At 41.9% G+C, this 127150-nt stretch overlaps 12 protein-coding genes and 1 long non-coding RNA gene across 22 annotated transcripts; 9 read left to right on the top strand and 4 right to left on the bottom strand.

The window, feature by feature from the left end:
• Nucleotides 1–3741: 3741 nt before the first annotated feature.
• upf2 (UPF2 regulator of nonsense mediated mRNA decay) lies at nucleotides 3742–30894 on the bottom strand. Of its 7 annotated transcripts, XM_026146138.1 has the most exons (23): nucleotides 30865–30894; nucleotides 28607–28700; nucleotides 27642–27669; nucleotides 26148–26516; nucleotides 24299–25078; nucleotides 24068–24228; nucleotides 23785–23976; nucleotides 23555–23704; nucleotides 21762–21865; nucleotides 21585–21670; nucleotides 21367–21475; nucleotides 21136–21249; nucleotides 20717–20833; nucleotides 20177–20566; nucleotides 18562–18837; nucleotides 18204–18387; nucleotides 16465–16619; nucleotides 15982–16086; nucleotides 15780–15878; nucleotides 15110–15274; nucleotides 12858–12999; nucleotides 8163–8283; nucleotides 7499–8053 (listed from the first exon to the last, which is right to left on the bottom strand). In XM_026146138.1, the coding sequence occupies exons 4-23, from the start codon at nucleotides 26513–26515 to the stop codon at nucleotides 7969–7971; spliced, it is 3903 nt and encodes a 1300-aa protein (XP_026001923.1). In that variant the 5' UTR covers nucleotide 26516; nucleotides 27642–27669; nucleotides 28607–28700; nucleotides 30865–30894; the 3' UTR covers nucleotides 7499–7968. The 7 variants fall into 7 exon arrangements, with proteins under 7 accessions (XP_026001926.1, XP_026001927.1, XP_026001923.1 ...); XM_026146141.1 differs by lacking the exons at nucleotides 7499–8053; nucleotides 27642–27669 and adding an exon at nucleotides 3742–3971; XM_026146142.1 differs by lacking the exons at nucleotides 7499–8053; nucleotides 27642–27669 and adding an exon at nucleotides 3742–3968.
• LOC113008619 (uncharacterized) lies at nucleotides 27869–34109 on the top strand. The gene is made up of 3 exons (XR_003270050.1): nucleotides 27869–28063; nucleotides 33642–33770; nucleotides 33919–34109. It is a non-coding gene; the product is annotated as an uncharacterized LOC113008619 (long non-coding RNA).
• A 321-nt stretch (nucleotides 34110–34430) lies between these two features.
• On the bottom strand, nucleotides 34431–41477 carry slc35e3 (solute carrier family 35 member E3). The gene is made up of 8 exons (XM_026146146.1): nucleotides 41248–41477; nucleotides 39495–39955; nucleotides 39249–39359; nucleotides 39108–39167; nucleotides 37550–37648; nucleotides 37133–37215; nucleotides 36114–36198; nucleotides 34431–36027 (listed from the first exon to the last, which is right to left on the bottom strand). The coding sequence occupies exons 2-8, from the start codon at nucleotides 39885–39887 to the stop codon at nucleotides 35926–35928; spliced, it is 933 nt and encodes a 310-aa protein (XP_026001931.1). The 5' UTR covers nucleotides 39888–39955; nucleotides 41248–41477; the 3' UTR covers nucleotides 34431–35925.
• An 876-nt stretch (nucleotides 41478–42353) lies between these two features.
• On the top strand, nucleotides 42354–59327 carry nup107 (nucleoporin 107). The gene is made up of 27 exons (XM_026146144.1): nucleotides 42354–42568; nucleotides 43841–43923; nucleotides 44650–44745; nucleotides 44839–44933; nucleotides 45326–45461; nucleotides 45545–45648; nucleotides 45732–45847; nucleotides 45926–45974; nucleotides 46106–46177; nucleotides 48979–49067; nucleotides 49152–49227; nucleotides 49312–49425; nucleotides 50007–50097; nucleotides 52415–52494; nucleotides 52599–52658; nucleotides 52779–52924; nucleotides 53002–53050; nucleotides 53154–53223; nucleotides 53308–53423; nucleotides 55106–55295; nucleotides 55373–55479; nucleotides 57095–57197; nucleotides 57299–57459; nucleotides 57550–57675; nucleotides 57782–57895; nucleotides 58007–58174; nucleotides 59168–59327. Exons 1-27 carry the CDS (start codon nucleotides 42561–42563, stop codon nucleotides 59273–59275), a joined length of 2727 nt encoding a protein of 908 aa, XP_026001929.1. The 5' UTR covers nucleotides 42354–42560; the 3' UTR covers nucleotides 59276–59327.
• A 587-nt stretch (nucleotides 59328–59914) lies between these two features.
• On the top strand, nucleotides 59915–74139 carry mdm2 (MDM2 proto-oncogene). 4 transcript variants are annotated; one of them, XM_026147422.1, is made up of 12 exons: nucleotides 59915–60273; nucleotides 66257–66327; nucleotides 66417–66491; nucleotides 68503–68636; nucleotides 68735–68784; nucleotides 69106–69164; nucleotides 70121–70208; nucleotides 70307–70500; nucleotides 70580–70711; nucleotides 70802–70873; nucleotides 70959–71136; nucleotides 71929–74139. In XM_026147422.1, exons 2-12 carry the CDS (start codon nucleotides 66274–66276, stop codon nucleotides 72462–72464), a joined length of 1572 nt encoding a protein of 523 aa, XP_026003207.1. In that variant the 5' UTR covers nucleotides 59915–60273; nucleotides 66257–66273; the 3' UTR covers nucleotides 72465–74139. The 4 variants fall into 4 exon arrangements, with proteins under 4 accessions (XP_026003207.1, XP_026003208.1, XP_026003209.1 ...); XM_026147423.1 differs by lacking the exon at nucleotides 59915–60273 and adding an exon at nucleotides 62999–63513; XM_026147424.1 differs by lacking the exon at nucleotides 59915–60273 and adding an exon at nucleotides 62999–63518.
• A 3281-nt stretch (nucleotides 74140–77420) lies between these two features.
• LOC113009415 (tetraspanin-8-like) lies at nucleotides 77421–82578 on the top strand. Its single transcript, XM_026147692.1, has 9 exons — nucleotides 77421–77521; nucleotides 77743–77814; nucleotides 77900–78016; nucleotides 78186–78260; nucleotides 78462–78557; nucleotides 78995–79105; nucleotides 79187–79222; nucleotides 79314–79397; nucleotides 82380–82578. Exons 1-9 carry the CDS (start codon nucleotides 77462–77464, stop codon nucleotides 82500–82502), a joined length of 774 nt encoding a protein of 257 aa, XP_026003477.1. The 5' UTR covers nucleotides 77421–77461; the 3' UTR covers nucleotides 82503–82578.
• A 7126-nt stretch (nucleotides 82579–89704) lies between these two features.
• LOC113008652 (histone H2B 1/2) lies at nucleotides 89705–90181 on the top strand. Its single transcript, XM_026146218.1, has one exon. It carries the CDS (start codon nucleotides 89752–89754, stop codon nucleotides 90124–90126), a length of 375 nt encoding a protein of 124 aa, XP_026002003.1. The 5' UTR covers nucleotides 89705–89751; the 3' UTR covers nucleotides 90127–90181.
• An 822-nt stretch (nucleotides 90182–91003) lies between these two features.
• Nucleotides 91004–91408, top strand: LOC113008654 (histone H4). The gene has a single exon (XM_026146221.1). The coding sequence runs from the start codon at nucleotides 91053–91055 to the stop codon at nucleotides 91362–91364; it is 312 nt and encodes a 103-aa protein (XP_026002006.1). The 5' UTR covers nucleotides 91004–91052; the 3' UTR covers nucleotides 91365–91408.
• Nucleotides 91409–99404: 7996 nt separating this feature from the next.
• On the top strand, nucleotides 99405–99899 carry LOC113008651 (histone H2A-like). The gene has a single exon (XM_026146217.1). The coding sequence runs from the start codon at nucleotides 99464–99466 to the stop codon at nucleotides 99848–99850; it is 387 nt and encodes a 128-aa protein (XP_026002002.1). The 5' UTR covers nucleotides 99405–99463; the 3' UTR covers nucleotides 99851–99899.
• Nucleotides 99900–103667: 3768 nt separating this feature from the next.
• On the bottom strand, nucleotides 103668–104163 carry LOC113008650 (histone H2A-like). Its single transcript, XM_026146216.1, has one exon. The coding sequence runs from the start codon at nucleotides 104101–104103 to the stop codon at nucleotides 103717–103719; it is 387 nt and encodes a 128-aa protein (XP_026002001.1). The 5' UTR covers nucleotides 104104–104163; the 3' UTR covers nucleotides 103668–103716.
• Nucleotides 104164–104379: 216 nt separating this feature from the next.
• On the top strand, nucleotides 104380–104907 carry LOC113008649 (histone H3). Its single transcript, XM_026146215.1, has one exon. It carries the CDS (start codon nucleotides 104447–104449, stop codon nucleotides 104855–104857), a length of 411 nt encoding a protein of 136 aa, XP_026002000.1. The 5' UTR covers nucleotides 104380–104446; the 3' UTR covers nucleotides 104858–104907.
• Nucleotides 104908–113362: 8455 nt separating this feature from the next.
• Nucleotides 113363–113849, bottom strand: LOC113008653 (histone H2B 1/2). Its single transcript, XM_026146220.1, has one exon. It carries the CDS (start codon nucleotides 113796–113798, stop codon nucleotides 113424–113426), a length of 375 nt encoding a protein of 124 aa, XP_026002005.1. The 5' UTR covers nucleotides 113799–113849; the 3' UTR covers nucleotides 113363–113423.
• Nucleotides 113850–118824: 4975 nt separating this feature from the next.
• On the top strand, nucleotides 118825–124230 carry LOC113008648 (tetraspanin-8-like). The gene is made up of 10 exons (XM_026146214.1): nucleotides 118825–119357; nucleotides 119663–119731; nucleotides 119816–119932; nucleotides 121450–121524; nucleotides 121744–121839; nucleotides 122231–122341; nucleotides 122423–122458; nucleotides 122549–122632; nucleotides 122995–123122; nucleotides 123856–124230. The coding sequence occupies exons 1-9, from the start codon at nucleotides 119298–119300 to the stop codon at nucleotides 123115–123117; spliced, it is 771 nt and encodes a 256-aa protein (XP_026001999.1). The 5' UTR covers nucleotides 118825–119297; the 3' UTR covers nucleotides 123118–123122; nucleotides 123856–124230.
• Nucleotides 124231–127150: the final 2920 nt, after the last annotated feature.

The following is a 127150-nucleotide window of genomic DNA, read 5'->3' as shown; positions in this document are numbered from 1 at the left end:
TGACAGTTTTCCAGCTTTTAAGTTGTTAACATGAGCTTAACTCCTCGTTTTCTTTCCTTAGATGTTAATTTGCAGGACTGTGCAGCGTCCATGATTCAGAGCCTTCTTTAGCAGCAATAACTTGAAGTAAATATGTGACTGTATGTATGACTTTATCAGCCTCTCACATAGCTGTGGAGGAATATTTGCCCTTTCTTCTTTATAGCATTGCTTCAGGTCATTGAGGTTTGCAAGATTTGTTTATGCACATCTCTGAAGGTCACACCACAGCATTTAATCAGGTTCAGCTCTGGACTGACCATTGTAGCACTGTGAATCTTTTTTTCTCTCTTCTGTAGATTTCCTGCTGTTTTGGAGCTTTAAGACGTCACAGAGATGGATATCCCTAATATGGTAATCTCAGACACACAGGCCCCACCTATCTGTAGTTTTAAAACTTTCTATTGTGAGGGTCAGCCAATCAGAGAGCTGGTGATGTATTACATCTAAAAACTTTGGATTGCTCCTTTTTATAGTGCATTGCAGCACCTCGAGCCCCTCCCTGTTCATGTTTTATTGTGGAAGGACTTTCTGACCCATTTTCCACATTTCACACTGGGCTGCTTGTGTTTTAAACAGCAGCAACACTAAAGAAGCTGTCTGGACTGCAGACTCTTACATAAGCCTTTGACACAGAGGCTTTCATTCCTGAGGGGTGTGTGTGTGTGCGTGTGTGTGTGAGAGAGAGAGAGAGAGGGGGGGGGTATATGCAGCGTCAGTGGCAGTGCCCAAGATGACTGATATTCTGCCTTTATTGCCATTGTTTCTCTTAATGAGCATGCTTGCCCATCTCTGTGGGCACTGTGTTCATATTTAACTTTAACACATTTATTACATTGGTGCTCACATTGTGCACGTTCTCCAGTCAGGTTGAGCTGAATGAACATTAACAAACGCGACATTTATGCCCGCCCCAGATGTGACCTCGGCACCGTGTCACATAGGAAAACAACCCTAAACAACCGGTGTTTGTTCCCTCTGCAAACACCGGACCACTGGAAGCACCGAAGAAACAGATGATCAGACTTTTTTTTTTTTTTAAATGGACACTTGTGTAACTGAAAAAAGTAACTAAGCCTTTAAGATGAATACTTCCCCTCTTGATTCTCCCTGCTTGCTGTCCGCCTGCAGCACAGGTCAGAAGAAATCTGACAAATTTAAAGATCCAGTTGTTTAATTTAATGTGAAAACTGTGAGAAAGAAAACAGTCTGCTCACTGGAAAACGCCATCACCAGGTTGTCTGTTGGCCCTGGGTCAGCCAAATAGTCATACTGATTCCTGTCTGCCTCCAAACATCACATTTCCATCTCCACTCTGGAAACAGAATCAGACTGAATCCCAGTTGTGATAATCAAAATGAGGCTTTCTATGATCCATCTGTTTTCTAGTTTTATTGCAAACACACACAAGAAAATAAACCTGAGAAATACAAATCACTGACAGCTAAGTGGAAAAATGTGGACCACCGTATGTCACCACATGTGTTTGACTCGTATCAGAGTTACAGAGTGGTGACCCGTTCAGAGCGTATCCTGGAATAGCTGGCTGTGGGCTCCTATTATACTCAAAGAAAGCACCAAAGGTGTTGACCTGGCCTCCAAACTCCAACTCACCTGACCCCCAGAGGTATAGGTTGGTGGATTACCCCATGGCCCTTTAACCGGTTAATCCGGCCATGGTTTCCAGCGCTCCACATATGTAATGTTTAGAGGAGGGCGTGGGCGGGAAAAGAGGAAATACCCACTCTCGCTGCCTTGTAATTAGACCTCAACAAACAGGCGCACCCTCGCATGCCTCAAACACACGACTGACCTCATTCAGAGAGACGACTTTGTGCTTTTATTGTGGTAAATTTTATTTGTCATGAGCTGAGACAAAGCTTTAGCAGGCAGCTGTTTCTTGCTTTTTCCTTGCTGTAAAAGAATATCAGCTTGGACAGGGACAAACTTGAGTTATGGGTAATCTTTACTATAGCAAAGACACAGAGCTGCTGCAGAAAAGGTTCATGTAGCAGCATACAGGGGATATATTTATATATCTAGAGGCTTAACAAGTTATATTTATCTATTATAGTCACGTCATCACTAAGGAAGACTCTCAGGCACCCGGTTATCCTGGAAAAACTTTTGTCACATTACACAAGTCACAAATCAAAGCAAGCTGGATGTTAGCAAACTTTAAAAAACATCATCATCAAACTGGGTAGAAGTGGAAGAACTGCTGAATATGTACACTCAGGTGTCCACCACTGAGCAGGTCACTCAATCCTGACAAGTCTGAACGCAGCAGAGATCAAAAAGTGTTCGACGGTGCGAGAGCTGGAGATTTCTCAGCAGAGCAGCAAAAGCACTGACCTGACACTGCTGTCACGTCTGCAGGGGGGGCATGAGTAAGCTGAGCATTAAGACCAAAAACGAAGAGGACACGGGTGTCTGCCTCTACATAAATATAACTTTAAACTGTCTGTACCCATTTCTGAGCATTAATCTTCACTTTTTGTTAGTTTCACCAAACTAGGCTGAGACAGATTTTTTAAAGATTCCCGCATCCCTAAAAACCCACTTTCTTCTGATTGGTTAACATCTGGAAGAAAATACTTTAACATCATGAATTCAAAATGTGGTCATTCGTCAGATGGACACTTTCTGTGATATACTCACTGAATAACTGCTCACTGAAGCAAGCAGTGGATACAATGGTATCCTCTGTTAACTGTCCACACTGTCAATAAATAGCACATTTTTGAAGAAAAACAAAAAAAGACAGTTGTGTTAAGGTATTTCGTTTAGGAATAGAGACCTTTGTAACGTCTTCTTATTCTCCATCTTAAATCTCCGGTCCCAATGTCTGGTGTTCACATTAAACAAGACAAAAAAAATTCTAATAATGAGGTCAGTGTTTCTACAAGTTTTGAGCCAAAAGCACAGGCCCCACCCACCGGCTTAGGGGGGGGGCAGCCAATCAGAAGACAGCTGACTTAACTGTGAATCATGCAAAGCTACTCTGAGAGGATCCAAGAATAATTACATGAAGCAGGAAATGGGACTAATAGGTCGCCTTTAAAGGTCTTGCTATAATCTGTAGAGTGTATAGGAGAGTAAGTACCTAATCAATAACAATTATGTGATGATTAGAAATGAACTGTAATGAACTCTAGAAAATAACTGTGACATACGTCTTTTAAAAATGTAACTGTTGATCAAAAAAATACCTGTGAGACATGTCCACGGTTTCATTTTTATTTAAGTAAAACTAAGAAGCGACACAAAGCTATAAATCAGCTCGTTGCACACCATCGGTCGCTGTTCGATTAGCACGTCTTTCTCTGAATCACTGGTCAGTTTACGAACACCCAACTCATTCGTCTTTTGCTGCTTCGCACAGAATTGGACCGAGCTGTTCATGGAGTCAAAAATCAATCAATCAAACAAACAAACAAAAAAATCCCTTGCTAGTCTCGTGTAAAAGTTGTGCACTCGCAGATTTGAACTCCTAAAGACGAGTCACTTTTTCCTCTGCCTGGTGCAGTGGTGGCAGCAGGTGAGTCGATCTCGCCTCTCCCCGCCTATCTCGCCATCAGTCTGCAGGTCAGCTGTTTCTAATTCATTCTCTGGTTCAGACAGTTGTGTTTTTTTGTCATCTCAGGTAACAGACAAAAAAGAAAGAGAGCCACCTGTCTGACCCCCTGACCTCTGACCCAATTCCCTCCCCCTGTCAGTTCTTCTTCTCCTTCTCCTGTGTGTGTTCATGTCAGGGGTTTGGTCTGTCCCCAGCTTCAGGGGGTGTCTGGAGAACTCGTTCCCTTGTTTTCGACCGGTTTCCCTTCCGATCTTCTCGTTTTCCTCTTGCGCGCGCTCTCTCTCTCTTTTGCTGGTTCATTCTCTCTCTGCCTCGCTTGCTCAGCCTGGGCCCAGACTCCCATCAGCGTCTCCTGGAGGACAGAGTAGGACATTTACTGCAGAGGTGCTGAAAGTAAAGCTAAAGCCTGACCCCTTCAAAATAAAACTACTGTGAAAAAAAAACATTTCTGTTAAATAAAATTAAAATAAAAACTAGACCTTTGAAAAAAAGAAGAAAAAAAAAAAAACTTCAAACCAATTCAGACAATTTTTTGAACTTGGAAAACCTAAGACAAAATAACAGAAGAGGTTTTTGTATTTGCTTGTTATTACAAATCTGAACGTTGAGGTTTCGATTATCGAGGTTTTAAATATCTACAACAGGGGTCGGCAACCCTGGGCATGCATGCCACAGCTGGCACGCGAAGGGTTAACCGATGGCACGACCATAGCTGGACTGGCCATTGCGCATTTGCCCGGTGGCCCGATGGACATTTTTCGTTTTTATGGGCCGATGATTTTTTTTTTTTGTAACGGTATAAACAATGAAAGGTGGTGGATTGGCCAGATGCTGGCCGATGTGTAAAAATAACTTGTTGTTTGGTGGTGGCTATGGCGGAGCTTCCACAGAGGCCAGCAGGTGGATGAGGGAAGGGGAGGCAGGAGGAGAGACGCGAGGCGGCCGCCGGTCCGACTGTCAGGTGAACTGAACTTCAGGTAAGAAGTTATGACCTGCAGTCTGTCTGGGTCAGATATAAACCAGGTTTAGGTGTATTGTTGTGAGGAGACCATAAACAGCATTTGCATTTTCTATTGTACAGTTCATTTGCTGTTATGGAGTTCTTGTTATGGATAAAAAGTGTCTTTTTTTTGTTTCAAAATAGCTGATAACTATTTGCTGATAGCTGCCAACATCTGCGAACAAATATAATTGTATAAAGTTGTTCTATATAGTGTGTAACTGTTCATATAGAGTGTTATTAAATTTATTGCTAATGCAATCATATGGCACATTGACTTCTGAGGAAATTTTAGATGGCACTCATCATCAGAAAGGTTGCCGACCCCTGATCTACAAGACTGAGCGTCAGCTACTTTCAAAAAGTTTATTTTCTATACTGATTTTACTAAAACCATCTTCTAAATCTATCACTGAAAACAAACAAACAAACAAAAAAAACCCCCCCCCAAAAAACATAAACATTCACAACTAAACTGAAATGACCAAACCTGCTCCTTAAATATATGAAAAACGCTTTTCCTGCTCAAGTTTCTTTTTTAGTGTCTGGATTCCACTCTTGACTTTGGGGTTTTTCATACATCAGTTAAATGATTGAGGTAGTGGACAGACTATTTGCGTGTTATACAATAATGTCAGGCAAGTCAGAGTCGAGTCTCAAGTCACTGGTGTAAAAGTCCGAGTCAAGTCACAAGTCTGAAACTTTGAATTTCAAGTCCTTTCGAGTCTTTAAAAAAAAACAAAACGAAAAAAGCATGTTGCAGTTATGCTAAATGTAAATATTAGACCATGTAATTTTTAAATCTGTGTTTTTCTCAACACATGACAAAATAGTGAACTTAGAAAATATACACAAATTGTGAAATTGCACCTCTTTAAAATGCAGCTCAATTAAACCTAGCTCCAAGAATAATTTTCACCGACAGTTCTGAGATAAGCTGCATGTTATTCTTGGATGCGGTTGTAGGACTGGCTTTAAAATCGCATGACAAAAATATCATACACATTAAAAAAAACTGTATCACCAACGTAGCCTGGACAACATTTGCTAGTTAGATGAAGTCAGCTATCTCATCTTAGCATATTTATATGCATATTTATAATTATACGCTTCTTGGAGTGAGTGCACACACTCATGAAGTTTAGTAACTTCCGGTCACTGCAACAAGCCCAGGTACAGTTTACCGACGGATGGGTGCAGGACCTTGAAATGCACCGTGTAGAAAGTAAAGACCATCGTACGTATCATAAGTTTACCAGTCTCACAAATCGTCGTCATAAATACACATTCCTTAACCGTTTATTAATAGGACCTTTGAGCTCAACGGTAATTAATTAGTAGTGGAAATAATTTCTGGTAGCATCACAGAAATGTAGCAGTGACAATAATACTGTATGCTGTAATCGTACTGGGCAATTGGTGATACAAAAAACCTGTTTTATCCTGTGAATAAAAGTATATGTTTTTGTCAATGTACCATAATAACAGAAGCGAAACGCAATATTGTGTCAGGACAATTCACTATTTATGCACAATAAACAAAGGAGCATAGCGCGACCATTTCTGTTCAGCGCCAGACTTGCTTGTAACCTATATCACCAATTATGTTATGAAAATGACGTATTAACTACTAAAAAACACTGACCTTCGTGTAAATGCTTGGAGCAGACTAACCTGTGAGCTGGAGTGTTCTGGGACGTTATATTTGATCTTTGAATGGCTGCAATCCAGGCCATCCGTCGCATCTTTGTTACTTCGGAAACATGGCTTGAACAATTTCTCTTCAACGACGTAATCCGATAACAACCGATCTCTTTACCCGTCAGCTTCCCGTGGCTGTCATGCGACCGGCTATTGCAGTTAATAATACAACGGCTTCTTGTGTTTCTTTTTATCGCTGTATAACTGATTTTAATTGAAAGCCTGCGTGCGCTAGTACCGCTTGCCACGAGTTCCCAGAATCCTTTGCGGTTCTACCCGTGAATGACGTCACATTTTCAATCTCTATATAATATGCATGTTAAATTTTATATTTGGGGTAAAATATCAAGTCTTTTCAAGTAAACCGGTTCAAGTCCAATTCAAGTCCCAAGTCATTGGTGTAAAAGTCCAAGTCAAGTCACAAGTCAAAAGTGCTGTTTTTGTACATAGAGTTTGGTGTGTCTCTAGAACACAACTACTGTTTGCTGTTAGCATTGGGACAAAAATATTAGAACAGGATGTATTTGTTTTTCAGACACCGAAAAAATTTTTTTTTTTCATTATGCTCTAAGTCCAAGATTTCTTTGTTTTTTGTTCTCCACCACCTAAAAGCTCCACCAACCGGCAGCAGCTAGCCTCTAACTGTGGACTACAGAGGCTGTTTAGAGCTTTTAATGTGAAAACAGCTTCCTGCTGCAGATGGAAATCCAGTCTTGAAGTCTGACGTCATTAGCAGTTTCCAGTTCCAAACTCTGCTTCAGGTCCCAAAGTCAAACGAACACTGCCACATCACTGAGTTAGAAGTTAGCAAGGAGTTAGCTCGCTAGTTTCCACCTTAACATGATATACCATTTTCTGACTGAGGAATTTCTGAAAAAAAAAATAAAACATACAGCTCTGGTATCACTTCTGACATAAATGAAGACAGGAAACTAAACAGCAGTGACGTTTGTAGGGATACTCAAGTTGGGCTAGCTGGTATATAATGATATGGTATGTGGTGGCTAGCTACAGAGCTATGGTTAGCATAACATAAACACAGTAAAGCTGGAGGATGAACGCTAACTTTTTTCCACTCATAAAAAGTTAACGCGAGGGTTCCTGATGGTTAGGGACAAATGCAATCGCATGGCAGGATGCTGTAAACAGACCAAACTTCAGTCAGGAGAACAACTGTTAAAATTCATCCACAATACGAGGTTAGTCATTAACATACTGCTGCACTGACTGGTTTTAAAAGCTAAGCTTTAAAATGAACAGTGGTAATAAAAACAGAGAGGCCAACAATGATCAATGACTATTTGCAAAATAGAGCAAAGATAAAGAGGAGTAGAATATAATAGGTTTTTTTTTTTAAAGCCACTCAGATATACCGTCATAATAATAACGTCTCGTGTTGTGCTTTGGTTTTAGAGATACAACAAAGATGCACGAAGCGGTGTTGATGTCAACATGTAACCAGGAAGTGATCTTTATTTGCAGACTTCAATTTTTAAAGGGAAAAAAAAATAACTAAATAAACTTACTTGAACTGTCTGCACTTAAAAAATGAGATTCAGTGAAAATAGGAACAAGATGTCCTCAATACTGAGATTTTTTGCTTGCTAAAGCCTCGCCTTTGGACTGCTGCAGCTCTGGCTCTTTTAGCCTACTCCAACTCATATCTTTGGTTTCTCTCCTGCTTCTCCTGCCTGTCTCGCTTCTCCTGACTTTCATTTCTTGCTCTTTTCTCTCTGTTCAAAGAGACACCAACGAGGCGCTTTCAGTGCACGGTGAACTTAACAAACACTAAACTGACACAACCTGTAGCCAGACTGTCGCCGATTGGGGACCGAGCCTCACCTTCCTCCGGTCTTGAAGATGAGGTCAGCGTTGGGAGCGCCTTTCGGGTGCTGGTAGCGGGGACGGCGCTCCCGGTTGGTGTTGGCTGGAGCCGGACGCTGGGCCAAAGACTGCATCATCTCTGTGACATGGAGAGGAAAAAGGAAGTTCAGTCAGAAAACTGATATCAGAATCAGAATCAGAATGGGGTTTATTGCCAAATGTTGAGCAGGTTTACAACATTAGGAAATTGCTGCGGTGCTTCAGTGCAAACATAGTGTCATAAATAGCACTTAAATAGACATGGAAAAAAATAAAAGTAGGGATAAGAATTAAAAGTGCTACGTGGAAAGATATGTGCATGAGATATACATGAGATATATACATGAGAATAAGAATTAAGAGTGCTACGTTGAAAGATATATACATAAGTGCAGGTGGTGATCAGTGCCAAACATAGAATGATGCAGTGACACAGCGTAGGGTCATGTGTTAGTGGTGGGAACAGTCATATGGTTATTGTTCATGTGTCCAACAGCAGAGGGGAAGAAACTGTTCTTATGGCGAGAGGTTCTGGTGCGAATGGACCGGAGCCTCCTGCCTGAGGGGAGCAGGTCAAACAGACTGTGTCCAGGGTGAGAAGGGTCAGCTGAGATCCGAGCTGCACGCCGCAATGTCCTGGAGGTGTACAGGTCCTGCAAAGATGGGAGTCTGCAGCCAATCACCTTCTCAGCAGAGCGCACAACACGCTGCAGTCTCTGTTTGTCCCTGATAGTGGCTCCAGCGTACCACACGGTGATGGAGGAGGTGAGGATGGACTCGATGATTGCAGTGTAGAACTGCATCATCGTCCGTGTTGGCAGGTTGAATTTCTTCAGCTGCCTCAGGAAGTACATCCTCTGCTGGGCTTTCTTGATGACGGAGGTGATGGTGGGCTCCCACTTCAGGTCCTGGGTGATGGTGGTACCCAGGAAGCGGAATGAGTCCACAGAGGTGATGGGGGTGTCAGTCAGGATGATGGGGGGGAGTGGGGCTGTGTGCTTCCTGAAGTCCACAATAATCTCCACTGTCTTCTGGGCATTCAGCACCAGGTTGTTGTGGCTGCACCAGGACACCAGACGTTCAACCTCCCTCCTGTAGGCAGACTCGTCCCCGTCCGAGATGAGTCCAATAACGGTGGTGTCATCTGCAAACTTGATTAGCTTGACAGACTGGTGGGTGGAGGTGCAGCAGTTGGTGTACAGGGAGAAGAGCAGAGGAGAAAGAACACAGCCCTGAGGGGAGCCGGTGCTGATGGTCCGGGAGTCCGAGACATTCTTTCCCAGCCTCACGTGCTGCTTCCTGTCCGTCAGGAAGTCAGTGATCCACCGGCAGATGGGATCAGGCACATTCATCTGGGAAAGCTTGCCTCGGAGATGGTCTGGAAGGATGGTGTTGAAGGCAGAGCTGAAGTCCACAAACAGGATCCTGGCGTAGGTTCCTGGGGAGTCCAGATGCTGCAGGATGAAGTGTAGGGCCATGTTGATGGCGTCGTCTACAGACCTGTTGGCTCTATATGCAAACTGCAGGGGGTCCAGGAGGGGGGCCGTGAGGGTCCTGAGATGGGAGAGAACTAGGCGCTCAAAAGACTTCATGACCACAGATGTCAGAGCCACGGGTCTGTAGTCATTTAGTCCAGTGATCCTAGGTTTCTTGGGGACAGGGATTATGGTGGAGGACTTGAAGCAGGCAGGCACATGACATGCCTGCAGTGAGGAGTTGAAAATGCCAGAAAACACTGGGGCCAGCTCGTTTGCACAGTGTCTGAGGGTGGCAGGAGACACGCCGTCTGGGCCGGGAGCTTTCTGAGCATTCAGGTTCTTAAACTGCTTCCTCACATCTGCTTCATGAATATGAAGAGTTGTGGTGGGAGGAGGTGGTGTGAAATCCTCTTTTGTGTGGGGTGAGGAGGGGGGTGTTGTAGGTGAACGGTTTGAAGGTGGTGATGGCTCTATGTAGGGGGGAGAGGTGGGGGAATTAGTGTCCAAAGTGTCTCTATTGTTGGGGCCGTTGGAGGTGTGAAGGCTGCCTGATGGCTCATCAAAACGGCAGTAGAAGTCGTTAAGGGTGTTGGCTAAGAGCAAGTCATCAGTGGAGTGGGGGGTTTTAGGCTTGTAGTTTGTGATATTCCTAAAACCTTTCCACACAGAGGCCGAGTCATTCTCTGAGATCTGCTGCTGCATCTTCTCAGAGTGCTGATGTTTGGCAATGTCCACTTCTTTAGTGAACCTGTACTTGGCCTCTCTGTAGCAGTCCCTGTCTCCGCTTCTGAACGCCTTACTCTTTTCCAGCCACAGCTTTTTGAGTTTAGGAGTAAACCAGGGTTTGTCATTGTTATAACTCACCCTGGTGCGTGATGGCACAATGCTGTCCTCACAGAAGTGGATATAGGAGGTGACAGTGTCCGTAAACTCGTCCAAGCTGTTAGAAGCAGCCTTCAATGTGTCCCAGTCTGTGGTCTCCAAACACGTGCGAAGCTCCTCCACAGCCTCGTTGCTCCACAGTTTTTTAGTCCTCACGACAGGTTTGGAGAGCTTCAGCCTCTGTCTGTACGCGGGAATTAGGTGGATCATGACGTGGTCAGAAAGTCCGAGTGAAGCGCGGGGCACCGCGCGATAGGCCCCGCTGATCGTGCTGTAACAGTGGTCTAATGTCCTCTCCTCTCTGGTCGGGCATTTAATATACTGCTTATATTTTGGAAGCTCATGGCTCAGATTGGCTTTGTTAAAGTCCCCAAGAGCAATGATGAGAGAGTCCGGGAATGTCCGCTCCGTGTGGAGAATCTGCTCCGCGAGTGCGCACTGAGCTGCCTGCGCATCTGCGTCTGGCGGGATGTAAACAGCGGCCAGGATGAATGAAGCGAACTCCCGCGGAGAATAAAACGGTTTGCAGTGGATAAAAAGATATTCCAGAGAGGAAGAGCAGTGCTGAGCAATCACTGTCACATCTGTGCACCAGCCACTATTGATGTAGAAGCAGAGACCTCCACCTTTGGACTTACCGGAGAGAGCGGCCTGCCGGTCCGCGCGCAGCAGATGGAAGCCCTCCAGCTTGAGCGCGCAGTCTGGGATGTTCTCACTGAGCCACGACTCATAAACATAAGACACAGGAGGAGGCAAAGTCTCTGTTCATGCTTCTCATCAGGGCCAGTTCGTCAATCTTATTGCCGAGTGAGCGTACATTAGAAAGGAAGATCCCAGGAAGAGCAGTTCGCAGTCCGCGTCTCCTCAAACGCACGAGTGCGCCGGCTCGCTTCCCTCTCTTTCGGCGTCTCGCTTTCCTGGTCAGAGTCAGCAGTAAATCTGCCGCAGATGCGACAAATATTGGAAATAAATCCACAGGCGTTGTAGTCCTGTAGTTAAGGAGCTCTTCTCTGGTGTACGAGTATCCAGAGGAGTGCCCAGACACAGAGAAAATGCACAAAAACAAAACAAAAGTAACGCACTGAAGCACCAGGGCGACCATCCGCGGCGCCATCTTGGTCTACATATGGTCTACATATGAAAAATATTTCACATTTCAACAGTTTATGACAACAAGGAGACAAAAACCAAAAACAAGCAGACACAAACTGATGACTAATAAAAAAAACTACGAGCATGGATGACTGATCTTGTCCTGTGTTAGCAGTTATTATGGCTTTTATCAGGCCGCTGCTGAATACATGTGTGTGAATGGGTGGATGACTGGATGTGTAAAGCGCTTTGGGGTCCTTAGGGACTAGTAAAGCGCTATGCAAATACAGGCCATTTACCATTTACATGAACAGGAAGCACGTCCAGTGTCCTTACGCTTAATTTAAGCTTCTGTGTTGAGCCTACCTGCAACCTGCGAGGGGCATTTGTTTTTTGTTGTTTTTTGTTGCCCTGCAGTTTCACCAACAGAACATTGTCATTCAAGTTGATTTAAAACGATGTGACTACGGTGAAGATTTAACATGTATACACTGCACCTTAGTGGAATAAAATCAGCAACGTCCAGGACTGAACTATGTGGAACCAACAAGTAGCAAAACCTGCAGTTCCGCTGATGGCCACTAGCCAAACCCACAGACTTTCACATTTAAATGACAAATTTACTGCATAAATAAAAAGCCTAGTTTGGTCTCCATAGCTTCTTTAGTCCTTGTTGACTTTAAATCACTACAAATGGATTTGTTGTCATTTCCCTTAGAGGTTTCACTCAGAGCCAAATTATATTTAACCACAGACTTGTTGCCTCTACTGAAAACATCCCCCCTGCAAAGGCCCAGTCTGAACCCATAAACCTCCTACTACTAAAGCTCCTCTGAGGTAAGCGGCAGCAGCAGAAAGTGAAGGTTTATCAGGACTCTTACATTTCTAGAGTAATTATGAGAAGCCAATAAAAACCTAATACCTTGAAAAAAAATGAATCAAACTCATGCACTCACCTTTTAACCACGCCCCCCGACAATACACAACTATAATAATCTGTGCAGATTTAAGGTGGAAATGAACCAGCTTTTTCTTGTCAGTGTGACCTTGCACAGAGAAAGAACTTCAAAGGACTCACTGGGTAAGCAAAACAACACACCCTGATTTCAGGTCAAAGGTCACCGTTTGCTTTCACAGATCAGATATGAAACAGAAGCCGATCCACTCGTGTAACCTGGGCAGATGCGGTAACAAACAATAAACAAACAGTTTCCATGGTTACCCTGGTAGTCCTCCTGCTCCTGCCGCTCGTTGATGTCCAGAGTGAGCTTTTTCATTCTCATGCGCTCCTCCTGCTCGGCCTGCTGCTGGTTGAAGTGATTCGCCGCCAGGTGGGAGGAGAGCGGCACGTTCAGGATCTTATACTGTTCAGGAGAATGAAAGACAGTTTAGCTGGACAAAGGCATTTTTTTATAAGTTCACATTCCGATAATTCAACAGCATTGTTTAAAGTTATCATTTTGTCTCAAATCGTAGATTAATTATTTATGCTTGGATCAGCTTGTAAGTTGCAGAGTGCCCTCTGGTGCATAAACTACGCAACATCAACACTAATAACCTGGCTGAAGGGTGTTTCTCTGGTCTCACCTGTGCTTTTTAAATAGTATTCATCCATCAGATACCGATAGATGTCTCTCCATGTCTATCCGGTATCTGATAGAAGTTGATAGTGACATATCAGCTCAGTCTTTTTGTGTAGGCATCGCTGCTCAGCCCCCCTCAGCTCTGTCAATGTACTGTTGGCAACTTGCAATTTATTGTCCCCAAAGAGAAAGTTTGTTTCAGGACTCAAAGTATAAAGTATAGTAGTATTTCAGTCAGGTTCTAGTAATTACAGCATAGCATTTTTAAAAACTTTTTTTTTTAAAACTAACTAACTAATTAATTAATTAATTACAGTGTAGCATGACTACATGCAAAGTGTATGTAAACTAGAATTCACACCAGACGTCGCGAATACAGGCAGATCTCAACTTAAATTATTTTAACTTCACACTGTATCATGAAAATCCATTCACTGGGATTCTCCTGACGCATGAGAGAATCGAGGAAAGACCGGTCGACTGAAGCAGAGCTTCACCTTCAGACAGATGGAAAACGGTAGAGGGCTCGAAGAAGCGTGCAGAAAGAAAGCTTCTGACAGTCTTTCTGTAGGGTGTACTCTGCGGTTTTCTTTAGGCCAGAAAGTGATTCATCTTGTGAAGTTACAATAGTGTTTGACTGACAGCAGAATTTCTTACTCTCTGAAAACTGATATCAGTCCCTCAACTGGCTGAGCATGAGATTTCTAGAGCTACAGATCTCTCAGACACACCGACAAAGACGCCCTGTGTGCGTTGGCGTTTCTGGCAGCTGTTTTTCAAGCAGGCTGAACGCTGCATGAAACCTCTGTGCACAGGCAAAGTGCTGGACACACCCAGCAGCACAACAACCAGCCTCTGCCCTCAAACCACACATTCCACCACGCAGCGGCTGGCCTTAACGGACGCACGCACGCACACACACACACACGTGTGTGTTTCTGTATGTGTGTTAGGACGCCTGCTGACATACACGCAGTTTTTTCCATCTATAGTGCTGAAACTGTTTCTCTCAGGAAGCCTTACATACATAATGGGCACAGTTAGAGAACACAGAGGGGCATTTAGCAGGAAATTTTCCTCAGAAGGACATGAAGACCAGAAACGGAGCAAAAAGAGACTCATTAGTGTACCAACATCCACCTCAGGGGTGCAAACATGACTCTGAATGATAAAGCTGCTGAATCAACTTCAGACAGAAGCAACATCAACAGTCCTGCAGAAATGCCCTCCCTAGAATAGATAGACACTGAAACTGGCTCAGATAAAGTACACACACACACACACACACAGTCACACACACACACACACACACACACACACACACACACACACACACACACACACACACACACACACACACACACACAGTCAACATTATTAAGCATTCATTTATGCACACCATCTCCTTAAAGAACAACCAGGATGAACTTTAAAATTGTTCATCCTGCAGAGAACAAATTAGCAGAGCTAACAAACACATAGGCTGCTTTTGTGAACTACAGGAGCTACAGTCCTGCACTCTGTGAGTGGCAGCTAAAGGAGATTGTTACTGTAACCTGCAGTTGCAGGAGCGAGAGTGCAGACAGTTTTCACACCTGATCGCTCCACTATTCATCGCCATTACGTGTAAATTCTACTGTTAATGTGGAATATTTTAGAAACCTTAAGTGCAGGACTCAGTGTACCCTGCAGGATCATTCCACAGAAGATCGGCCATTAGCATACTAATCGAGTTACAAACCCTTAGAAGATTATTTTGGCCGAGAAGGGTAGAAGATGAACCCGGTATCAAAATGTGGTTAAAAAAAAGACTTTTCACCTGCAACAAACTGCTGTGACCAGCCTGATTTTTAAAGAAGTGCAATAGCTTGGCACATAGATGCCACCTTACCTGCTGCTTATTGCCTTTGCGAGTCAGCATGACAAACTGCATGGTATCGGAGATGTCCGAGTCTCCCTCACTAATGCATGGCTGTCCCTTCTTCAGCTGACTCTTCAGCTGCAGAGGAATGGCAACATCCAGCTGGTGCACCTTCACCGCCTCGCCACTACGCTGCTGCAGTGACACAACACACAGTGAAGAGTCAGTCTGCGAGGTCTGGATCAAAGCTGAGGAGACCTGTACTACTCTATGTTTTCTTATGTTTGTAAAGTGCTTCTTTTCACTGAGCAAATTCATCATGTCCAGAATATCCCATCATTATCTGGCTTACATCAGCAAGATGGCTACCAATGCCATAAGGCTACCTGGGTTTCAAACTAGCTGTGAGCATGTTCACATAAAAGAGACTAAGAAAAACAGTGTAATAAAGGCCAAAAGCTACAAATCTGCTGTTAAAAGAAAAACGCTGCATGTAGTTATGAAACTGTGCATGCGTTTTTAGTCGTTATTATGATTACACTCATCTCTTTGATGTTTTTAGAATTCAATCAAATATTCAGAGTGCATGTGTGTGTGTGTGTGTGTGTGTGTGTGTGTACGCGCGTGTGCGTTTAAGTCAGTAAAGCCTTTTGCAGCATAAAAAGTACTTCATGGCCAGTGTGGCGGCAGGACGCTATACCTGCAGGTTTTCCAGCATCATCTTGTCCAGAGCCTGAATGAAGTCCTCGTCCTCAGCGCATGCCACGTGCTTCAGCCCGCCGCCACGGATGGTCACCTCCTGCACACACAGGCAGCAAATCAACATCAGCAAAAGCACAAATCTTTAAACCAACAAAATGTATTAAATCTAGATTTATACACAGACATTTCCCATTGCTTACATTGTTCTCCTCGTCAGTCTCGTTCTCCTTGTTGGAGTCGGTCAGGTAATCCGTGTTCTCTTCTTCCTCTTCCTCCCTCTCCTCCTCTTCATTCTCTGACCCTTCCTGTTGGAGAAAAAAACCCCAAAACAAAACAAAAAAAACCAGTCATAGCTATATTTCTGTTTTTGCCATGCAGCTCTCAGGTTTTTTGATCTGCAGCCGGGTGTGCATGAGTGTGCGGCCGTGTTGGATGTGGGGGTATTATCCTAGTTCACCTAATGACCAGGAGAATACTGCGGTGGGTACCTGACCACCATCTTGGAGTTTTGAAACCAGATGTTTCACTTCTGGGCACTGGGCTCCACCACCCTATGCTAGATGCCACTGTTAACTTTAGACTTTAGACTAGGGTTGAATATTTAGCATTTCCTGTAAGTTTGTTCTGTTGCAAGATGGATTTTGTTTGAGGAAGAACGCCAGAATGGGGGAGTCAACACTCACATCCTCTTCCTGTTCGTTCATTTCGCTTTCATTGCCTGACTGCTCTTCGGTCTCTGCGCCTCCCTCTTCATCATCGTCCCCGTCATCATCTTCCTCGTCAAGACCCTCCCCTTCGCTCATGGCACTGGAGCGGCCGTCCTTCTCCATGGCCAGACCTGCACAAGAAAACGTGGAAAGATTCCTCTTTAGGACACGTAAGACTAAAACAATCAGGAGAAATTATATCATAAATGTCTCCGAGCCCAGCCCAGCCTGGGAGAGCAGCTTTACTCAAACAAAGCCCTCAGTTATATATAGAACAAATATTCCAGAGAAAAATTGTTGTGTCTATGAAGCTCGTCACAGAGCATAATTATGCAAGAAAAGGTAACGGCGAAGAAATGAAGTCTGGCAGTGGCGTGGAGTGGAAGATCAGGTCTTGTGTGACTCAAGGACTGAGGAATGTCCGATCCTGGTTGAAGTATGAAAGGTAACAATAGCTCCACTGTTTAGCTTCAGGGGCCTTCATCAATCACTCTCCTCTCCTACATTCCCACACACAAACACATGCTTACTGCTTATCTACCTGCATAAAGGTTTACACACATAAACACAACAGTGATGGAAAGTTGCTGATTACATGTACTTTTATACAGTTTTGAGGTACTTCTGGCTTGTGCTGCTAATCACACCGATGGGGACGTATTAGCAAAGCAGCTGTTAACCTTATCTCTCTCCCATTAATGCCTCTTTGGAGGAATCCGACTCCAAGGAACTACTTTCCCCCCCACTTTTACTCTAAATAACTGAGTACTTTACAGCTCATGTATCTGTACTTTTACTTGAGTACAGGATCTGCGAGGGTGTCCTGCTCTCAGAGGGCGCAGCTGTGGTTTACATTTTTCTCAGCACATTCCAGGTCAACACCTTGAAACTGTTAAACAAAGCTCACGTTGCTGCGCTGTTATCAGGCCGCAGAGTCAGATACACCTGCTGCGCAAACACTTCCTTCTTCCTCCTCTCCAGATATCATCGTCCTGATTGTGTTTTGGTTTTTACATTCCTGAATATTTGTATTGTCTCTGAGCTCAGATTCTGTGTCGTAAAGATTGTAGTTTCGGGGTTCGAGAAAGAGGTGTTAGGGGTTGCAGCTTATTTACACCTCAGTGGTGAATCTTAACCTCCTAAGACCCGAACTCTTTCATGGCATACATTTTTAATTTCTCTTTGCTATTTGGGCTGATTGGGACCTGATGAATATAAAAACAAAGAATTACATGAGAGTGCTAGAAGAGGTGCACAGACAGCACTTGAAAGAAAATCTCTTAATCGTCACATTTCAGACACTCAACAGACAAAATGAACAAAACAAATGAGTGCATGTCACATGTTTTATCAACAGCACACAAATGCATCTTTGGTGAGATCAGATCTCTCAAGGTTATCAGGCTAGATTAAACTGAGGTCCAGAGGAAGTCTGAAACAGTCGTCATTGATTTTAAAAGATCCTTCCTGAAGTCTCTGTAATGAGTGGGAATGCATGTATTCGGCATTTTAAACAATGAATTCAAACCTGCTCGACAGACAAAGCAGAGGCAGAGAGAGGAGTGACACAGCATGCTCGCTTGCCCTCCCACACACTGGGGAATGCTGCTCTGCCAGGACAACGGAGAGCAACCAAACCGGCAACACCAGCTGCTACACCAACGGCGTCATGCTCCACGCACATTAAAGATGATTACTTAGCGTCACCCTCCTACCTAGTTTGACGAGCACCTCTCTCTCCAGGTCGCTGACTTGCTTGATGGCCTCCTCCAGGGAACTGCTGAGCCTCATCTTAGGCCTGAGCAGCTCCAGCGTGTCGCTGATCATGTAGTCGATATCGATGGGGAACGGGTGGTCCTTGGTCCACACGTCCAGGCTCTTTTTCCACCATATGTACCGCTGCAGACACACAACAACATCTCACTTACTTCACCCCTGACCAGAACACCTCCTGAGCAGACCTCACAGGTCTGTCAAACTCAAAACAGTGGCACAGTGATTATACCCAGTAGATTTACAGAAAATATCAGGGTTCCCGAACATAAAGTATAGGCACTTTAGGAGGTTACGTGCCTGGAAGTAGATGAGGAAACAGTCTAGCTTCCTCTTGCTGGAGCCTCGATCGAAGTATTGGCCGCAGGTATCAAGCAGGGTGCAGACCAGGCGGATGCGGAACAAATGCTCTGGGGGGTCCAGAGGGCTGGGACTGCCGTCCTGATTCACGCCGAAGGAGATGAAGGAGAAGAGGGTGCGGAAAATGACGGCCGACTCCACCATGCGGTAGTTGTAGAGCTCGCCCAGGAACTTGGCGCTGCTGATCCGCCGCTGGTTGAACTTGGGCTGGTTGACCTAGGAAGCGAGGGAAGAAGAGGAGATCCTAAATTGAGATGTCCAACAATATAATATAGGATGCTGCAGGGGAGAAGAAAAAGATAATGGAGGGAAATTCTTAAAGCTTTTTGCTGCAGGGCTCAAGACCGCCAACGTCCTGGTTGCTAGGAAAAATGCTTGAATTTCGACTGTTTTGAGGTCAGATGGAGGCCAGATCAGGGTCAAATTGTAAGCATGGCTTCTAAAATATGCAAGTAAGCATTTGCAGCTGTGACACAGGCACGACTGTTTGTGTTCAATTATTTTTTTGTAAAATCACAACCTCAGCCAAGCAAATGGAGTCCGACAACATTCCAACATGTCCTGCAACACGTAGCAGACACAAATGACACAGCAACACAGGTGTCCGCTTCAATCAGCTGCCAGTCAAGCAGATAGCATCGGGGTTTTTTTGATCGTCCTGTCCATTCAATGCTCCTGATCTCACCTCTCCTGCACTAAACGTCCCAAATATATGACAGACGAAGCATGTGCAGCTTCAAGTTACAGCGAGGTTAAAGACGTCCAGAACAGTTATTACAACTCAAAAAAACAAAACAAAACAAAAAAAAACCTCCTCAGATTTTCATTTTGAATTTCCACTTTTTAGTTTTGCAAGTAAAAACATCTTTAGTTTAGTTTTTAGTATTTTTTTTAGATAACTGCAGTTAGTTTGTAGCCTTACATGAACATGAATAATTTCTATCACTCGACTGGAGATCCTTTTTATTTTGTGTGTGTAAGCAAACATCAGGGCCAACTGAAACAGTTTTCCCAACATGTAAAAAAAAAAAGAAAAAAAAGAAAAGAAAATGTAGGAAATAAATACATTCAAGAATATAAAGAACACCCGCTCTTTGGCACTTATTAGTGAAGCATAAATGAAAAAAAGGACTAGATTTCTCAAGAGAAAGCTGAAGAGAAATAATATCGACAGCAAGAAGGAGCAACGTCCTTCTAGCTTCTTCGATATGATATCTGACTGAATGTGACCGGAGTGAAAGTAAACAAGCGAGCTCGAGAGAGAAAAAGAACGCAAGCTTCGCCATGGTCTGATCTTTCCACAGTCTGCAGTTAAATAAAACCTTTTGCACACATTCAGTCTGCTCATTGTCATGGATACCAGAACAAACATTTTGGGTCAGCGTCAGACTGATAATACATTCCAAATGTTGGGCCAGTGCATCCCTAATGGCAATAAATATAGAAATTACTGATCAGAGAATCAAATTACAGTCCTATAAACTACTAAGGGCTCAGTTAAGGATGAAACACAAAAGCATATCTTGTTTTCAGACTTGATTTTGCTTCTTCTTACCTCCATGCCGAGCCGGATGTCCTCCAGGACACCGTCCACCACGTGGATCCCCACGTCCTCCTGGTAGGCCACCAGGCCAGCCAGCAGGTTGGCCACACAGTGGATGCTGTTGTACTTCACGTTCCAGATGTTGACCATGCAGCAGATCAGGTAGCTCTTCACCTCGGGGTCCTGCCATGGCAGCTTGCGCATCTGCCTCAACACCTTCTCTGTGGTGACCTTGGACAGGTCCTTATAGAGCAGTTTGCAGATGTACTCCTGCAGCGGCGGCCTCTTCTTCTTCACCGTCTTCTCCATGGGCGGCGGGTTGCAGTAGTAGTAGGCGTTCTCCACCATGGTTACGTAGCGGGCATCAAGGTGCTGGGCCTGCTTTTTGCGCATCATTTGTTCCTGGAGCACACATGGGACAAAAGTCAGGCTAAAAACCACTCATTTATCTTTATATTCAAATATTTTCTCTGTTTTTGTCCTTTTCTATATCACATTCTAGTTATCTGCTTCAAAGTGGACAGAAGCCCAGCGAAGAGGACCAGTACTGACCAGCAGGACACTGGTGCGCAGGTGAGAGTCGGGGGATCTGAAGAGGAAGCGGCCGCAGGTCTCCAGCAGTGTGCAGGCCATCTCTATGTGATGGTGCGTAAAATCAGACAGCAGCATCTGGAGGAGGAGGAGACATGGACAGAAATCTATAATAGCTAAGCTGGATGTCGTCTCACCGGCTGTGTTGTTATTCTGATGCATGCACACAGCAGAGTGAGCTCTGGAAGCATTTCGTGCTTGTTATCACAGTGAGGATGAAGGTAAGTAAGTTTAGTTTTTCACATCTTCATCTTAATGTGGCATTTTGTTTGGGATCTGATTGGATGAGCAGAGATGTTGCTAAAAGTGTTTGTTTTCTTGTACAGGGATTTAAAGACAAACAGCCTGATGTGACTCAGACAGTGGCTTCTTTCACCCACCTTGAGACACTGAAGTGTGTCTGTCTTCGAGAACATCTTGAACTTGGCCAACTCGCCGATAAATCTGACGGTTTTATTCTTGGTCTCGATGTTGATCTGATCCTTCTTCCGAATCTAGAAACACAGATTCGATTCATAATGTTGGCAAGTGTTTTTAATGCAAACATGATGGAAAAAAGCAAAGTATGACAAATCTATTTAAAACCTGATGTAAGTGAGCAGAGAACCTACATGAAACCTGAAGTCTCCCTTCAGCATGGAGCACAGGTCCTCCGCCACGTCTGACATGCATGGATGCAGCGTCGCCACCAGACGAGAGTAGAAGGGCAGGAGATCCAACCTGCAAGAGGAGAATGACTCAGTGCACCGCTCACAATCACACAATCAGTCATGATGATAGCACCCCCTTGTGGTGATTAAAGGTAAATGCCAAACCAGATGAAACCTACCTCTGTCTGGGGACAGTGAAGAGAGCACGGACAAGCTTCCTCCTGTTAGACTTGGTGTTCATGTTCATGCAGAAGTCCATGGCAGCCTGTAGGAATCACCAGAGATCATAAACCTTTACAAACTATCCAACATCTGGAAGCTCATTGTTTTCCTTGGATCAGTGTGTCTGTCCTCACCTTGTCTATGAGGTCTCTGTTGACACAGTTGGGAAGCTGCTGGATGAAAGCATCCACGATTAGCTTCAGGTGAGACCCCGTGTTAGCTTCCTCGTCCTCTTGTTCTGCACAGACAGAAACAAATGTTCACTTTGTATGCAGTTCAAATGAAACCAATGCAATGTGTATGTTCCACTTATTGTTCATAGTTTTGTCTATACAAGGATTTCTGCACCATTTTAAAAACTCAAAGTATTAGGCCACATCTCTTAATCTCTGAATTAAGATATTTTTAGTCCTATATCCATGCAGTCTTCCTTTTTGTGAAACAAAAAAAAGAGGATGCCACTACTGCAACTAGTCAGTTCATAAGATTTCTTACCTCCTAGATATTACAAAATCAACTGTAAGTCAGCGCTGCTTCTGTGAATCAACTGCCCCCATCTCATCCTGTTGCCATCATCCTCCTGTCACACCAACCCTTGTACGTCCTCCTTCACTACATCCATCCTTCCTCTCTAATCTTCTTTTCCTTCTGCAGCTTCTTTTCCTTCTTGTCCTCTGCAGCTCCATCTTCATCATCCTTTATCTGATATATCCACCAACCCTCCTCTGCACATGTCCAAACCACCTCTCTGTCCACTGTTACACTTCTGACCCAAGCATTAGGTAAATTCATACATTCCAAGCTGTAGAACCTACTCGCAGAAGACCCAGTAAATCTCACAGACTGCATAAAAGATGGAGTAGGTGCCATCTAGTGGTCTACAAAAAAACAAAGCCAATACTTGAGTGACTTAAGCCTGCATTTCTTCTAAAGGCCAGCAGAGAGCGCTTCTGCGAGCTGTTGAAGAAGCTGGCTGTATCCCAATTCAGGGTCTGCAGCCTTAAAGGCCGCATTTTAAGGCCGATTACGTCACCGCGACGCGACGAAGGCTGTCCCAATTCGAAGGCTGCTCGAAATGCGGCCCTCAAATGCGTCCTTCATTTCCCTGAATTTTAAGGACGTGGCGGTGTAGACTTAGTGGGCCAACATATCCCAGAATGCATAGCGCGGCGATGGGTGTGGATAATTTTGCCGAAAAAAACGGCGGACGAGGGGCGCTCGAAGAGTAAACTTTAAGTAAGTACTGAATATTATGTCACTTATTTATGTGCAAATGTTTAATAACGAAGAACATTAAAACATTACTGTTGGCCACATGTCGGCAAAGTTATGTGACATTAGTGACGTTTGTACAAACTTGTTTTTAAAGCCTTTACTTTAAAATATACACCATTCAATAGCTGAACTTAATCTTACAGAGAATGATCAAAGGTCATGTAGAAACAAACAAACTAATGAACAAAAGATTTTCTCCTTCATTTCTGTCAAACAATGCTGTATGTAACGTTTCCAGCTGTTAGTATCATGGTTGCTAGGCAACCTGGGCAGCGCAACGGAGGCTAGACCGTCCCATTTCACAAGCCTCGCACTTCCGGCCTTAGCGGTCTTTAAGTACGCGGCCCTTGTGGACCGTTAAGGCTGCGTACTTTAAGGCTGAATTGGGATACAGCCATTGTATAGACGTTTATGATGAAGCAGCCTTTGGCTCCTCTGATCTTTGACCTCAGTAACCATTTTCCTGATGAGTTTATGGGCTAGTTTTAAGTCCTATTGTTCATTTAGTAAATTATAGTCCAATCAGATTAAAGGACAAACCGGTGTATTTTCATTGGCTAACTTGTGATTAAACACTGTCAGCCAATGAGCATGCAGTAACACATCATCATAGAAGTAGTACAGTAGCTGTTTTCTGGAAAATCCTGTTTACCTTGTTCATCGAGCAGTTTTTTGGCCAGCTCTTCATTTTCCACCTCGTCTGAGCCCTCTAGTTCAAGAGGTTCATCTGTGATGTCCAGAGCCTCGAGCTCCAGCTCCAGCTCCTCTGTTGTGCTGCCCGCATCCTTCCCCTCTCTGCCATCTGAACCCAACAGCAGCACGGTCAAGACAAAGTACACAAATCTCTTCCTTTTTTGTAAGCATGGGTGTTTTATAACATACCTTTGGCATCCTCCTTCTCTTTGCCCTGACTGCTCTTCTCGTTGTCCTTAAAGAGGATGGCGGGCACAAATGCCTTCAAGTCCACCAAGTTCTCATAGAAGTTACGAGCGTCTTCGTCTTCCCAGATCCCTCCTTCCAGGTCATACTCTCCAGGCTTCCCGGGGGTGAAGATGTCGATCCCGGGGCCATGCTCTGTGACAGCAGAGCCATGATAATATCAGATATTAACAAAAAATTGACAGGGTATAATATGAGGAAGAAAAAAAAATGTGAGGCCACACACCCTCCTGCACAGTCTTGTCCTGAGGCAGCTCGGGCATGTTTTCATCCAGCAGATCAGCCAGAGACTGAGTGTTGGCCAGCAGCTTCTGGTAGGAAGTGGCAAATTCCTCGTACTGCTTGTGTCGGTCCTCGCTCAACTCTCCTTTGGAATGCAAGATCCGCCTGAAGAGGACAAAAAGTTAGGTATGCTCAAACAATCACGCAGTGGTTTCCCGTAACAGCTGAACCTCACCTGTTCTGTCTCTCAATGTTCTGCAGCTCCCGGTGGTCCTTCTTCAGGTGTTTGGTGAGTGATGTGAAGTATTCCCGCAGAAGATTCTGGAAGGGCTGCTGCTTCTCACTGCTGATGATCTCGCTGGGAGGGAAAGCCAAGCCAAACTTCTCGGCCGCCAGTTTCACCTTGCGGGGCACCAGCCCAGCAATGTCGTCCCCGCAGTGCTTACAGAAGCTGATCACCACGGAAACATGGGTGTGCGTCTCGCGGTCAGCCCCAATTATGTTTTTCAGCTGCTCGTAAATGAGCGAGAGACCCTCTTTGTCTGTGAAGAGACCGACGATGGTGAGCTCGGCGATGAAGCGGAGGTCTGTGCGCAGCTTGCTTACGTTGGGTGCCTTCTCCTCCTTCCTGGCTTCAAAGTGCTTCTTCCAGGCCTGCAAGAGCAACGGGGCAAACTCGGCGTACCTCTGGTGGAAGAGCGAGCACAGATGGACCGCGCAGCCGACATCTGAGATCTTCAGCTTCGCTTCCACAACGGAGCTCACAGCCTCACCGATGTACTTGCTGAGGTTGAGTGAGGCAAAGTCGTTGGAGAGTGAGTCTCGCTGCTGCTCGGTCAGCGTGCGCAGCTTCTTCACGAAGGCGGTGTTCTTTTTAAGGCTCGAGTCCAGGCGGCTAAAGAAGGCCTCTTCAGGACGACCCTCCTGGGCATTCTGGTTCTTGCTGCGCAGTTCCTTCCTACACTGATGGCGCTCCCATGCCTCCTGGTACAGCTGATGCCCCTCCTCCTTCTCCCTGTAGAGATGGGGTGACCCGCAGAAAGAGGCGTGATTAAAGAAAGATAGTAAAACCAGTGCAGTTGTTTCGGGTGCTACAGTGGCCCTAAGACTAACATCAGGGGTTCAGATGGATGGTGGTGATCAACTCTGGCTCTGCGAAAAGTCAAGTCAAACATATACACGCTGGACCAGCAGACACATCACTTCCTCTTATGTTTATTTCTTAAATGAAGGTCATGCTGACATCAACATGCTTTTAAAACATAAAAACACATGTTCTTGTATCAGGTTTTTAAAAGTAGGAGACACAAAAGAAAACTTTCATCTGCACACAGTGTATGACAAACTTTTAACTTAAGGTTTAAGTGGCTGAGCTTTATCACATTTTTTACATGTTACTGTATTAAGTATTTTACACAAAGGCCACATGGAGATATTCAAATAAACTCACCTGATCAGCTTGCATTTGAACTCAACTACAGCCATTTTAGGGAATCTAGAAATTTTGTGTAGTTCATTTATTACATGCAAATTTACAGCTTTTAAACCCAACAGATTAAACTGTGCACAAGCAGATGAAGCACTGATGTGGAGAGGTTTTGTATTTCTAGTACATTAGGATCCCATTAAAGATCATCTTTGAATTCAAATTTATTAATGCTAAATTAGAAAAACTACAGAGATTCATCTTGGGATAAAGATGTAGGTCAAACCGCCATTTTATCAGCTCTTATGTAGCCAAATCTCCATTTTATTGTGAATTTTAGTGCAGTGTATTATTCTACAGACTTTAAAAACAAGTCTTTGTATGCCTTCCCCACTCTTATTATGCTTATATACTAATGAGCCTCAGCATAACCACTGACCAAAATTTGTGCTGGATTTTGACGATAATGTTGTTCTTCTATATGATGTGGACCAAGACCACAGCCCTGCGCTTGGCAGATTTGTTAACATTGGTGTGTCCACACCTTCCTCCAATAAGTGTGGCTAAGATTAAGTAAGCGGTAGAATTGATCTAAATGGCATTTTAAACATTGCTAAAATCGCTATTAACTCAGAATTTAACAATCAAGATGACTTACTTGAGGAGGGCAGCCTCCTCCTCACGTTGTCTTTTGGCTTCCTCCTCTTTAAGCTTCCTCTCCTGCTCCTCTTGCTGCCTTTTCTCTTCCTCTTCCTTCTTCTTCTGCTCCTCCTCTGCCTTCAGTTTTTCCTCCTCTTTCTTCTTCCGCTCCTTCTCCTCCTTCTTTTTCTTTTCTTCCTCCAGCCGCTTCCTCTTCTCCTCCTTGCCGCAGTCTTTTTTGCCGCTCATTTTGGCCTCGTCTTTGGCCTTGTCCCGAGCAGATGCCGGCCTCCTCTCAGCCTCCCTGTCCTTCTCCTTTTCCTTGTTGCTGAAGGTGCAAACATCTTTCTCATCCATGTTTACTGAGCGCTTGCGTTCAGCAGGCATACTGAGGAAGGACAACGAGAAAAGCTTAATGGCAATAGATGCTGCTGTATAAGTTAAAGAATCATACAACAATCTGTGCTTTTTTGAAAATATTACCATCAGCCTCTTATTAAAATTAAAATATTAATTATCAGCTTTGTTATTAAATATTCTGATTTCCTTTGATTCTATTCGACCATCCAATTTAAGAAAAAACCCTCAGGAGGGTATGGAACTTGTTGTCCAAAATCCTCAAATCAACAAACCAACCATTTACGATCAAACAAACTCAGCTTATATGGGTCCAAGTTACATTTACACCGAATAATACAGTCAAGTATAAAAACATTTATACTTTTAATTTTTTTTTTTTTTACATGCACATTCCACTGACACTGTGACATACAGTGCTGTACTTTGCAGCTGAGTTTCATTCCTGATGTTACTGAGGTAATAAGCTGCACATATAACATCTATCTGCAGATAATAGTGCACTTATAACATACTGTAAATAAGAGAATACATGAAAATATGGCACCTGCATTTTAAATTGAAACTCTGATAATAACCTGCTCCCAACACAGTGATGTGTTCAGCATCAGTTACCATGGTGATTTAGCCAACTAAAAAGAGAGACACTGAAACCTATGATTTGAATCTCAAGACAGCTCACTAAACCATTCATCTCACTTCAGAGTACACCCCTCTGGACTCTCACTGTGGGTGGGGCTGCAGGTACACTCAATAGCAGTGAACTAAGTGAGGAAACGACGTACAGTATCTCACAAGTACACCCCTCACATTTTTGTAAAGATTTTATTATATTTTTCCATGGGACAACATGAAAAATCATGTCTGTTCTGTTTGTAAAAACTTAAAAGTTAAAAATAACAATTTAAATCAAATAAATAAATAATAATCAAGTGGACCACTTGGAAAAATAAATCCTTTGGGCATTTCTTTTGGCCTTCAGACAATAATTCTGATTGTTACAGTGCTCAACGGAACATTCAAAAAAATAAATGAATCAATTGGGCCAGTTTCATTTACTCACTTTTGTTGGCAGCGGTTTAGGCAATAATGGGTGTGGGTTGAGTTATTTAGAGATGACAGCAAATTTACACTGTTGTACAAGCTGTACACTCACTTCTTTATATTGTATCAAAGTGTCATTTCTTCAACGTTGGCCCATGAAAAGACATAAGAACATATTTACAAAAATTTAAGGGGCAGACAGATACATCTATATCAATTCATTTTGAAGATGTTTTGAAACAAATCAAAAATAAGTAACTAAAATTAAACATGCACACAGACTATCGTTGTACTGCTGTGTGTGAACCGCACAGATAAGCCCAACGATTTCCTGTTTACCTGACACATTAAAACAAATTCAGGATTGATATAATCTAAAAGTCACGTCTAAAGTCTCCAGACACAAAATGGAGGAAGGGTCATCGTGATGAGATGTCATAAGGGCCTAAAATAAAAAAAAATAATTCAGTTTAATCAAACATTCAGACAGAAACTCCACGTAAACACGGCTGAACGGGCCCTGCAGGTGAGCAGGTAAATCAAGCGAGAAGCTCCTTAAAGCTGACACCTGTCCGCGCGTGTAAACGCCGTTTGGTTCGTGCACGTTTTTAAAAAAGAAGAGATTGACATTAAACGTGTAATGCTGTTCCACTGTAAACGCTACGTTCAACAGAATCAACCTTTTGGGGTTGAACTTGTAATGTTAAAGTCAGCGTGACAGCCGCCCACGCAGACTCCGCCTGTTATCCGCCAAACCTGCGTCAGCCTCCTCCGCGTGAACAGCTTAGCAGAAGCTTCACTTTAAAAGACAAGGAGAAAGCCGCGTTCACAGCGCCCAGCAGACGCTGCGACGTTTTTAAACGAACAAACAAATTTATAACAAAAAAGAGCTAGTGTTAGCACGGCTAGCGAGTTTAGCTCAAATGGACTTAGCGAAAACAGGCACAAACAAACGCTTAGACAGCGCAAAACTGACAGACAGTAATTACAACGCAAATTTACAAACATACAGCAAGCACTCCCTGTTTAGAGAAGCCTAGTTTCTTCTAAATAATATGTAAAGATGAGCGGGGTTACCTGTTAGCCGTAGCAAAACAAACATCGGTTCATCCGTGCTGGTTTCCGGGTGAACAGCATCAGGACCCTCTCGTTTTGGAGTTCCAAATTATGCCTGATTAAAAATGTATAAGTTACCTTACATTTTCTCCGATACATGAGAGCATTTTTATTCTGGGCTTTCTAAACGATTACCTTAACAATTTAATCTTCAAAGACGTGAATAATATTGTATTATATATTAAAATTATTGTCTCCCCAACAGCCAGCATTCCAGACTACTAACAGGTCAGACAATGGCTGTATCCCAATTCAGGGTCTGCAGCCTTAAAGTACGCAGCCTTAACGGTCCATAGGACAATCTTAAATAAGTGGTTACAAAGAGACATCACAATTTTTGGAAGAATATTATTAACCAAAATGGATAGTTTATCTAGATTTATATATCCAGCTTACTCTTTATCAATATCAAATAAAGTTATTAAAATAATTAATAGCATGAATTTAAATTTTATTTGGAGAAATAAGTGCCAATATATATCTAAAGATGATTTGGTTAAACCATACATTGAAGGCGGTGGAAACGCAATTGATTTTGATATAATGAATGGTGTTTTGAAACTTAAATGGTTAAAATCCTTCCTAAATAATCCACACTCCATTTGGATTTTATACCAAGTAAGGTCTTTAACACACTGGGGGGTATCGATTTTCTCCTAAAATGTGACTTTGAAATTACTAAGCTACCTGTTAAACTCTCTGAATTCCATAAACAGGTCCTTCTTTATTGGAAAATGTTATTTAAACATAATTTCACTCCACATAATAGCCCAATTTGGAACAATAGATATATACTGATGAACAGAAAATCTATTTTTATTCAAGATTGGTTATCAAAAGGTGTTTGGGCAATTGCCCATTTTGTAGATGAGGAAGGACATGTTCTAGGACATCAAGATTTTTGCCAAAAGTTTAATATCCAATGTTCTAAAAGTAAATTTAATCGGGTTATAAAATCCATTCCATTGTCACTTAAAAACATAGTTGTAAATGATATAATATATTCTGACATCTCCCCCAAGTTAAGGCAATTATATATAGATCGCATTCGATTTTGTGATGCTAAATGCAATAATAAGTTTCTAAGATCTTCATTAAGGAGTCTTTATTCTCCAAATTTACTTAGACGTAATTACATATTAAAAGATTTCCAAAGGGAAGAAATTGAAAAAATAAGAACTGATTATATCACCTTCCCTATCCCTCCTAAAGGGAAAGAAGTCCAATTTAAAATCTTGAACAAAATTTACCCGACAAATAGACTCCTTGGTGATAGATTCAAAATAGAAACGGGTAATTGTGTATTTTGTGAAACAGAAGAGGAGGATTTGGACCATCTATTCTTTTTGTGCAATTTTATACAAATATTTTGGTTGGATTTTCATACCTGGCTTTATTCCAGTGGGATTCAAATTACCCTATTTACCTTAAATATGATAATGTTTGGAGTGTTTTTGAAAGAAAAGAAAACTAATTATGGTGTTAATATGTTATTAATCATGTGCAAGCAATTTATACATAAATGTCGTTTTCTTAAGACTAAACCAACACTAGCTTACTGGAAAAACGACTTAAACCTGTTGGTTAAATCTTTGACCTTAGTTAAAAAATAAAAAGGCTGCTTTTTTTGTTTCCTTTGTGGAAGATTTTGATTTAGTAAGTTAATAATCTGTTAAGTTATGTGACCCCATCTTTATATTTTCTTTTTCCTATGTATGAAAGTTGTTAATATGTAAGGAATGTTTATTCTCTGAATCTGTAATATATGGTGCATTTTGTTTGTATGTTAATATTACTAAAAAAAAAAAAAAAAAAAGCCTTAACGGTCCACAAGGGCCGCGTTCTTAAAGACCGCTAAGGCCGGAAATGCGAGGCTTGTGAAATGGGACGGTCTAGCCTCCGTTGCGCTGCCCAGGTTGCCTAGCAACCATGATACTAACAGCTGGAAACGTTACATACAGCATTGTTTGACAGAAATGCAGGAGAAAATCTTTTGTTCATTTGTTTGTTTGTTTCTACATAAGCTTTGATCATTCTCTGTAAGATTAAGCTCAGCTATTGAATGGTGTATATTTTAAAGTAAAGGCTTTAAAAACAAGTTTGTACAAACGTCACTAATGTCACATAACTTTGCCGACATGTGGCCAACAGTAATGTTTTCATGTTCTTCGTTATTAAACATTTGCACATAAATAAGTGACATAATATTCAGTACTTACTTAAAGTTTACTCTTCGAGCGCCCCTCGTCCGCCGTTTTTTTCGGCAAAATTATCCACACCCATCGCCGCGCTATGCATTCTGGGATATGTTGGGCCCCTAAGTCTACACCGCCACGTCCTTAAAATTCAGGGAAATGAAGGACGCATTTGAGGGCCGCATTTCGAGCAGCCTTCGAATTGGGACAGCCTTCGTCGCGTCGCAGTGACGTAATCGGCCTTAAAATGCGGCCTTTAAGGCTGCAGACCCTGAATTGGGATACAGCCTATATATACATATGTATGTATGTATGTATGTGTATATATATATATATATATATATATATATAGCTATATATATAGGATCGCAAGTTCGATTCCTGCCTGGGGCGTCTGTATCCAGTAAGGGTCCTAAGGCTAGACCCCCTATGCTAAGCGAGCCTACCGCAGACATGAGCGAGACAGATAAATATGAAGGCGTGCCGGCTCGGACGTCGCCCGGATCAACAAGGTCCGCGTCAGGTGTTGAGGAACCAGGGCACCCTGACGAAAAGTGGGCTACTGGAACAATCGGTGGGCAAGAGACGAAAACAGGGCGTTGTTGGAATGCTACTACGCAAGTAACCCCGGCGGAAGGGGCTACATGAATAGGATGAGGGACCTATGGATTCTTCGATACCCAACATCCACAATGACGGCGAAACAACTAGTAGCTCAGTGTTCCAACATTCGAAAGAAGGGACTGCTCTCACAGCTAGAGATTGACGAGGTACAACACAAATGCTACGGCAAGGAGGAGTCAGGACGCCAGGTCAGGGGGGGAGATATCATCACCCCCACCCCCACTGCTGTTCTGCATAGGCCTGAACCCCCTCAGTGAGATCATTAACAAGACTGGCTACGGATACCGACTACGGAACGGAGCAGTTGTCAGCCACCTCCTGTACATGGATGACATCAAACTGTATGCCAAGAGTGAACGAGACATCGATTCACTGATCCACACTACCAGGCTATACAGCAATGACATTGGAATGTCGTTCGGACTGGAGAAGTGTAGTCGGATGGTAACAAAGAGAGGGAAGGTAGTCAGAACTGAGGGGATTGAACTACCAGAAGGCAACATTGCAGACATAGAGGACAGTTACAAGTACCTGGGGATCCCGCAGGCAAATGGGAACCATGAAGAGGCCGCTAGAAAGGCTGCAACCACCAAGTACCTGCAGAGGGTCAGGCAAGTCCTGAGGAGTCAGCTGAATGGTAAGAACAAGATCCGGGCCATCAACACGTACGCCCTGCCCAAGAAAGAGGAGGGAGACGAGGAACCATCATGGAAGGACAGGCCCCTGCACGGTATGTACCACCGGCAGATAGAGGAGGTGGCTGATATCCAGAAATCCTGAGGCACTAATCATGGCAGCACAAGAACAAGCTCTGAGTACAAGATCCATAGAGGCTGGGGTCTATCACACCAGGCAATACCTCAGGTGCAGGCTGTGTAAAGATGCCCCAGAGACAATCCAGCACATAACAGCAGGGTGCAAGATGCTAGCAGGCAAGGCATACATGGAACGCCATAACCAAGTGGCCGGCATAGTGTACAGGAACATCTGTGCCGAGTATAACCTGGAAGTCCCGAGGTCAAAATGGGAGATGCCCCCAAGGGTGGTGCAGAATGACCGAGCTAAGATCCTGTGGGACTTCCAGATACAGACGGACAAAATGGTGGTGGCTAACCAACCGGACATAGTGGTGGTAGACAAACAGAAGAAGACGGCCGTAGTGATCGATGTAGCGGTTCCGAATGACAGCAATATCAGGAAGAAGGAACACGAGAAGCTGGAGAAATACCAAGGGCTCAGAGAAGAGCTCGAGAGGATGTGGAGGGTGAAGGTAACGGTGGTCCCCGTGGTAATCGGAGCACTAGGTGCAGTGACTCCCAAGCTAGGCGAGTGGCTCCAGCAGATCCCGGGAATAACATCGGAGATCTCTGTCCAGAAGAGCGCAGTCCTGGGAACAGCTAAGATACTGCGCAGGCCTCAAGCTCCCAGGCCTCTGGTAGAGGACCCGAGCTTGAAGGATAGACCGCCCGCAGGGGCGTGCTGAGTGTTTTTTTTAATTTTTATATATATATATATATATATATATATATATATATATATATATGCAACCATCCAAAGCAACCGACAGTGCACGAAAGAGGGAAGAAGACAGGGTGGAGTGGTTAGCACTGAGACAGACTGACTCCCGTCCTATGGTAGCAACCCTCAACCGGATAAGCAGAAGAGAATGGATGTATGGTTTAGAAGACGGTGGCAGATACAACAAGACAGACAACAAGGCTGAAGTACTTTTCCCAAGTATTCACAGAATTCAGACAGCTCTTATTGTGGCTGCGCTTCAGGGACACTTCACTCAGTTAGAAACTTTCCCAAGAGAAATGAACTATTCAGCTGTGGCTCTAGTTCTGCCTTTCCCTCTTTTCCACTTTCTCTCATTGTGCTTTTCACAAGTCTCTGATTCCTCTTGTGATTTTAGCAGTATGTATTTCATCAGCTTTTAAAGCTAACTTTTCCTTTTATTTTTATTCGGCCTCCCAGAGCCTGCATTTTAGTCCTCTCTTCCCAAAAATAACACTTCTGAATACCATCTATACATACCCACAGTGGTAGCAGCAGGATGCCCGCAGTATGCAGTTTAATAACAGTTCTCGGGTTTTGCTCATTCCTCAGAGAGTAGAGATTTATTTAAACACACTCTTTCCACTTGTTCATTCATCTGAAATTCCCTCCTGGCACAGCCTTGCTGTGTGTGTGTGTATGTTACAATTGCAGCTTTATTGGCACGGTATGAACGAGGCACACATGCATGTGAGGGGAAACCCAGGGACGCTCCACAGCGAAGCCATTCACTGGAGAACTCCACTTAGGTGTGGTTATATTATAACATGCTTATTACAGATGACAACCGTGTGCTTTTTTACGATGTCATGTCTGGACGATTAATGATGAAAATGCTGCCCTTCCTAAAGAGGGTGTTTAAACCATTCTGCTAACTTCCAACTCCATATTTTACAGACATGCAAAGCTACTGCTGTAAAGCTCAAACTCAGTTCATCCTCACCCTTTAAACCAACTCTCTTCTCATTGGCTGCCTCCAATACACAGGTTTGAACAGCAGGTGCGTAGAGGTTCTGTGCACAAGATGTCTGTTTATGCAACATTCCTTCTTGCTTAATACAAAGTGAAGAGTAGATAAGACTGCATGTCAGAAATTTTAGCTCAGACTTTGGCCACGTTTAATAAAAGAAGTCATTTTAAAAGCATATTTATGATAGCAAGTAAACAAGATCATAAAGACTAACGGATGGTGTTTTTTTTTCAGGAGCACCACATCTAGATACTTGTGTACCCTCAAACAATGCAAACTGCCACTAAATTTGTTTTTATTCAGCAGGCTGAATTTGCTTAATACAGTGAAATATAAACAAGAAAGCTCTACTGAGCATGCTCAGCACGAGGATGTCAGATTGAGGACTACATGTTCAGAAGCTGCTGTACATCACAAAGTGTCATGAAGAAGAAATCACTGTAGATGCAGAAGATTAAAGTTTTATTTCAACAGTTCTTTGAGCAACTGAATATTTCTCCAGATATGTAATCCACAATAGCAGATCGTCATGCTTCGCTGAGCCACGTCCCCAAAATCCCACCTGTACCATCAACAGGGTCAAGACAAAGGATCAGGAAAAAAACCCCCAAACAATGCAATATGTCTCTAAATAACAGCTACACAAGCTAAGAAAATTTTATCAAAAAAATACTAATTTTAAAAAGTTACATCAGCAATGAATGTGGCTAAATCTGAAATAAAACTAGACCTATCGCAGACTCTAAACAACAACAAAACCCCCCAACAGATTAATGAATCATTCAGGGCAGTGTCTGATTTGAAGGGCCAAACAAATAACGTTTGCAAAATCCACAAAAATTTTACACAGCAAACTCAGTCCTGCAGAACTGCAACGAGTCACTTTTCAGCTCAGTAACAGGAGCCAGAGACTCAGAAATGGAAGAAACCATCATTTTATAAACCAGTTCACTTTGACCCATTTCTGCCTGATTATAAAGTCTTCCACAAATTTTAGAAGTTTATGGAGAAGTTATTTAGTAACTGATTATTGAATATTGAACCTCATTTATCACTTCATACCACCTGTAAGTTACTGGTATTTGACTTGCAATCAAATTAATTTTCATCAGTCTATGGAAATTACTTATACAGAAAGGCTGATAACAGAAAAGCTTCTGCCACTGACTTCTTCTTTGGAAAACTGCTGTAGCCCCAACAGTGTCTGAGTTTCTGTGTTCATGATCTGTAAGTCACTGAGATGATTTAATAAGTAAAATCCTTCAAATTTCACTTCAAATCAAATTGGTTTCTTCCAGTGGTTGATGGATAACAGGTGGGACCTGACAGAAGTATTCACTATGTAAACTTGTTTAAACATGTCCATGCAGATTGCTGATGGATTCCCATCAATGTCTTCTGCCTTCATGTCTGGACTATCATAAATGTCGAAGTCCTTCAACTCTACAGCTAATGTGAGTACCAAAAATCAGAAAAACAGCAGATGATGATGCAATTTTTCTAATATTACTGTAATTGCAATTTTTTTTCAGCCTCCAGCAGTAGATGAAGGTTTGGTGTCCTGAAGGATCTTTCACAGAGCTCAACTGCAGCCTTCTTTTGATTGGTTGGTTTAAACCACACCTCCATCCATCTGTGTTAAAGCTGCGTGATGAGAGTGATTTAACACTTGAGGAGCTGCCTTTGTTATGAGTTTCAGGTTTCTTTAAGACTTTGGATCAGTGCTGCTGAAGCTCAGTGGAAGTAGTACGAACAGCAGTGTTAACATGCCATATACGTTTAAATCTGACACGATCCACGATGAAATCCCTTCTCTTCTAAAAAAATACCTGTAATAAAAATGGTAAAAATATCTAAAGAGGTATCTCCAGCCGGTCTCACTGTGGATGGCCAATAGCAGGAGTCTGTGCAGCAGACCAACATGTAAAGATGGCCTAGGGTCTTTGAGCCAGCCGGCTCTTCCCTTCTTCCTGCTCCATCAGCTTGAAGTGAGTGTAGGACAGGATACCTGCCAGAGTACAGAGGATCCCCAACGCCTGAGTGAGAGACGGGAGGAGAGTAGAAGGTTTGGAAACTGAAAACTGCCTGGTTTGACTCATCAGAGCAGCACAGGAAGACTCACCTGGTTGAGTGAGAGTGGGTCATGGAAGAGCAGGTATCCACCAACCAGTGTGATGCAGAATTTAAAATGACCAAACATGTTATAGCTGTGAACTAGAATCAGGATAACAACATTTATGAATGTCATCTGAAATATTTGTACCAGAAGGACCTTGAGGCAAACCCCTCAGCACTATTCTGAAAAGACCACAACTCTTCCAGAAGTCTCTGAAGACCTCTTCAAGATGTTTAATTGCAATTTGCTTTTTTTTTTTTTTACCACTTATCTGGGTCAGAGGTGTAAGGAACGCAATCAATGGAGAAATGTACAGGCCTTTCTCTCTTTTGTGACTTTCTGGAAGGATAACATGTTCAACATGCCTTAAAAACACTAGTTAGATGCCTGAACTACATCAACTGCCTACTTTTGATTTAGATGAGCATTAGGTTAGACAGCTCCTCACAAAATACCAATAAAACCAGAAACCTAAAACCGCCTTAAAAAATTCTTAAAAAAAAAAAAAAAGTTCCAAAAACCTGGGTGAGTCCTCAAAACCTAAGAAAAACAGCGAAATGATCAAGAAGACACAAAACCTTTAATATAAAAGTTCTCAACCCTTAAAGAGGTGTTTGGTTTGGAGTTCTTGAATCCCTAAAAAGCTCCTCACAAAGACTTCAAGACGCTGAAACACGAAAACTGACTCAAGGAGGTTTTAAATCTTTCCAAGACATAAACAGGTTCACTGTAAAGAACTTCTTAAACACCATTTTAAGAAGTTCTGCAACCCTTTCAATAAGACTAGAAAGTTTGATACATATGTAGCTCCCAAAGCTGCCAGAGAAAACCAATGTCTCCCCTGAAGGAGATCAGGAACACAAGAAGTCCAAAGAAAGCCTCATATTTGCACAAATTACTTCAGTTTACTTATTTATTAAAGTAAACTCCAACGAGATCCACGACAAACTGAAGCAACCACTGACAAACTGAAGCAACCACTGACATTACAAGACCTCTTCTGGCCCACAAGTGTTTGAGGATACGTAACAGGTGAGGTGTTTCCAATGATCCAGTAGATGGATAGGTTGACCAGGAAAGCCACCACGCCCGAGAACAGCACAGTCATCTAGAAGGAAGAAGAAAGCAGCCAGAAGAAAAGGAAAACACTGTTACCAGCTGCTCCAAATCTCAAACTAAGACTTGGAACATGAGTCAATGTATTAAATTAAACACTTCTATCTATTAATACATATAGCAGTATTTAATAACCAACTGACCAATGTGACTATCAGCAGAACAGACAGGCAGAATAAATGCCCCGCTTTTAATGTCTTTGATAAAATGTGGCAGACTATTACTTGGAAAGTCCCAGACATTAGATCCAATTGCAGATCATGTAGCTGCAGTTGTGTGCGTCTTTTTAAATGGTGTGTTAGTGTGTGTGTCATGTTGAGTCTGACCAGAGCAGGCAAAGACCAGGGTCCAAATATTCCTCCGGATCCAGTCAGCGGCTCAAACAGTGGAACGATGCAGAGCAGGAAGGCTGACGATAGAGGAGCCTAAAAGGACAGTCTGTGCAGTAAAAATCTACAGCCATTGCATTATAACAAGTATAAAATATAAATAACATCCTACTATTACTCCAAAGCTCTCAGCTAATCTGTCTCTGACCTGTAATGTGTCTTTAAGACACATTGCTTAATAGACACTGAAGCTGATTAACGTTTGATTTTACTGCTCTAGTCTACACTGTGTTGGTGAGGTGACAATCGTCAAACAATCTTTTAATTAATACATTTTAAATAATTAATTTTAAAGTTGTCTTTTTTTTTTAAACAAAAACCTTGAAAACTATGTTAAATACGTGGTACTAAAGATCTAGTGGACAAAGTACTTTTTAATTCCAAGTCCAATTCCAATACCATCATTTGGAACTGAATGGTACAAACAAGCTCTAAACCAAACATCAGCAGATCTAGAGGCAATTTGCAAGTCATTATGAAGAAGCCCTATATGACGGTAACAGGTCCTGAATAATTTATATCAGCAAGTTACAGGACGAGCCATAGGCCAACGTCAAAGCCCCAAATCATCTGAAAGTATCAAAAAGTACCAACATAACTCTAGATGACAACTCGTAACAAGTCCCACATAATTCTGTACCAGCGGGTCCAAGAAAATATCATGAATCCAAATCAAGACACAATTGAGCAACCTGCAAATCAAAAATGAAAATTTTAAGTCTCTAAGAATCCCAAGAAAAGAATAACAAGTCCCAATTCCAGTTTTAATGTAAGGCCAAACATTCCTAGAAATATACTTATTAAAACCTAGGAAATAATCCAAATGAAATGAATAATAGTACAAAAATTAAGCCCAGGGTCTAAAGTCCCTATCCAGTTTGCTGTCCAAAATCAAAAGCCCAGTTGTTCATCAACAAGTCCTGTAATAAATCATTAGCATTACAAGTTTCAAGAAAAGGGAAACAAGTCCAAAATAAAATATTAGCAAGTAAACAAATATTAAAGATCTAATTTCCAACTCCAGTTCCAAAAAAATGCAAAGAAGTCCTGGGACTAAATCTGAAAGTCTTAGGCCAAATCCCAAATGAAAGGGAACAAAGTCCAAAGCCTTGCATCTTCAGTCTGGTTCCAAGTCGAGACAAGCCAGCGAGTCTCCAATTATGACCCTAAACTAAAGCTACAAACCTCAGGCCCCAATAAAAGGAAATAAATCTAAAATCAAGTCTCTGGTCAAAATAAATAAATAAAATCAACAAGTACAAAAGTCTTGTTGCAAATTCCAAAATAGAGTTCCAAATCAATTCTAACATCTTATAAAATCCACAGACAAAACAATAATAAATAATGACCAACAACTCAAGGCAAGCAAAGTAAGCAGTCCAGTTCTACCCCCATCGCATAATAAGCAGTATTACATAGGAAAACTGATTAGATTATCTAACTCTAGATACTGAGTATTCAGTGATCTCTTACTTGGTTTGAGGCTGGGTCTCACCTGATAGTATAAAAGCTGCATGGAGTTCACCTGGAGCTCATGTTGCTTTGCCCCCACCCACTGAGAGAGAAATGTGGAGAACAGTTAATTACTTTACTTCAGTCTCTGTGGAGTGTTTTGTCAGCATATACATTTACTCACCACTTGGTAAAGTGACGTCACCAGAACTCCAAGAGACGCGAACACAATCCCCAGCAAGTTGAACCGCACATCATAGTACGAGTTCAGTATCACTCCTAATGTTATGGGTACCTGAGGAGAGGGGAACAGATTGTGCTGACATTGTTTTTCACTTACCCCAAAGTGACCCAAACCCCAGTATCCTGTAAGAATCATTCAGATTGGCATGTTTCTACAGCTCTAACAAGCAGATGGGACTTTGCTAACCAGTGTAAGTTTAATCTTGGTGGAGAAGGTCTTCTTGTAGTAGGTGGTCTGGATGAGGATGATGACGGGAGTGGTCATTGCTTTAGCCAACTGGTACGTTCCTATCGAATTGTTCTGTAGGGAAAGGTTGGTAAATACCACGAACCCGCAGAAGCTCAGAGCCAGCCACACGATCCTGCGAATCGGAAGGCTTTTTGGAGCAAAAACATCCATTTTCTGGCAGAAGTAGAGTCCCAGCCAGGTGACCACAAAGTGAACGAGGGTCAGGGTCATGTTGGGGAAGCCATAGTGTACGTAGATCCATTTGTTGATGAAGACGATACAGATGGAGGAGAATAGATTGACCAGCAGGCCAGCAACAATGCTCCTGTTGGCTAAAAAGCTGGCAGCCATGATCTGGGAGGCCTCAGAGTTAAAGTTACTCAGACGGAGCTTTGTTGAACTTAGCTGAGCTGCTCACACTGGCCAAAGAGAGATACGAGTGTTAGAAAGTCTAAAACTAAAAAAAAAACAGTCAAGACGCTCATGGTACAATACAAGCTACAAACAAGATAAGTGTTTTTCTATTTTGAGAATCCAACAACTACAATAAAAAAAATCATTAAAAGGTTTAACAAAAGCACTGAATTAACTATATGAAGGTAAATATATTATCATATTTATACATAGACCTCAATTTTTGAGTCTCAGACGTAATTGAGCAAACTAACTTAAATATAGGGATTATTTTTGGTACTTGGATGAAAGTCAGTGATCACCAAATGCTGCATTTACTACTTTGAGATGCTCCGCCATGCCTTTACTTCAGCTCCTGTCAGCTGCTGCTTGTTTTATTGAGTCTTCAGTCACAGAAAGGCTGTTTTATTGGTTTGAGATCAGGTGACTGACTTGTCCAATGAAGAATATCACATTATTATTATTATTATTTTAGTTTACTTTTGCAGCCTTCTTTAGGTCATTATGAATTTCCACTTTGAAGCTATCTGATCAGTTTTGTGTCATTTGTCTGATTGTGAGGAGCGAGTACAACCCTTTACACTTTGCAATCCATCCTCATGTTTCTGTAAGCAATCACTTCAATAATAAGCATTAATAGTAACCAGTATTTGCACCTTGTTGTAAATCATCTCCATTTCCATTCATGAAGTCATCCCTTAGTTATAGACTTTGACTGTGATACACTTGCCCAAGTCTTTTACTTGGTTAGATGTCATAAAGTTGTTTTTATTATCTGTAGTGGCCTTTTGGGCCTTTGGGTGCTGCTGAGCAGTGCGTTTACTTGGTGACTTATGAAGTTTCTGCTCTCTATCATAGATTTATTTGTGTTTTTAGGGTAATAATGGCTAAGCCACGTTAGGCGTCCCAGTGAACAAATAGTTATGGACCTAACTGAATATTAGAGATTAATATAGGTGTTTTTACTCCAATACACTGAAAGCACACAAAAGAAAGTTCCTTAAATTGTAATCCAGTGTCGTAAATAGCATAATAATCGTTAAGCCCTCTCCAAGCCTTCAGACTACCGGAGGGAACATTTTGCCGTTTGTAATGGTTAACGGTTAAAATAACGGAGTTCTGCCTGATGCTCGGTCTTACTTTATGTTTTACTTAAAACCATTAGGTGGAAACCGGTAGAGCTACTCAAGTTCACAGCTCCACTCACATCTAAAACGATACGTAGTATATATATTAAAAAAAAAAAAAAGACTTATCCGCTTCTCTGTCTGTCTGCCAGGCACTGAATAAAGTTTACCTCGGGTCATCTTTCCATTTGCCTCCCTGCTTCTCCTCCGTCTCGCCTTGCTGCCGCCAAACAAACCCCGGAGAGGTACCGGTCTTCCCCGGCGTTCGAAGCTCCTCTCCCGGCCTCTGCAGTGCCCAAATCCCCGCTGCTGTGCCGGAGGAATGTCTTCCCTGCTCTTCCGCAGATCGTAACACAGCCGTGACTTCTAGCAGCAGGAGAAGAAAAAAAACACCCAGTGAGTGAATATGTTCCTGCTTCCTCCCAGTTTAACACCGTTTACCGTTTGTGTCTATCAAGCAACAGCGGCTGCTAACGGACCGGAGGGAAGAGGAGCGCAGAGGTGGTCTATGTGGCAGATGTCTCCCTCCATAGAGAAACTAAGCCGGGTGCAGAATTTGCAGAATGCCACAATGAAGGGTTTTCCAGCATGTTTAAGTCCGTGCCAAAGCATCTCAGTCTGATTTAAGTCCAAACTGACTGGGCCACACAAAGAACCTAAAGGGCAGCAGCCCCAGACATTCACACTACCACTATGTTTGACTGTTAGTATGATGGTCTTTTTATGAAATGTGGTGTTAGTTTTATGTGAGGTGTAACAGGACTTAAACCTTCTAAAAGTATATTTTTCCCAAAACATTCTGTGGACTTTGGGATCATCAAGATGTGTTTTGGCTAACATGAGACTAGCCTTTGGCCTGTCTTTGGTCAGTGGTTTTCTCCTTGGAACTCGCCATTTTTGCCCAGCTGTTTTCTTATTGTTGAATCATAAACTCTCAACTTAACTGGGGAAGGTGAGGTCTGCAGTTCTTTAGATGTTGTTCAGGGGCTTTTGTGACCTCCTGGATGAGTCATTGATGGGCTCTTGGAAGATTTTTTGGTTGACAACTCCTGGGAATTTTCACTACTGTTGCAAGTTTTGTGGATAATAGATGTCACTGTGGTTCACTGGAGTCCCAAAGACTTGGAAATATCTTTGTAACCTTTTCTACACTGATCGATGTCAGTGACTTTGGTTCTTATTCATTTCTTTATATCGTGGCATTATGTGTTGCTTTGAGATCTTTTAGCTTACATCAGACAGGTTCTCTTTTAGTGATTCAATAGATTTGGACGTAATCAGATTTAGATTTTTTTTCTATGATTAATAAAATACTTAAGTTTACAAAAAAACAGTGGAAACATATACAAGGCTGGATGCAATCTAATTACAACTCGTGGGGGCAGCAGTGTGAATTAAGAGACGCAGTCTGCTGAGAATTGAAAAGATGTAGAAGAAGCAGCCCCGTTAAACCTCGTGAAGCGGGAACTGACAACTCGCCGCTATGGACTGGTAAAAACATTATTTTTAAGCGTTATTCAGCAGTTATACACATTTTACTCTTATGTATGGTTAGTTGGGCATGTGTCTGGTGATTACAGACCATTGGCCTTTTATTTAGTCCACGAGTGTGCTAAATTCAGGGACTTCAACTTTGCTAGCTAACGTTAACAATGCTAACAGCGCTAATGCTGCCGTTCACAGTGAGTGGCGATGCTAACCGGCTAAATGCTCTGGTTTTGGTACAGTTGACAGTCGGTAACAAGAGCTGCTTTCTAGGGTGAATAAAATAAGAACTAGTGGTTTAGTAGAGCTGTTAGCAGCCAGTATTTTGGAAGAACTACTGCAATTAGGGAAGTATTACGTAAAGATAGATTTACGAGGTTATAACTGAACTACGTTAAGTGTTATAAAGATTGCAGTATGTTGTTGTTTTATGAGTACTAACTTTTGATATGCTCTCGGCTATATATATCGTGGCAAAATTGTTTGCTGTAGTTGTTTTATTTACATTGCATGGGTTCACACAGAACTGTGACGCTTCTTGTTAGTTTAGGCACAGTTAAAGCCAGTGACTAAAATTGTTTTTTAAAGAGAACCGTCGGGAAGTGCCACGGCTTTTTGTGTTGAACCTAACAGTAACCTTTGACAAGTGATTAGAAAATTAAATTGTCTTTTGTCTTCTTTTGACTGCTTCTAGTAATTTAAAGATTTACATATAATGTCAAGAACAAGGTTGATGTCCAGAGCTGTGGCAGCTACAGAGAGATAAAGATGATGAGCCATACCATGAAGCTCTGGGGAAAGAGATGCTGAAGCTAAGAAGTGAGGTGATTAAAAAGCAAGAAGCAATATGGCTTCACGAAAGGGCAGGTTTACAGGATCTTAGTGAGACCTGCCAAAATGTATGGTTTGGAGACGGTGGCACTGAAAAAATAGGTTGTCAAGCTGAAGTGACCAGGATGGACAGGATTAGATACAAGGACAGCTCGGGCTGAGATGGTTTGAACATGTGCAGAGGAGGGATGGTGCATATATTCGACAAAGGATGTTGAAGATGGTCTCTGGAGATTCACGGATGGTGTAAAGGTGGACTTGGAGAGGAGAATTTTTGGGAAAGGATGACGGGTAGGGAGATGATCTAATATCGCAACCCCTAAAGAGAGCAGAGAAAGAAAAAAAGATGTAAATTCAGTGATGTAAAAGCCTCTGAACTGCACATACATTAATATGTTTATAATTCTCTAGGTAAGGTGCTTTCATGTGCTTCATCTTGTCCTTCAGGGCTCAGAGTGAGCTGCCGTCTCCGGTGGTTCGAGACGACGAGGTAACGGTTGCTGCCCGCAGGAGGAGGAAGAAAGTGGCCTGTATCCTGCTGCAGAAAGACTTTAACCTGATTCCTGTCCAGCCCCTACACCAACCCACTCAACCCAGCAGCTGCTGATGGGTCTTTTAATAAAGGGGAAAGGTGGAAATGTAGCTGCAAGCTTTATGGTACATTCACCTTTCTAAAATGGGAACAGGAACCTGTAACCCTACGATTTAAACTGTGATTTGTCCCGTCTTGTCCATTTTAGATGGTGGAGTCTCAGAATTGGAGGGCTTTATAACCTAGTTCAATCAATGTTGGTTGGTTTGGAGTGCTTCATTTGGTGGAGCTTCCACACAAATGCATAAACACAGTCCAGGTGGGACATGGTGTATGGGTTGGATTATAAATGAGCTCCCGTTGGTGTGTTATTGTATGGTGCAGAAATTGTTGTGATTATTGAGTCATGGTTAAGATCTGTAGTATGAAGCAAGTGCAACAAATCCTAAAATCCCAGCAAGAGATTCTGGGTATCATGATGACGATTATCAGCAATCTTTCTTGATCGTTTTTTTTTTTTAAATTAAAAAAAAAGTGGATTTTTTAAAATTTCACCTTTCTAATGCAATAAACCGACTGATTGCCGCCTGCATCTGTGTTTAATATGGTGGCATAAGTAGACTGGAAGTGCTTAATTTATCTGGGGTTTTGTTGTGTGGAGCTGTTTGCTACAGTGTTCATTGATAAAGTAGAAGCTGCTTGTTTTCCTGACTGTTGCTGTCAGTCCCATCACCCGGTAGCGGCAGCCCTGTCATTTCCACAGTGACACCAGCCCGGCCCCTGCTCAGGAACACACCTGCTTCACTCTTCAGACAGGCGGGTAAGACACACACTCACTCTCACTCTACAGGTATCAGAGGCATTTATATTTGACTAAATCTCCACTCTCTTCTCATTCATCTGTTTGTCTCAGTTACTCCCAGAGTTCCAGATGTTTCATCCATTTTGGCCCCAGGAGGCCGAACGCCTCGATACACACACACGCCCAGAAACGCACTCAGCAGTCTGGTAAGACACACACACTTCTCTATTGATGTATATATATTTTGTTAAATAAATGAAAACGTGAGTTCTTTGCACTTCCACTGTTTTCCATGACACAAAGAATGGTGTCTTTGTGTCAGTGATGTCGCAAACTTTCTTTAATGTGAAAATACAGACAGCAGAAAAAACATATTGATTAGTGTGGGTTTTGTTTAGGTAGTTAAGTTGTGATTGGTGGAAATGCTGTCGTCACTAACCCAAACAGGCCAGCTGCTGACCAGTTAGCTTGCTCAGATACTCCAGACCTTCAGTGTATCAGTTTTGTCAAACTCTGCTTGAACTTAATGATGTATTACTTACAATCATATTTATGTTGAACTCATTGCCAACTCCATAATGATGCTCTGTGTGTGTAGAATCTGGACGACAGTGATTGGACTAACAGCATGTACACGTCGCCTGTTTCGGGTCTGGAGAACACGAGTTTCTTCAGAGAAGATATGGGGAACCTCAGCTCAGCTCTCCTAAAGGAGGATGACCCAGGAGAGGCTGGTGAGCAAATCACCTGAGCATGCCCAGTTACTCTGCAGGTGTCTTGTTGTTCCTGCTAACGCTCCGGTTTTTGCTCCTTTAAGCCGCTGCCAGTCTTTTCCCAGAGTTCCTCGGGGCTTTTCTGAAACACTCTTCCTCTGCCGTGTTTGAGCTGCTGGATGATTATCAGGCGCTCTGCCAGGATAAGGTAGGCGAGTTTGCTTGATGTGGTGTGAAAGCTGTGCTGTGCTAATTTTAAATGCTCTCTTGTCCTCCGTCACATGCCTTAAGGTGGATGTGCTGCAGTCTGTGGTGCTCAGAGCGGGTCAGAATAGTAAAACAGCTGGCGTCCGTTGGCTGCTGCAGCAGGAGAACTGCACCTGGAGGCTCATCACCTCGCTCTACAGGTACCTAATTCACTGATTCACTTTCTGTAACTAATTGGCTGTCTGCTCAACTTTCAACAATCAAATGTGTTCATGTAGAGATCGGGTCCAGTTGGCGCTGGAGGATGACCTCATGACAGACATGGTTGTGAGTAACGTATTCTGGATTGTTTTTGGCCTCTTTTAAAACTACAGAGCTCTAGCTTCAGTAAACAACACAATCACAGCAGGAATCTGAGTCTTCTGGAAGCTGCAATGATTACCTGTTTGTGTTTGTAGGTGCCCAGCGAGAGCGAGAAGGTTGTAGTGGAGCAGCTTTTCCAGAGAGATGCCGTCATACGACAGAGCCAGGTAGCTAACACACGCACAAAAGAAAGAGTTACAGTGATGAGGGTTTGCAGGTTGTCTAGAATAGAATAGAATAATCCTTTAATTGTCCCACAAGGGGAAATTTGGGTGTAACAGCAGCAAGAAAGACACATATACAAACAAGACACAGAACAGAAACCTACACAATTTATATCAAGGACAATGGTTACCAAAAACAGAGTACTGTACCGTTATTAAATTAAATAAATTTAAATGAAATTAAGAGGCAAACTCTGGTTAAAGTGTGAATCGATTGATAAAATAGTGCAAGTTACAGCGCTGATGTAAACCTCTGTTTGCTGGGAGCAGTTTTGATTGTACAGTTTGAGAGCTGCAGGGAGGAAGGACCTGCGGAAACGCTCCTTCGTGCATTGAGCATGCAGCAGTCTGTCACTGAAGGAGATCTGCAGTTCAGCAACATTTACATGCACGGGGTGGGAGACTCTGTCCATCACAGAAGTTATTTTGGCCAGAGTCCTTTTGTCTCCCACTACCTGCACTGGGTCCAGGTGCATCCCAGAACAGAGCTGGCCTTCTTAATGCGTTTATCCAACCTCTTCCTCTCAGCTGCTGATAAACTGATGCTCCAATATACAAAACTAAAAAATGACAGATGCCACCACAGAGTGATAGGTCTTTAAAAGCACTCCCTGGACTCCAAATGACCTCAGCAGGTAGAGTCTGCTCTGACCCTTCCTGTAAAGAGCATCAGTGTTGTGGCTCCAGTCTAGTTTATTATTCAAATGAACACCCAGGTACCTATACGAGTCCACTATGTCAATGTCCACTCCCTGGATGTTCACCGGTGTTAGTGTGGTGGGGCTGCGTCTGTGTCTGTTCTACAGGGCAGATTTAATCATGGATTAGCTGCAATAGGGTTACATGATTTCTGTCTTTTTGTTAGATTTTTAACAGTAAATCATTCAAAGATGAAAATGGTGAGTTAACTTGGGTCCTTCTGGATCCGGCCTGCACCATTAATGAGTTTATCTCAACTCTCGGGACTTGTGTAGCTTATTGATCTCAACCCGACCATCCTGTGCTCCTGTACAAAACTAAAGTGAACCTGTACCACATGAAATTAAAGCTGTGTACTTACATTTCCATTGTAGCAACACCAAGTCTTTAGGATCTTTAGTATTGGTGGTTGTGGTTTACTTTATTTGTTTTAATTCATAAGAAGCCCTTTCCCACGAGTACCTGCTCGGCTCAGCTCAAATCTTGGTTTTTAGGGTTTTCCATTAGGTGGTATTACCTGGTACTGGGTAGTGGTGTTTTTTTTTTTTTTTTTTTTTTTAGTAACCTACTCAGCCGGTGTTCCAGCTGAGCCGAGTCGATCCAGAAATGTGACGTCAAGAGTAGGGCTGGGCGATATGACCCAAAATTCATATCTCGATATTTTTTTTAGCTGGATGGCGATATAAGATATATATCTCGATTTTTTTTTCTTTTTTTTTTTTTTTTTAAAGTTTAAAGTTTTAAGTTAAGAGCAAAAAGAGATTTATAGTCACACTGTGTCCCAGCTCTCACACGGGCACTTTTATTTACATACAGCGTAGATGTACATGAAGAAATTACTCAAAAATAAATTATCAGCATTTATTAAATAATCATGGTCCATAAATAAAAGAAAACAATGTTGTTTTTGTGCATAACAAAAATAATAATAATAATAATAATAATGGATACTTTATTGATCCCCATGGGGAAATTACTTGTTTTTCTCTGCATTTGACCCATTCACTCAGTGAAGCAGTGGGCAGCCCACTAAGCAGGCGCCCGGGGAGCAGTGTGTAGGGACGGTACCTTGCTCAGGGGTACCTCAGGGTAGCCGTTAAGTGGATTCGAACCGCCGACCTTCCGATCATGGGGCGACCACTTTACCTACTGAGCTATCCCTGCCCCAAAAAGCTCACAATTGTGCAGTCAAAATGTAAACTAAAAGACGGCGAGCATAATAACAAAGACAGATTTCACAGCTGCACCACGTCTCTGAACAGGTACCATTTGTGGTCCTTATACACACACAGTACGTATCACTCCGCGAGGCTCCTCCTCGGTAGCCGTAATCCTCCGACAATCTATCAAGCGGTGCAGCTCCGTAGCTTAGCAAAGTCATATTAAAACATTTTTTGACAGATTGCTGAGCGCTGTGTACCACATAAAATCGGTTTGCGGTCAGTAAGCACAACCAGAATTCATACATAAGGCGCACTGTCGATTTTGAGAAAATGAATGGATTTTAGGCCGTGCAGCCCCTCCGGGCTGCATGTCGTTAGCGCGGTTAGCTCGCTAACACGTTGACACCGTCCAGCCCCACGCACGGGGCGATCCGAGTTAACTCGCTATTTCCGCTTTCATCTTGTCATTGCCTGCAGGTGAAGCTATGGGGGAGGGGGAGTTGTGTTCAGTGAAGGAGAGGCGAGGCCGAGTAACGTTGCGTAGAGACAAAAGTGGACGAGAGAGAGAGGCAAACCTGCGGCTCCATAAGTATAATTATAAAGTAACATAGACTATATCGATATAAACGATATTGTCACATCTTGTATCTCGTATGAAAATATATTGATATTTTTTAAAAAACTCGATATATCGCCCAGCCCTAGTCAAGAGACTGAATGCCACTAATCGGACAGTCAGTGTCGTCATGGTTTTGTGAATGAATAAGCGTGGAAATTTTGGTAAAGTCTTTTGATCTTGATGGTATCTGGACTCTATATTTCCTGTGATCTAATGAGCTGATTGTAAGGCTAATTGTTTCCCTGGTGGTTGCTGTGTTGCAGCTGGTTGTTGATTGGCTGGAGAGCATTGCCAAGGATCAGATTGGAGATTTCTCTGATAACATCGAATACTACGCCAAAAATGTGTGCTGGTGAGCCCCTTTGTTTATTTATGAAAGCATAAAGCCCACATTGTTATGTGCATTAAAGTCTTCGGTGGGGTATTTGTGTTTTAGGGAGAATACTCTCCACGCACTGAAGATGAGAAGGAAGAGCGGCACCACCTTCACAGTCCCTCTGGTCACTGAGCTGGTGAGGCCTGTTACTGCAAACATAATCACATAATTTCTTTGTCCCCTATGTTTCTGAATGTGTTCATAACGTTTGTGTGTTTAGGACCCAGATGCCCCCCTCCGGCAGCAGCGCCCCCTGGCTGATCTGGACAGAGAGGACGACGCCCGGCTGCTGAAGAACCTGTTCACACTGATTAGAGCGGGGATGACCGAGGAGGTGAAGAGACATTGAGACGCACAGCAGGGGATAGAGGGGCATCAATAAACGAATGTTTTTATTAAAGTTCACCTTCCAGACAAATTCAACTTAGTGCTATATAAGACTGAAACCAGTCTTGAAACTCATTGCTACCCGGAGTGGGAACCGTAGTCTCAGGTTCACGCTCTAATTCTCATCCCAGCCTCTTCAGTCAGGGTAACAAAAAATCAAAACACACTCAGTGTTTTCTTTAAAAGCTGAAACAAGTCAAGCTTTTAGTTGTGTTTCTCTCTGCTATGATCCAGAAAATATATAAGCTCTGAAGGATTTCCACCAGGAAAGCTGTAAAGCCCGGTGGCTTCAGGGTAATCAGAGGCAGATAATTTAATAGTGCACTTTATTGGTGTCGTGCTGGTGCTTTGGGAGATCCTCCATGATGTCTCAGGTAAGATTATCCTATCTCTTAGGTGCACCATAAGGACAGGAAAGCTGAGAGGAGCTTGGAGCACATAATGAAAAGTTTTGATGGTCTCTGGTGGATGCTGTGAAGTTTCATTTGCTGTTCATTTCTTCAGCGGTTTGTCTTTGTGTTTTTTCAGGCTCAACGGTTGTGCAAACGCTGTGGTCAGGCCTGGAGAGCAGCAACTCTGGAAGGCTGGAAACTCTACCATGACCCCAACATGACCTCAGGTACTGTCTAGAGATGGCACGATACCACTTTTTTATGTCCGATACCGATACCGATATCATGAATTTTGATATCTGCCGATACCGATATGAATCCGATATAGTGTTTTTTAATCAATAAAACTGTTTTTTAATATCTTGCTGCATTTTGTATAAGTTCATAGTCAAGTTTAAATAAACAACAGCACTAAAGCTATTCTGTTATACCTGTGTGTAAAAAGTACACTGCGCCCAAAATATTTCATAGTTCAGCAACACTGATCAATCTAATAAACTTAAACCTGCTCCATCCTCCCTATTCTGGTATTTTAAAGAGTACTTAGCAGAAATATTAAGCAACCTAACTAATAGGGTTGCAAACTACCAGCAAAAAAAAATAAAAAATAGGGAACCACCCCCTACCCTCCACTTTGTGATGCTTAATCGATGTAATCAACTTTAATTTGATGCAGTGTGAAAAAAAAAATGCACAGAAATAAATTATTTTTTCAAGAATAATTAAATAGATTCAACATCTTTCTTCAACAGAATTGCAGACTGCACAGATGGTACTTTCCCAAAGGAAAAAGTACTATAGCTTACTAGGGTATATTAGACTTAACAGTTACTATATACAGTAATGGACTTCTATACATTTTACATCAGATTAAAACTTTGGGTGTAAGATTCAGATAATTATTTATTAAAAGCTAGACATTTTAAATGAGAATAAGAAAGAAAAGTATGTCTTTGTGCCCCCTTTTCCCTGTTAATGCCCTATCGGCCCCCTTGGCTAAACTTTGCTAAATCCGCCCCTGCACAGTTACCAGCCGTCAGCTGCGTAGAAAAAGATCCTTGAGTAGAAAGTAATATTAAATGAATTCTAACAACAGCTGATCAAGCTTAAACGTGCTGCTGTTGTTCAGCCGCTGGTTTCCTCTTTCTGGTGCAAAGTGGGCCAAAAACAAACAAGAGAGACGGAGTCGCGACAGAAAAGCCGATCAGCTGATCATTAAGCAGTTGTTAAGCTTAACGTGGGAATGCTTTACAAACATTCAGAGAGGAACTTACACACTTGCTTTACTTCTCTCTGGGATAACTTCCTTGGAGATGAAATGCTGGTTTGGTAGCGAGACTACAAATACACACAGCCGCTGTATCACGTGACCACACTGCTCCGACGTGCTACGGTTATGAGACGAGTTACGCCATGTCGCAAGTTTTGTGAGGTGCTTTTTTGATATTTAATGGATCGGATTACATTTTTTATTTCTCGCCGATATCCGATCCAGTAATTCAGGTCAGTATCGGACCGATACCGATACGTAATATCGGATCGGTCCATCTCTAGTACTGTCTGGCCCCAAAGTAACGAGCACAAGGAGTGATGTTACTTAAGTTTAAATATCTGTGCTCAGCCATCCAAAGCAACGAGAGAAATTCTGTAAGAAATCTGAGCCTTTCTGTTTTTCAACATAATGACACAGAAATGCTGCTGTATGAAAGAGCGGAATCTGTCAGCATGACAGAGATTAATTGGGAATAATCTGTAAGGAAAAACAATGTAAAATTACTATTTGAAGTTCAGGAAGCTTATTCCCCAAACTGACCTGTATGCATAAAGCAGAAATCTTGTAATTCACAGAAATAGCCCTTTTTGCCCCTCGGCTCTGAAAGGCTGATGGAGTGGTGACATCACCCTGCTGAGTGAGTGCAACAACTCGAGAACGAAGTGATATAGAGCTCAAATTAATAGGGGCTTCTACCAAAAATCTCAGACTGGTTTGAATCTCAGTGACCTTGACTTCAAGGTCAAAGGTCCAGTTTTTTAAAAATCTTCTAAATGTGATAACTGAGGAGCAAGGTGACCTAGGAGGCTGACAGGTTGTGTGTGTGTGTGTGTGTGTGTGTGTGTGTGTGTACACACAAGTTGTTTTAAAAAAAAAAATCTGTGGTAGATGGTGAAATAACATCTTTCTGTCTTTATGCCATTTAGTTATTTACCTATTGCTTAATAACTTTGGTGTAGTGTGAATGGCCATTGGGGAGGTCTGAAGAAACTTAAATTTGACACACCTGCTTTAATTGGAGAAAGGAAGAGGAACCACCATGATAATTACAATTCCTGAAGCCTGGGCTTGCTGCTCACAGTGATCATTAACTGTATCCATGTTTAATATGTACATCCACCATTGTAACAGCATTTATGACAAGAAATAAGGAAACGCAACAGGACCCTAATTAAAGGAATTTCTGGGACTTTTCCCACCTTTTTAAATACAAAGTATACCTGTACGATCCTTCTCTGAATGACTGTCTATTTGTCCTCTTCTCTCTGCAGGTGGTATCGAGTTGCAGCCAGTTGAAGGAAACCCACAAAGAGGGATATGGAAGGCCTGCTGCTGGAGAATGGCCGAGGAGGTACGTCATGCATTACCAAATGTGTGAGAAATAAGAAGGCTGAGCTTGTGTTCAGTCAAGCTTGAAAATGAGAAGAATAAAGCAAAATAAAATGTGTGTTTTAGGAGCAGTTAAACAGATATGAGAGGGCGATCTATGCCAGCCTGAGTGGGAACCTCAAACCGGTAATATAACCAGTTTCTGTGTTAATCAGAAATCAGCAGCTCAGAGTCACCTCTGTGTTTACGGTAAGTCGAATCTTAGATAATGGCAGACCTGACTGTGTGTGTGTGTTTGCGTGTTAGCTGCTGGCAGTGTGCGAATCGTGGGAGGACTGCGTGTGGGCGTATTTCCGAGTGATGGTAGACTCACTGGTTGAGAAGGATCTCATGTCTTCGGGTATGGCTCATCATGAGGTGGAGACGTTACCACGGGAGTACCTGGAGGCCAAGTACGACACACACAGAATAAAAAAAAAACAAAAAAAAAAAAACTGCTTCGTCTCTGATCTACTGCCTCCTCTTGCAGCTGGACCATGGAGAAAGTGTTTGAGGAGCTTCAAGCATCTGAGTCGAAGGTAAAACCGGTTCTAACTGAATGTGATTGGTGGGACATATTGAAATTGCACAGCACAGTAAACCAGTGTTTGTTTGTTTGTTTGTTTATTTTTCTGTGCGCAGAGGGTGCTGGAGGAGACGAGAGAGCATTATCATGTCATCCAGAAGTTTGTCATCCTGGGGGACCTGGATGGTAAGACCAGCTCTGACCCGATGGGTCGCATCAAACATGTAAGCTCCAGTTTCTCATGAACCCCTTTGTTTGTGTCTCATTCAGGCCTGTTGGAGGAGTTTTCCGATTGGCTAACTGCATCTAAACCCCTCCCCTCGCACCTGCTGCGCTTCATGACTCACCTTGTGCTGTTCTTCCGCTCCTTGGGTTTGGCACTAAAGGTAAAATTCACGTTAAAGGTTCTTACTGGTCATTTTATGAGAAATTTTTCGCTTTAGCCTGTATTTAATTTATAGATACTGAGAGCTGATTGGATCTGATGTAATGTAACTTTAACCTCACTTTTAAATAGGGCTGCTCGATTATGGCAAAAATGATAATCACGATTATTTGACGATATTTATTTAACCCTTTAAGACCTACCATAGAACCAAGTCCACCAGAGCTTATATTATTTTTTTACATGCTGTAGTGCCATTTGTGGGAGCATTTCAAGTTGCTATACATCAATACAACTGTTATAGCCCATATTTTAATAATATGTATGCATTAAGTCCATAGTAATTACATAAATTGCAAAAAAGTGCAATAAACTACAAAAAAAATTGAAAATTGCTTTTGTTTTGTTTACATATATTTCTACTTGGAGAAATTTAAGAGGCTTATCCCTCAAAACTTTAAATACAATAAAGTTGCAAAAAATAGTTTACAACAACAGGAAATTTATTTTGAGTGTCTTCATAGTTTTATTTTGGAGATACAGCAATTTTTATACACTGCAGGAAAAACAAAAAACAATCCTATGATGCAAATTTGCAAAGAAAACAGCAGGTGCATCATTTCACTGTGGGAAGTGTTACGAACAGCTGATAGGAACGGCAAAGCGTGTTTCTGGAATATTATGTTTTTGTTCCTGCAAGCGATTTTTATGCAATTTTTGCAAAGCTATATGTGGAACGAAACCGTGACCGAGGACAAGCTGATGGCATCAGATGTAAGTACAACTCCTCCGGTTTCATATGCAAAACAAATTATTGCGCTAGCTTACACGGTTCAGGTTCTACAGGGATTTAAAAATAGTTACGCAAAACGGAGCGTGCTGCTCTGACCGGCTTTAAAGGGTTAACAATGACTTTAAAAAAATAATATAAAATAGTGTGCAACACCACTGAAGTTTTTTTTTTTTTTTTTTTAAACTCTCTTTTCAACCAACGGCAGTCACTCTTCTCCAAATAACTTCTGCTTAGCTTTCCGAGCTTCCCTCGGGTCCTCTTAATCAGCGGTCTCCAACCTTTTTTGCGCCACGGACCGGTTTATGCCCGACAATATTTTCACGGACCGGCCTTTAAGGTGTCGCGGATAAATGAGGGAGGGGCTAATAATCGGCTCAGTCATTTTTAATGATCGTTGAAAGCCCAGATTGTAATCGTGATTAAAATTCGATTAATTGAGCAGCCCTACTTTTAAATGTATCTTTCAGCTTCTTGCCTAAAGTAAAGAAGACAGAGCTGACAAACTCTCAAAGAATAAATAATTAATCAACAAAACTGCAAACAGTGAATCACTTTTTCATTTTTGGTCATGTTTCCAGCCTTTTTTTTTTTTTTTTTTTTTTTTTTTAAATACAAATTTTGAATTTTGAGTGTAAAGAATTGAGCTGATTGGGTGTGAGGAACACTGTGGAGTCCAACAAATGGGCTTTATGTTTTGTTTTGTTTTGTTTTTTTATAACCCCCCAAATTCCTCAAACTCTCCCCAAATCCTAAAAAATTCAGGATACAAATCTGGAGCCGCAGCAGAACTTCAATACCAGCTCATGTGAATGAGGCGTTCACATCGAGGATAATCAGTTTGTTTACGGGTTCACATTTTTAAATGTCGTGTTCCCGCCTCTCGCCTCTAGGAGGAGGTGTGCATTGATGTGGTGAAGGCGTACGTCTCCCTTCTGATCCAAGATCAGCAGACAGACCTTGTGGCAAGCTACGTCGGCCAGCTTCCCGCCGACCTTGCAATCTCTCAATATGCTGCGTTCCTGGAGACCGTCACCCAGCCGGAACTCCGCCCCCGCTGCCTGCAGCTCGCCATTGAAGCTGGTGAGACAGACACACACTGAGGTCAGTAAGAGCAGACCCTTTATCACTGAAAGAAAACTGACCATGTGTGTGCATAGGTCTGGATGTTTCTGCCGTAACCAAGCTGGTGGTGGAGACTGTGAGAGAGACAGACGACACAGAGTTCACGCACCATAGCCAGACGCTGGAGACGGGAACTACGAAGGTAACGACCAAAGTGTTCACTTTGGATTTAATTTCTCTTATGAGGTCATTCCAGTAATTTGTCTAAATTATAACGAATGTAACTTTGCACACGTGTGGGAATATATTAGGGCAGTGTTTCCTAAAGTAGGGGGAGCGCAGAGCCATTGCATAGGGGGGGCAGTATAAATTTAAAACAAAAAGAATGCTTGGACACGGCTAGCATAATGGACAGGGTTTTGATGGGGCTTCCACACAAATGCAAAGCAGAAGATGAACGAACCTTTGCCACATGTTTCCAAACCAACTTCCTTTCAAGCCAAAGACTAGAAAATATGGTGACGCATAGCTTGCCTTTGGCTTCACCTGCACCTGCATTTGTTTCCCCTGCTTTAGGAGCATGCACTGGGCTGTCCAAATCACGGACAAACAGTATCCCACATTCTTAATTTTTAGTTCACAAACACTTCTTATAATGAAATTTTGGCGATGTTATCTCTTTATACAGGAAAGTTACAGTGGGATACAAATAATATCAGGCTGATCCTGCCACAATTTGTTCCCCCGGTTAAAATAACAAACAGTATCCCACAGCTGTTTGTTTTTAAACCCATTTTGCACAGAGACATTTTTTGAAAAATGTATTGATAGTAGTGTTGAATAGTATTACACAGTAAAAAAACAAAAAAACATCAACAAACAACTGTACTTAAAGTAATTACACCATAATGATGGTTTGTTTTTCTGTTATGTGTGTGGTTGGAGGATGTGCTTGTGTCTGGGATTTTCTTGTGTATATTTAAAAAAGAAAAAAAAAGGGGGGGGGGGCTAGCAAAAAGTTTAAGAACCACCGTATTAAGCCATGTGTCACAACTTTGGTTTAAACCTTTAAAAACTACATAAAATTTTTATATGTGGAACATCTTAAAGGTAAACTGCCTTATTTAGCAGAGGTATGCAGAATGTTCCAGTGTTGGTGAAATGTGTGGAAACGGGAAAAGATATTTAGGGCCACTTGCACAATTAAATTCAGCAGCCATCACGCACCATGTCTGGAGAGTGTGTGGTTTGACTGTTATGAGAGCTTCACGCTCTTGCAGGTAATTCTGCTCTTGGATCTGAATCCTTCCCGCTCGACTCGACTGAGTTTTCACAGAAAGTTACCTGCGAGAGAGTGACTCTGCAATGAATACCTGCACCCTTGAAATTATTTAATTTGCTAAGGTTTTTTTTTTTTTTTTTTCTTGCATCGAACTTCTGACATAAATATTATTCCATATACACAAGTCTGCTGAGTCATTGATGCGCCGTATCTCCACTTTTCAGAAATAGAATACTTACATAATTCCCTTTAGGGATTATGTATTTTATGGCAGTTTGTTTGGAGCTGGCCTATATCAAACACAAGCAGAAACAATAGTATGAAGTTCAGAGAGATAACAGGAGAAATTCACACAGCTGCAACAACGTCTGTTTCCGTTTGACGAGTCTGAATGATGTTTTCTCTTCAAGCACGTCTTGATCAGACCAGTTAATTTAGGGTCCATATGAACAGTGATCTTCTAATCCAAGTGTTCATCAGGCTGAAGATGTTTTGTTCATGTAAACATGGCTGCAGTGATGTTGTGCTCTGATAGGAGGACCAAAGGAAGATTGATGTCATTGATTGGCTCCTGTATGACCCTGCCCACCGAGCTGAGTCCCTGAAGCAGTCAAATGCCATCATGAGGAATTTTTTGGGTACTTTTTTCTTTTAGCTGTTTATTTATTGATGGTTTTGTTTGTTCCAATTAAATTGCGATTTAGTGGTCAGCTGACTTCCTTCGTCTGTCGTGCCTTAGCTCTGCAGAAACATGACGCAGCCAAGGCGGTGTTCTCTAAAGTCCCGGAAGACTCGATGAGGGAGATCTGCTCCCAGTGGTCAGGAATCAGTCAGACCACGCCGCTTCCTGCTGAGGACGAGAATGCCATCAGAGAGCACCTGTGCATCAGAGCCTATCTGGTCTGTTAGCAACACCTCTCTTCATGTTGTTTTTATAACCCAGTTCACTGAGATGTATTGGACTGAATGTGTGCTTTGATGGTCCTGCAGGAGGCCCACGAGGCGTTCACTGACTGGTTCAGACACAGCAGTTCAGCCCCACAGAAGCCGGCACCGGCACCCGAGGCCAAATTCACTGAGAGGGTAGCCAATGAGATGAGGGAAAAGGAGTACCAGGTATTTTTTTTTTAAATTTATTTTTTATTTAGTTATGGCATCAGTGTTTAAAAATAAAAACTTTACCACTGCAGATGTTCCACATGTGCATTGTCTGGTTTTTCAGGCCTCACTGTCTGCCTGGTCCTGCCGTCTGGATGCTTTGACGGAAGATGTGAAAGAGAGAATCTACAATGTTCTGCTGTTCGTGGACGGAGGCTGGATGGTCGACAACAGACAGGTTACTGCTTAAATCACCACACACAAACTCTAAAAGATTAATTGAGGAGCATCAGCTACATTCATAACATGACCATGTGGTAATTTAATATTTGGTTGGTTGTGTTTTCAGGATTCGGAGCCAGACTCAGAGCGCAGCCACCAAATGGCAGCTTTGCGCTCTCTGTGTCTTCCACGCCTTAGCTTGCTGCTGCTCAGCGTGCTGCAGAGCTCCTCGAGACACCAGGAGGCGCTGCGGCTCGCTGACATCATCTCGTCTGACCAGCACTGCCTCTACCAGGTAACTGAAGCCTGCATGAACTTCCGACTGTTAACTTATGTTTTCTTTGTCAGGGTATTACTCCAGGAAGCAGGTTTAGCTATCAACTGAGTTTGTTAATCCTGAGTTGAAAGGAAACTTTTTTTGTTCCAGAAAGAGAGTTGACTTCAACTCTGAGTCAATTACCATGGGAGCAGACAGGTTTTCTTCAGCAGGATCTTTTTCTCTGACTCCACCCCTCCTGCTACACCTGAACCGCCTGACTGACACTTATTTTCTCATTCATGAAGTCGCTGTCCAAGCCCAGAACAAGGCCATCAGATGATTTTACAAGCACTGGAATCCCATGGAGATGTGTTTAACATGCACACTTTTATAATCATTCGTCAGTATATGTGGACAGAGACATTATTGGACAGTGATGCCGCTTTCAGATTGTCTGTGCCTCTAAAATATTTACATGACTGAGAAACAAACAGATCTGTGCAAAGCTACAGATCACACTGATCAGTGATCTCAATGATCAGTCATTGATCGTGTTGTACTTAGTCAGTGATGGAAAAATGTCTCACAGCTGACTAACTGGAAAACGAGGCAATGTGGGATTTACAAATTTATGCCTAAGGCGCATTTACCGGAGTGTGCCAGTATTCTTACTTGTATTTATTTAGTGTTGTCCCTCTTGGGTTACAGCTGATTATTTACATTTAAAATCAAAAATAAAATTAGGATTCCATCTTCAGCTGATGAAAATTAAAGTGGGGTAAATATGGGGTAATATTCAATATTCCTCTAAAACGACCCGTTGCCATGGTGAATCGTGGTATTGGAGGTCCATTTATGATGAAGATTTTCTTTCCCTACTTACGGACAGACTTAACTTGGGGTGAACATACTCGGAGTTGATAGATCATATTCACATCAGCTGTACTGGAACGTGAAACTCAAGTTTGTAGAAATTCCTGGTTTCTGTTTCTTTGTTTTAACTCTTTGTTCCTCTTTGCTTGCTCTCAGGTGTTTTCTAAGGAGGAGCTGAGGAGGTTTCTGCAGAAACTGAGGGAGTCGTCTCTCGCTCTGTTGGACCGAGGAGTCGACCCGCTGGGCTACGAACTGCAGCCATGAACGAAGAAACACACACACATAGCAGTGTTTAAAGCGCTGCTGATTTTTGTTTTGTTTTTCGATTGTCTGTTTTTTGCAAAATAAAAAAAATAAAAGCCTGTTTCCTGTAGTGCCTTGTGTATTTTAATTAGAAGCAGTAGTACACGAGAGCTGCCACAGGTGCCAATTTGGGTTTTTAAAATTAATATATGTACATATAAACAAATTCTTTATTTAAAAACTATACAGTTATTTATGTTAGAAATATTTCCAAACCATGTGCTACTGGGGTAAAATATACATCAACCTCAAAAATATGACTTGATTGTAACATGAATACTTTTACAGCCTCCACTTCACCCCACACTTCCCACAGCTCTGGGTCATGTCAAAGAAATTAATAAAGCACGATCATATGTATAATTTTGAGGTAAAATAATTTCATAAAAACAAATTAGCAATTTACTGATCTTTTAACATGTCCTGCTAATGTAGACTGGCCTTTATTTTGAAATTAATAATTTATTCTTGTATTTTTTTTTATTTTTTATTTTTATTTTTATTTTTACATAAACAGGAATTTTATGGCCCAAACTGCTCAGATTGGATGAGTTTAATGGTTTTATTGTCGTATCAGTGTGTTTGGGGATTTGAATTGAGAAAGTGTCGGCTTCCTAGCCACTAGGGGCGCCATCTGACTAAGTCACAGCCTTTGAGTGGCGAGCGTTGTAAACACTAAGTAGAAGTGGCTCAACTGTCCGGGAAATTGTTGGATTAACGTCGTTGTTGGATATTATTTCATCATAAGTGAATTAGAAATGTGCGTAAATAACAGCTAAACTTTTCTGCGCCAGATTTTAGCGCTCTAACTGCAGCAGAAGTCCGCGTTAGCAAGTTGATAGCATATTGTGGCTAGCAGGCCGCGGAGCCTCGGGGTTTCCTGATCAAGTTGACACGCGTTGAGAAGTAGCGCCGTGGACGCTGCTTTCAAGCAACTCAAGTCCGTCTGCTCAATCCTGGTAAGATAAAACGATCACTCTAAAATAACTCTTTGTGCTTTAACACTAATGCTTTCGGTGGGTTTCTAGTCTCTGCGTTTTTTTTAAATTACTGTTTAAAGGATATGTAAAAAGTATATTTAAAGCTTCAGCGTTAGCCGTCAATACCGCAGGGAAAATTGGATTTAACTGTTCAGATTGAGACGTTTTTATATCTGATTTATGGTAATGTATTACTAAATTTTGTTTTTGCTTCATGCATAAAGTTATAAGTAGATGTGTTTTTATCCACTGTTAGCAGCCAGCAACTGAGCTCTTTAGTACCTCGTTCTGCAGACAAAACAATAATCGGCCTTTAATTTTAGCTCCTGAAGTCTGCGGTCAGTTTGAAGCATCTGCTCATTAATTTTCCTCCGATGAGTGTGAGATAATACAGTTAGAGGTGATGAAAGGTTCCGGCCGGGCTCTCTCAGATCTGTGTGTGTAAGACACAAACTCAGACAGAGGAGAGTGAGCGGGACATGTCCGGGCAAACCTTCCTGCCTTTCTGAGTTGTCACGGTTTAGCAGCTGACTCACACAGCCGGTCAGCTGTTTGCGGGGAAAAATTACACACTCGAGGGCAAAAGCAAAGCCAAACAAGTACAAAGTGTACTGGCTTCACCTTGGCAGCTCTTTTAGGATCCTTAAAAGACAAGAAGTTTATTTGTATGCAATATCAGATACTAGTGATGTGCTCATAAAAACAGAAGACATGGGGAAGTGGTGCACACAGGAACAACAATAAGATTACTCAGGCTGAAGTAGTGAAAGTAGCACTGTAAGATAATTAGTTTAAGCATTTTGTGTATGTTCACAGTTCAATGCAGATAAAGTTAATAATAATAATCATTCATAAAATAAGGTTAAACATGTTTATTTGCCTCACATTGTTGCATTAATTAGATTATCATAGTTGTGTTAACAATTTGTGTTAAATTTTATTACATGCAGTTTAATTTCTGGGTCTGAAACGGCAAACAAAGCTTTCTTCATAATGTGGTTTTATTCCAGGTGGAAGACTGTGAGGTACAGAGGTCACAGCCACAGCAATGTGTAGACAATGTGAAACAAAATCAATAGATTAGTAATTTAATAGGAAAACGGTGACCACATGCTGTTAGTAAAACAAAAACACCTCAGAAGTTAAATCATTACAAGAAATAAGAGGGTTAATAAAAGCTACATAGTTCAGTAAAAAAGCATAAAACAATCATCTTTATTTATCTCTGGATTTATTCAACTTAGAAAAAAAGAAAAAACCTGAACAGCCAAAGCCAAAAACAATACAATTGTTTTCATTTTTGATCTGATGGATTTTGTGCTGTTAATGAAATTATGTTGATTTGCTTTAAGATGGCTGAGAATATCTCGTATTCTCAGCAGTTTCTGGTCTGTTTGCTGCTTTAAATCAGAATCGGACACTTTTGTTTATCCAGCGATCTGAAAATGAACATATGCAGACAGCGTTAAGCCAATCCTAAAGCTCAATTTTGATCCCGGTTGGAGGTTTAATTTACCCATTATGATCAGATATTTAGCAGTAACCGTCAGATGCATTTTTTTTTTCCTTTTTTTTTTGTCAAATGAGTTGGGTGCAAAGAGCAAACCTGAACCTGGGAATACCACATAATTTGGCCCATACTAATATTTTTATGTCATGTATGTTTTGTTTTTGTTTGCTGATTATTCCTGCAAAAACAAAAAGGAAATCGTTATTAGAAAAATGTGAACTTTAAACTTATGTCCCTGGTGAGCTGGTAAATCAACAGATAAACTTATGGCTGTTTTTTGTTGAGCGTGACTTTTGAGTGCTGCTGTCATGTCTGGTGACCCCGGTGTACTGTGGTCAGGTTGGTCTTCTCCATCTCTGAGCCACTGCCATTTGTAGTTTACAGCTCTGAACTGTGTGGGTGCACTTTAAAATAAAGTCCTGCACCTCTGTGGAAACAGGGCTGTCTGTTTTTGCTTTGTTTTTTTATTTTTACAGTTTCCTATAATCCTATAATTCCTATAATTTATAATCCTTATCTTTATAATCTCTTCTGCTATTTGCACATTCTTTACTGTAAATTCCTAAGTTAATTTGTAAATTTTTGTAGTAAATTGTAAATATTGTAAAACTTTTCTTCTGTCATTTAATGGTCGGGCATTGTACAGCTACAAGCATTTCACCCCCATGTCATACTGTGTATGGTTGTGTGTGTGTGTGACAAATAAAATTTGAATTTGAATTTGAATTTGAATTCCAGCAAAGTCTCACAGGCTCTCACAGGGTTGTTGGAAAATTTAAAATCCAATCAATAAGTGTCTTTTTACAGTAACCGAAAGAACAAGGTCCAGTCTTAGTCATCATAGTTAACCAGATTTAAACTAAAAAGTTTGAAACCACATTTTTGTTAATCAAAATAAAAACTAGATTTTACAGTGTTTGATTTAAAAGAAAGTCTGAATGGGCCTTTAAGCCAACCTGTCTATGTTACATTATTTAACAGAAGTCTGTGCATTTCAAAAAGCTACATTTAGAAACAACATTTTAAAAAACAGAAGTGTGAAACTAACACTGAAACACAGAAAAATATTTAAAAAAATATATTTTTGAATGTATAATAAAAAATAAACAAGGAAAAAAAGAACTGAAAACCGAAAATTAAACAAAAATAGAAATAGAATAGAAGAACTCTTATTTATGACTTATTTCAATATATTGTCTTTTAGGTCTAATTTTGTGTTTTTGACTTGAGACCAGAAAGAAAAGGTATATGTAAAAAAACACTTTTGGTTGGAATAAATAATAAATTGGAGAATTAAGTATTGCGCTGATCTTCCCGGTTTCCTGTGCTCAGATCAAGCAGGTGTTGTGCCCCTGATTTGGCACTGGTTATCTGGCTAAGACTAGTCCTGGTTAGTGAGATAACCAGCACTCTGGTTAGTGTGGTTATGTAACTTTGATAGGATGAGTCAATGCAGACTAGCCCTGGCTTGTCTACAGAAGCTCTATGATTGAATCAGCTGTTCCAGTCCTACAGTACAGCTGAGTCAGGGCATGATAGGCCCCAGTCAGACTAGGCCAGGCCTTTAAACTGGTCTAGTCCTGACATGTCTGAGCAGGTCTATAAGAGGCTGCAGCTCTGCCCTGCTCCACTCTTTCTGCACTTTATCTGCCTTTATTTGCACAAGATGAGCTGCTAAAACGGATTTATTTCCCCTGCATATACGTAAGGTAAGGTAAGGACTTCATTTTATTCCTTGAATACTGGAAAACATTTTAGACTTTTAACAGCTGATTAATTAAGCATTAACCTGGTGCTAATGCAAAAAGACTGGATGGTTATTGAGTTGATCTGTCTGTCAGGTGTTGTGTCAGGACTACACGTTTGTGTTGTTAAAAACAAGCAAAGATTCAGTAACTTTTTAAGCAAAACTGACACAAAAGGTTAGTACAAGCTTCTTTGAATGTTTTCTGTAAATATGTGTTTTATATCGGTAAGTAAATTCTGTTAAAGTCTGACAGTGTGATGTTTTTTACATTTTCTTGCTTTATTTGCCTGTTGAAAAATGTTGAAAAGTGACATTTTGCTCTGAATGAAAATTTGTGATGCACCGGTTATGAAATCCTGGCTCGGTATCAGTGTGGCTGGGAGCCTGTGCACATATCTGTGGTTATTTATATTCCGGTTGTACATCACAGAAACAAAGAGATCTTCCATAACTTTGATTTTAGAGCTTTTCATCTTAACACCATGTCAGGTCACAACTGATCAGATACTGTAAATATGAGCCACTTACATCAGTAAATGTCCTGTTAATTACAGTCACAGGCAATATCTGCACTGATACCTGTGCTCCTGAGTTTACAGTTGAACTCAGTATTTAGATCAGATTATTGCTCAAAGAGGTTTCTGCCCTCCACAAAAATAAAAATCACCAGGCTTTAGGGCTGTTCGATATAACGATATGAAAACATCTATGGTTTCATGTTACGCTATTGTTTGTTTTGTGGTGTCGCTAAACAAGCTGTTTACGGCTAGGGCTGCTACAAACGATTATTTTGATAGTCGACTAGTCACCGATTATTTTTGCGATTAGTCGACTAATCAGATCATGCATCCATTGGATGTAGAACGTACAGCTTATTGCACCAGCATGCGTCTGCTCTTATATAACTATCATTAGCTTACAGCTTTAAGTGTTTAAGGTATGTGCTAACTAAAACTAAAGACAAGATGATAGTTTATTAAATTTTAATGAAATTTGCAGATTGTTTCTGTGACGTTTAATAAACTCCTTGCTATCTAAAATATAACAGGACACCGGAGTATATTCTCGAGCATCTCACACATCTGATAATCTGTTGTCTGCTTGACGTTTATTCAGCTGTGTAAAAAGTATAACTTTAATCTCAGCCAAACTGATTTACTCAGGAACAAATAAAATACTAAAAAAAGCCAAACAATAACATTTTTAAGTTATCTAAGTGACTTATATATCATGTTTAATCTGAGTAGCGAAAGACGGCGGTGGGTTTGAAAACGATTTACCAGGAGTCCGTTGTTCTCACAGGCTCTAGTGAGCCTTGCCCCTGGCTAGCTATCGCGCTAGCTTTTGAAAATATGTGGTGTCTTGATAAACTGAGCAGATATTTGAGGTTTACACAGCTACATTCTCACCTGAAAATATGTTAAACGTTTATTTTGTGACCCAGAAAGAATAATAAGAGTAATATTAAAACTAACTAGCTGCCGTCATTGTTGGAAACTGAGCTGGGCTGCACTATGAATTCTGGGACACAGCTTCTTCTTCTTCGGGATTTAACGGCAGCTGGCATTTTTTGTTTATCAAATAGGGAAATACACAAACTTCGGTCAGGTAGGGTGCCTCAGACTTTCAGGTGAAGATGCACTGATCCATTCCTAGTGTACAAGTACCTTGACTGCAGGTGTTTTCAGTACAGAATTCAAATCCCGTACCAGTCTTAAATGAATAAGATGAATTTTGTAAATGCACAAATGATTATTTTTTGCTTTGCTGCATCACAGAGTAATGAATCTAATAATCAGAGGACAGATTTCAATAGATTGGCCATATTGATCTGCTTTTTCCATTACTGATATCTGATTCAAGTATCAGCTCGACACGTGAGTGGTTTCTTCAGTTAAATAATCCACAGTTGGAGGCTCAGCAGCCCTCGTCCAGGGCCGAGGTTTTTCCTCCAGATGTGTTTTTGTGTAAGCAAAATAAAAACACAGAAAAGGAACCGGCTGCTCTCAGTCAACACCAGGCGGTCGGCATGCTCTGTATATTTTAGATATTTTATTGTTTACTCTATTTAATTTGTAAAATATGTGTACACACACACACACACACACACACACACACACACACACACACACACACACACACACACACACACACACACACACACACACGTACACATACACATTTAGTATTCACATTCAGTAATATGCATACACTCTTATATTCATATAATTCTCAGATTTAGCCGTTCTTATATTTTGCTTGTTCTTATGTTATTATACTTTTGCACACCTCTGTTGCTTGTGAAGCTCACACACAAGAATTTCACTCACATGTACTGTACCAGTGTACCTGCACATGTGATGTGACAATAAAAGTGATTTGATTTGCTTTAAACAAACCTGCATCATCTTAAAAGGTTAAATTAACTTTTTAAACCAGGCAGATTAAACACAGACGAAGAAGATGATAATATTTATACAGTAAGCCTGGGATTATACTTTCTGTATCCGGGTTTATATTGCAGTGCCGCAGATGGAGGGGGAGGACTTCAAAGAAATATAACTAATGCTAATGATGAATGCCTAATCTGTCTTACGCTGTGAAAAAGATTTACTTTAGGAGCGCTTTTTCCAAATCTATTATGTTTAAAAAATACTGTACTGGTTTATGTAATCTGTCATAATCTGCTGTGTGTTGGCGTGCAGGGACAATCAGCTTCACCATGTCAGCCGACAGTGATACCAACACCTGGACCACGGAGGACGACAACAAACTGGTGAGGGCGGCAAGTTCCCGACTTCTTCATGTGCTCGTAACTCTTCACTGACTGTGTGACTTAACGTTTTCCTCTCTGTGTGTGTTCAGGTGAGACCAAAGGTAGAGTTCTGCTCTTTGCTGCAGCACGCTGGAGCCACTAAAGATGTTTTCACCATGAAGGAGGTACAGCATTTCCATTTACTGCTCCACATTTCACCGGGAGCTTTGAGACAGTCTTTTTGTTGGCTTTGATGTGTGAGGGGTGTCGTCAGGTGGTGTTAGGACTGTTACCGGACCTGCATTCACAGACAGCAATGAATGAATGAACCCAGAACTTCCTTTACTACCACTGCCCCCTCCTGCCTAAAACACCTGCCTCATACTGCATTTGCACACTTTATGATGAAACATTGCCACCTTGTGGTGAAGTTTGTAGTCATACGTTGCAGATAGTGCGTGAGATTAAATATGCTTTTTCTGTCCAAAAATCTGCTATCACAGCAGCCAAAACATTAGACACAGCTGTAATAAAATCGGCTCAGTAAAGTAGAATGCAGGATGAGCTCAGCAAAGTAAAAATTATAAAATGTGATATATATTGTCTCTGGTGGTGTTACGATTACATATTTAAAAATCGTTATCAGAAACGTGCATGTCATCTTTATTCGGCCAAGTTTGTGCACACTTACAAGATATTTGAGTCCAGTTCACTTTGCTCTTTGGCATGCAAAAAAAGAAAAATGTTTTAAAAAAAGGCAGGATGTAACGAAAGACAGAATAAAAAAGCAAGTTGCAGAAAGTCTTAAGAAACTTTACAAACTATAAGTGGAAAACTATTTTAAGTGTTTGATTGTTCTTTTTGCTTTCGTACAGCTAAACAGGAAGCAATTTGCTCATCGCGCGTCAATAGCGGATGTTCCAGGCTCTGGTTGCCTAGGTAACCCCTTTATTGTATTTACTACACTGAACTGCGCTCTTATTCGCTTCAGTTGCTTCTCTGAAAGGTTAGAAAAGTCTGAAGGCTAGCGTGGGACCCGCCCACCCCGAGTTGCCGGAGGTGATTTCGCACGCTGTCGTTGCTGTCATTGACATTTGTGGTACTCTGTTGACACGTCACTGCTGGTTGCCCCTGAAAGTTTCAGACTCTGCCGTTATTGCTGATATCGTGATTGTGACCAAGCTGCTCTTTTCCATGGTACACTGGTGTGATCGAGCTGCGTGGTAGCTGGAAATTACTGGTCACTGCGAAGATCTATTACCAATGCAGGAAAAATGGTGTTTTGGCCTTTTAATGAAGACGGCGTGAAAAAAGGAGAACTTTGAGACTCACCCCAGCTCTCCTTTAGTTCATCCTCATGATTTTTCCAGGATTCCCTATTCGACTCCTTTTCCCTCTCAGTCTCATGTCTGCAGTGCTTCCCACATATAGACACTTTTTAATTTCTGGGCAGTCCCCCTGCCCGTGGTCTTTTATTTTGAAGGTTAAATCCTTGTCATTTGCATCCCACTCTTATGCCAATCTTCAGTGTCATTTTGATTTTCTCTTTTGCAGTTCACAAACCTTAGCTCCACCATCGTGGAATCCAAATGGGGGCAGTGGTCTTCGTTGTGTTAAGCTCTATAAACAGACCCTGCGGTTGTATTATTTTTTTGCACCGTTATTTATTTATACATTGTTTTGTTTTCTTTGTGAGCTCATCATCTGTGACTTGGATTTCTTTTTTCTCATTTGTTGCTGCAGCTTAGATGTTGAGAAGAAAACGCCCACTAACAAAAGCTACAAGCAGCCCATATTATTAGGATTTTTCATGCATATTAACGATTTTTGGTGCGTTTAAAAAGGAAATAAAATTTGTTTTGGAAAATACTTTACTAATAAATTCCATGTTTGCTCATCAAAAGCTCCAAAACCAACAGGAACATGCAGAGTTTCCAGTTTTGAGGCAAGATAAACGCTGTAATTATATGTGTGATCAACAAAGAACACCTGAACAGTATTTTCTGGATGTAGAGAAAAGAGAAGAAACTCAGCTTATCCTTTTTCAGAGTGCATAACTTCAGCTAATCTGACTGCAGTCTTGTAATGGTGGTAAAATTGCTGATGTTTAAAAACCACAATAACAAAACACCCAAATGTAATAATTAGCCTGTGCATCCTACAATCATCCCACGATGTATCTCTGTGTTTTTGCAGGTAATGTTCTACCTGGGTCAGTACATCATCCAGAAGCAGCTGTACGACCAGAAGCAGCAACACATCGTCCACTGCGCCCAGGATGCTCTGGGCCGTGTGCTGGGAGTCGACAGCTTCTCCGTGAAAGAGCCGCGGTGAGTGAGTGGTAGAGGATGAAGCTTTTGGTCCTTCAGACTCACTAAAAGGAAAAAAAAACCCTTTAAATAAAATATGTGATGTTTTCTTGTTTCAGGGTTCTGTTTGCAATGATCACCAAGAACCTGGTGGCTGTCAGTAGTCCAGGTAGGAATCGCATTTTGCACACGAGGCACATTATTAAATACAGCTACACCTTTGTGGTCCGAAAATATCCAGTCTTACATCCCCTGAAGTGCCCACAGGTGGAAAGCCAAGGGGCTAAAATTGAGCTGTTTTGGTTCTGTGTAAACACCAATTGACTCCAAATTAACTTGTTTTTCTGACTTTTGGGGAAGAAATGTTAGACCTCCACCTGCTTTTCCTTCAGGAGGATAAAGGCATACTTTCTAAATATTGAGGGTGTGTGTGTTTGTGTATATATAGATGATATCCTGCTGGTCTGACTCTGACAAACACTCTCTTTAGAATCAACAACAAGTCTGAGTGAGCCGCACAGCAGCAGCCAGACAGACAGAAGGACGGAGGTAAGACGCACACCATGTTTGGATTCTCTACGTCTATTGTGTTTTTGCCAGATAAACCTTCGGTATTTCTAGCCCGGGTTTGTTCCTTCACATTTACGTACCTTCAGCTTCCTTTCCCTCGCTGTGAGCGCAGCATTTAAGAAGTTTAGAATAAACTCGAAGTAAAGTTTCACCTTGTGCTATTCACACAGGCTATTTTGGACCATTTTACAAGCTCCAACCTCTGAACCATTCCAGCTTACGAGAGAATTACTTCCAGGTGCACTCAACTCCAGTTATGAGTCCACCTAAGAAGCAAAAACACTGCTGCAGTCTTCACTGAGGAATATATTTACCGACACTTTCACAGACTTCCTTCTGAATTACAGAAAGAAACATTCTACTCTTGCTGAGCACTCAAAACGCTATTATAGTGAATTCCTGATTGAGTTGGAAACTCAGATTTCCAACTCAGAAAGTAAAAGCAGTCCCAGTAACCCCAGCTTAACAATCCAAGAGGGTGGCGGTGAACGTAAAGAGCAGGCAAACTGTAAAACTTTGAATTTGTGCTGCTGCTGTTTGTGGCTAAATAATCCAAACGCACACTTTAACCACGAACGAGCTGCAGCAGAATTTTTACAGACAAAAAAACACCAAAAACCAACAAACAAAGTGTTTTGCTGTATTATTAGTTAACTCAATTGTGTCATTAGAACACAAGCCACGTTATCCTATTAACACACATACTCAGACACATCTGGCTGCACACCAGGAGGCTCCAGTCTTTCCTTCTTGCCTTTGTGTGACTTTTTTGTTTTGTGTTTGGGAGAAATTGAACCTTTTGGGGATGATGATCATAAACATATCTAATGTGTATGATCTAATTTAAAAGTCACATGGAATTTGGTGATTATTCTATGGCCCAACAAGAGTTTAAAAGTTTGAAAATCAGCTCAAAAACGTGTTTGTGCTTTCAGGCGGCAGAAACAGAAGGTTGCTCTTCATCGCCTGACAGGAGGAGGAGAAGGAGGAGGAGAAGGTGGAGCTGCAGGAGCAATGAGCCAGGTGAGTTTCTCCTCAAGATGTACCAGCACTAACTCCACCACCATTTCATTCAAGGTGTTTAACTGTTTAACCAAACTCCGCCCACCTTTTGTCTGCAGGTCCCTCACACAGTGTAGACGAGGGGGATGTTGAAGAAGACTCGGAGGAGGAGGAGGAAGAGGGAGGCACGAAAAGGAGACGGTCTGACAGCTACTCGCTGACGTTCGACGACAGCCTGTCCTGGTGTGTGATTGGAGGACTTGGGAGCGGGCGAGAAAGACACAGCAGCCAATCATCTGACTCGCACAGCACAGTGAGCATGACGCACAATCAGTGGTTTATTGAGCCTGTGTTGATGTATAATGTGTAATGTGGACTCTGTGTGTGTTTAGTCTGGGAGGTCAGAGGTCACGGACGCAGCGTCAGACTCTGACAGCGACAACTTCAGTGTTGAATTTGAAGTCGAGTCCATAGATTCAGATGATTACAATGAAGATGATGCTTCTCTCTCTGCTGATGATCAGGTAAGAACCACTTAATAGACCGAGCTGGCCATTAAACATCTACCTTGGCTCGACAACGATACTAATAGCCATCTTGTCTGTGTGCTGCAGGTATATGAGGTCACAATCTTCGAAGCAGATGACGACGACTCCTTTGATGAAGACACAGAGATTACTGAAGCTGTGAGTTGCTGCACAAACACACAGATGACACAAAGCCACACACTTACGCAAGTTGTTCAGGTGTAATGGAGTGTTTTCCTCTCAGGATTACTGGCGCTGTGCGAAATGCGATGAGTTGAACCCTCCTCTGCCCAGAAACTGCCTCCGCTGCTGGGATCTGCGCCAGGATTGGCTACCTGATGTGTCCGTCAACTGTGCCTCCTCCAGCCCTAAAGCCCTGCCCACAAAGCCGACCAACCTATCAGCTGCCAAAGAACCTCCAGGTAAATCTTATCATGACTACAGAGACCAAAGTAGTTTGTTTTTAGAGTAATGCTGTCAAAAAGGTGCAAACGAAAGAAGGGGGACACAGACGTTTCAAAAGTCAATCAAGTTTGGACTCCTTCATTTAACATACCCCCCCCAAAAAAAACAAAAACCAAAAAAAGCACAGAGCCGGTGTTTTCAAATAACAAAGGGAAATCTCCAGTGAATCAAAGACGAGTGTAAAGGTTAGAAAACCCCCAGAATATCTTCAGTCTATAAAACCAGGTCAGATGTCCCTGTGTGCCAATGTCAACACACCTGTGCAGAATTACACATCACTCAGATTATTTCATATTAGTCAGACACAGCCTACCTAAAACCACTGGTGATGATTGTCTACATCAGAATACCGAAGCGACAATTTAGAAAACCAATCATTAGGCAGAGAGGAAAAAGAGACAAGCTGCTGCTGTACACCTCATCTCAGATCTATGTAGCTGATACTCGATTTTTGATGCACATCCCTATCTGCACACACTTTCTAATGAATAGCCAATCACAAAATGAATGTAGAAATCATTTTCAAGTCTCTTATTATTATTATTATAATTAGTAGTAGTAGTATTAGAAATCGAATAATTTAATTAAAAACGCTCTAGAAGAGCACAGAGATGTTCAGGTGAGAACCTGCAGGTGCTGACTGGCTCACTTTTTCCTCAAGTGGCCACTAGAGGAACTGCAGCTTGCTGTCAGTTTTATCTTCGGTGACAGACAAGCTGCTAATCGATTGATTGATTTGTGTCCTGCAGGTTCTGACATGGAGGAGAACGGAGTCGATGTTCCAGATGGGAAAAGATTAAAAACTCCTCCTCTGCACTCACAGTGTGCGTCCGACTCCACCTGCTCCTCTGCCGCTGCTGACTCCGCCTCCTCCGCACCAAACTCCCAGGATCTCCTCTCATGCTCCCAGCCTTCCTCCTCCTATTCACAGGAGAAGCTCTGGACTCCCGAATCCCAGCCCTCCTCTTCCTCACACTCATCCTCCATTGATTCTCAGGAGCTTCTCCCACCTTCCCCAGCTCCAGCTGCAGCTCCAGCTGCTCCTCCTACCATGCAAGTCCCCGATATGGAGCGCAGCGTTTCGGCGGAGTGGCGTCTGCCGGACTCGTGCCTGGACCCCTGCCTCATCTGTCAGTCGCGACCAAAGAATGGCTGCATCGTGCACGGACGGACCGGACACCTTATGTCCTGCTACGTCTGCGCCAGGAAGCTGAAGAAGAGGAACAAACTGTGCCCAGTCTGCAGGCTGCCCATCCAGTCTGTCATCCTCACCTACCTCAGCTGAGACCACGCCCTTGCCCCCACACACCGCCCATTCATGTGAGCATTCACAGCTGGTGTTCTCACATGTGGACTTCCACAAACTTCAGAATAACTGCAGATACTTTGACTAAATCCCAAATAAAATAAACTTTCAGTTCTCGGGCACATGCGGGCACTTTCTTCAAAACTGAGAAGATTTTCTTGAAAAAGTTAATAATTCTGCTATTTGAACTGTTTCTCTGACCTTGAACCTCTGGAATGAGCCCGTCAAGGGTCTGTCGGGTAACGCCAAGCTTCCCTTTGCTTCGGGTTTCTCTTCTTTCTTTTTTTTTTTTTTTAAATGGTTGGTATCGTTTCTTCTGTTTTGCTTTCTGTATTTTGGCGCAGCTTACATAAACACTCATCTTCACTGGTCAATCTCAGGTCCACGCCCTCTAAAGCTCCACCATCATTATGAAAGTCCTACAAACAGAAGCCCCCAGAATTTCATATGAACAGCAGTGGAAAAAGACCAGAATATTAGATCTGAGATTTTTCTTTTTCCTGCTGCATTTTAAAGACTTTTTATTTAAAAATAGTTTAGAACCTCACAAAATTAACTAAATCTATAAATATTGGTGAATATTAAGAAACACAGCTATGACTTTATTCTCAAAACACCTGTGTGTGGTGTTAAAGAGATGCCACCTTAAACCAAGGCTGAGTTCAACCTTAATGTAATACCATTTCGCACCACAAGATGGTGCATGAGTAAATGTAAACTTCATTTAATGGCAGCATATATTGAAAAATGGAAGTAATGCTAAAATGAATGAAGAAACTGCTTGTGGTGAAAACTAAATTTGGCAGAGGCTATTTCTGAAAAGTTTTAGAAATTTTCTTCACTAAATCAATCAGAAAACAGATGGAGGTGGAGCTCAAATGTGAGAAGTTGTAACTTGTTGAATGTTTTTGTGTCACCTTGAAATTTGATGGAAACATCTCCACAGCTAGCTTTCAGACATTTTGTAGATCTTTGAGGTTTTTTAAGAAGACATTTTAAAAAATGAGAGATTTTTGTTGTCAGTTATTTTGAGGCTGGTGTGGCGCTCTGTGGCAAAGAGAGATATTTTTAGAATGTGTTAATTATATTTTGTATGATGCAAACTTTAGAAGCATCGGCCGCGTCTTGTAAATGGCACTCGACCCTGAATCATTTCTGCGCCAGCTCTCTGTCGCCTCCGCCAAGCTCGCTCGCTCCTGGATCGCCTCGTTCTGCATCTCAGCTTCTCCCTTGAGAGGAGGTCACCTTAACCGGATTAAAAACCCAAAGGGCTCTGACGCTGCATGGTGCATGACGCTGCCGACATCTGAAAGTGTCCGGGGGTGCTAACATCGAGCAGTGCTTTATTTTAGCGGCATTTAATTTCTGACCCTTTTTTGGGAAGTGTCATTGAAAGGAACCCAAATTCATTTTCATGCATATATTTAACTACTGGAAATTTCTTTGACATGTTTTCAGGTTTTTCTGGAAATTTCTTTGAAAGTTGTTTAATTATTGAGAAATTATTGCCGTTAAAATGGAGTGTTGAACATCTTTGATATTTATTTATTTAAAATACTCAAGTTTATTTAAGAAATGTTTCTGAAAGCTTTTTTTGGATAATAAGATAAATTTAATGTTTCCTGTGAAACTAAATAAAGTTTTACTTCTCTAACCACGGGTCTGTCATTTATTTACATTACAAACACACATATTTTAAGTTTGGAAATACAATTCCCAACAATCTTCACACCTTTTGTATCGGGTGAGAAATATAACCGTGTCCTAAGGATTGGTAATTACCACAAGGTAAAGCACGTGAATTTTTGCTATTAACGCTACGTCCACACTAATGCTTTTTCGTATGAAAACGCATCGTTTCTCTCCGTTTTGGCCTACCGTCCACAGTGTAGCGATGTGTCGGTCGCGAACAAAACGGCTCTTAGAGCCGGGTCTTTGACGTGAACGACGCGATCCGGGTCCTCATTGCAAACCGTGGGTTTGGTGTTTTTTTTGTTTTGTTTTTTCTTTCTCTCACCCTCTCTCACACTTTTTTTCTGCTTCACTCCGCATGCGAGCCTTGTGCTTTGCGCTGGGATGAGGAGAAAGGGGCGGTAGTTACACTCAGTAGCACAGGAACAGAGCAGGAGGGAGAGACAGAGAAAGAGCCAGGGACAACATTACATTAGAAAGGTATAGTAATCATCCACAACTATTTTCAGTTGTGGATGATAAAGGATTCAGAAAGTTTATTCATGCAGGCCCATATAACAGAGAATATGCATCTTCTTTTTGTTTTCATATTTTAATTTATATTTAATTGTGTTGTGGTTTGCAGTGTTTTGTGTTGTTTCACTTTAAATTTGTTTAAAAGGAAAAAGCTGAAAATTTAAATAGTTAAAAGTTGAAATGGGTTTGAATGAAATTGTTTTTTGTATTATATGATTTATTTATTACATTTTATGTGCAGTGAATAAATAAATGTCTATTTATGGTGGACCCTAGAGACAAAGCACGTACAAATTTCAAAACACGTACAAACCCTGAAGCACGTAAAAACTCCAAAACAGGTACAAAAGACAACAGAAGTGCTCCAGGATGCTAGGCGCAGTGTTGAGCTTTTGTTAGTGGCGACACAAGCCAGCAAGTACCAACGACCGTATTTGGTGTGTGGTAGTAACAGGTAAATTAACTTCTTTTTTTTTTTTAATTATTTGAATATATATGAGTGCCTGTGTATAAATACACAAACAATACACACATGCTTTCAATTGTGTAATTTAAGTGATCTAGGTAGCTCTGTTTTGAAGTTCAGTTAACGCTAGAAATGTTTTGGAGTTTGTACGTGCTTTGTCTCGAGGGGCCACCGCTTATATTTATATATAAACATATATAAATAAAACCACTTTTTTTACATTAGTAATTCGTTTTGTGCATAATTTTATATTATTGTTAATAATAAATTAATTAAAGCAGCAAAACAATCTGAAGATCCGGTTCGGACCCGAAAGAGCCGGCTCTTTTTAATGAGTCAAGCTGAAAGATCCGGTTCTCTAAAAAGAGCCGGAAATCCCATCATTACCACACTGGGACGGCGTTTTCAAAACGCTCTTATGCGCAGTGTGGGCAGCGAAAACAGACATTTGAAAACGATGACGCATGTTAGTCATGTGATGCAGTCATGTGACCAATTAAACAAAGAGAGTGGAGGGCATTATACAGCAGTTGGGTTTTTTTGCTCTCAATTTTGACAGCCCTATTAAAGGTTAATATCAGTCTGTACATGCTCCAGATAGCTTTTCTTCAAATTCTTTAAATCTCACTCGCTTTGCCAACTTTGTAGTTTTATGTTACTCGCAGCAACAACTCCACTTCATTGTTAGTCCATTTAAAAAACTCGGTGCTTTTCCTCGACATTTTGCCGCGACGTTTCAAAGAGCCGCAAAGTAAATAAACGGCATACAGAAATGAGGCAGGCCGAATCATCTTGCGTTTCACGCATGCGCAGTACTGGAATGTAAGAGTTTTCGGTCGTTTCAACGTGGACGCACAACTCTGTGAAAACGACTGAAAACGCCAGTGTGGACGCGGAGCATTTTCAGACGAAAAATCTATTCGGGCTAGTGTGGACGTAGCAGTTTACAGTTATTTTCTAATGTCTTTACAGTTACTGTTTTTACACAACTGCGTGTTGTACGAATTCTCCCCCATCTTCTCTTCATATTTCATGTCACAAATGCTGTGTATTTGCCTTACCTCAGACTATTTGTTGTTTTTTAGTTGAATATCATTGTCTGTGTGTTACTGACTGTCACTGTAAAGAACGAGGAGAAGGACAGCACGTCCACTGTCCCACCGAAGTTGGGACCTCTTAAACAGAATGCAACAAAGCTACTTCAGTCTGCCGAACATCAACCTGTATCCACGCGTCAGGAAGCAGACGGAAGGATGAATATGTAGAAGAAGCGTCAGACCTCCAGACATTAGAAGGTGAGGTGGAAGAAGGCCAAAGATAGCTTTTGATGAGCCTGAGAAGGGAGAGTGTGATCTGCTGTCACACCATCCCTGCTCAGAGGATAAACCTCTGGAACGTGAGACCACACAGGCTGGCAGATCCCTAGCTGATCCAGAATGATATTTGGGTGTCGCCACTTTAACTCTGCTCAGGGTCCTCATCTATGTCCTCCTTTGAGCTTCCATGTTCTTGCTTCCAATATCGGACCTTCTTCCACCTCATCCCCTGACAGCAGAGTATGACTCCATTTCCAAATGCTGTAAAATGCTATCTTCCTCACTCAGCCTTCTGTCATGTTAGTGCCACGGATGACCCAGGTTTAGGTGAGTGTCAGGTGCTGCAAAAAGCTCGACTATGAGATGTTAAAAATTATGATTTAATGTTCAGACGTGTCTTTGTTTCATTCCGTTGTTTCAGGTTGTGAAACTCCTGAAGTTAAAAGACATTTGAACCAGAAAATAGTGTAATAAAAGCCCTGATGTCTGTTATTTAATCATTATACTTAAATAACCTAAAGAATTTTCAATCCCAAAACATTTTTATTTTGGGATTACAGGAGAATATACTTACAACCTATGAAACGTACATTTCTTATTAACCCCCCCCCCCCCCCCCCCCCCCCCCCCAAAAACAGAATACATTTTGTTCAGGTGCTGTGTCAATAAGCTGGCTTACAGTAAGCAGCCTCTCCTGTTGAATGACTAATTTTTCCACTGCCCTTTGTTCTGAACCCAGTGATCTCCACTAGGTTTCCTGGAAAAACAAAGAGGAAGTTCTTAAATATGATTCCTGTATTCTCTATCCATTCCTTGGAAGTTTCCTTATCCAACATATCCATGACGCCTCTCTGTGTGAGGCGCCCTGAAACCCTTAAAAGCAGCTCATTCTGCTGCTCTCCTCTCACTTCACTTCGCTGCAGTCGGAGCTCGTCTGGACTTTGGGAACAGTACTGTTATTCTGACTGCATTTTCCAGCTGCAAAAATGGCTCAGATCAACATCTGCCTCAAACACATCTTCACTGTCTTCAACATATTCTTCATGGTGAGTAAAACAGAAATAACCACATTTGCCTCCTTTTTTACATGTAAATGAAACCAAAGCTTAGAAGAGTAAAATAAACCAACATCAATTCAACATGTTTGTTTCTTACTTTCAAAGTTTGTTGTTGTGCTCGTCCACGTGTGTGGCTGTGCAGTCATTTCATGTCCTGGTTGTGTTTAAAGGATCCAGCAGCTCTAACCAGACTGTTTCTTTTTGTTCAGGTTGTTGGTGGAGTGGCCATCGTCCTCGCTCTGTGGTGCCAGTTCTTCATGAACATTCGAGGAGGATACAACGTGAGGACACATTCAAACATAAATGCAACACGTGGAGACAAACAGACAAAGCCCACTAACCTTTTCGTGACACTTCTCTCCACAGCTGGAGGGTCGTGCCACCAAACTCTTCATCCTCTTCATCGTAGGCTGCATCACCATAATGATCACCACGCTGGGAGCCTATGGAGCCCACAAGGAGAACAAAGTGGCTCTGATCACGGTGATTACATTTTCCACTCATTAAATTAAAGAAAAGAAATGATTCAATAAATCTTATGAAGCCATTTAGTTCAGAATGCTGTAAAAGTTATAATTCCATCACTCTGTTTTCTACTTAGCCCCAGAGATTAAAGATATTAGATTAAAAGTATCCCTGCATGTCTCTGCAGTCCTTGGTGTACACGGTCATTGGATGTTGGCTGATGTTAATAACTGGAATCCAAGCTGCCATCATACATCCTCAGGTAAAGGCCAGGATGTGCTGCTGTGGGGTCGAATCATTTGACATGAAGACCGACTTATAAACCTTTTTTACATTATTATAATCATCAGCACATATAAACTCTTTTTTTTTTTTTTTTACCATTAACTGAACCCTTAAGATGCTTTTTAAAAGTTTTACTATGTAAATCTAATCGATGTAAACATAATGTCTATGTTTGCAGCTCAGAGGCATCGGAGTGGAGACATTCAGCGAGCTTGTGCCTCTGGACAAATCCTCGACATACGTGAGGAACATGACCGAGGACATTCAGGAACAGGTAAGATATTGCCACCTGTTTTATTTTCCTGTATTTATATTTAATGTTTAACCAAAAGCTACAGTCATGGAAAAAATAAAGTATCCACTGTTTAAGAAATGCAATGTGGTCCTTGGCGGGTTTTATAATCACTTAAAAATAACCTCAGATGTGATGTCAAACGAGACATATTACACCGTATGGTGCCTTTGTTTATATAAAAAGAAGTAAGTTAAATTGTATAAAAGTAAACTAAGTCCTTATTGTTTCTAATGCACTTGATTAGGTAATCATTAATAAGTGTGAGCACTTCTATAAAAGCAGAAGCTTTGGCAGTTTGTTGGTCAGGTGTGAGTTAACACAATACCACAGTCACTGAGTGGACCATGAATTCCTCTGTGTTCCTCCTGAAGATGAGTAACTCTCCTCTTTCTTTCTTCTCCTGCTGCTGTTTGTAGTTTCACTGCTGTGGTCTGTTCAGCTACAAAGACTGGGAGAACATCCCCGACTCCTGTGTGTGCAGCCAGGAGGAGGAGAAGGAGGGCAAGTGTCAGACTGTCAAAAACAACGTGAGTATCGATGCACCCACTCGCTTCACTGGTCACGGTGTGTCAAAGTTTGTAACGTCTTTATTTCTGTAACTTTTCCAGACTTTCATGCTGCAGAGAAAGTCCGTCTACACTAAGGTGAGCGACCCAGCCCCACTTTGAAAAAGCTTAAATCATTCCTCAGTTTATATCAGAACCTGACAGTTTTCATTTTTCCTTCTATTTTCAGACCTGCTTTCCCACCATCATGGACCACATCCAGTTTCATTACAACATCATACTTGTGGTCAGCTTCACTCTGGCTATTCTAGCTGTGAGTATTAATCAAGGATTCAATAGTGTAAATGTCCACTCTATAATTTGCAATCTGCATTCTCTGCCGGGGCAGGTAGCAGCCTCTGCTGCCAATCAAATGCAGGGCTGATCATCAGAAAGTGCGAGCACCTCTATAAAAGCAGTTTACTGTTTTGGGACAATCAGGTGTGTTTAAACACAAGGAAACGATTTGACTAGGAGTGGATGGAAGTTCAAAAATCCCACAAACTACAGTCAAATTCTACAGACGCCTGTTAACAACTTAAATAATAAAGTTCATGACTTTAGAATTTGAGAAAGACGATACTTTGGGACTAAAATGGAAATTTCTGGTCATAATGGAAAGTGTCACATTGGAAAAAAACACCTTATATTAACCATCAGCATGGTGGTGAAGGGGGTGGTGATTCAGGCACCTAACATTCAAAAAGTCATATATAGTTCAGTTAAAAGGACTAGATGTTACAGTCCCTGATAATGCATTGCTTTAGATGGAGAGACTCTTGAGGGATGGCTGTTATGAGGAAAGGCAGCCCAGAAACTTTGCCTCAACCTTCGGTCTTTTACCCAGGCTAATCTGCCATTTTCCTTCCTTGGTTAGGTTTAGGGGTTAGAGATCGATCTAGATTATCATTTTAAATTTGGGACACATCATCAGTAGTGGACCTTGCATTCATCAGGTGTTTCGGCCATTCTCACTAGACACCCTCATCCAAGGAGGCCCTGCCAGGGTTGATCAGGCCCTGGAGTGTGTCACTGGTTTATGTTAAATTGTTATTTCTTTTCTTCTTTCTTCTGTTTAGTTTCCTACATTTTCTTTTTATCAATTCACTGCAACTGAGAAATAATACTTACCTCTTTAGCATTTATTGGGCCTAACTTCTTCAAAGAGATAGAAAAGGTGATAGAGAGAAGTAGGACAAAAGGGACAAGATAGGAGAGAGTAGAGAGAAGAGCTGGAAGGGGGGCACCCAATCTGGCTTCCCACACCTCCCTGCCGGATCGGGCTGTACGCTCTACCTCCCCACTGCCTCCCAGAAAAGGGAAGAAGAGCAGAGAGGAGAAGAGCGGAATATTTCTTTTCTCTCCTGGTTAGCTGACTGCCTTAGCTGCCCAAGTGATGTCAGCCCTTTTTAATCATAGCCAGTGACTGGTCCTCTCAGCAGTGTTAGCTTGATCTCTTATAGCCTGCCATTGCGCCTGTCCTCTGATCCCAGTTTCTCTAAGCAGTTTTGCTGTTGTACTGGTAACAAAGCCCCTGCACCTCACTTCCACCAGGCGCACCTTGATCTTCCAGCCTCTGTGCTCTGCTTCAGGTGCCAAGTTGACCAAAGGACGAGGTCTGGTCGCAAAGTAGTTGTTACGATCTCTGTGGGAAAAATTAGCCTCTGATCCAAGTCCACTTGCATCTGCCAATCCCTGGCGGCCTTCAGCGGGCCCAGGTCTGGGTTTGAGGGGCTTGTCCTCGGTTTGTCTCCTTCCCGGACAAATGTTGATGAAGACTGACGCTCCTCTTGGTTCGTGAAAGGTTTAGCGTTAATGGATTTTCTTTTGCACTCAACTTTCTCGGCAAGACACCTGAGAACCTGGTTGTGTTTCCATGTGTATCTGCCCTGAGTAAGGCTAGTCCTACAACCAACCAAGATATGCTTTAGTGTGGCTGGGACTATACACAGGGGGCAGGATGGGTCCTTTCCAAACCACAGCTGCACATTTATTGGGGAAGGTAGCACATCGTATGCCGCTCGGATGATGAAACTTAGTTTATTAGACTCCATGCCCCAGATTTCAAACCATGAGAGTTTCCTCTTTTCTGCACTTTCCCAATTCATCCAGCGACCCTGTTTGACCAGTGCCACGGCTCTGGCATGTCTGGCTGTTTCCTCCTGTCGTCGCACCTCCTCCACTACCATTTTCCGACGTTCGGTTACAGATGCCTGTTCCCACCGAGGTGTTACTGCGCTAAGACCAAATCCTCCTCTGCCCTGTTGGACGTGACCCACCACGTCACAATGCTGAAGAGTGGATTTCGCCTGTAGCACAGATGTGGCTGGGGTCCACTTACTCCCCGTTGCTAGGGTGGGAGCACTGCCTCTCACTATGGGGTGCCGGGAGTCCGTGAGTGACATCTCAAGCCTCACTTTTGGAAATTTAAACTCCTTAACCAGGCTAGGGATAGGCAATGACAGTATCCCGTCACTGTAGAGTCCAATGCTGCTGAGGCACTTGGGAAGTCCGAGCCACTTCTTAAAGTAGGATCTCACTAGCCTCTAGTCGATTGGCATGATTGAGTGAGACCCCGTACATTGTCAACGGCCACAGTAGTCTGGGTAATAACCAAAACTGGAAGCACCAGAGCTTCAGTTTTCCTGGGAGTGCAGTGTTGTTAATCCGCTGGAGGTCGTCAGCCAATTTAAGCCTTAGTTGTTTTAGTTGCCACGTATCATTGAGGTCTGCATTATACCACCGTCCTAGGCTCATTATGGGCTTCTCTAAGACTGTTGGAATTGGTTCTCCACTGATATAGAATTGCTCGGCTGTCAGTTTTCCTTTTATGATGGAGATTCTGCAAGGTTTACTTGGCTTAAACTCCATTCTTGTCCATTCTATGTTTTCCTGGAGCTTCTGTAGCAATCGCCTAGTACATGGTTTTGTTGTTGTAATGGTCATGTCATCCATGTAGGCCCTAATGGGAGGAAGACCAAGGTCACTCTTGAGTCTCTCACCTCCCACTACCCACCCAATAATATTGTGGGTAAATATGTGCCAACAAAGTCTGAATTCTCCATGTTCAAAGTTAGAAAGGTATGGTATCTAATGCAGAACAAAAATGTAATTATTACTCAAATCTTCTTCAGTCAAAAAAAAAAAATCTTCTGGGTAAACATGTAGCAGCTTAGTCACTAATATTGGTTCACTTTAAAAACAAAAACTTGAAGACAACCCGATGTTTAACTAAACTTCCTGTGTTCCCCTACAGCTACTTGGCATTATTCTGTCCTCCATTATGATCCACCAGCTGTATTACCCCAACAGACCCACCATCATGATCTCCATGATGCCACCAAAATACAAGGAGCTGCACAACGCCCCAGCATGTTAGTCAAAATACAATGGACTTCTTTTCTTTAGCTACCTTGGTGCACTGCATGTTGTTGGCCCTCAGTCATAAAAGGCTGATCGGGTATTATCCTAATCCTGCTGGGCGGGAAGACGGTGTGGACACTCAAGTTTGTGAATGCCATAACTCGAGAACGATAGTGGCGCAGGAACTTCTAAGTGATACCGCAGGTGTATCTACTGAAAGTCCGTAAAATGATTCAAAAAGCAACGCCAAAAGTGACAGTGATGACATCACTACAATGTGATTGGTTACTTGGAATGTTAAACCAGGACTCAAATTAGTATTGCTGATCCAGGAACAATGTCAACATGATAACATGTTACCATGATAATGGTAACACTGGATAAAAGAACAGCCACATTCCCTTGTTACGTCACGTGGCGCTTGCTAGTAGCTTGGAGAATTTGAGGATTGTAGTTTGAAAACTGAGGGCTGTGCTAATGCAGCTGCTTGTAAAAATGTTTATAAAGGAAAATATTTCTGTATTTTTTAAAATTATTTTTGGAGTCTTCTTTGTGTCATATTTAATCCTTCTGGTGCAAACTGTAAATGTAAGTGTCTTACAGGATTAAAAGATAAGAAAACAAAATCTGTGTTGTATTAAAATCTTGTTCTGTTTCACTGACGTTTGTTTAAAAAAGGAAGTTATTGTATTCTTAGTAATTGGTTAGTAGAGAAAGGTCACGGGCCACGGCAGCATCCAGAGAGAGGCATCCTCAATCTGTCTTGTTTTAATGGAAAAATTGGAGTGTAACAATCTAAACCACTAACCATGTAAAAATGCTAACTTGTCTTGTGTGCAGCTCTCCTGGCAACTTACGGGGCACAAAGTGCTGGTCAGGGCATCCTAGTTGTGTGTATAGATAGTGCAGGTGGGCGGCAGTAATAACAGAAATTCAGTGTGAAATTACAAGTATGTATAGTAATTTATCTATATAAAATACAAATAAATATTTACTCACTTTATATCAAAGCTAAATTAAAACTGGTAAAAGACGTGATATTACTCTGACCTAAATTTACTACTCTTCTATTGAAGTTTGGGTTCCCATGACAGGTGGTTGCCCCACGCCTTAAAACTTTGCATGTGACCGCTAGGATTATGAGTTTATGTCCTGCCCCTGCATAAACACAAACCTCACCTACTTTTTTCACAGTGGAGGATTTAATTCAATTTAATTTTAAACAGTTTTATTACATAACAGTTTTTGATGCACAGTATGCAGTTTGTCGTGATTGGCTGAAATAAATTAGGCTACCTCCGGATATACTCTGAATGTCTTGATTTGATTTAGACTATCACATCTCCTCTGTCTTCTCTGCGTGTCTATATTTTACACTACACATAAATTATTTAAATGGCTCAACTCTGAAGAATATTTTCTACCTGTTCCCAAAGTCACGGTGTCTTCATACTTATCGGGATCAGCACTGTCAGATGAAGGTACCTTCTGCTCTAATGCTACAGTTATTGCAGTTATCCATATTACACAGAGCATACAGGATCCTTAAAATTATGTTTATTATCCTCTTAAAACGGTAGATATCTGTGATTCATCGGGCGCCTACTGCACAAAATAAACTATGCTAATGTTACGTACGGCCCCAAATGGCCGCTGTACAAGAAGGTGTTAAGCTCCAATAATGACCAGTAAGAAACCACCACACTCACACTGCAATGGTGTACACAAGATTTGTGCGAGTTTAAACACGGGACATTATAAGAACACTTGAATTTTTCCATGGCTTAACGAGGCAATAATGACACATTTTTTCATGTATTTTTCCCAAATTATAGATTTCTGCAAAACAGTGACGTGGGACTCATTGGAGGGTAGTGTTTGCATTGCTTTGCTCTGTCTGACAGCTCGTTCACACTCGGAGGACTAAAAGTGCTCTGTGGATGCTCAAAGTCTTTGTGGGTCGAATTATTCCACAATGAAAAATGATTAGGAATCATAAAAGAATCAAGTGTGATATGAACAAAAAACTACAAAGACACAAAAAAGTATAAAACTTACTTCAAACAAAAAATAAATAAAACAAAAAGTATTATTTAATAAGATGCAACTATAAAAGTAATAAGGAGGGAAGTTAAAGTCGATGTAATCTGTATTTGAGTGCAGTACTCATACTGCTTTACATTTTAAATCACTGCAGAAATGTGATGATATAACATAAAAAGGATGTAACATCGCTGTGTGTTAGTGTAATACTCCTCTAAATATATCTCTCACTATTTAAAAAACTCTGACTACATTGTGTGCAGATGCAGTAAAATCTACTTTAAACTGTAGAGGAATAAACTGACTTTCAGTAAGTCAGCTCCTCCTGCTGACGATAGATTCTCATGAAACTAAAAGGAATCGTGTCTCCACATCTGGATCGTTTTAAACGGGGCATAACACCGCCCTCTCCTCCATTCCAGCCAGCCTGAGAACAGCTTCCCTCCCTGTTCACAGCAACAACTATTTCCACTGGATTTAACTGGAAGGAGGAAGACCCTGCGTTAAACCTCCCCTTCCTAATCAACCATTCCACAGAAGTTTCCACCTCTAACATACCGGACGTCCCGCCCAGCAAAGCCCTGAAACCCTTCAAAGCAGCTCACTCAGCTGCTCTCCTCTCACTTCACTTCACTTCGCTGCAGTCGGAGCTCATCTGGACTTTGGGAACAGTACTGTTATTTTGACTGCATTTTCCAGCTGCAAACATGGCTCAGATCAACATCTGCCTCAAACACATCTTCACTGTCTTCAACATATTCTTCATGGTGAGTAAAGAGATTTAGCAAATGATAATCGCAGACTTTAATCCAGAATCTCCTTAAAGACTTCAAACCAGTCAGCAGGCAGACGCAGCAGTCAAAAACAACCACATTTGCCTCCTTTTTTTACATGTAAATGAAACTGAAGCTTAGAAGAGTAAAATAAACCGACATCAACTCAACACGTTTGTTCTTACTTTCAGAGTTTGTTGTTGTGCTCGTCCACGTGCGTGGCTGTGCAGTCATTTCATATCCTGGTTGTGTTTAAAGGATCCAGCAGCTCTAACCAGACTGTTTCTGTTTGTTCAGGTTGTTGGTGGAGTAGCCATCCTCCTCGCTTTGTGGTGCCAGTTCTTCATGAACATTCAAGGAGGATACAACGTGAGGACACATTCAAACATAAATGTAACATGTGGGAACAAACAGACAAAGCCCATTAACCTTTCGTGACACTTCTGTCCACAGCTGGAGGGTCACGCTACCAAACTCTTCATTGTCTACATCATTGGTTTCATCACCATGATGATTGCTGTACTGGGAGCCTATGGAGCCCACAAGGAGAGCAAAGTGGCCCTGATCATGGTGAGCACAAAGATCTCCACAACCTCAGAATGAAAGTTTAGTCATTTAGCTGCCAACAATCTCATTGACTTAATAAAGAAAAGAAATTGTTCATCAACCTAAATGAAGCCATTTAGCTCCAAATGCTCTAAAATGAGCTGCTGTGAAAAATAGTTTGAGGACTCTATCAGTGTTAGAACTGTCCAGCTGATCAGCACTGTCTTATTTTTCTTCCTTATAAAACCATAAATAATGATGATGTAACAGTGTCGCTTCAATGATTTGTTTCTGAAATGTGACTTTGAAGCCTCAACATGTTTGTGAAAGTGGTCAGGGTAAAGTAATTTCAGTAATTCCACATACTGAAGATATCAGATTAAAAGTCTTTGTGTACCTCTCTGCAGTTCCTGGTGTTCATGTTCACAGGATGTCTGTTGATGCTGATGACTGGAATCCCTGCTGCCAGCTCTTATCCTCAGGTAAGGACAGGACGCTTGGAGTCAAGTACATAAAAGTATTTGATTTGATTTAACTGGAAATGTTTTTTTAAATATGTACTTTAAAGTCAACTCAGTTAATACAGACACATTTTCATTACCTTGAAATGTCAGATGTTTTTTAATGATGATCTGTCTACATTAAACATTTTTGTATCCTGTAAATTTAATTTATGATATAAAAATGTTTCATGTTTGCAGGTCAAAGGCAGAATGGAGGAGAGATTCCGCAAGTTTGTTCCTCTGGACAAATCTCGAAAGGATGTGAGGAACATGGCTGTGGACATTCAGAAACAGGTAAGATATTCTAACCTGCTCAGGGTTGTCTCTTTATTTATTTTAAATATCTTATTTTGTTTTTTAATTTTCATTATTTAGATGTTATATTTTTTAATGTGAATTTAGGGCCCTTGAGTGTTGGCTTTATTCCCGAGCTACAGTCATGGGAAAATGAAAGTAAACCCTCTTTAAAGTCGAAGGTTTTGTCTATCAGGACATAATACTTGTAATCTTCCCCTTAGCAGGTCTTAATATTAGGTAAAAAAAATAACTTCAGGTGAACTATGAAACATGACATATGACATTGTGCCATTATTTATTCAACAAAACTATGTTAATTCAATTCAATTCAATTTTATTTATATAGCGCCAAATCACAACAAAAGTCGCCTCAAGGCGCTTCATAGATACAGAGAAAAGCCCAACAATCATATGACCCCCTATGAGCAAGCACTTTGGCGACAGTGGGAAGGAAAAACTCCCTTTTAACAGGAAGAAACCTCCGGCAGAACCAGGCTCAGGGAAGGGCGGGGCCATCTGCTGCGACCGGTTGGGGTGAGAGAAGGAAGACAGGATAAAAGACATGCTGTGGAAGAGAGACAGAGGTTAATAACAGATATGATTCAATGCAGAGAGGTCTGTTAATACATAGTGAGCGAGAAAGGTGACTGGAAAGGAAAAACTCAATGCATCATGGGAATCCCCCGGCAGCCTACGTCTATTGCAGCATAACTAAGGGAGGATTCAGGGTCACCTGGTCCAGCCCTAACTATATGCTTTAGCAAAAAGGAAAGTTTTAAGCCTAATCTTGAAAGTAGAGATAGTGTCTGTCTCCTGAATCCAAACTGGAAGCTGGTTCCACAGAAGAGGGGCCTGAAAACTGAAGGCTCTCCCTCCCATTCTACTTTCATTACTGCTGTCATGAATAAAGAGTTCATGACAGTACAATTATAAAAAGATTGAACAAGTGACTTTAAGAGTTGCCAGGAGGAAGTCTTTTTTCTCTAAAATGAAAAACATAGCAGCAAAGTTTAGGTTTGCATTTTTGGTCATAATGAACAGTGGCATGTTTGGTCCAAACTAAAGACATCATATCAGCATTAAAACCTCAGAACAACTGGGCTAATCTTATAGCCATGGGATCTGGTCAACTTACAGTCCCTGAGTCAACCTTGAACTCCTCTGTATACCAAAGTGTTCTAGAGTGTAATGTGAGGCTATCTGTCCACGTATGTCCGAGTATGATCAGAACAATGATCCCAAGCACAACAGCTTGTCTATAACAGAATGGCTGAAAAAGCAAAGAGCCATGGTGCTGTAATGGTCCAGTCAATGTCCAGACCCCAACCTGACTGAAATGGTGTTGTGGGACCTCCAGAGAGCTGTCTCCACAACCATCAATGAACTTGTTAGACGGCTGAGTTTCACTCCACTGAGGGAGCTCACGTCGTACTACCCGGCTTTGTTTAGACCGCGAAGGCTGGGTCCTCAGGTGGAAGCAGCCTCTGAATTTGGACACCCCCGCTGTTTCCGGGCCGGCCAATAATAACGGTGACATTTAACAAAAGTCAAAGTCAAAGTCAACTTTATTTGTCAATTCTGCCACATGTACAGGACATACAGAGAATAGAAATTTCGTTACTCTCAAACCCTAGATGAAATAGCAAATGAACATTTAAATATAAGAGAGTGATTAAAAAATGCAAATAAAATAATTAAAAAGTAAAAATTTAAATAAATACAATACAAATTAACAAGAAAGCTATGCAATATACAATATACAATATTCAGGTAAGGGTAAATGACATTGAGTGTAAACCAGGCAGAGTAGTGCAAATAGGCAAATAGTGCAAATGGAGATTTAGTAATGTACAGTAAGAGATAGTATAACAACAAAGTCTTATGAGGTAGTGGCAGTCCAATGCTCCACAAAGTGACTGGTAACTGGTGCAGGCCAGTGAGTGAGTCAGAGAGTGTGTGTGTGTGTGTGTGTGTGTGTGTGTGTGTGTGTGTGTGTGTGTGTGTGTGTGTGTGTGTGTGTGTGTGTGGTGTGTGACAGAGTTCAGTGAGACCATGGAGGAGAAGAGGGGAGAGGGGGCAGAATCGGGAGGGAGTTAAGCTTCCTGACAGCCTGATGGATGAAGCTGTCCTTCAGTCTGCTGGTCCTGGCCTGGAGACTCCGCAGTCTCCTCCCTGACGGCAGCAGCTTGAAGAAGCTTTGCATTGGGTGCGTGGGATCAGCCGCTATGCAAAGGGCTTTTTTAGTGAGACGGGTGCTGTAAATGTCCTGGAGGGAGGGGAGAGAGACACCAATGATCCTCTCTGCAGCTCTCACTATGCGTTGGAGGGTTCTATGACAGGACGCATTGCAGGCTCCAAACCACACAGTGATGCAGCTTGACAGGATGCTCTCAACGTATTTTATCCGATAAATAAACACTGTAAAATTTATTTATCACGTTTATTTATCACGTCCAAACAGCCCTTTTGAATGTCTCCCTAATTATGAGGTCTCAAGGTTGGCAAGTATGGCCACAACACCTCACTCTTGGAGCACTTTTTTGCCACATGTATCGCAAACCACGTCTCAGCTGTTTGTGGAGGTAAAATACGTCCACACAATTACGCTCAGCCAATGTTGTGAGTGCGCGCGCCAGCGGCTGCAGACATATACTGCTAAAGCAGCATCTCATCACAAAGCACCCTGAGTTTTATCAGAGTTAGGATTATAAGAGGCCCTTTAACACACTCACTTCCTCTTACAAAGCTCAATAAAACAGGATACTTGTAAAAATGAACCCTGAAGGGTTTTAAGCCCTGAGAATTTCAGGACAATATATCCTGTAACTTTGACGTTATGAGGGGAAACATTGCATCCGTAAAATGCCATAAAATAGTAAAAACTAAGGTGATGTTCTCTAATTCATATGTAAATAATGAGATTCGTGGAAGATTTCAAGTGCTTTTTTTTCACTGTTGACTGTGTGCCTTTGTGTAAACCTGAGCAACAGCTCGGCCAATGACAGGCGAGGAACAGCACAGCCTTATTTGCATACAGCGGAAATAAAAGAGCCACTCTCAGCTGACGAGCACATTCTCCGCTGTGAGGAAGTGAAGTAAGAAAATGCCTGAACCCGCCAAGTCAGCGCCCAAAAAGGGCTCCAAGAAAGCCGTGACCAAGACCGCCGGCAAGGGCGGCAAGAAGAAGAGAAAGACCAGGAAGGAGAGCTACGCCATCTACGTGTACAAGGTGCTGAAGCAGGTCCACCCCGACACCGGCATCTCGTCTAAGGCCATGAGCATCATGAATTCGTTCGTCAATGACATCTTCGAGCGTATCGCCGCTGAAGCCTCCCGCCTGGCCCACTACAACAAGCGCTCCACCATCACCTCCAGAGAGATCCAGACCGCAGTTCGCCTGCTTCTCCCCGGTGAGCTGGCCAAGCACGCAGTGTCTGAGGGCACAAAGGCCGTCACCAAGTACACGAGCTCCAAGTAAACTGCATCTTTACTTAATCCCGAACAACGGCTCTTTTCAGAGCCACACATCTCTTCTAAAGCGTACATGTCCTGACTTTATTTAATTTGTAGCTGTCATGATGGTGAAACATAAATTACAGTTTGTGTTACTCTTGTATGCTTTGAATAAAAAAAGAAGAGAGAAATTTCAAGGACTTAATGATGGACCACCTGACCAGAACAGTCCTAACGCCATCACTATATCATTTAGCATTATTACTATTTGGTTGGTTTGGTTTTGTAGTTTGTGTTGTGTTTTTTTTTTTTTTTTTTTTTTTTTTTTTTTTTTTTTTTGGGGGGGGGGGTCATGTTTTGTGGTCCCTTGTCTGCGAAAAGCACTGAATAAATACACTTGTGGGTTTCTCAGAAATAATGACATGTGAACAAGAGCTTATTGAGCTCATCCTGGTGAGGCAAATGTTTGGCTTCAAATCACAATTCTGATCGTAAAATCCTGGACAGGATTACAAATACAATAAATAAACGCGATTAGTTTCACATTTCAAACTACAGTGACATCCTCCGTGTGTGTGTGTGATCTATACATGTGTTAATCGTTTTAATGTAGTTCAACACTTATGCTAGCCTCTGGGTGAAACGTTAAGAGGGTGTGTGGTTTTTGTTACAAATACGGACACTTGGGTTTAGTTTGAAATAAAAATGTGAACTCCACTCAGACATTGTGTGTGATTTGGTGTGAGTCTCCCTTCGGTTAGACTTAATTTGTCATTTAACAAAAGACCACATTTCCACATTTAGAAAATAGAAGAGTGGGCGGAGCCGCTGAGCTTCGAGTCGCCGTCACACCGTCTGTTTTCTCTTACGTCCGCCGAGCACACATAATAACACGGCTCCGTGGAGTTTAACTTCATTCGACTTTGCTCGTTCAGAGAAGAAATTATAACCATGAGTGGAAGAGGCAAAGGTGGCAAAGGACTCGGGAAAGGAGGCGCCAAGCGTCACCGTAAGGTGCTCCGTGATAACATCCAGGGTATCACCAAACCCGCGATCCGTCGTCTGGCTCGCCGTGGCGGAGTGAAGCGTATCTCCGGTCTGATCTACGAGGAGACCCGCGGAGTGCTGAAGGTGTTTTTGGAGAACGTCATCCGTGATGCTGTTACCTACACGGAGCACGCTAAGAGGAAGACTGTGACCGCCATGGATGTGGTGTATGCTCTGAAGAGGCAGGGCCGCACTCTGTACGGCTTTGGCGGTTAAACTCAGTCGCCCTAATCCATCAAACGGCTCTTTTAAGAGCCACACACTTCTCTTTAAGAGCGTTGTTCTGCGATCTTGTTTTTGTCACTTTTTACTGCCTTCTTGTGTTTTCTTTTGCACTCTGAATATCTTATACGCCATTAGGTGATGAGAATTGTCAGGTAGGAAATATTGTACTGCATGATGGTGGACTGCACTGGTGCACTTGAGAGAGATACCCGCCCATGTTGACGTGCGAGCATTAGTGATGGGATTTCTGGCTCTTGTTAGAGACCCGGCTCTTCGGGTTATTTTGTTGCTTTAATTTATTATTAGCAATAATATAAAACTATGCACAAAAGGAATTACTAACGTTAAAAAAGTGGTTCTATTTATTTTTGTATATAAATATATGCGGTGGCTCCTAGAGACAAAACATGTACAAACTCCAAAACAAATTTCTAGTGTTAACTGAACTTCAAAAACAGAGCTACCTAGATCACTTAAATTACACAATTGAAAGCGTATGTGTATATATCTGAGCACAAGATCCATAGAGGCTGGGGTCTATCACACCAGGCAAGACCCCAGGTGCAGGCTGTGTAAAGATGCCCCAGAGACAATCCAGCACATAACAGCAGGGTGCAAGATGCTAGCAGGCAAGGCATACATGGAGCGCCATAACCAAGTGGCCGGCATAGTGTACAGGAACATCTGTGCCGAGTATAACCTGGAAGTCCCGAGGTCAAAATGGGAGATGCCCCCAAGGGTGGTGCAGAATGACCGAGCTAAGATCCTGTGGGACTTCCAGATACAGACGGACAAAATGGTGGTGGCTAACCAACCGGACATAGTGGTGGTAGATAAACAGAAGAAGACGGCCGTAGTGATCGATGTAGCGGTTCCGAATGACAGCAATATCAGGAAGAAGGAACACGAGAAGCTGGAGAAATACCAAGGGCTCAGAGAAGAGCTCGAGAGGATGTGGAGGGTGAAGGTAACAGTGGTCCCCGTGGTAATCGGAGCACTAGGTGCGGTGACTCCCAAGCTAGGCGAGTGGCTCCAGCAGATCCCGGGAATAACATCGGAGATCTCTGTCCAGAAGAGCGCAGTCCTGGGAACAGCTGAGATACTGCGCAGGACCCTCAAGCTCCCAGGCCTCTGGTAGAGGACCCGAGCTTGGAGGATAAACCGCCCGCAGGGGCGTGCTGGGTGTTTTATATATGTATATATATATGTATATGCATGTATATTCAATTCAATTCAATTTTATTTATATAGCGCCAAATCACAACATAAGTCGCCTCAAGGCGCTTCATAGATACAGAGGAAAAACCCAACAATCATATGACCCCCTATGAGCAAGCACTTTGGCAACAGTGGGAAGGAAAAACTCCCTTTTAACAGGAAGAAACCTCCGGCAGAACCAGGCTCAGGGAGGGGCGGCCATCTGCTGCGACCGGTTGGGGTGAGAGAAGGAAGACAGGATAAAAGACATGCTGTGGAAGAGAGACAGAGGTTAATAACAGATATGATTCAATGCAGAGAGGTCTGTTAATACATAGTGAGCGAGAAAGGTGACTGGAAAGGAAAAACTCAATGCATCATGGGAATCCCCCGGCAGCCTATGTCTATTGCAGCATAACTAAGGGAGGATTCAGGGTCACCTGGTCCAGCCCTAACTATATGCTTTAGCAAAAAGGAAAGTTTTAAGCCTAATCTTGAAAGTAGAGATAGTGTCTGTCTCCTGAATCCAAACTGGAAGCTGGTTCCACAGAAGAGGGGCCTGAAAACTGAAGGCTCTCCCTCCCATTCTACTTTTAAATACTCTAGGAACAACAAGTAGGCCTGCAGAGCGAGAGCGAAGTGCTCTAATAGGGTGATATGGTACTACAAGGTCATTAAGATAAGATGGGGCCTGATTATTTAAGACCTTGTATGTGAGGAGCAGGATTTTGAATTCAATTCTGGATTTAACAGGAAGCCAATGAAGGGAAGCCAAAACAGGAGAAATATGCTCTCTCTTTCTAGTCCCTGTCAGTACTCTTGCTGCAGCATTTTGGATTAGCTGAAGGCTTTTCAGTGAGTTTTTTGGACATCCTGATAATAATGAATTACAGTAGTCCAGCCTGGAAGTAATAAATGCATGAACTAGTTTTTCAGTGTCGCTCTGAGACAGGATATTTCTAATTTTAGAGATGCTGCGCAAATGGAAGAATGCAGTCTTACATATTTGTTTAATATGTGCATTGAAGGACATGTCCTGGTCAAAAATGACTCCAAGGTTCCTCACAGCGTTACTGGAGGCCAAGGTAATGCCATCCAGGGTAAGAATCTGGTTAGATACCATATTTCTAGGCTTTTCAGGGCCGAGTACAATAACCTCAGTTTTATCTGAATTAAGAAGCAGAAAGTTAGCGGCCATCCAGGTCTTTATGTCTGTAAGACATTCCTGCAGTTTAACTAATTGGTGTGCGTTATCTGGCTTCATGGACAGATAGAGCTGGGTGTCATCTGCATAGCAGTGAAAATGTATGCTATGTCTTCTAATGATGCTGCCTAAGGGAAGCATGTATAATGTAAACAGAATTGGTCCTAGCACTGAACCCTGTGGAACTCCATAATTAACCTCAGTGTGTGAAGAGGACTCTCCATTTACATGAACAAATTGGAGTCTATTAGATAGATATGATACAAACCACTGCAGTGCAGTACCTGTAATACCTACAGCATGTTCTAATCGCTCTAATAGGATATTATGGTCGACAGTATCGAATGCTGCACTAAGGTCTAGCAGGACAAGCACAGAGATGAGTCCACTGTCAGAGGCCATAAGAAGATCATTTGTAACCTTCACTAAAGCTGTTTCTGTGCTGTGATGAGCTCTGAAACCTGACTGAAACTCTTCAAATAAACGATTCCTCTGCAGATGATCTGTTAGCTGTTTGACAACTACTCTTTCAAGGATTTTTGATATGAAAGGAAGGTTGGAGATTGGCCTATAATTAGCTAAGACTGCTGGGTCTAGAGATGGCTTTTTGAGTAAAGGTTTAACTACAGCTAGCTTGAAGGCCTGTGGTACATAGCCGATCATTAGAGATAGGTTGATTATATTTAAGATCGAAGAATTAATTAATGGCAGGACTTCTTTGAGCAGTTTTGTAGGAATGGGGTCTAAAAGACACGTTGATGGTTTGGAGGAAGTAATTATTGAAGTTAACTCAGAAAGATCAATTAGAGAAAAAGAGTCTAACTTAACATCAATGGTACTAAGAGTAGCTGTAGATAATATTACATCTGTGGGATGATTACTGGTAATTTTTTCTCTAATGATAAAGATTTTATTTGTGAAGAAGTTCATGAAGTCATTACTAGTTAACGTTAAAGGGATTGTTGGCTCAAAAGAGCTCTGACTTTTTGTCAGCCTGGCTACAGTGCTGAAGAGAAATCTGGGGTTGTTCTTATTTTCTTCAATCAGTGATGAATAGTAAGATGTTCTGGCTTTGCGGAGGGCTTTCTTATAAAGCAGCAAACTATTTCTCCAGGCTAAATGATGATCCTCTAAATTTGTGACACGCCATTTCCTCTCCAGATTACGAGTCATCTGCTTTAGGGTACGTGTTTGAGAATTATACCACGGAGTCAGGTACTTCTGATTAGAGACCTTAGTTTTCACAGGAGCTACAGTATCCAGAGTCGTACGTAGTGAGGAGGTGAAATTATTAACAAGATAATCGACCTCTGTTGGGGTAGTGTTCAGATAGCTGCTCTGCTCTATGTTGGTACAGGGCATTGAAGATGATAACAGTGGGTGGATTATATTCTTAAACTTAGTTACAGCGCTTTCAGAAAGACATCTACTTTGATAAAGTCTACTCTCCACCGCTGTGTAATCAATTATTGTAAATGTAAATGTTATCAGGAAATGATCAGACAGGAGAGGGTTTTCAGGAAACACTGTTAAATGTTCAGTTTCTATGCCATATGTTAAAACAAGATCTAGAGTGTGATTTAAAGTGGTGGGTGGGTTCTTTTACATTTTGAGAGAAACCAATTGAGTCTAATAACAGATTAAATGCCATGTTGAGGCTGTCATTTTTAGCATCTACATGGATGTTAAAATCACCCACAATAATTATTTTATCTGAGCTCAGAACTAAATTAGATATAAAGTCTGAGAAATCAGACAGAAACTCTGTGTAAGGCCCAGGTGGACGATAGATGATAACAAGTAAGACTGGTTTCTGAGTTTTACAGCTGGGGTGGACGAGGCTAAGCATCAGGCTTTCAAATGAATTAAAAGTCTGTCTTGGTCTTTCATTAATTGATAGGCTGGTGTGAAAAATTGCTGCCACACCGCCCCCTCGGCTTGTGCTTCGAGATTTCTGGTAGTTAGAATGACTCGGGGGTGTTGATTCATTTAAACTAACATAATCATCCTGCTGCAACCAGGTTTCTGTAAGGTAGAGTAAATCAATTTGTTGATCAATTATTAAGTCATGTACTAACAGAGACTTGGAGGAGAGAGACCTAATATTTAATAATCCACATTTCACTGTTTTACTCTTTGGTTAACTTTTAACAACTTAAAATTGTTTATGTTTAAGTTGTTTGTTGCTGGTTTTTAGTTTGTTTTTTGTCTGTTTGGGAGCCGACACAGTCTCTATGGAGATGGTTTTTTTTTTTTTTGGGGGGGGGGGGGGGGGGGGGTAGCAGGAGGAGAGAAGCTGCAGAGGGGCGTGTAAGACTGCAACTCTGCTTCCTGGTCCCAACTCTGGATAGTCATATTTTGGGGGGTTTAATAAATTTGTCCATATTTCTAGAAATGAGAGCTGCTCCATCCAAAGTGGGATGGATGCCGTCTCTCCTAACAAGACCAGGTTTCCTCCAGAAGGTTTGCCAATTATCTATGAAGCCCACATCGTTTCTGGGACACCACTCAGACAGCCAGCAATTTAAGGAGAACATGCGGCTAAACATGTCACTCCTGGTCTGATTGGGGAGGGGACCAGAGAAAACGACAGAGTCCGACATTGTTTTGGCAAAGTTGCACACCGATTCAATATTGATTTTAGTGACCTCCGATTGGCGTAACCGGGTGTCATTACTGCCGACGTGAATTATGATCTTACTGAATTTACGTAAGATCACATGTATGTATATGTATATATATGTATGTATATGTGTATATATGTATATGTGTATGTATGTATGTATATATATATATATATATATATATATATATATATATATATATACAACAACTGAGATAATTCATCCACAATACGAGGTCAGTCATTCATATACTGCTGCATGGGCTGGGCTGTAGTTACATCATAAGGGTTTAAAAATTGAGCTTTAAAATGATTGGCAGTAATAAAAGCCGAGGAAGGCCAACAGTGATCACTGACTGTTTTTAGGAGCTTTTTGAGATTAAATAGAAGAAAATACATAACATTAAACATGTTAACAACACAAAAGCCATATTGAACACAGACTACTTTAGGCCCGGAAGCAGGATTCGTCACGTCATCACTTAAAGACTGGCTACCTTTCTAATGTGAAGTTGTTGTCCCTTTCTCAGTCTTCTTGGCCTGCATGTTGGGCAGCACACCACCCTGAGCGATCGTCACTCAGCCCAGCAGCTTGTTCAGCTCTTCATCGTTGCGGACGGCCAGCTGCAGGTGGCGGGGGACGATTCTGGCAAGAGCATAGATTTGGTTTTGGCATTGGTGGGGGACGGATGATTCAACCACCGAACACTGCCCTGCTTTTGTCTTTGCTTCTTGATAAAAAGAGGAGAAATATACTTGCCTACATATGCTGTTCTACATGCTTTTAAACCATTTAAAAGTACAATTCATAGTTTTATATGTGAATTATATAATGTCAAATTACTATTAAACAAATGACTAAGAATTATAGACTTTAGTTTACTTCAGCCATATTCCATCATAGTAAATCAGGTATCATACAAAATAAAATTAGCTTCAAATACAGTGATGACAATAAAAGAATATGACTTTAAGGACTTAACAACATTACTTCAGTTATAATACACCAACATCTCTTATACATTAGCACTAAGGGAACACTGAATGACCTGGTGGTTTTTGTCCATAAAACTACTCATCTAAGATTACCACAAAGTAAAAGATCTCTCAGCAACATTGTGCAACATTTTATGCACACTATTGCCCCTATCAAATAAGTGAGCTGGGATTTTTTTTATTCTAAACATGAACTCCTGTTACAGCAACAGACATGGACTACTGGTGCCCCACACAACAACTCAATGTCCACTATGTGAAGGAGCCAAACACATGCCTGCTCCTCTCGTTAACTGAGATAAACTGCTGGCATATTGGTTTTATATACTGTCCAGTCTCTCCTGGTGAACATGGCCTACAGTAGCATTGTTTAATCTCATTTGAGTCATTGTTGATCTCGTTTTTAGTCTTGTGAGAGCACTGAAGCTTCTTTCAGCCTCAGCCGAGGATACTGGGATGACTAAAAGCAGCCTGACAATTGTCACGATAATAAATACTAGTTAATCTATAGCACCAAATCATCAGTCAGTCACCCGTGACCTCGCCTCTTCACCTCAGTCCGAGCTACAACATGGCAGAGCTGCCTCTGTCACCTAATAAATAACAGGGAGACATTCCAAATACATGCAGTCACACATGTGCTTCAAAAACAGTAATGAACCACCAAGTCATCCTCCAATTTCACCTGTGATCTTGTATCACCATTACTCTCTGTTGGTTCTTCTATCACCTGACAAATAGGACATACATGACAATAAGAATAAAATGGGTAGCTGCTTCAGTGTTTCTGTCACTTTGTGTAGATCTTGACTCATCAGTAATGTTTGTAGGGTGAGTGCATTTTTAAAACAGTTTGTGCAAACTGCACTACAAGGTGGAATATTTGTAGAAGCATGACGACCTCATGATATTTTGTCTCAAAAATTAACCCTATGACTATGTCAGTACCATTAGGATGAAATTGTGTCACCAACATTTTAACATTAGACATAAATTTAACAGCCTCTGTACACTAATGTTAACATGTTAGGCTTACTGGCATGTCCATAGTATTTATAAAAAATAAAAATAAAAAGTAAATAAGTAAAGGAGGGAGACATTTAAGGATAGAACAATTCATGCTAAAAATTAATGAAGCATTTTTGTAACTGAAGTCAGTGATTTCCACGTTCATGCCGACTGTAGTTTCTGGTATAGAAAGAGCATGAAGATTAAAGTGTGACTATAATATTGATGTAATAGTAAGAAAGGAGCGAGCTCTTGGTGGGAGGGAGGTGGCTCTGAAAAGAGCCGTTGTTTGTAGGTGAGCGAGTAGCTTAAGCTCTCTCTCCGCGGATGCGGCGAGCCAGCTGGATGTCTTTGGGCATGATGGTGACCCGCTTGGCGTGGATGGCGCACAGGTTTGTGTCCTCGAAGAGACCGACCAGGTAAGCCTCACTGGCCTCTTGCAGAGCCATAACGGCAGAGCTCTGGAAGCGCAGGTCGGTCTTGAAGTCCTGAGCGATCTCGCGGACCAGGCGCTGGAAGGGCAGCTTGCGGATGAGCAGCTCGGTGGATTTCTGGTAACGGCGGATCTCGCGCAGAGCCACGGTACCGGGCCTGTAACGGTGAGGCTTCTTGACGCCTCCGGTGGCCGGGGCGCTCTTACGGGCAGCCTTAGTGGCGAGCTGCTTCCTGGGGGCTTTGCCGCCAGTAGACTTGCGAGCGGTCTGCTTGGTTCTTGCCATTGTTTCTCACTTTTCTTTTCCTGTGTTAAGGGCAGATTTTGTAGCAAACAGAGGAGACTCGCTGCTCTTAAACTGTGTGTGTCTGTGACGCGGTGCCTCCCCGGCTCATGATTGGTGAGGGGCTCCACGTGGTGCTCAGCACCGTTCAGAGGAGCACCGCCCCGCCTCGGTGTGTGCTTCTCATTGGAGAAAAGTGCATTGTAATTGCGCGCTGCCGCAAGCCTCTCTGCGATTGGTGCGTGACGAAGCTGCGCGCGCTCTGCGGAAATATAAGCGAGGCTTTGAGCCGATCAGGCCACATTTCTTTTGAGTGTTGATACTACGAAGAGAAGAACCTGTCAAAATGAGTGGGCGCGGAAAGACTGGAGGCAAAGCCAGAGCTAAGGCCAAGACTCGCTCATCCCGTGCCGGGCTTCAGTTCCCCGTGGGTCGTGTCCACAGACTGCTGCGCAAAGGCAACTATGCGGAGCGTGTGGGAGCTGGCGCCCCCGTTTACCTGGCAGCTGTGCTCGAGTACCTGACCGCTGAGATCTTGGAGCTGGCTGGCAACGCGGCCCGCGACAACAAGAAGACTCGTATCATCCCACGTCACCTGCAGCTGGCTGTGCGCAACGACGAGGAGCTCAACAAACTCCTGGGGGGAGTCACCATCGCTCAAGGTGGTGTGCTGCCCAACATCCAGGCTGTGCTGCTGCCCAAGAAGACCGAGAAGCCCGCCAAGGCCAAGTAAATGCAAAGCGTTCGGCTTCACCAAAAAAACGGCTCTTTTAAGAGCCACACACTCCTATCTGAGCAAACCTCCTTCTTGCTGTTACTGTCTGTAACTGGGATATGTAGATTATGCATCTTGATTTATTTTGAAATGTACGTTCATTCATATCACCTTACATGGTCAGGGACTGAAATCCACCTTCAAAATATACTATCATGAGTGCTTAAGCAGTGTTTGTTTTATTCACAAGAATAGAGGGTCTTAGTATAAAGTCAAAATAAAAAAAAGTCAAAAGCTCTCAGTCTCTCCTGCTGTGTGGTTAAGGCTCATGCCTTGTTCAACCTCATTTACATTAGGGATCAGCTGTTAAGCGCTGCTGCAGGGTGCAGCTGGGCTACCGGCAGACAGACCCTACATCCCCAGTGAGGGAAGGAAACGGGTGATGTCTCCCGAGGACACCTCGGATAAAGTACAAGAGATACAATCAGTGCTTTGTCAGTGTTTACTCAGCAGTCAAGGACAGCAATATTTGCATAGTATTTTTACTGACATGTAGTGCACATATGTTTTGGGCAAAAACATTTTTGAATATTAAAATATGAACATTTGTAACAAAAAATTGACAAATTAGCCAGTTCCAATGTAAAACTTTATCTGCCTATTTAAAAAAAGAAGATAATCTTCTCACAAACTGGTGTTTGATTTTGAAACAGGAAAAAAGTGGGGAAACAACTGAAAAGACTAACATTTGAATAAAACCTGAAAGCAAGTAAATACTTTCTATGCTGCCTTATGGTAAACTTTGGTAATATTGATAAAGAACAACACTGGCTGACGATGAAATACAGTCAGCTGGCATGGTGACACTGCCAGTATTAACCTGCAGGGCTGGACTGGGACAGAAAATCGGGCATTTTGACTACAGACCGGCCCACCAGGTATTAAAGCCATAAAGTCTTTGAATGAAAACAAACGCTGTTGTGACAGTGATGTACACTGTCTTGTTGGTATATGTATGATTTCTATACATTTGACATCAGATAAAAACTTTGGTTGTAAGATTTAGATAATTATTTAATAAAAGAGAGATATTTTAAATGAGAATAAGAAAGAAAAGTATTTCTTTGTGCCCCCCCTCTCAATGGCGTGTCCAGCGGGGTGGCCTGGGGGGGCACAGGCCACCCCCCCCCCCAACCAGACTGGCCACCCCAGGTGCCACCCCAAAGGCAAAACAATACAATTCAATCAAATATCAAATGTCAGATTATGTTTTCACGGTGAAGCTCAGATATCCGAGTGTAAGTGAATGCAGCATCTGCTTCTGCGCTATGTGCATCACGTTAGCAAAGGTAGGAGAGCCAAGCAGGAAAGACGGCACTGCAGGAAACAATTTTTCGGTGAAAGAAAATGAGGACAGAATAAATGTCCCGGTAAGTAATATTAAGTTTGTTGAGTTTAGTAAACTTCGGTGAAATTAGAATACCAAGGAAAAATTAACACTTAAAGAATTATTGCAGCCGTCGAATATTTCAGACAGTATGCTGCTGAGGGCAGCTAACATAAGAGTTATGCGTTATAAGATGTAATCTAAGTCGTAACATTGCTGTATGGAGCTGCAGATTTGGTTTCAGGTTAACATAGCTGGACTGGCCATCGGGCATACCGGGCATATGCCCGGTGACTTGTTTTTTTATTTTATTTTATTAAGGGCATGAACAATGAGAGGTGGTGGATTGGCCAGATGCAGGTCGATGTGTAAAAATAACTCAGTTGTTTGGTGGTGGCTATGGCGGAGCTTCCACAGAGGCCAGCAGGTGGATGAGGGAAGGGGAGGCAGGAGGAGAGACCCGAGGCAGCCGCCAGTCCGAGTGTCAGGTGAACTGAACTTCAGGTAAGAAGTTATGACCTGCAGTCTATCTGGGTCAGATATAAACTAAGTTTAGGTGGAGTTTATTTTCGTTGTGCTGACTTTTTACCGTCAGTTGCAATAACTCGTACTGCCCGAGCTAGCATGACGGAGTTTCTGTACAGCTGTTCAGTTGCTATGATGTTACTGATAGTGAACTTTATTTTATTCATAAGGTTAGTTAGTTAGTAGAGTTGCCAACGGCTCCTTAAAAATGGAATGGTCCCTCATTCAGAGAAAATATTATGCGTTTGGTATTGAGCTGAGAAGAGACGCAGTTTGTCCCGAACTTTAGCTAGAATGGAAAAAGACAAAGCTGGATTTATTCTGTGTGTTTACGCTGCACAGCTGCCTCTTCTCTCATCTCCCCCTCCCTCTTCTGTTGCTACTTCAATCATGAAACTGATCAATGATGAGCTGATCAGCTTTTCTCTCTTGTTTGTTTATCGCCCACTTTGTGCCAGAAAGAGGAAACCAGCAGATGTCGCGCTAAACAACAGCAGCACGTTTAAGCTTGATCAGCTGTTGTTAGAATTTATTTAATATTAATTTCCAGTATCAGCTGATGTTTGCTGGAGCCACAGCTGTAAAGCTGCTGGTCATGATGTCGGTTTGGATATGTGGTGAGAGGGAAACATGAAGATGAAACCAGGAGATGTCCTTACTGAATCATCAGAGCTGTGATGGAGAAACAGGTTTACCTTTTAGGTGACATGAATGAGTTGAAGGGAAGTTATGAGCTGTTTCTGAGAGACAAATAACACCAGGATCCTTTTTTAGGTAGCTGACCGCTGGTAACTGTGCAGGTGCGGATCTAGCAAAGTTATGCCAGGGGGCCAGGTAGGGAATTAACAGGGAGAGGGGGGGCACAAAGAAATACTTTTCTTTCTTATTCTCATTTAAAATATCTCTCTTTTATTAAATAATTATCTAAATCTTACAACCAAAGTTTTTATCTGATGTCAAATGTATAGAAATCATACATATACCAACAAGACAGTGTACATCACTGTCACAACAGCGTTTGTTTTCATTCAAAGACTTTATGGCTTTAATACCTGGTGGGCCGGTCTGTAGTCAAAATGCCCGATTTTCTGTCCCAGTCCAGCCCTGCAGGTTAATACTGGCAGTGTCACCATGCCAGCTGACTGTATTTCATCGTCAGCCAGTGTTGTTCTTTATCAATATTACCAAAGTTTACCATAAGGCAGCATAGAAAGTATTTACTTGCTTTCAGGTTTTATTCAAATGTTAGTCTTTTCAGTTGTTTCCCCACTTTTTTCCTGTTTCAAAATCAAACACCAGTTTGTGAGAAGATTATCTTCTTTTTTTAAATAGGCAGATAAAGTTTTACATTGGAACTGGCTAATTTGTCAATTTTTTGTTACAAATGTTCATATTTTAATATTCAAAAATGTTTTTGCCCAAAACATATGTGCACTACATGTCAGTAAAAATACTATGCAAATATTGCTGTCCTTGACTGCTGAGTAAACACTGACAAAGCACTGATTGTATCTCTTGTACTTTATCCGAGGTGTCCTCGGGAGACATCACCCGTTTCCTTCCCTCACTGGGGATGTAGGGTCTGTCTGCCGGTAGCCCAGCTGCACCCTGCAGCAGCGCTTAACAGCTGATCCCTAATGTAAATGAGGTTGAACAAGGCATGAGCCTTAACCACACAGCAGGAGAGACTGAGAGCTTTTGACTTTTTTTTATTTTGACTTTATACTAAGACCCTCTATTCTTGTGAATAAAACAAACACTGCTTAAGCACTCATGATAGTATATTTTGAAGGTGGATTTCAGTCCCTGACCATGTAAGGTGATATGAATGAACGTACATTTCAAAATAAATCAAGATGCATAATCTACATATCCCAGTTACAGACAGTAACAGCAAGAAGGAGGTTTGCTCAGATAGGAGTGTGTGGCTCTTAAAAGAGCCGTTTTTTTGGTGAAGCCGAACGCTTTGCATTTACTTGGCCTTGGCGGGCTTCTCGGTCTTCTTGGGCAGCAGCACAGCCTGGATGTTGGGCAGCACACCACCTTGAGCGATGGTGACTCCCCCCAGGAGTTTGTTGAGCTCCTCGTCGTTGCGCACAGCCAGCTGCAGGTGACGTGGGATGATACGAGTCTTCTTGTTGTCGCGGGCCGCGTTGCCAGCCAGCTCCAAGATCTCAGCGGTCAGGTACTCGAGCACAGCTGCCAGGTAAACGGGGGCGCCAGCTCCCACACGCTCCGCATAGTTGCCTTTGCGCAGCAGTCTGTGGACACGACCCACGGGGAACTGAAGCCCGGCACGGGATGAGCGAGTCTTGGCCTTAGCTCTGGCTTTGCCTCCAGTCTTTCCGCGCCCACTCATTTTGACAGGTTCTTCTCTTCGTAGTATCAACACTCAAAAGAAATGTGGCCTGATCGGCTCAAAGCCTCGCTTATATTTCCGCAGAGCGCGCGCAGCTTCGTCACGCACCAATCGCAGAGAGGCTTGCGGCAGCGCGCAATTACAATGCACTTTTCTCCAATGAGAAGCACACACCGAGGCGGGGCGGTGCTCCTCTGAACGGTGCTGAGCACCACGTGGAGCCCCTCACCAATCATGAGCCGGGGAGGCACCGCGTCACAGACACACACAGTTTAAGAGCAGCGAGTCTCCTCTGTTTGCTACAAAATCTGCCCTTAACACAGGAAAAGAAAAGTGAGAAACAATGGCAAGAACCAAGCAGACCGCTCGCAAGTCTACTGGCGGCAAAGCCCCCAGGAAGCAGCTCGCCACTAAGGCTGCCCGTAAGAGCGCCCCGGCCACCGGAGGCGTCAAGAAGCCTCACCGTTACAGGCCCGGTACCGTGGCTCTGCGCGAGATCCGCCGTTACCAGAAATCCACCGAGCTGCTCATCCGCAAGCTGCCCTTCCAGCGCCTGGTCCGCGAGATCGCTCAGGACTTCAAGACCGACCTGCGCTTCCAGAGCTCTGCCGTTATGGCTCTGCAAGAGGCCAGTGAGGCTTACCTGGTCGGTCTCTTCGAGGACACAAACCTGTGCGCCATCCACGCCAAGCGGGTCACCATCATGCCCAAAGACATCCAGCTGGCTCGCCGCATCCGCGGAGAGAGAGCTTAAGCTACTCGCTCACCTACAAACAACGGCTCTTTTCAGAGCCACCTCCCTCCCACCAAGAGCTCGCTCCTTTCTTACTATTACATCAATATTATAGTCACACTTTAATCTTCATGCTCTTTCTATACCAGAAACTACAGTCGGCATGAACGTGGAAATCACTGACTTCAGTTACAAAAATGCTTCATTAATTTTTAGCATGAATTGTTCTATCCTTAAATGTCTCCCTCCTTTACTTATTTACTTTTTATTTTTATTTTTTATAAATACTATGGACATGCCAGTAAGCCTAACATGTTAACATTAGTGTACAGAGGCTGTTAAATTTATGTCTAATGTTAAAATGTTGGTGACACAATTTCATCCTAATGGTACTGACATAGTCATAGGGTTAATTTTTGAGACAAAATATCATGAGGTCGTCATGCTTCTACAAATATTCCACCTTGTAGTGCAGTTTGCACAAACTGTTTTAAAAATGCACTCACCCTACAAACATTACTGATGAGTCAAGATCTACACAAAGTGACAGAAACACTGAAGCAGCTACCCATTTTATTCTTATTGTCATGTATGTCCTATTTGTCAGGTGATAGAAGAACCAACAGAGAGTAATGGTGATACAAGATCACAGGTGAAATTGGAGGATGACTTGGTGGTTCATTACTGTTTTTGAAGCACATGTGTGACTGCATGTATTTGGAATGTCTCCCTGTTATTTATTAGGTGACAGAGGCAGCTCTGCCATGTTGTAGCTCGGACTGAGGTGAAGAGGCGAGGTCACGGGTGACTGACTGATGATTTGGTGCTATAGATTAACTAGTATTTATTATCGTGACAATTGTCAGGCTGCTTTTAGTCATCCCAGTATCCTCGGCTGAGGCTGAAAGAAGCTTCAGTGCTCTCACAAGACTAAAAACGAGATCAACAATGACTCAAATGAGATTAAACAATGCTACTGTAGGCCATGTTCACCAGGAGAGACTGGACAGTATATAAAACCAATATGCCAGCAGTTTATCTCAGTTAACGAGAGGAGCAGGCATGTGTTTGGCTCCTTCACATAGTGGACATTGAGTTGTTGTGTGGGGCACCAGTAGTCCATGTCTGTTGCTGTAACAGGAGTTCATGTTTAGAATAAAAAAAATCCCAGCTCACTTATTTGATAGGGGCAATAGTGTGCATAAAATGTTGCACAATGTTGCTGAGAGATCTTTTACTTTGTGGTAATCTTAGATGAGTAGTTTTATGGACAAAAACCACCAGGTCATTCAGTGTTCCCTTAGTGCTAATGTATAAGAGATGTTGGTGTATTATAACTGAAGTAATGTTGTTAAGTCCTTAAAGTCATATTCTTTTATTGTCATCACTGTATTTGAAGCTAATTTTATTTTGTATGATACCTGATTTACTATGATGGAATATGGCTGAAGTAAACTAAAGTCTATAATTCTTAGTCATTTGTTTAATAGTAATTTGACATTATATAATTCACATATAAAACTATGAATTGTACTTTTAAATGGTTTAAAAGCATGTAGAACAGCATATGTAGGCAAGTATATTTCTCCTCTTTTTATCAAGAAGCAAAGACAAAAGCAGGGCAGTGTTCGGTGGTTGAATCATCCGTCCCCCACCAATGCCAAAACCAAATCTATGCTCTTGCCAGAATCGTCCCCCGCCACCTGCAGCTGGCCGTCCGCAACGATGAAGAGCTGAACAAGCTGCTGGGCTGAGTGACGATCGCTCAGGGTGGTGTGCTGCCCAACATGCAGGCCAAGAAGACTGAGAAAGGGACAACAACTTCACATTAGAAAGGTAGCCAGTCTTTAAGTGATGACGTGACGAATCCTGCTTCCGGGCCTAAAGTAGTCTGTGTTCAATATGGCTTTTGTGTTGTTAACATGTTTAATGTTATGTATTTTCTTCTATTTAATCTCAAAAAGCTCCTAAAAACAGTCAGTGATCACTGTTGGCCTTCCTCGGCTTTTATTACTGCCAATCATTTTAAAGCTCAATTTTTAAACCCTTATGATGTAACTACAGCCCAGCCCATGCAGCAGTATATGAATGACTGACCTCGTATTGTGGATGAATTATCTCAGTTGTTGTATATATATATATATATATATATATATATATATATATATATACATACATACATACACATATACATATATACACATATACATACATATATATACATATACATACATGTGATCTTACGTAAATTCAGTAAGATCATAATTCACGTCGGCAGTAATGACACCCGGTTACGCCAATCGGAGGTCACTAAAATCAATATTGAATCGGTGTGCAACTTTGCCAAAACAATGTCGGACTCTGTCGTTTTCTCTGGTCCCCTCCCCAATCAGACCAGGAGTGACATGTTTAGCCGCATGTTCTCCTTAAATTGCTGGCTGTCTGAGTGGTGTCCCAGAAACGATGTGGGCTTCATAGATAATTGGCAAACCTTCTGGAGGAAACCTGGTCTTGTTAGGAGAGACGGCATCCATCCCACTTTGGATGGAGCAGCTCTCATTTCTAGAAATATGGACAAATTTATTAAACCCCCCAAAATATGACTATCCAGAGTTGGGACCAGGAAGCAGAGTTGCAGTCTTACACGCCCCTCTGCAGCTTCTCTCCTCCTGCTACCCCCCCCCCCCCCCCCCCAAAAAAAAAAAAAACCATCTCCATAGAGACTGTGTCGGCTCCCAAACAGACAAAAAACAAACTAAAAACCAGCAACAAACAACTTAAACATAAACAATTTTAAGTTGTTAAAAGTTAACCAAAGAGTAAAACAGTGAAATGTGGATTATTAAATATTAGGTCTCTCTCCTCCAAGTCTCTGTTAGTACATGACTTAATAATTGATCAACAAATTGATTTACTCTACCTTACAGAAACCTGGTTGCAGCAGGATGATTATGTTAGTTTAAATGAATCAACACCCCCGAGTCATTCTAACTACCAGAAATCTCGAAGCACAAGCCGAGGGGGCGGTGTGGCAGCAATTTTTCACACCAGCCTATCAATTAATGAAAGACCAAGACAGACTTTTAATTCATTTGAAAGCCTGATGCTTAGCCTCGTCCACCCCAGCTGTAAAACTCAGAAACCAGTCTTACTTGTTATCATCTATCGTCCACCTGGGCCTTACACAGAGTTTCTGTCTGATTTCTCAGACTTTATATCTAATTTAGTTCTGAGCTCAGATAAAATAATTATTGTGGGTGATTTTAACATCCATGTAGATGCTAAAAATGACAGCCTCAACATGGCATTTAATCTGTTATTAGACTCAATTGGTTTCTCTCAAAATGTAAAAGAACCCACCCACCACTTTAAATCACACTCTAGATCTTGTTTTAACATATGGCATAGAAACTGAACATTTAACAGTGTTTCCTGAAAACCCTCTCCTGTCTGATCATTTCCTGATAACATTTACATTTACAATAATTGATTACACAGCGGTGGAGAGTAGACTTTATCAAAGTAGATGTCTTTCTGAAAGCGCTGTAACTAAGTTTAAGAATATAATCCACCCACTGTTATCATCTTCAATGCCCTGTACCAACATAGAGCAGAGCAGCTATCTGAACACTACCCCAACAGAGGTCGATTATCTTGTTAATAATTTCACCTCCTCACTACGTACGACTCTGGATACTGTAGCTCCTGTGAAAACTAAGGTCTCTAATCAGAAGTACCTGACTCCGTGGTATAATTCTCAAACACGTACCCTAAAGCAGATGACTCGTAATCTGGAGAGGAAATGGCGTGTCACAAATTTAGAGGATCATCATTTAGCCTGGAGAAATAGTTTGCTGCTTTATAAGAAAGCCCTCCGCAAAGCCAGAACATCTTACTATTCATCACTGATTGAAGAAAATAAGAACAACCCCAGATTTCTCTTCAGCACTGTAGCCAGGCTGACAAAAAGTCAGAGCTCTTTTGAGCCAACAATCCCTTTAACGTTAACTAGTAATGACTTCATGAACTTCTTCACAAATAAAATCTTTATCATTAGAGAAAAAATTACCAGTAATCATCCCACAGATGTAATATTATCTACAGCTACTCTTAGTACCATTGATGTTAAGTTAGACTCTTTTTCTCTAATTGATCTTTCTGAGTTAACTTCAATAATTACTTCCTCCAAACCATCAACGTGTCTTTTAGACCCCATTCCTACAAAACTGCTCAAAGAAGTCCTGCCATTAATTAATTCTTCGATCTTAAATATAATCAACCTATCTCTAATGATCGGCTATGTACCACAGGCCTTCAAGCTAGCTGTAGTTAAACCTTTACTCAAAAAGCCATCTCTAGACCCAGCAGTCTTAGCTAATTATAGGCCAATCTCCAACCTTCCTTTCATATCAAAAATCCTTGAAAGAGTAGTTGTCAAACAGCTAACAGATCATCTGCAGAGGAATCGTTTATTTGAAGAGTTTCAGTCAGGTTTCAGAGCTCATCACAGCACAGAAACAGCTTTAGTGAAGGTTACAAATGATCTTCTTATGGCCTCTGACAGTGGACTCATCTCTGTGCTTGTCCTGCTAGACCTTAGTGCAGCATTCGATACTGTCGACCATAATATCCTATTAGAGCGATTAGAACATGCTGTAGGTATTACAGGTACTGCACTGCAGTGGTTTGTATCATATCTATCTAATAGACTCCAATTTGTTCATGTAAATGGAGAGTCCTCTTCACACACTGAGGTTAATTATGGAGTTCCACAGGGTTCAGTGCTAGGACCAATTCTGTTTACATTATACATGCTTCCCTTAGGCAGCATCATTAGAAGACATAGCATACATTTTCACTGCTATGCAGATGACACCCAGCTCTATCTGTCCATGAAGCCAGATAACGCACACCAATTAGTTAAACTGCAGGAATGTCTTACAGACATAAAGACCTGGATGGCCGCTAACTTTCTGCTTCTTAATTCAGATAAAACTGAGGTTATTGTACTCGGCCCTGAAAAGCCTAGAAATATGGTATCTAACCAGATTCTTACCCTGGATGGCATTACCTTGGCCTCCAGTAACGCTGTGAGGAACCTTGGAGTCATTTTTGACCAGGACATGTCCTTCAATGCACATATTAAACAAATATGTAAGACTGCATTCTTCCATTTGCGCAGCATCTCTAAAATTAGAAATATCCTGTCTCAGAGCGACACTGAAAAACTAGTTCATGCATTTATTACTTCCAGGCTGGACTACTGTAATTCATTATTATCAGGATGTCCAAAAAACTCACTGAAAAGCCTTCAGCTAATCCAAAATGCTGCAGCAAGAGTACTGACAGGGACTAGAAAGAGAGAGCATATTTCTCCTGTTTTGGCTTCCCTTCATTGGCTTCCTGTTAAATCCAGAATTGAATTCAAAATCCTGCTCCTCACATACAAGGTCTTAAATAATCAGGCCCCATCTTATCTTAATGACCTTGTAGTACCATATCACCCTATTAGAGCACTTCGCTCTCGCTCTGCAGGCCTACTTGTTGTTCCTAGAGTATTTAAAAGTAGAATGGGAGGGAGAGCCTTCAGTTTTCAGGCCCCTCTTCTGTGGAACCAGCTTCCAGTTTGGATTCAGGAGACAGACACTATCTCTACTTTCAAGATTAGGCTTAAAACTTTCCTTTTTGCTAAAGCATATAGTTAGGGCTGGACCAGGTGACCCTGAATCCTCCCTTAGTTATGCTGCAATAGACATAGGCTGCCGGGGGATTCCCATGATGCATTGAGTTTTTCCTTTCCAGTCACCTTTCTCGCTCACTATGTATTAACAGACCTCTCTGCATTGAATCATATCTGTTATTAACCTCTGTCTCTCTTCCACAGCATGTCTTTTATCCTGTCTTCCTTCTCTCACCCCAACCGGTCGCAGCAGATGGCCGCCCCTCCCTGAGCCTGGTTCTGCCGGAGGTTTCTTCCTGTTAAAAGGGAGTTTTTCCTTCCCACTGTTGCCAAAGTGCTTGCTCATAGGGGGTCATATGATTGTTGGGTTTTTCCTCTGTATCTATGAAGCGCCTTGAGGCGACTTATGTTGTGATTTGGCGCTATATAAATAAAATTGAATTGAATTGAATATACATGCATATACATATATATATACATATATAAAACACCCAGCACGCCCCTGCGGGCGGTTTATCCTCCAAGCTCGGGTCCTCTACCAGAGGCCTGGGAGCTTGAGGGTCCTGCGCAGTATCTCAGCTGTTCCCAGGACTGCGCTCTTCTGGACAGAGATCTCCGATGTTATTCCCGGGATCTGCTGGAGCCACTCGCCTAGCTTGGGAGTCACCGCACCTAGTGCTCCGATTACCACGGGGACCACTGTTACCTTCACCCTCCACATCCTCTCGAGCTCTTCTCTGAGCCCTTGGTATTTCTCCAGCTTCTCGTGTTCCTTCTTCCTGATATTGCTGTCATTCGGAACCGCTACATCGATCACTACGGCCGTCTTCTTCTGTTTATCTACCACCACTATGTCCGGTTGGTTAGCCACCACCATTTTGTCCGTCTGTATCTGGAAGTCCCACAGGATCTTAGCTCGGTCATTCTGCACCACCCTTGGGGGCATCTCCCATTTTGACCTCGGGACTTCCAGGTTATACTCGGCACAGATGTTCCTGTACACTATGCCGGCCACTTGGTTATGGCGCTCCATGTATGCCTTGCCTGCTAGCATCTTGCACCCTGCTGTTATGTGCTGGATTGTCTCTGGGGCATCTTTACACAGCCTGCACCTGGGGTCTTGCCTGGTGTGATAGACCCCAGCCTCTATGGATCTTGTGCTCAGATATATACACATACGCTTTCAATTGTGTAATTTAAGTGATCTAGGTAGCTCTGTTTTTGAAGTTCAGTTAACACTAGAAATTTGTTTTGGAGTTTGTACATGTTTTGTCTCTAGGAGCCACCGCATATATTTATATACAAAAATAAATAGAACCACTTTTTTAACGTTAGTAATTCCTTTTGTGCATAGTTTTATATTATTGCTAATAATAAATTAAAGCAACAAAATAACCCGAAGAGCCGGGTCTCTAACAAGAGCCAGAAATCCCATCACTAATGCTCGCACGTCAACATGGGCGGGTATCTCTCTCAAGTGCACCAGTGCAGTCCACCATCATGCAGTACAATATTTCCTACCTGACAATTCTCATCACCTAATGGCGTATAAGATATTCAGAGTGCAAAAGAAAACACAAGAAGGCAGTAAAAAGTGACAAAAACAAGATCGCAGAACAACGCTCTTAAAGAGAAGTGTGTGGCTCTTAAAAGAGCCGTTTGATGGATTAGGGCGACTGAGTTTAACCGCCAAAGCCGTACAGAGTGCGGCCCTGCCTCTTCAGAGCATACACCACATCCATGGCGGTCACAGTCTTCCTCTTAGCGTGCTCCGTGTAGGTAACAGCATCACGGATGACGTTCTCCAAAAACACCTTCAGCACTCCGCGGGTCTCCTCGTAGATCAGACCGGAGATACGCTTCACTCCGCCACGGCGAGCCAGACGACGGATCGCGGGTTTGGTGATACCCTGGATGTTATCACGGAGCACCTTACGGTGACGCTTGGCGCCTCCTTTCCCGAGTCCTTTGCCACCTTTGCCTCTTCCACTCATGGTTATAATTTCTTCTCTGAACGAGCAAAGTCGAATGAAGTTAAACTCCACGGAGCCGTGTTATTATGTGTGCTCGGCGGACGTAAGAGAAAACAGACGGTGTGACGGCGACTCGAAGCTCAGCGGCTCCGCCCACTCTTCTATTTTCTAAATGTGGAAATGTGGTCTTTTGTTAAATGACAAATTAAGTCTAACCGAAGGGAGACTCACACCAAATCACACACAATGTCTGAGTGGAGTTCACATTTTTATTTCAAACTAAACCCAAGTGTCCGTATTTGTAACAAAAACCACACACCCTCTTAACGTTTCACCCAGAGGCTAGCATAAGTGTTGAACTACATTAAAACGATTAACACATGTATAGATCACACACACACACGGAGGATGTCACTGTAGTTTGAAATGTGAAACTAATCGCGTTTATTTATTGTATTTGTAATCCTGTCCAGGATTTTACGATCAGAATTGTGATTTGAAGCCAAACATTTGCCTCACCAGGATGAGCTCAATAAGCTCTTGTTCACATGTCATTATTTCTGAGAAACCCACAAGTGTATTTATTCAGTGCTTTTCGCAGACAAGGGACCACAAAACATGACCCCCCCCCAAAAAAAAAAAAAAAAAAAAAAAAAAAACACAACACAAACTACAAAACCAAACCAACCAAATAGTAATAATGCTAAATGATATAGTGATGGCGTTAGGACTGTTCTGGTCAGGTGGTCCATCATTAAGTCCTTGAAATTTCTCTCTTCTTTTTTTATTCAAAGCATACAAGAGTAACACAAACTGTAATTTATGTTTCACCATCATGACAGCTACAAATTAAATAAAGTCAGGACATGTACGCTTTAGAAGAGATGTGTGGCTCTGAAAAGAGCCGTTGTTCGGGATTAAGTAAAGATGCAGTTTACTTGGAGCTCGTGTACTTGGTGACGGCCTTTGTGCCCTCAGACACTGCGTGCTTGGCCAGCTCACCGGGGAGAAGCAGGCGAACTGCGGTCTGGATCTCTCTGGAGGTGATGGTGGAGCGCTTGTTGTAGTGGGCCAGGCGGGAGGCTTCAGCGGCGATACGCTCGAAGATGTCATTGACGAACGAATTCATGATGCTCATGGCCTTAGACGAGATGCCGGTGTCGGGGTGGACCTGCTTCAGCACCTTGTACACGTAGATGGCGTAGCTCTCCTTCCTGGTCTTTCTCTTCTTCTTGCCGCCCTTGCCGGCGGTCTTGGTCACGGCTTTCTTGGAGCCCTTTTTGGGCGCTGACTTGGCGGGTTCAGGCATTTTCTTACTTCACTTCCTCACAGCGGAGAATGTGCTCGTCAGCTGAGAGTGGCTCTTTTATTTCCGCTGTATGCAAATAAGGCTGTGCTGTTCCTCGCCTGTCATTGGCCGAGCTGTTGCTCAGGTTTACACAAAGGCACACAGTCAACAGTGAAAAAAAGCACTTGAAATCTTCCACGAATCTCATTATTTACATATGAATTAGAGAACATCACCTTAGTTTTTACTATTTTATGGCATTTTACGGATGCAATGTTTCCCCTCATAACGTCAAAGTTACAGGATATATTGTCCTGAAATTCTCAGGGCTTAAAACCCTTCAGGGTTCATTTTTACAAGTATCCTGTTTTATTGAGCTTTGTAAGAGGAAGTGAGTGTGTCGGTGATATTCAGTTAACAAACAGTCAGGTGAATAATCAACACTGAGACACTTGTGTAGGTTAACGTGCTGCACGGGTGAAAAGCTCAGAGCAAATCACACCGAACTGCAGTATTCGTTTATTTTTATAGGTTACATTGTCAATATGCAAATATAATCACATTTCCTGTTACGCAGGTCCTGATGCTGTCTGTGTGTGTAAGCTGTGTGTGTGTGTCACAAAGTATGTGTGTTGCAAGTCAATTTCTAAGAATAATATAATGCAAGTCAACTTCTGCGGATATGCATTTCTGTGCTGGTCTCTTGCGGTAAATCCCAGTGTCACAGGGTCAGCTTCCTGTTTCTACAGAAAACTGTGTCTGGTGAAATATGTGTAACATAACTTTTGAACCATAAGCAAATAAAACAATAAAAACTCCCTAACAGAGTGTGTTAAAGGGCCTCTTATAATCCTAACTCTGATAAAACTCAGGGTGCTTTGTGATGAGATGCTGCTTTAGCTTTGCTGGCTTCATTTATTTTATTTTTTTACTTCTTGAAGACACAAACACACTTTGGTCTGCCATTGTCATTCTCGATAAAGCCAAATACAAATTAATTATTGTGATACTTTAGCTAGTTTGGCTTTTGCATTACTCGATGAAGTAGATGGACTTAAATATTTGTCCATTGTGCTAATTAACTCAACCCCGGATGATGCACATGTATCTAGGTGCCACCATAGGTTTTTTGCTTATACCCAATCTGTGGATTGGGAACACCAGTTTGAGAGCCTCTGCTACAATGAGAGGAAGATAACGCCAGACATTCATTACACGTTAAAAAAAACACAACGTCGCCTAGCCTTACAAAACAACCACTTTAGTGGACCAAAATTCAACATGCAAAAATGACTTATATAAGATGTCTCTCTGACATCACTTTGTGCAGTGAGTAAATTATACTCTCTACCTAATAATCAGAAACACATCTAACTTAAGATAACCTTTATTAGTCCCACACATGGGAAATCTGCAGGAATATTCCCTCATATCCACCCCTATGTTTTCTTTTCTTTAATAAAGGAACAGCTATGAAGAAGTAACTATACAGTCAAATTCAGCTTTAAACTTCGTTGCCAGTAAATTTAAAAACCAACAACTCCAGCTGCAGCTGCCCCTTCCGGGAACCTGGATCTACCAGAGGTTTCTGACTTTTAAAAATTAGTTTTTCCTTTCCACTTTTGTCAAGGGCTTGAATCAAATCAAAGGAGAGCACACCTGTATACCCTATGCTGTACTCAGCATAAGGTATACATTTCAGATATCAGTCTGTCTTTTCCAGCAGGATTTTATGGATCAGACCCAGAATAGGAATTGTAGAAATTCAGTCCAGCTGCAGAGTGGACACTGTGCTAACTTGGAATGCTACTCCCAGTAATGCATCATAAGTCAGCTCCTATTAATAACTAAACCTATCACATGATTGCTGGTATGTATTCAGCAAACAATAATCTTCAGCAGGCTCTTGAATTGCTGCAATTAGAAGATTGCTTAGTGTGTCTTGACGACACGAAGGGTAAGAGAGAAAGTCGTCCTCTGAGATCAAAGCAGTGAACACTAGCCCTCTCACCTCAGCGATCAGAGACAGCTGTGATTCTACCGAGAGGGTAGTCAACCAACCAAGTGTGAAGTTACACATGAAGAGTAGAAGTTTATCTTCGAGTGAACAAATTTGCCAGTGACCTTCATGGTTGAATTACTGACATTCACTTGTTGTTCCCCTTGTACCTTATAAAAGTCATTAAGATTACATTACTTATTTAGTCATTTTGAGTACTTCTCTCAGTTTTTATAGGATTTCCATAATCAAAGATCCAATCAAAGATAAAATCTTCCTCAGAGGCAAAATCTTCCAGATACCGTATTTTCACGCACGGTACTAAAATGCGCAGTCTCAGTTATGTGTGCCATTACTGTATTTAACACACACATAAGGCGCACCTGATTATAGGGTGTGGGTTTTATATATAATCTACGCCCACACTTCCCCCTTTAATGTTCTCATGGTGTCCTCTACTACGTCCGCCTTACAACAACAACAGACACAAGCATACAAGTCTGCGTATTTAAAAATGGAGCGGGAGCAAAACTGAATTTGGTATTCACATTTATTTTACCGGTAATCGTCATCAATCAAACCCATCGAAGTCCTCATCCTCTGTTTCTGAATTGAACAGCTGCGCTAAATCTCCATCAAACATGCCAGGTTCACTTTCTTCACTGTCAGAGTCACAATTACTTAATTATTATAGTATTAGTCATTATACTGTAAACTACAGGCAATAAAAAGTGAACCACAGGGGCCTTTTATATTCAGCAACAGCTGTGCTTTGTCACAGTCTGCAGAGCATCCTGTGTGGAGTGTTTAAACATGATGCAGAGGCGAACTCCAGTAGAAAATGAGTTCTGCCCCCACATTCAGATGTTGTAGTCAGAATCTGACATAAACAACAGGAAAAGATCCATCCTGCCTTTTATCAGTGGTTCACGCTGCTGCTGATAATTGTGTGCAGGATATGTATTCTTGGCACACTGGGCTCCTTAGCACCAACTGAGCATCGTTTTAAATGGAATACTGCTTATTTCTCAGCAGCTTTTCAGCTTCCACATCTTCCTAGATCTCTTCACTCTAAAAAGGAGAAACGGCACTTTAGGGTCAACTCTAAAATGCTGTATGAACTACTGTACAAGAAGGGTTACAAAATGGTAAGGCACAACTTTAGAAATAAAATGAGAAGACTGAAATTATGTGAAAATGACTGCAAGACTTCAGAAGAGGAACGTACAACTGTAAGTATCTCTCTCACAGGTAAGTGGGAACACAAGCCACAAAGCCTTCATTGTTGTTCCTCTGAGCTGCGTCACAGTAACTTAATCTCGTACCTCCCACATGTCTACTTCCAAGGAAAGTTGTCCCTCCTTCCCTCAATTTCTCTTTCCTGGCATTTCTCTGCTGCTCTTTAGCTTCCTACATATCTTTGTCCTGAAAAGGAAAAACAGCACTTTAGGCTCAACTGCAGTTTTTAAATGTGCTGACTAGGGCTGGGCCATATCATACAGTTCATGGTAATACCGGTATAATGTCGGGCAACGATAAAAAAATGAAATATCACGATAGAATATGAGTAAAACGCGCATGCGTACCTTTGTTTTCATACGCACATGGCGGAAAAAGCATGGTGGAGAATGAGAAGGGCGAAAGCGGATCGTTAAATGAAACGGATGAACCAGAATTGGTTTGTAAAAATCCTGCAACTTCAGTGGTGTGGAACTGGTTTAGCTTTCGTCCGTCAGATACACAACAAAGCACTATTTTTGGTAGCGCATGCTAGCGGCCCGTCGTTATTACCTTGTTTTTTGGAAAATACGGCGCACTTAAAATCAATCCTTTGATTTTTCTGAAAATCGACAGTGCCCCTTATAATCCCATGTGCCTTATGTATGAATTCTGGTTGTGTTTACTGACCTCGAAACGATTTTATGTACACGGCGCTCGAAAATTTGTCAAATGTTTTAGTACAACTTTGCTAAGACGAATCCGCACCGCTTGATGGATTGTCAGAGCATTACGGACATCGTAGGCAGGAGCCTCGCGGAGTGATACGTACTGTGCATCAACATAATATTACGGTATTGTGTGTGTATAACCTCTTTCTAAGTTTTGTGGATATTATACATGGTTATGCTGAGGATATGTCAGCCAATTTCCACTGGAAATTCCTTTTGGTTAAACTGTCAGCAAGGATTTTGCATTTGCACTGTTAACTTTTTATATAACTTTAATGCACATAAAAAAAGCTGCTTGTTTAAGTGAAAATACGTTGATTTTTTTTTTTTGCACAAATAAAGTTGTGGAGTTGTAAAGTATTTTGTCTAGTGTCACTTATATCGTCAGTTATATCGTTATCACAAATTTTCAAATGTATATCGTGATAAATATTTTTGGTCATTTCGCCCTGCTCTAGTGCTGACTGCTGAACAGGAAAGGGTCGCAAAAGGGTAACATGAAACTTTACAACTTTAGAAATAAAATGAGAAGACAGAAAGGATTTAAAAACAACTGCATGATGGCACAAACTACAAAATCCAACACAAATCAAATCAACCGCTGCAACATGTTGTAGGCATCAATTCCAAATTTTACATTCAGTGATCATTTTTTCATCTCACAAGTTTCTGTTTTTTTCACAGCTGCAGATTCCAAAACAGTGACGTGGGACTCAGGGTAGTGTTTGCATTGCTTTGCTCTGTCTGACAGCTCGTTCACACTCGGAGGACTAAAAGTGCTCTGTGGACGCTCAAAGTCTTTGTGGGTCGAATTATTCCACAATGAAAAATGATTAGGAATCAATAAAAAAAAAAATCAAGTGTGATATGCACAAAAAACTACAAAGACACAAAAAACTACAAAACCTACTTCATAAAACAAAAAGTATTATTTAATAAGATGCAACTATAAAAGTAATAAGGAGGGAAGTTAAAGACGATGTAATCTGTATTTGAGTGCAGTACTCATACTGCTTTACATTTGAAACCACTGCAGATATGATACAACATAAAAAGTTATATACAAATCTTTGTGCTTAAGTGCAGTACCCTTATAAACATATCTCATTTATTAAAAGAAAACTCTGAGTACATTGTGTGCAGATGCAGTAAAAATTACTTTGAGCTGTAGAGGAATAAACTGACTTTCGGTAAGTTATCTCTCCTCCTGCTGACGACAGATTCTCATAAAAGTAAAATGAGTCATGTCTCCACATCTGGATTGTTTTAAACGGGGCATAACACCGCCCTCTCCTCCACTCCAGCCAGTCTGTGAACAGCTTCCGTCCCTGCTCACAGCAACAACTATTTCCGCTGGATTTACTGGAAGGAGGAAGACCCTGCTTTGAACCTCCCCTTGTTAAACAAGCATTCCACACAAGTTTCCACCTCTAACATATCGGACGTCCCGCCCAGCAAAGCCCTGAAACCCTTCAAAGCAGCTCACTCAGCTGCTCTCCTCTCACTTCACTTCACTTCGCTGCAGTCGGAGCTCATCTGGACTTTGGGCTTTGGACTTTTCCAGCTGCAAACATGGCTCAGATCAACATCTGCCTCAAACACATCTTCACTGTCTTCAACATATTCTTCATGGTGAGTAAAGAGATTATTTAGGAAATGATAATCGCAGACTTTAATCCAGAATCTCCTTAAAGACATCAACCAGTCAGCAGGCAGACGCAGCAGTCAAAAACAACCACATTTGCCTCCTTTTTTACAATTAAATGAAACCGAAGCTTAGAAGAGTAAAATAAACCGACATCAACTCAACACGTTTGTTCTTACTTTCAGAGTTTGTTGTTGTGCTTCGTCCACGTGTGTGGCTGTGCAGTCATTTCATATCCTGGTTGTGTTTAAAGGATCCAGCAGCTCTAACCAGACTGTTTCTGTTTGTTCAGCTTGCTGGTGGAGTAGCCATCGCCCTCGCTCTGTGGTATCAGTTCTTCATGGACGTTCGAGGATATAACGTGAGGACACATTCAAACATAAATGTAACATGTGGGAACAAACAGACAAAGCCCACTAACCTTTCGTGACACTTTTGTCCACAGCTGGAGGGTCGCTCCACCCAACTCTTCATCCTCTACGTGGTGGGCTGCATCGCCATGATGATCGCCTTGCTGGGAGCCTACGGAGCCCACAAGGAGAGCAAAGTGGCCCTGATCATGGTGAGTTCAGACTGTCATTGGTTTTAAGTTTTGGGGATGTTTTGGGTTTTTCTCATTTTTATTATCTTTGCATTACAGTATGGTGCTCTGCTTTGAGGTAGGAGCCAAAAAGGGTGTAGTTTGTGTGTGTGAGCACCCGTGTGTACAGCTGTGAGCATGAACGCGCTTGTATTAAAAGGTTCCTTCATGTAATGATCTGCTAGAGGGTGTGGGGAGCCACAGCCCCGTCCTCCAGGGCATGAAGCAGGTATGGAGGAGATCAAAACTCCAGACATCCAGAGGCCCTCAGAACACAAGAGACCAAGGAAGACCAACAGAGGGGCAGCCGCGCCACTGTCCCAGAAAGAGCTGATGAGAGCCCCAGATGAAGGGCCACTCAGCAGCCGTGGAGCAGAAGCCAGGGGGGGTTGCAGTGACATGCCCGTGAGCTCCGCCAGCAGCCAGCTGTGCCAGAGTGACTGAGCCCCAGGTCGAGAGGCTGAGGGCACCCCACCCCCGAAGTGGCCCGAGCGAGACCCAGGCTCCAGGCCCCGACAAGCAGCCACCAAGGAGTGAGCCGGTGTGTACCTGGACGCCCATGCCCGGATACAAAGAACAACCAATTCTGATGTCTGAGGGCGTCTGCCACTGGCAGGGGAAGTGGTGGGGGAGATAGGCCTCCAAACCTTGGAGGGCCTGAGATGTCCCTAGAGAGGTGGCGTCTGATACCCAACCTGACATGTAGACACAGACATACAGGCACACACAGATACAGACATCCATTCCCACCCTCATGCTCTCATATGCAATTACTCATCACTCACCCAACGTGGAGACAGACACAAAGAGACATTGTACACACAATCACACTCCCCAAGCGTACTCTAAGCCCCAGGTCTAGATACCCTTGCCCCTGGAGGGGGAAACTGCACCCAGACCCAGGTAGTGTTTCCCTTTTCCCTGGGGTGGAGAGAAGCAGACCGACCCGACTCGGCAGCAGCAGGGAGGCCCCACATTCCAGACCCCAATCGGACAGCCAACTCCTCCTCCTAGGCCCCCCGCTCCAACAGGCAGCAGAGAACGGTTTTATTTTGGTGGTCTCCCATCTTGTTTGCTGTGTTTAGTTTTGCTTTCTCTTATCTTCCCACATTGAAAAGAAATGGAAAAAACTTATAAAAGACTTGCATAAGATGTGGCCTACTTCATATAATGAATCATATAAGGCTTATATGATTTACCCATGAAAGTAGCCACTTTCATATATTGTTTTAGTAAGTATCCAAAACATACAAGTTTCATTTATATAATTTTTCTAGGGATCTTATATCTGTTTTCACTCTTGTATGCTTTTCATACAAGTTTCACACAAGACAGATACAAACTTTATAAGATTTATATATATCTTTTCCATATGGGTTGTTAGTCTCATTCCATTATGGGCTGTTTGTATTTCTTAATGAAGACCATCTGTGACAAATGTAATAGTCATGATTTGATAATGCAAGTGTTTAAGAAAATGAATGAATTTTCCTCTGCAGTTCCTGGTGTTTATGGTCATTGGATGCTTGGTGATGCTCATAATTGGAATCCCTGCTGCCATCATTCATCCTCAGGTAAAGGCAGGATGCTGGACGAAGTCATGTGAAGAGATTTATTTGATTTAACTGGAAAAACTTTTTAAATCATGCTTTTTTTTAAATAATCAACACATATAAATACAATTACTTTTTCATTACTTTACCTTACCCATATTATCTTTCATAACCATTAAAATGCTTTAATTTTTAAAATATAAATGTAATACATGCTATAAAAATATTTGATTTTTGCAGCTCAAAGGCATCGTGGAGCAGACTTTCAGGAGGTTTGTGCCTCTGGACAAATCTTCAGAGGATGTGAGGAACATGGCTGAGGTCATTCAGGAGAAGGTGAGCTATTCTAACTTGCTCGCTGCAATCTCTTAATCTTTTTAAAATGAGTTTTTCTTTTGTTGTTGCTAAATACAAGTTACATTAATGGAAAAAGGATGCACTCAATCAGGGCATAAAAGATTTAGCACTTGCAAACTGGTGATGATGTAAAATAACATCAGATGACCTTTGAAACATGACATAATACACTGTGACATTATTTATATACAGTTGATAGTTGGCAGCAAGTGAGCTTTCAGAATAAGAGCAGGCAAACTGTCCACAAGTAATTTGATCACTTTTTTCTAAAAAAAAAATTCACACACTTTTTAACGTTTATTTCCAGCTGATGATCCTCCTGAAGATGAGTAACTCTCCTCTTTCTTTCTTCTCCTGCTGGTGTTTGTAGTTTCACTGCTGTGGTCTGTTCAGCTACAAAGACTGGGAGAACATCCCCGACTCCTGTGTATGCAGCCAGGAGGAGGAGAAGGAGGGCAAGTGTCAGACTGTCGAAAACAACGTGAGTATCGATGCACCCACTTGCTTCACTGGTCACGGTGTGTCACAGTTTGTAACGTCTTTATTTCTGTAAATTTTCCAGACTTTCATGCTGCAGAGAATGTCCGTCTACACTAAGGTGAGCGACCCAGCACCCTTTTGAAAAGCTTAAATCATTCCTCAGTTTATATCAGAACTTGACAGTTTTTATTTTTCCTTCTATTTTCAGACCTGCTTTCCCACGATCATGGACCACATTCAGTTTCATTACAACATCATGCTTGTGGTCAGCTTCACTCTGGCTGTTCTAGCTGTGAGTATTATCAATTATTCAAGGATTCGGTAGCATAAATGTCACATCTGCATTCTCTGCATTTAGTCCCTGCTATTATTTATGTGACAATGAGAAAGTCATAGTATACATGTAATATATTTTTTCTACAAAGTTTGAATTCTCCATCTTCTCCATCAAATGTTGAAGAATTACAGCATCTGTAGTGGAACAAAAAGTAAACTAGTACTAAAATCTAAATTTGTGAAAAATCATCTTGTACGTAAATACATAGCAGTTTGAGTCTAAGTTCATTATAATATTAGTTCATTATGAATACAGAATCAGAATCAACATTTCACAACCTGCAGATGTTTAACTCAGCTTCCTGTGTTCCCCGACAGCTGCTTGGCATGATTCTGTCCTCCATCATGATTCACCAGCTGTATTACCCAAACAGACACACCATCGTGGTCTCCATGATGCCACCAAAATACGAGGAGCTGCACAACACCCCGGCATACTAGCCAAAGTACGATGCATTGTTTTTTTTCTTTCATACAGTCCTGTTTTTTTTTCTTCTTGAATTTCAAAGTGAAATATTTTTCAAGCAGCATGAAAAATTTTTGTTTTGTTTTTAATTTTTAATTTTTTGATAACAACAGTGCTCCACAAAGCCCAATTCACTGTTTTCTATTATAATTTTAATGTTTTCATCAAAGTAATGCCTGACTTGTAAATACCTGTAAAAATGGTCTTGACCTAGTCCATATTTTTGTCTTAATGTCTCAAAGCTCAAGAATGCCCCCTCATGGGTAAGAGAATAATAAGTAGTTAAACCTTTTGAGACCCATATACTAAACTTATTATCGTAAATATTGGGCCAAAAAGTCAGTCATAAGAAATCCATCTCAATAGCTTAACTGCTTTCTCCAGCCCACTAGTCTGAATAACACCATCCCAACATTTCAGGAGGGAATCGAGCATAATATCACCCAAAATGGCAGTTTTATTTCTTAATTTCTTATCTGCCAAAATTGCTTTGATGCATAGAAATAATTCTTTTCACGTGGACTTTTCTGTGTTTGTGTTAAAAAAAAGTTTTTAAATTCAAAATGAAATTTGTACAATTTCACCCTTTTAGTTTCCAGCTTCTTCACTCTTTGCTGAAGAAAATTCACCTACTTTTGGCTCTAAAGTCTTCACCTTAACTACCATTACTGTAAAAACAGTCTTTAATCTCTAAATTAAAATCTCTTTCACAGAATTTCCTGCATTCCATCTCTGAACAGAGCTGGCAGCTTCCACCAGCTATCAGCCATCTTGAGATCCCTGAGACCACTCACAGCTGGACTCGTGTAACCTGCTGTGTTTGTGGAAGGCAGTGTTAATGTTACTGATTCGATTTGTCATGGTAAAATTAAATGTATTTAAAAGAAAAGCCACATTCTTTTGCGACCTCATGTGAAGTTTGTTAGTAGGACAGAATCTTCCAAGCTTGCAGTTTGAAACCTGAGTGCTGTGATGATGCAGCTGCTTGTAAAAATGTTTATAAGGGAAATATTTTTGTATATCTTTGCATTTTTGACGTCTCTATGTAAATCTAACCATGTTACAGGATTAAAAGGGGAAAAAAGAAACCGTGTCGGTCTGAAATTTTTTTCTGTTTCACTGCTGTAAAGGAACTTTTTCCAACACAAATCAAACAAAAAACAACTGCAGCAGGTTGTATGCATAATTGTACAGACAGTCAAAACCCATTACCAGTACTATTGATATGGAAGATGTAATTAATGTGAACACCAGACATTTTCCATGAAAATAAGTAGCATAAAAATGACATAACCTACATCACTGTACTTAATTATATGTGTAAATGTGTTATTTTAAAAAATAAAATGTGTTTACAGTGTTCCAGTAAATTCACTCTCCTTCCACATCTGGATTTGATCGTAGGAGGTCATATTCAGACTGGCCCTACATTCACAGAAGTTTTCAAATCCAACCAACACGTGCCCCTCTCTTTGGTTTACTGGAAATCCTTCTCCCCAGAGAAATAAAACTCCTCTGCACTCTGGGAGCAGTGCTGTTATTTTTACTATATTTTCCAGCTGCAAACATGGCTCACATCAACAGCTGCCTCAAACTCATTTCCACCATAATCAAGAAACTTTTATAAGGCCAATAACAATCATGATCTCTCATACTTGAGCTCAGTATTAAGCTTTGGAGTCGGTTCTTTAGAGCTGCAGGTATTGCTTAGTGTAAATAAATATAAAAAATCCCAAAGTGATGTATCTAAAAGACAAACATGCTCTTTGACAAAGCCAAGTAAACTCTTCATGACACTTCCTTCATCAGTCTGCTGCTGGAGGGCTGCACCATCAAACTCTTCATCTTCTACGCCGTCACTATGATGATCACCATAGTGGGAGATTATGGAGCCCACAAGGAGAGGAAAGTGGCCCTGATCATAGGAGCTTAAGGGTTTGAGTGCTCTGAATACCATGGGGACCACTGTTGCCTTTACCCTACACATCTCCTTGATCCCTCTGTACTTATCAAGCTTCTTATCTTCCTTCTTCCTGATGTTGCTGTCAGTCGGTATAGCTACGTCTGTCAATACGGCTATCTTCCTCCGCTTGTCCACCAGTACTATGTCCAATTGATTTGTCTGTCTGTATCTGGAAGCCCCACAGGATCTTAGGTCGGTCATTCTCAACCACTGTAGGGGGCATCTCCAATTTTGACCTTGGGACTTTGGTTATGGCGTTCCATGTATGCCCTGTCTGCTGGCATCTTGCACCCTGCTGTTATGTGCTGGATTGTCTCAGAGGCGTCTTTACACTAGCGATGGGATCTCCGGCTCTTTATAGAGAACCGGCTCTTTTGGCTCGGCTCACTAAAAAGAGCCGGCTCTTTCGGCTCCCAACCGGCTCTTCAGGTTATTTTGTTGCTTTAATTAATTTATTATTAACAACAATAGAAAATTATGCACAAAAGGAATTACTGATGTAAAAAAAACTTGGTTTTGTTTACATATGTTTATGTATAAATATATACGGTGGCCCCTACAGACAAAGCACGTACAATCTCCAAAACACATTTCTAGCATTAACTGAACTTCCAAAACTGCTAATCAGGTAGCAAAAGAGCTACCTAGATCACTTAAATTACACAACTGAAAGCATATGTGTATTGTTTGTGTATTTATACATAAGCATTTATATATATTCAAATAATTTGAAAAAGTTTTCATTTACCTGTTACTACCACACACCAAATCCAGTCATTGGTACTTCCTGGCTTGTGCAGCCTCTAAGTAAAAAAAGCTCAACACTGCCCCTAGCATCCTGGAGCACTTCTGTTGGAGTTTGCTTTGGAGTTTGTACGTGCTATGGAGTTTTTACGTGTTTTGGAGTTTGTACGTGTTTTGGAGTTGTACGTGCTTTGTCTCTAGGGGCCACCGTAAATATACTTTTATTCATTCATTCCACATAAAATGTAATAAATAAATCATATAATACAAAAACCAACTATTTACGTTTCAACTTTTAACTATTTAAATTTTCAGCTTTTTCCTTTTAAAAGTGAAACAACACAAAACACTGCAAACCACAACACAATTAAATATAAATTATAATATGAAAACAAAAAGAAGATGCACATTCTCTGTCATATGGACCTGCATGAATAAACTTTCTGAATCCTTTATCATCCACAACCGAAAATAGTTGTGGATGATTACTACACCTTTCTAATGTGAAGTTGTTGTCCCTCTCTCTCTTTCTCTCTCTTTCCCTCCCACTCTGTTCCTGGAGTGTAACTACCGCCCCTCCCCCCTCTGCCCAGCGAAAACCACAAGGCTCGCGTGCGGAGTGAAGCGGAAAAAAGTGTGAGAGAGAGAGGGTGAGAGAAAGGAAAAAAAAAAAAAACAACCCATGGAGCCGGCTTGCGTCGTTCACTTCAAAGACACATCACTACTTTACACAGCCTGCACCTGGGGTCTTGGCTGGTTTGGTAGACCCCAGCCTTTAGGGAGCTTGTTCCTCTGCTGCTATGATTAATGCCTTTTTTGCTGTCTTTCCATCCAGCTTTGTCCAACAACTAGGATTTTTCTGATATCTGCCATTTTCTTTATCTAACAGGGGTGCATGCGTGCTGGGGCCTGTCCTTCCATGGTGGTTCTTCTCCTTTCTCCTCTTCTTTCTCTGATTTCTCATTAATTTACTAAGCACATGATCAGTTGTGGCAATCCTCCTGATGTACTCATGGATCTTTGTTGTTTCATCCTGGATAGTGGTTCTGTGTACTCACAAGTTCTCAGCTTCCTTCCTCCCGCTAAGTGTACAGTCTCTAGGTGCTGGACTTGTCTCATCACATATGGTCAGGAGCTCCCTTGTCTTAATGTGGCTTCTATCGCCTCCTTTGGCCAGCTTATTATCCCAGCAGGGTGTCTGATGGCTGGCAGTGTGTAGATGTTCATTTTTTTTTATCTTGCCCGCCAGCCTTTGCAATCAAAATTATGATCTCACTGTAATGTTGTCTCAAACATTTGCT

The sequence above is a fragment of the Astatotilapia calliptera genome, chromosome 17 (assembly GCF_900246225.1).
Source record: "Astatotilapia calliptera chromosome 17, fAstCal1.2, whole genome shotgun sequence".
Taxonomy (NCBI): domain Eukaryota; kingdom Metazoa; phylum Chordata; class Actinopteri; order Cichliformes; family Cichlidae; genus Astatotilapia; species Astatotilapia calliptera.
This window is presented reverse-complemented; position numbering and strand designations above follow the sequence as displayed.

Excerpts from the sequence above, each read along its gene's own strand:
- upf2 (XM_026146138.1), bottom strand. The coding sequence starts at position 26,515 with ATGCCTGCTGAACGCAAGCGCTCAGTAAACATGGATGAGAAAGATGTT. Across the intron at positions 16,087-16,464 it reads TGAACGAACAGGAAGAGGAT|GAAGGGTCAGAGAATGAAGA; the intron begins GTGAGTGTTGAC and ends TTTCTCCAACAG. Across the intron at positions 15,275-15,779 it reads TGATGCTGGAAAACCTGCAG|CAGCGTAGTGGCGAGGCGGT; the intron begins GTATAGCGTCCT and ends GTGTCACTGCAG.
- slc35e3 (XM_026146146.1), bottom strand. The coding sequence starts at position 39,887 with ATGGCTGCCAGCTTTTTAGCCAACAGGAGCATTGTTGCTGGCCTGCTG. Across the intron at positions 37,649-39,107 it reads TGCAGCTTTTATACTATCAG|GCTCCTCTATCGTCAGCCTT; the intron begins GTGAGACCCAGC and ends CTGTCCTTTTAG. Across the intron at positions 37,216-37,549 it reads CCTGGTCTTTGCCTGCTCTG|ATGACTGTGCTGTTCTCGGG; the intron begins GTCAGACTCAAC and ends TCTTCCTTCTAG.
- nup107 (XM_026146144.1), top strand. Across the intron at positions 43,924-44,649 it reads GAGGAGGAAGAAAGTGGCCT|TCCCATCACCCGGTAGCGGC; the intron begins GTATCCTGCTGC and ends TGTTGCTGTCAG. Across the intron at positions 46,178-48,978 it reads CCGTCATACGACAGAGCCAG|CTGGTTGTTGATTGGCTGGA; the intron begins GTAGCTAACACA and ends GCTGTGTTGCAG.
- mdm2 (XM_026147422.1), top strand. The coding sequence starts at position 66,274 with ATGTCAGCCGACAGTGATACCAACACCTGGACCACGGAGGACGACAAC. Across the intron at positions 68,785-69,105 it reads GGTGGCTGTCAGTAGTCCAG|AATCAACAACAAGTCTGAGT; the intron begins GTAGGAATCGCA and ends CACTCTCTTTAG. Across the intron at positions 70,209-70,306 it reads CTGCAGGAGCAATGAGCCAG|GTCCCTCACACAGTGTAGAC; the intron begins GTGAGTTTCTCC and ends TTTTGTCTGCAG.
- LOC113009415 (XM_026147692.1), top strand. The coding sequence starts at position 77,462 with ATGGCTCAGATCAACATCTGCCTCAAACACATCTTCACTGTCTTCAAC. Across the intron at positions 77,815-77,899 it reads ACATTCGAGGAGGATACAAC|CTGGAGGGTCGTGCCACCAA; the intron begins GTGAGGACACAT and ends TTCTCTCCACAG. Across the intron at positions 79,223-79,313 it reads GAAAGTCCGTCTACACTAAG|ACCTGCTTTCCCACCATCAT; the intron begins GTGAGCGACCCA and ends TTCTATTTTCAG.
- LOC113008652 (XM_026146218.1), top strand. The coding sequence starts at position 89,752 with ATGCCTGAACCCGCCAAGTCAGCGCCCAAAAAGGGCTCCAAGAAAGCC.
- LOC113008654 (XM_026146221.1), top strand. The coding sequence starts at position 91,053 with ATGAGTGGAAGAGGCAAAGGTGGCAAAGGACTCGGGAAAGGAGGCGCC.
- LOC113008651 (XM_026146217.1), top strand. The coding sequence starts at position 99,464 with ATGAGTGGGCGCGGAAAGACTGGAGGCAAAGCCAGAGCTAAGGCCAAG.
- LOC113008650 (XM_026146216.1), bottom strand. The coding sequence starts at position 104,103 with ATGAGTGGGCGCGGAAAGACTGGAGGCAAAGCCAGAGCTAAGGCCAAG.
- LOC113008649 (XM_026146215.1), top strand. The coding sequence starts at position 104,447 with ATGGCAAGAACCAAGCAGACCGCTCGCAAGTCTACTGGCGGCAAAGCC.
- LOC113008653 (XM_026146220.1), bottom strand. The coding sequence starts at position 113,798 with ATGCCTGAACCCGCCAAGTCAGCGCCCAAAAAGGGCTCCAAGAAAGCC.
- LOC113008648 (XM_026146214.1), top strand. The coding sequence starts at position 119,298 with ATGGCTCAGATCAACATCTGCCTCAAACACATCTTCACTGTCTTCAAC. Across the intron at positions 119,732-119,815 it reads TGGACGTTCGAGGATATAAC|CTGGAGGGTCGCTCCACCCA; the intron begins GTGAGGACACAT and ends TTTTGTCCACAG. Across the intron at positions 122,633-122,994 it reads TCACTCTGGCTGTTCTAGCT|CTGCTTGGCATGATTCTGTC; the intron begins GTGAGTATTATC and ends GTTCCCCGACAG.